Here is a 144,179-nt window from a genome sequence, read left to right on the forward strand (position 1 = left end):
TTCTTCAAGTGCCGGTGGTAGAAAATTATTTCTTAACACAGTCACAAACACTCTAACCTTAAAGGTAATGTTGAGGAACTGGACGCCTTAACGATTAGGGACTCTGGTTTGCCAGATGACACCATCAAGAGAAGGTAAACGCTGTCCTCAGCATAGAATGTGATGCATGTAACTGTCAAAGACTTGATTCCAGAATATAGAAGCAATTAAACAGATCAGTTAAACAATGGAAAGAAAACCAAAAGGAAAATGAACATGAGACTTGAATGGGCACTTTTCTAGAATCCATGTAAATGTTCGAAAAGATGAAAAGTTGTTAAACCTCATTAACCACCCAGTATATGCCATTATTGTAGTAGATACAATTTCTACTCTCTGTTAAGGCTGGGAAATATGCAAACTTCATGACCCAGAAATTTTACATGGTAAACAGAAATGTGTACATATTTGCCACAAAAGGCATGTGCCAGAATGTTTATGTTAGCAATATTTGTAATACCAAAAAATTGGAAACAATTGAAATGTTTATTGATGATAGAATGGATAACTAAATGTTGATATATAACAGAGTAGGAAGACAACCCACAGAGTGGAGAAAAATTTTAGCCAATTGTCCCTCAGATAAAGGACTTCCATCTAGAACATATAAAGAACTGAAAAAAATCAGACCCCCCCAAATTCAAAGAACCAATCCAAAAATGGGCATCTGAGATGAATACTTCCCAGACAAAGAAATACAAATGACAAATATCTGAAAAAATGTTCAACTTCACTGGTCATTAGAGAGATGCAGATTAAAACAATACTGGGATTCAATCTCACCCCAGAAAGAATTGCTATCCTCAAGAAATCAACCAATAACAAATGCTGGAGTGGTTGTGGGGAAAAAGGAACACTTCTCCACTGTTCATGGGAATGTAGACTGGTACAACCACTGTGGAGATCAGTATGGAGATTCCTCAGAAAACTAAGATTAGAGGACCCATTTGACCCAGCTATTCCTCTTCTGGGTGTCTTCCCAGAAGAATTTAAAACATCATACCACAGGGATATATATGCAACCGTTTATACCAGCATACTTTGTAATAGCTAAATCTTGGAAACAACCCAAATGCCCATCAACTGAGGACTGGATAAAAGAGATGTGGTATTGTTATATAATGGAGTATTACCCAGCCATAAAGAAGAATAAACTTGAGACTTTTATAGGTAAATGGATGCAACTAGAGATCATACTCATAAGTGAAATAAATCAAACCCATATGTGTAAACATCATATTATCTCCCTGCTTGGAGAAACTGAAAGAGTAAACAAGGTTTAAAATGTACAATAGATATTGTGAGATAGGAAGAAATTGTTCAAAAGGAAAAAGGAAATAGGATGTGTGAAAGGGAAAATGGCAGGAGAGAAAAGGGAAAAAATGTAAGTCTGTTATACTATTAGTGTCTCTTAGTTCATTAAAAGGGAAGCTTTGTGCCAATATCAATTGGAGAAATGCCCATATTTTGTAACCTGAGCAACTACTTTAAAGATAACAACATGTAATGTATTAACTATTGTTATTCTCCTATTATTTTGTTATGAAATTTTGTTTTAATTTTTTTCCATAAAATAAAAATGTGAGCTGGGGATATAGCTCAGTGGCACAAGCGCCTGCCTGGCAAGCACAAGGTTCTGAGTTTGATTCCCAGTACCAAAAAAACAAACAAACAAAAAAAGAAATAAAAATAAAAAGGTGGTATATTTATACAGTGGAATACAATACTGTAAGGAAAATGAATACATTACTGCTTCACTTAATAATGAATAAAAACAAGGGTGAATCTCACAAACAAAGTGAAATCAAAAGCCATGTCTCCTTGCGTGATTTTTTTTTTTTTACATAAAGCTCTCATAAACACAAATAAAAGAAACCAGCAGGGATATAGCTCAGTGGCACAGTGACTGCCTAACAAGGGCAAGGCAGTGAGTTTGATTCCCAGAACCAAAAAAAAAAAAAAAAAAAAAAAAAAAAAACCAAATTAACAGTAATAGAAGTTGGGGTAGGGCTTACCTGGAAGGAGGTTTGTAAGGATACGGTAGTTCTGGGAGGGACCTTTGGGGAGTTTCCATGGTTCTGGTAATAGAAATGTCCTAATTCTTTATCTAGGTGGAGGTCATTTTGTAAAAATTCAACCAGGCTCTACACTTATCATTTATATACTTTTCTGGGAAATTATTATAATTTAAAATTAGTGTTCACATAAATTAACAAATAAAAGTTTAAACACTTGGAAATTATAAAACAGTCTTTAACTTATCTTTTAGATCAAAGAGAAAATCAAAGGTATAAAGAACACTTAGAATCTCATAGGTTTATCTTAAAACTGTACTCAGAAAAAAATTCATAGACCTAAACACTTTCAATATTATCAGAAAAAAGGAATTAAGTTTTCATCTAATGTTTAAAAAGAACAAAAATATCAAATCAATGGGAAAAACATGGAGCAATAAATTGATACAGGTAGTAGAATAATATGGAAAGAAAATATAACAATGTATTAATACACTAAAAAGGTACAGTGTGATAGTACAATAAAGGGACCAAATATATGACAAGTTCAAGAGGAAAAACAGATACGTAACATTCAGAGTAAAAAGGAATTTTAGATTCAGGCCTCAATCTACAACCTCAGTTATATTTTTCCTTACTGAACTTTGTATTTTGAGAATCATTCTCTTGAGAAGCAGAAATGCAATTTTAGGCATTTGAGAGTTATTTCCTTTTTGCTGCTTGGAACTCAGGTTTCTCAGAGGGCTAGGATATGCATGTGTAGTAACATGGCTGGAGAGTGGCAATGTGTATCCTTCTTCTTTAGCATTATCTACTCAGAAGCCTGTGTCCCCGTGCTGTTTCTGGAGGTCATGTTGCATGTACCCTCATCACACACAAGGGTTTTTCACAGATCTTTCCTTTCCACCTAACTCCAGCTCCTGCTTCTCAGAAGCACTCTGTAGGAGATGGTTCTGTAGGTTCTAAGCCATTCTGAGCAGTAGGCAACTCATGTGCACCTGTCAAAGATGCTCCAGCGGGTCCACTCTCTGCAAAGTGCAGAAATCTTCAGTGGATATTGAGCAGACCCTCTAAGACTGGCTCAGGTCTGTATATTTGCCTGAATGCGACATATCCTTTTCCATTATAAATGCCCCTGTCCTACTAGCGCACTGACCTTAGAGACCTTTCCTTCCCTTAGGTGTCTTCTTTTAGGAGCTTTATGGTGGGGATAAGATGAGTGCCTGGGACAAGGAGTGAAAATACTTAGGAAGTGGATGAGCAAAGGGATTCTTCTGTTGGTTGATTACCAAAATCTCATGTGGCTACACACAGATGCAGAGGGCAGAAAGACCATTTCAAGAGACTATTACATATTCTGTTCGAAGAGGTCTCGGTTGAGTATGTACTGTTTGATAGGCTGTGTAGCAAGAGCTGATAAAGATGGGTCAGAGTCACTCTTTAGTTCTTTCTCCTCTTTTCAACTGCGCTTCTCATCTCTCCTGTTCTCTCAGGGTCTAAGTCACTTTATTTCTATTAATACCTACTGAGTCTTTCTGAATCTGCCATCTTCCTCCACTGTGTGGTCATTGCTGTGTCTGGAGATCGCCCCAGCTCACCCCAGTTCTTGTCTCCCTCAAGCCAGGCTGGGCTACTGTCCTCTTCTCCAACTGTCTTGAAATTCTTTCAGCTCTTTGCAACATACTTTACGTCTTTGTCTTTATGCGTGTGAATTCTTCTGACGGAAATTTTTTACTTCTCATCTTTCTTGTGCTAAACAGCTTGGAAACTTTCCCTACCACACTTCCCCAAACATGTTATTGCCCCCATTATGTACCCAATATCACCTTGTATTTCTTCTAACACGACCCTTTCACTTTCTGCTGCAAATTGCAAATAATACAAGATAAGATCTCGGAGTGTTTACTGTGTGTCAAGAATGAGGCTAAATCCTTGGGAAGTATTATCTAAGAAATCTGTACCATAATTCTGAGAGATAGGTGTGATTATTCGCTCAATTTTTCCAATGATGAAATTAAAGCCTACAACGTTTGCTCAATTTGTTGTAAGCTGTCTTAAGTAGTAGCAACAGATTTCAAATTCATGTTTCTTTCATCCACAAACTCTTGTTCTTTCCTTCCCTCTTTTCCATTGACTGCCCCCCAGATGCAGACTCCCTCAGAAACACAATCTACCCAGGCTCTGGTTCTCAGTGAGCACCTTCTCCTTCACTATCATCAGCTAAGAGATGACTAGGGCTAGTTCTTTCTGTAGTCCTGTGCCTAGGTACAGTTACCTGGCTGTTATCTCCGATATTCTTAGTCCGTTCCCAAGCTATAGCTTGAACAGATCTTGTAATGTCCCCTGTACTTTCCTCCAAGTATTGTTTTGTGGCTCTTTGTCCAGCTTGCACTGCTTCCTTCACTCCAAAGTTCCTCCTAGCCTTGTGGTAGATCAAAATCTCTGCATCTGCAACTAGATGATCTCTGCAGCAATCTCTAGTGGAAATGGGCCTGTGTGTCTGTGAGACCCTACAACCTCCCTCCTTTCTTCTTCTTGTCATCTTCATATTTCCCAGTTCTTTTCTGCTCCTTCACAAACTTTGAGCTTGGCTAGCCCTCCTTTGGCACTCTCCATCCTGCTGCCATCTTGGACAACATTGGTGTCTACATGGCTAGGCACTGTAAAGCTTTGTTCACCCCAGTGATTTTCACATCTGTGTAATTTCAGCTAATCATCCCCAAAGCACACCTGGGTCTTCATGTAGAGCTCCTTTTCTGGAGAAAATTCAGATGTAGTCCTCTGAAACTGCCCTCTGGCTTGGAGACATTCTTGCCCCACCCGCCAGTGGAACATGGGAGAGACAGTAGTATGTGTAGCAAAGTTAGGCACACTTGGCTTTTCCACTTACCATTTGTCCTTGGGCAAATTGTTTGACTTGCCCCACCTAAAAAGATGTAGATTACAGTAGATATAAATCTCAGGGTTGAGAGACCACACATTCATCTGCTAGGTGTACTGGGTGGAAAGTCCTCAGACTTCCCTTTTTGTAACTATGACACCAATTTCTCAGCCTGGAATTCAGGAGGCACAAAAGGCCACTTCTGAACAACTCGTTTTTCTGACTATAGTTGGATTCTCTTGTCTCCAAAAACATACATTTGTTTCAGTTTTGCTACCCAAGACAGGAACAGTGGCTCTCTCTTCCCTTTACTGGACGCAAAGGTATCCTTGACATTTGCGGGTATTAGTGTGTCTCCACAAAATAAGGTTAATCTATGCATGTGGGGAGCTTTGCACCATTACTAAGGGATTAATGTTTATCTCCACTGAATTGCAAACCTGGATATTCATTTACATTACTGTGATAATGAGGATAGTATAATCACGTTAGTAGTAGTATTATATCAATCCTTGGTCCACTTCAGGTGTCTTGATTTGCCTGATTTCTATGTCCAAACTTCACTCCTTTCTCTAGGATAATACAATGTGCATCCCATAATTCATCCTTTTACCTCCTCTTTAGTCATATCCCGAGTCACTCAATTCTGTTCTCTTACTTTTATGCTATTTCTGCAACATCCTACACTTGGCTCCACTGACCCCTCTGCCTACTGTGTCTCTATGGCTGAGCTATTGGTGTTGTTAACGCTAAGCCCACCAGTTGTGCAGAGGACTTGATCTCCAGCCTCTTTTCCAACTCCGCCCAGGCAAAGTTTCCCAATCAGTCCTCTTTCCTATAAGCCACAGCTCTTGCTTCAGCTTTTTCCTGCTTTTATCAAAATTTCCACACACATATGTCTTCTACTCCATAGATGAGAGCATCATGTCTGCCTTGCTTTAAGTATAAAACAAAAGATACCATCTGAGGATTCTGTCATCATCCTGCCACCACACCTGGCCCACCTGTGCACCCACCTGCATTTACACCGACTTCTTCCTTCCCATCACAATGATTTTCTTCTTTTCCAAAGGCAAACCAACCTGGAACTTCTTCTCTATCACCTTCTCTCTTTTTATACTACTTCTCACTAGCATTTAAACCAGCTCAGATTTCTCGCCTCTTGAAAATCAGTTTTTAAGTGTCTGACTCTCTGCTGTGGCCTTGTGTGTCTTTCTCCCACTTTGTCATACTCCTTGAAAGACATCCCTGGATTCATTGCCTCCACTTCTTTACCTGCTTTTGGTTCTTTAGCCCTCACCCATGTGGCCTCACTTCTATATCCAGACTGCTTTCATTTTGATTACCAGCCGTTCCCTTTTTATTAAACCAAAAGAACACTTTTTGGTCCTTGTCTTAGTAGAACTCAAAAATAAAGACTCCTACTTTCTTGAAACTTTCTTTTGCTTTGAGTTAAGAATGTCACCCTCTCCTAGTTTTCTTCCTGGGTTTCCAGCCACCATTCTTCTTTGCCAATATCCTTTGTGAGAGGTCTTCATGTCATTGATGAAGTGTCCTCAGTGAAGACTGTGGAACTCTAATCCTCTTTCTGTCCCTCCCTCCCCTCCTTTTCCCTTCTCTCCGCTCCCTATTCTCCCCTCTTTCCTGTTCTCCCCATCTCCTGCCCTCTCTTCCTCCTCTTAACTTGAGATGTGATCAGCAGGTACTCCAGACATAAGGTAACATAAGCATTGGGTAACTGGCAAACATATGCTGTTATTTGTGGTTTGGACTTTGAACTTCCAAAACTTTGAGCTAAATCAAATTTTTTCTTTTCATAAGTATCCTATTTCAGGTATTTTGTTATAGTGATGCCATGATAGTTAACCGTGAGTGCCAACTTAACTGGATTAAGATGCACCTAGATTAGTAAAGCACACTTCTGAATGAGTCTGTGGAGGTGTCTGCAGAAGTGACTGGCATGTAGGACAGTAAACTGAACAGGGGAAGAGCCACCCTGGAGGTGTGGGTGGCACCATCCAATAGGCTTGCACACTGGATGGAACAAAAGGGAAAAAGGAGGAAGTCTGTTTGTATTTCTAAGTTCAATTCAACTTGAGTGGATGTGTCTCTTTCTTCTGCAATTGCCTGTGAACATCAGACTCCAATTCCCTCAACTTTCCAGTGCAGAATCACACCACAGACTCTCCAGGGAGGTTCTAGTGCTTCTGTCTCAAACTAGTGTGGCATCCTTGATTCCTCTTGTTCTGAGTCTTCCAGCTACTGGATCCTCTGGTACTCCAGAGTGCAGATGGCTCTTGCAGAGTATCTCCTCTCTGATCCTGTAATCTTATCCTCTAAATCCCCTTTCATAATTATATATGGTACATACTTGTATAACATATATAATACACACACACACACACACACACACACACGCACACATATATATTCTATTCTCCTAGAAAACCCTAGGGAATGCTGATGGAAAGCTAATATATCTACCTTAATCTCTCTGCTTCTGCCTCCACTCTCTTAGTAGAGGTCACTATCTGCCTTTTATCTGGGTTAGTGTAACAGGTTATCAAGTCACTGACTTCATACTTGCCCCTCTACCACCCTATCTTTCTTCATTCACCAAATCCAGTATATTTGGTCATTCATCATTTTCCTCTACATTCTCATGTCAGTGGAATAAGAACATGATAGAATGATTGATCAAACTAATTCATAAAAATTTCTTGGGCTGCCCTACCCTATTCTTGCCACTTACTGTATGTCACAGCCAGAGTCATGTTCCTAAAGTGTGAAGATTAATGCAACACTTCCTGGCTTAAAAAGTCTTCAGCAACACTGCACTGTGTTAAAGACAAATTCAACATAATGAGGCCCTTCATGATCTTGCCTTCTGTTATGTGTTGAACTGTGTCCCCTCAAAATGCATACATGGAAGCCCTGATCCCCAGAATCTCACAATGTGAGATTATCTGGAGATAGGCTTTATAGGATTAATAAAATCAAAATGCAGTCTTTAGGTGATCCCTACTCCAGTACAATTGGTGTCCTTACAAATGGGGGATTTGGGCACAGACACAGACATGCACAGAGAGAAAATGATGTGAAGATAGAGGGAGGTTATATTCAAGTGCAGCCACTTACAAGAAAGGCCTGGGATAGACTCTTCCCTCACCACCCTCAGTGGGATAAACTCTGTGACACATAGTTTTCAAACTTCCAGACTCTAGACCCAGGAGATAATAAATTTCTGTTGCTTAAGTCACCATTTTTATGTTACTTTATAACTAGGGCACTTGCAAACTAACACAGCTTTCATTTTTTTCTATTTTCCCTGCTACATCTCTACCCCAACATTCCTGCCCCTTGTTCTATTCCAATACCCTGAAATTCTGACATTCCCTGAACAGGGCCCGATCCTCATCACTTTCTCTGCCAAGGTGATCCCTCACCTAGACCATTCTTTTCTTTGGCAGTTTGTAAACCAAACTCTTCTGTCATTAATATCTTGGCTCCATGGTCTTTTTCTCTGAAAGTTCTTCCTGACTATCCTTCTGCCAAGACTATTAAATGGCCTTCTGCTACCATGCAGCATGTGTTTGTCAGATGATGTCACATTGTGTCTGTCCTTATTAGATGGCAAAATTTTTGAAACCATGGATTATGTAGCAGAAATTTGTTTCTGCCTTTTTAGGAGCCACTTCCTCCCCCAGTAACAGCACTCTTATTTTTCCTTATGAAAAGTTACCTTCTTTTCTGGTAGCACATGAAATTCATCCATCATACTACTTAGCTCAGGGCCTTGTGGAGGATTGAGGCACAGTAAGTGAGTTTGTACATCCCCTTCATCACCTCAGAGATGGGTTCAGTGCTAGTCATGACCTGTGCAGACCCCTGAAAGCCCGTGTGCATTTTCTTTTTTTTTTTGTTTGGTTTTTCTCCGGTACCAGGAACCGAACTCATGACCTTGCGCTTGCCAGGCAGGCGCTTTGCCGGTGAGCTAAATCCCCAGCACCCCCCCCCCCCCCGTGTGCATTTTCTGCTGAGATTTTTAGGGATGAGGACCTATTTGTGCTGCACTTAGGGCTTCTGGCAACTGTGACTTTGTTGTTTAACCAAGGGATGAGCCAGGCAGCAAGACCTAGGGGAGGCAAAACCATAAAAGATCAATTCCCCATGTAAACCAGAGCTTGGGATCCTTAGTCCAGAGGTCATGTCATGGTATCCTAGTTCTTGTGGATTACATATTCACCAAGGAGAAAACGATAAGCAGGATTACATTTAAGACAGAACAGTAAGAAAAAGCTAGGTTCTAGTTGGGGAAGCTACGCACATCTCACAGGCCATGTTGGTGTCCAGTTTATTCAACATATTATTTAGTTTGTTCATTTGCTACCTGATGAAAACATTGAGTTGGCTAAGGTTTGTGCATATGTGTATATTTTAATGTAGCTTAAAAAATCAGTTTTACAAAGATGTTTTATTGTATTAGGGTGATAAGTAGTGAGCACAAGCAAGGTGTGCAGTGCTTAAGATCAGGGAGGCTGGAGGTGGGGAAATCAGTCTTGACTCTGCTGTTTTGCGAGTTAAGTAATCTGAGGCAACTGACTTTGCCTCTGAGCCTGTTTCTTCATTTGCAAGACAAGGATACTACTGGCACCACTTTGTGAGATAAAAGGAAATAATGCTATAGTCCATCCATAGAATATAGCTCAGGGTTTGAATACATCATATAGTCAAGAAAAAGAAAGTTTTACATCTGTTTAAAATAAACATTTTATTTAAAAATATATGCATTTTCTTAAAAAAAAAAAAAATGAACACATGCCAGCTTTGGTATTGCAGCCACTGCTTCTTTGCTTTTCCCAGTATCCCACATGTATTTCTTTTTTATCTAGAGTTGAGCAATGAGTTTGGCATGAACACATACTACACAGGTCCCACAGAGTGCACGCTCCTTCCTCAGTTCTGCACAACGTGCCTGTTTGTGTTTCACTGAGGGAGGATTTTAAGCACCCAGCAATCTACCGCCCTGGGCCCTCGATGTAGGGCCACAGGAACTGAACTCTGGGGAGCAGTGTGGGTTTGTTCCTTTGGAAAACATTTAAATAGCCTCCAGAGTCCTCGTTGCTATATTCTTATTCCATAAATACCCCAGGTAGTTAAACCATCTATAGGAAATGCATCCCACCAGTGTCCAGTGTCCATGATCGAAGTAGGTTTTAGAGTAAGCACAGGATACCTCCAGGAGGTTTTTGTGCTAATCCATAGGGGAAATCACCCAGGATCAGAAGGGAATTTACTCATATATTATTGAGTCCGAAGAGTCCTAGTACAATATCCCCGGTGGACGACATCAAATTCTTCCCAAATCCCTCCATATCTTGAAATCATTTCCCCATGGACAGCCTCAACCTAATCAGGGCTTCTTAACACACTAGCTCTTGGCACTATAGGACCATCTTGTTCCAGGACCTGCACTCTGTGTGTCTACTGTCTGTCTAATCAAGTATCAGCAATATCAGCATCTGAGAAACCTGCTGGTTTATAATTAGAATCACGGGAAATGCAAACCTTAGACTCCTTCCACTTCAGGTTTTCTCATTCTGATAGCAAGCCATGTGCCAGCATTTGTGAACTTATCCTGTGAGGAATGCAACAAAAGCCTGAAAAGGAGGAGGGAGGCCAAGTCGTCTTCACATTCTGGAGCTTTTCTCTTATGGGAGGGAGGCTCACTGTGGACACCTCATTTCCTTCCACCCCTGTAAGTGTTCCTTTGTCTAGAGAGCTAATTTCGATGACTGAGGCTAGGGTAGGACAAAAAATGTTTTCTCTACTTTTCCCTTATTATTAAGGGGTTTCTGGCTTTGGGAATCAAAACAAATGCTGAGTCTCACACGTTTTAAATGGTGGGAGACATAGAATCCCAAGTGATAAACTGGTACCATTTGACCATAAGAAAAAAGGCAACCATCTTTCCATAGGAGACAACTTTTAGTTCGCAGAGGCCCTCTATTCTCCCTTCTGGAAAAAGCAGGCCCATTTTTAGCATGGCTGAAACGTTTCTAGTCTAAGGATTGGGAGATTCCTAATGTTCTGCTTTTAAGGATTACAACTCCTTTATCATTCTGAATAATCTGTTCTGAATCAATTTGGTGGTGGAGGTCTGATGATATATGTTTATTACACATGGTAGGCATCAAATAAGTATCCACTGGATGAGTAAATCTGATGTGAGAGTTTGCAGCCAGACCAGCTCTAGAAGAGCTGAGTAGTTTTTGAAAATAACTTGTTTTGAGTGCTTCAGATAGGATTTTTTTGTTTTTTTCCAAGATTGGAAATAAATGTTTTTAAACAGAATAAGGTTACCACTACGCAGACCACTGACTGTTTAGGTTTTGGCTGTTTTGGTTTTCACATGTGCTACTACAATCATTGCATTGATAAGAATGGCTTCACCTTTACAAGTTTGTGATTCATGTTTTATAATGTGCCACCTTAGCTCAGTGGTGGTAAACATCGCACAAGTGTTACTGTGTTTTTCTTTTAGGACAAAAGAGGTTTATATATGAGTTATTATTCTAAATGAAAAACTTCAGTGTTCAGGTTTAATTATAGTTGATACTTTGCTATATATAAAAGGGGTTTTAGGTTGCACTTTGGCACTTGGTCTCTAAAAGTTTTGCCATCATGTCTTAGCTGAACCGAGAGAGTAGTAGATTAGAAAGTTGGGTCATTCTATTTTTTCCCTCTTCCTTCCTTCCTTTCTTCCTTCCTTCCTTCCTTCCTTCCTTCCTTGCTTGCTTCCTCCCTCCCTCCTTTCTTTCCTTCCTTCTTTCCCTCCTTCCTTCCTTCCTTCCTTCCTTCCTCCCTCCTTTCTTTTCTTCCTCCTTTCCCTCCTTCCTTCCTTCTTTCTTCCCTCCCTTCCCCCCTTTCCTTTTTTCTTTTCTTTCTCCTTCCTTGCCTCTCAACCTTCCTTTCTCCTTTCTTCTCTTCCTCCCACTCTTCTTCCTTTCTTCTCTCTCTCACCCTCTCTACCCCTATGATAGAACATGTACTATCTCAATAACATTGCTAGGAGCTACTAACACCACAGGCTTATGGAGAGTACTTGCACAGATGACTTTTCTGCCTGCATTGGATATGGACGACTCTACTAGGCTGCAGAAACATTAGGGATGGCTGCAAAGGTCTGCATATCTGCATCATCATGAGGACTTCGGGGGTCTTAACTACATGTGGTTATCTTTAGGATCAAGAAACATTAAACTTGCATGTAGCCACTTTTTGCCCACCTTTTGGTCATGCCTGACTTGTCACTACAAAAGAGGTCAGAACTGTTAATGAGAATTTAAAGAAAAAATACCCAGCAGCAGACAGATGAATTCCCAATGATCCACAGAGAACAGGCGTCTTCACTGATTCCCTCTAAAGTACCTTCAGTTTTCTCCCTCAGCCTCTCATCAGAGCTATGCAGGGTGACTATGGTGTGTAGAGATGGAGAAAAAGCTAAGACCAATTCCCCAGGGATCTGCTCTTTTCACTCTGTAGGTCTGCAGTAGCAAAGAGGAATCATCCTGTCTTTTGTCTGCTGTGAGGCTTGTATATTAGACTTGGGAAATAGCCTAAAAATATCCCAGTGAAAAGGCACAGTCTAGCCAAGTATAGAGGTTTCCTAACCAGGTTTAATCCCTCAGATAGAAATACCCAATTGGAGAAAATGATTAACACTGAGACCAACATCTCAGAATAGGGACACCATGGGAGTTTGTTTTCCAAAGGAAGTAAGAGGAGAAAATAACATACGAATAGCATAATGTGACACCTGAAACATGTGCTAACAGCAAGCTTTGTCCAGACCTAACTCAAACATCACATCTGAGGAATAAACCAATACATGGAATGTGTCATTAAAGGTCTCTTCCCCATTGCTTTATCTTCATGGTAATTTTTTCCTCTAGATTTTTGGTTCTGAAAACTGACATAGAAGCAAAATAAAAAATTTACCATGCAGATTGTTTCAAGCATAGTGCAGATCAAGGAATGTAAAGCAATTTCCATATTTCTTTATAAAATTCTTCTACAAGAGACTGTATTACCATTGGCAGCAACTAATGGTGAGACCATTCTGTCTTTTCACATTCATATCATTGCCAAGAGGAGCCTGTTCACGGCAAGCAAGTGGCTGTGAGTCATTGGGCTGTGTAGCCCTTTGTCATACACAGAGAGGCAACGTGTAGTCTGGTTGGTTAATCAGAAACTCCTAGTGAGAAAGGTAAGGTATCATTCACAGCAGTTTGAAGGTTAAAGGTTTTTGGTACAGAACTCTGTAACACTGATTTTCGAGACACATGCACACACACACATGAATACGTATGCATACATATGTATGTGTGTACATGTGTACACACTTATATGCACATGTCTATAGAGCAATGCATCCATCCCCTGAATAAGATCTGGCAGCTTTCAGAGTAGCAGTCACCAAAATCACTCTACGTTCACACATTTTTACAAGCTAACGATAATGGAATGATTTCTAAATTTCTGGTTATCAAAAAGAGAACTTCTAAAATCACAACATTTTTTGATTATTTTCTCTATAAGTGCACAGTGAACAATTCTTTTTACAAAAGAAGAAAACAGTGCCTCAGTGACTTAAATTAAAAACAAAAACAGCAATAGCTACATTCTACACATGCAACATTATAAAATGGTGAACCGGAGCCACAGTGAGCCTTAAAGAAACTGTCCTACAATTTAAGTTTTTTCCCAACTCCCTGCCAAAGCACAAGAGGTAATGAGGAATGCTCATTAGACCATGGTCTGTTTGTTTTTCTTTTATCATTTTCAATGTACAGTTGTGCTTTCTTAACACCCAGACCCGAAATACACTCTCTCCAGTAAATATCACTCATATTTATAATGATTTCCAACACCACAAACCTGTAAAATAGTGACTTCCAATTTCCCCAGAGGAACAAAAATCAAAGATTGCTTATACACCAAATGAGAGCAGAAGAAGCTTTGTGACCTGGGGATGAAGTCACCAGTTTCTTCCTAAGGAATTTCTTATGACTTCATTTTGCAGTGAACTGTATGTATGAGAAATGAGATCTGCAGGAGAACTTGGACTTTCAACTCTAAAAAACATGGCTTGTTAGAACAGAGAAGTCCTCCCCTCTCATGCTAGTACAAAAAAATTGTCAAAAGAAGAGCAAGAAAGGATTACTGTTTTGAAAGACAAATAGAGAACAAAGATATATTGAGGTGGACCCCCTCCTCTTTCCACAATTAAAAAACAAAAGAAGTTGGACCTCTGTAAGTAACAGCCCTGGAACAGTAATACATGGTATTTATTCCTAGGATATGCAAAACAGTGTTGTTTTCTAGTCCTATTTAAATTCCCCTGATTTAGCTTCTTCTGCCTAGAGATATCCTTGTCTGTTTATGTCTAGTCTTTGGAATTAAAGTGGGTTGTGATGGAGAATGAAAGGTATCTCTTACGGCAGGAAGTTTTCCTGTTCAAGGTTCTCACCTATTAAACAATGCTTATCAGAATGGAGATGGTGGGAATGTCTGGGCTACTGGTTGAAAAAGGAAAAATGTTCTAGGTGGAGTTAATTAATTGTTATGAATAGCCACAAAGTCTTGGGTTGGAACCACTCTAGTGGGGCAGTGAGGGGTATAAAATTGAATTTACTTTTCTGGGAATGCATTGGTTCTGCCCCTTGATTCTGCCTTAAAGAGTCTCCAGCTGAAGCTGGACCTGGCTGCTGTTTTGAAAGACAGATAACTGAGATATGGGAAGTGAGCTCCACTGTGGCTATGTCCTCTGTAACCTTTGAAGAACAATCTTCCCTGTATTCTCCAAAGACTTTTAATGCTTTTTTTTCCCCCACAGCATGTCTAATAAAGTCATGCCAAAAGCTTACAGTGTGAACTTATGCCCCACCAATGCCTGAGAAAAAGTATGGGCTAGAAAAAAAAAGTTGGTATTTGAAAAGGCAGTGAAAGTATTTTCTTTGGCATCCTTAATCTGAGAAAGCATAGTTTTGAATGCGTTGTTGAAATGATTAACAGTTACTGAATGTTGGTAAATACCACATTATATATATATATATAAATGACTCCTATTTGTTCTTGTTGGTTGGCGCAGAATTCTCCTTGCTTCTCTTCAGTCTTCTTCTTGCATAATGTAAGTATATATGGCCACGCATTCTCCCCCACGGAATTCCTGTTAGTCTTCCTTAGCACTTGTGTGCCAAGCATTCTACCACTGCTGCAAGTGAAGGTCCATGGGGGAATTCAAATTGAGATCGGTGACATCCAGGAAGTCAATGTTGAAGATGCTGGGGCCACTGCTGGTGAGGGAGCTGAAGCTTGGTGTGGAACTGGGTGGGGTGAGGTCCAGCCACTCCATGGTTTCCCAAGGAGACTCAGTGAAGCTTAGTTGCAGCCCACTGCTGTCCACTGAAGAGGGTGAGAACTGTGTCTGCATCGGGGAAAGGGGGCCTGGCAGGATCTCGTGTGTGCTGAAGATGTCTTCCGCTGCCTTCCCAGCAAAGCCATCCATGATCCCATCGAAAGGTGGCTCCTCACCCCCAATTTTGAGAAGGGTGACATCACTCACCTTTCCTAAGGGACTGTGGGAATTTAGTAAGACTTCTAGGTGCTCATCGCTGTCAGTGACATAGTGATCAAAGGAGAGCTGGCCTCCAGAAGTTGCTTGTTCAAAGGAAGCTGAGGGCTTGGGGAGGATGATGGTAGGGCTGCGAGAGGACCCTGGTATCTTTGGGAGTTTCTGAAGACATGAATGATCTCCTCTGGCATCAGCTGGCATTTCTGTTGGTAAAGCATAATGCAAACTGCTAAACCATTTCAAACTAAGCCTGGTACATAAGAGGAGTCAGGAATGAGTGAGTTACACTGAGGCAGGCGCAGAAAGGGGCACGCTTCCCTGTTTATCGCTCATCACGTCTCGTTCCTAAAGTGCTCTTCACGTCCCCAATTCATCTTACCTCAGGTCTCACCCAGACCTTTTCGTTCTGGAATTTCACCTTTGTGATGATTCAACTCTCTTCTTTGATGGTCCCTTTGCCTATTCCTTCACTACCTCCTGGCTGTCCCACAGTGCACTGCAGCCTCCATCATACTCTACATGGGGGCCAGCAGATGAGGGACCAAGTAATATCCTGCTCTTTCCTCGTTGTTAATTACTGCCCTCCTATTTATTACTGATTTTCCTCAGTGGTTCTGAGGGGCACATCCTTCCCTCCTCCCCCAGTCTCTTGGTCCCTCCTGCTCATCTGCTGACAGCTCTGCTCCCTGGTTCATGGTCCTCTTGCCCTTTCAGCATTGCTCATTCTCTGTGACTTCTGCTACTTCAGAAGTTATGCAATGCGCATGCTGGGATCTCAGCTCCTTGGCCTCCTCCTCAACTCCAGTGACTCCTGCATTCCAAGTCTGTTGAATATACCCTGGTTACTCTCTTACAGATACCCTCGGCCCCCTCGCTCTTCTCTCTTTTCCAAGTCCTACTCTAGGAAAACTCCTCACCTCAATAAGCCTTACCTCTGCTGACTCTGAGCCTGGTCTGAATTATCTGGACTTTGAAAGAAAAATTACACAACAAAGTTGACCAGTTCCACTTAGAGTTGACTTAGTTCCACTTCATCATGTCAAGACCACTGCTGGCATTTAATGCTGCCTGACAGTCCTACTGTGCTTCTCCGGAAAGCTCAACTCATTTATAATTAGCTCATGACTATTCTTCCTTGGAGCCTTCCTCACTGACCTCTGTGCCCTCACTCCTCACTGACTTTGCCACACATTCATCTTTAAAAGGACATCTGATGTACACATTTTCCTTTCTTATCATAAAACTTCTACATCTACATATATCTTAACACTTATCTTTCTTCTTCCTTCTTACAATTAAAGAACTGTCTATTCATTTGCAAGTGGTCCATCCCCCTTATTGTCCACCTTCCTGATTAGACTGTAGAATCCATGAAGGTGGAGACCTTGTGCAGCTCTGAATCCATCATGATGACTGGTCACTCTTTCTCTGAGTCTTTTTCTGCTTTCTCCAAAAATTAAGACAGTGTGGCTTTACCTTAATGCCCAGCCCTAAGCTCTTTTTACTTATATACATCTGCCTTACGTCCTCTTATTCATTTGCATGTTTTCAAATTCTAGGCACATACTTTATAAATTTTAGAAACCAACAAATGGATGAGTTGAAAGGAGGCAAAAAGAGCATTTTTTATTGCTAACTTCAGTCATATTTAAACATGAGTGGACAATCTGGTGGAAAACTACTAGTTGGATTTTGACTTGGTAGCACAGAACTTTCATTAGCTGCTTGGTTCTTTTTTTTATAATTAAGAAGACAGGGACATTGTTATAAGAGCTGTAGAAAGAATGTTGTAGCAGGAGAAAATACACAGGGAATCAGGGATAGAATTCAATGAAAGCTGTTAAAATTATTCAGTGAAGTGTTTTTGGGATGAAGACCAGGAAGAATTATCTACATGTTTCTTTTATCTGTTCCAAACTTATCCCTGAAGCTCGGAGGAAATGATTCTCTCTACCTGCAGACCACTTGGAGCACCAGCCCAAGAGTGCCTCTGACCTTGGGTCTAAGCATTCATTCCCTAGAGTATGCATAAGTGCAGAGGCCTGGATAGACAAAACTCAAGGCAGCCTTACCTCCACTTTCAATGAGAACATCCAGGAGCTCATCCATCTGCTGACTCCGAGTCATTTGCTGTTGCGAATTAACAACAGAAGAGCAGATCAGTTAAAAAGCGGTTACTTCTGTGGGAAAGCATCAGAATTAGCACTACGGGTTTTTGAACTAGGTTTGGCTAAAGACTTGTAAATGATTGCAAAATACAGGTAACATAAAATATAGTATTTTAACCTTTCTTAGTGTACAGTTCAGTGGGATTAAGCACACTCACCTTTTTGCACTATCATCATCACTTTCCACCTCCAGAACTCTTCATCTTACAAAACTAAAACTCTACACCCGTTAGATAATAACTTCCCAATAAGGCCCCTCCCTAACTCCTAGCAATCACCATTCTGCTTCCAGTCATAACATGTGTTAGAATTTCCTTTTATAAAAACATATATTTAATAATATTCTATTTCATGGATCTACCACATTTTATTTATCCATTTGTTTGTGAAGGACAAAGACTGTCCTCATCTGTGGGCTATAGTGAATAATACTGTTATGAACATAGATATACTGGCTAAAGATTTTTGAACTATGTTTGATTAAGCCTCAGTGTAAATTTTGACAGAACAATCCAATAAAAGAGGAGAAAAGAAGACAAAATGATCCCCAGCACAGAATAAGAATAAGTTGAGTTAAGTGGTTTCCATCCAAGGACTGGCATCTTACGATACAGAAAATAGCCTTTCTCACTCTGACTTGAATCCATTTGACTTCTGTGGAAGTGGCTCAGGAACCTGGCTCATATTTCCATGGTTACTCCTTGCAAATGCTTGTGGAACCTCTGTAGAGTAGCCCCTTTCCTCTCTGCTCATCTGAGGTAGATAGAGTCTTCTTTCTAGAAGTCCACATTGCCAGGAGTTTTCTTTCATGAGGGTGGATGAAGTGGAAGAAAAAGAGTACTACCCTGACAACTGCTTTCATATATCTGAGCACCTACCATGTGCCCCAGCAACGCAGCAGTCAGACTATCTAAACTCCTTACAAAGATAGCAAAAAATGTGTGTCCATTTCATTCTTCTGAGAGCCCACAGCAAATTAATATACATGGATATCAGCAATCAATGTGGAGGGGAACACTGCTCAAAGAATGAGTTATCTGCCAGTCTGGAAGGCACTGTATGCCCATAGGGTCTGCCAGATAATGTCAAAGAGCCAAATATAGAAGAGAGGTAAAATGCAGAACACAGCTGTGTTCCAAAGAAGCAGTGTTACTTTGCTTCAGGTAATTTCCAGTTCTGTTTGGTAGAAGATTGGATTTCATGTTGCAGATCTCCTTTCTTTTTCAGAAATGGTAAATCCCATTTTGCATAATATCTCCTGATCTTTAACTTACTGTCTCTCTCAGAGGAAATCTTATCACTAGTTGATTTTGAATTTGGGATAGCAGCCAGTTGGCAGCAAGTGATATTTTCTTTTCAGGCATGGGCATCTTTGCAGGACTGTCTGATACCAAAGCTCAGGCCATTTGAAATAGAGTCATTGCTCCGTATCATTAAGAGATGAGTTTCAGGTTCTACTGGATTACCAAAATTCTTGGATGCACAAGTCCATTATATAAAATATAACCTATGTACATTCTCTTGTATGTGTGTATGTTTAAAATGATCTCTAGATTACTGATACTACCTGGTACAATATAAATGTAATATAAATAGTTGTTATACTTCTTTGGATGGGTCTGGTCTGCTCCATAATCTTTTTGGCACGAGGGACTGGTTTTCTGGAAGACAGTTTTTCCATAGCCAGGGGGAAGGGATGGTTTCAGGATGATACAAACACATTACATTTATTGTTCACCTTATTTCTATTACTATTACATTGTACACTTTGTTTCTATTATTAGATTCTCATTAGGACCAAGCAACCAAGGTCCCTGCATGAGGATTTCACAATAGGGTTCGAGCTTCTGTGAGACTCTAATGCCAACACTGATCTGGCAGGAGGTAGAGCTCAGATAGTAGTGTGAGCAATGGGGAACAGCTGTAAACAGAGATGAAGCTTCACTGGTGTGCCTACCACTCACCTCCTGCTGTGTGAGTGCGGGGCTGAAGGACTTTGGATCCCTGTCTTACTGTTTGAGGAATGGTGACAAAATGTCTGTATATGTGAAGTACAGACATAGCTCCATAGGCCACATACAGTACCTGAACCAGGGGTGAGGCTAGCAAAACTCAAATAAAGAGAGCTGGAGAGAGACGGAGGACTTGTGAAATGCAAGAGGCCAATATAGGGCAAATGTCACTTCCTTCACATGGAGTCAGCAAGGTGCTCAGCATGCTGCAGATCTGAGTTTTGCTTTTTGGAACTTTCAGGAATTTTTTCCCTAATATTTTTGATCCATGGCTAGTTAAATTCATGGACACTGAGGACTGATTATATAATATCACTCATTGTTTTTCTTTGTCTTAGTTCTTCACTGAAGCTCTCCAAACACAAATGAGACTAGAGTATACACTAGACCTCTTTGCATTCATTGCTCAGCTTCAACAAGCATCACTATTTTTATAGGATTATTGAGTTTTAAAGCTAGGAAGAATCTTGAAAATTATTGTCCTGACAATATATTTGAATATCTATCATGCACCCCAACAATATTGTGTCACATGACCTAATGTCCACATAGAGTAAATACAGTTCCTTTTTTATAGAAAAGAAGTTGAGTGTGTGCCCAACTATTGTGACAAAGGCAGGTGACAGGTGGCAGAACTGGCAGTAAGGCCAGGTGTCCTGAAAGCCATCCCAGCCTCTTTTCCCTGTATCGCTTAGCTTCTACAGATGCTCCTGGACTCGTGATGGGATCACATCCAGAAGAACACACTGTAAATTGACAATACCACCCATGGAAAATACATTTAATACACTTAACCTACTGAGCATTTAGCTCTGCAACAAGGCACCCTGCACAGCACCGGATGATCCCCCTCCTGCCTGCAGGGTTGACTGGGAGCTGCACTTACTGCCACTGCCTTGCTCTGAGACAGGATTGTCCTATATATCACCAGCCCAGAAAGAGACAGTTTGAGCTGACTGTGTATCATTTCATAACACAATAAAATTGACCAGGTTGTAATTGGAAGCAGCCTAAATTGGTACCATCTGTATATACAAGCAATACCTCCTGCAGTTACTGTGGAGATACTTTGCTCACTCTGTTGAAAAGGTACTTGACAATATTAGAATTTGCAGAAGTGCATGAAGCTTAATAATATAAAAGTATCCACTGAGTCCCCATAGTTTTCTACAAAGAAAAATTTGCAGTTACCTGCTTTACTGCATCTTCATAGGACGGAGGCTGTGTTATCTCTGAAACTGTTGAATTTGATGTGGAAAAAGTTGGAGATGGCATTGAAAATTTTGGCCCCACCTTATCAGAAGAATGTAAACCAGCTATCTATAATGTGAGTAAAACACAGAGAATAGCATTCAATTTATGGACCATAAGTGGTATTGCATCTACTTTAGAAATTACAGGCTATATTCAGAAAAATTGACCCATGACATAATAATAATGATAATGATGATAATAATAATAATTCAAAGATGAGAAAATAACAAATAAGATGTATTAACAATAGTATATATCAGTGTGGATTTATGGCTTGTGGCATCTTAGAATGAGAGCCTTACAGATTTATTTCTTCCTCTTAGGAGATGCTCTCTCAGGAAAAAACAAGACAAAAAAAGGAAATAAAATTAGTCTAATCCAAAACAAATACTTTCATCAGTCCAGGAATTTGCAGAGTAATTTGTTTCTTGGGTCATTTCATTCCAAATTGATTATATCTGCAAAGTTGGAGGCATTTCTGGGCTCTTGCCCTGAACCCACTTTGTTTATTGTGAATGTGTTTTCCTGTAGGGTGCCTGGCTCATATCAGGGTCTCTCTTCCTTCTCTGACTTGTGACATGTGGCTGTTTTATGTCGTGGCTGTCATACTTTTGTCTCTTTCCTATCACCATCTCATTGTTCCTAAGAACTCCCCGTATCCTGGGCCTTCATAGCTCTGATTTCTGACACCAGCTGAAAATATTCATCTCGCCCTATTTCTTCAGACATAGATTCAACCTTCCTGCACTTCTCCAGTCCTCTCCACCAATCCCAGTAACTCTTTATTTCTCATGACATTATTTTCTCATGAACTTCTATTCCAGTCTTCAACTTCACAGAAATCAGCTTGCTGTACATGTTGTTTTGCAAATTTATCACAGCCATTTCAGTCACCATGATATCTGGGATGACCCCCAGAAATGATTCCTGAGGATGATTCCCAGCTCACATCTGTACACCCATTTCAAGGCATTCCAAGGAGGTATGTGCCTATCTGGAATAAACTGATATTCTCCCTCAATCTGAACCTCACCATTTACACTACAGAACAAGGACCACTGAAGGCAGAAGAGGTGATATGGGCACTCAGGCTAAACCTTTTTTGGGGATACTTACCTTTGGCTGTACACCTGGGCTTTTGGGATAAGGGTTGACTCCAGCACCTTGACTGCTGTCTGTCTGGGCTCCAGAGAAAGGAGTGTGGAGGCCAGAAGACTGGGGAGAGAAATTTGGAGGATGGCCATCATGTGCTCCTGAATTCTGTGGACAGGAAGAAGCGACTAGTTAAACAGCCAGCTGCATACCAGAGTGTGGCTTTTTCTGACACTTCTGGTCCTTGTACTGTGACTTCTGGTGTCTTCTCTTTACAAAGTTTCCTAAATTCCATTAGCAGATGAACTCACCTAAAACCCAGCTTTGTACACATCACCTATGGTTCACAAACTTCTGGTGATTCTATATTCGCAGCAGAGGAGCTCCACATCCGACCTGGGTGAGTGATCAGGACCCTGGTGCCCTTTGTTTTGCATGCCCAAATTCTGCCATTCCCACCACAAACAACCTGCATCATCTGTTCTTTCTCACTGTCTTGGTAAACATGGAAAGCCCTTTGCTTGCTCCTCTTTCATTTTAACACCACACTTTCCATAAAGTCTGACAAAGCCTTTACAGAATCCTCCTGGGCTTTTCTACCCATTTATTATCATTCTTCCTCCCTCCATCACCACCTACTTTGTGCAGGATTTGATATCAGAGGTACAGGTAAGTCATGTTATCTATATTGTTCTTTACCTTTTCATCATGAAATTATTAATAGCTTTGAAGAGTTTTATAAGCCATAAATCACTGTAAAATGTTACTTCTGCATAGCACCAATATCATGAAAATTATATCCCAGAGCTATGTCTTAAGAGCTATTTTTACCTTTGTTGCCTAGGATACTAGACATTCAGTGTTTATCAATGACAATAATTCATTTTAGCTCACATTACTTCTGGAGTGCCCCTTCAGGAAGGGTTATCATTCATTTGAATGCGCTGTCCTGGTAGGTGGGTAAAAATGTATTCCCATTACTTTAGCCGTTCCTCATACTTCCAGAGTTTCTATATTCAAAGCGAAAAAAGTATGGACTTTGGGATCAAATAACATGGGGTTTGTCTGACCCTACACAATGGGCTTAATCTGAATCTCATTTTAAAATGAGCCTCATTTTCCTCAGTGGTAAATAAAGAGTCATAAATCAGAGCTCATAGGATTGTGGTGACAATGAATGGGATTATTCAGATGCTGCTCATACTGGGCACTCGGCAGGGATGCAATTAATGCAGGAGTTCGTCTTATTCCCTTTTTGATAGGACAGATTTCAGAGCCTTTGGCAACATAATTTTCTTTCTCAAATATACTTGTCTAGACTTTCTTTATAAATTCTTCAGCTTCTTGGACAAAAATCTTTGCTGGTGAGGCTGGTCTAGTCTTTGGGTTACTCTGCTAAGCCATCTCCCACAGCTTTTCTGTCCTGCTCCAGTAGGGCTGGCCTCTTTCTGGTACTTGTGTATTTCCCACATTCTAACCCCCTTTGCTTTCCGTGCCTTAGCTCCAAACGTCATGAGATTTTATCCCTGTCTTCTTCAAGGTTTTGTTTAAATGTCCCTGGTTTTTCAAGGTTTGAAGTTGCAAATTTGTCTCACAAATACAACCCCTTTTCTATTTTTCCATAAGATGGAAACCCTTTATATTAATCTAATGTTAAAATTTTGCTTCTCATCTGTCTTCCCAAGAGAAGAGAAACTTTCGTTTGGTTTGTTCAGCACTAATTCCTATTGGGTCAGAGCGTGACACATAAGGGGCACTTAGTAAATACTATTTTATGGAGAAAAGAATAAGGTCTGGTAACTTCCCCTTTGGGTTTCTTGATACAGTGATTTGATATCCAGGAGTCCTGAAAGCAGTGGTCAGCGAATTATAGCTCACAAGCTGAAGTTTGCTCTTTGCCTGTTCTTGCAAATAAAGTTTTATCGGAATCATGTATTCATTTAGCAGATGTCTATGTTTGCTTATGTGGTACAAGGGCAAAGCTGAGTAGTTGTGACCCAAGGTATATGACCTATAAAGCCTCAAATATGCCCCCCTGGGCCCTTTTTAGAGCAAGTTTGCCTCGCTGTCCTAGAAGATCAGTGAGTCTGGAAGATTTTAGTTGCTGGGCTTTCAGTAAGCCCCTCACACTGCGTGTTCCAACCTCAGCTCTTTGTGCCTGGCAATCCCTCTCCTATTTCCCTCAGGAGGGGTACGCTTGGCCTGGTGCTAGGTGTTCTTACCTGCGTGGCGCACACCTGGCTGCTGGGCGAGGGCACCTTGTGTCCTTCTCCCGGAGCCCCGGAGGACGAAGGCAGGAAGTAGTGGCTGTTGGGCGAGGGGGGCAGACTGATGTGTTGCGGGCTCTTCACAGCTCCGAGGGGCGAGTGCTGCGGGGAGCACTGGGGGCTGAGAAACGTGGAGGGAAGCACGCTGGTTGGACCCGAGGACTCCGCACACGGGGCGCTGCCGAGCGGCAGGAGGTGAGCAGCTTCGCGGGCCTGTGGCTGACTCTCAGGGCTGTGGCTCTGTGACTTGGCGTGTATCTGCTGCGAGGTGAACGGGCAGCTGGAGGCGGCCTCCTCCTGCTTGATGGGGGCCGTCAGGAACGGCAGCGGCTTCTTCTCGGCGCAGTTACTGCTCTTCTGTTTCTGCAGCTGCATCCTCAGCTCCTCCACCTGCCGCTGCTCCTGCTGCAGTTTCCAGGTGAGCTCGTTGATCACCTTCTGCTTCTCCACCAGCATCTTGTCCTTCTCGGAGTCCAGCCCGTCCAGCTCGGGAGGGCCCGAGCCCCCATTCAGGCTGCTCACGTGACTCTCCTCGGCGCAGACATGCACCGGGGACGGGTGCAGGCCGAAGGACGGGGACGCCTCATTGAAGGTGTCAGGCAGGGACCCGGCCACTGACAGGTCAGACGAGGCAGGGGAGATCGGGGGGCTGGAGCTGGTGCTGCCGAAGTGGTACAAGCCGTTGGATAAGGCGCTGGTGGAAGGCGGGGACTGATAACTGGGCAGAGTGTTGGGAGTAACGGGAAAGGTGACAGTTGTGATGTCCCCGAAGTTGGGCACAGGGTTGCCAGAACAGTCCTGGAAGGGCCGAAGCCGGTCCATGAGAGCTGTCTTCGTGCCTGACACGGGCAAGCCCCGTATTCGAAGCTGTTGTCTTAATTCAGAGACCTAAAGGAAGCAGGATGTTGTGTGTCTCAAATGACAGTATTTTAAACATATATTTATTGTTAAATTAGCTTGAAAATATCACACGTGGGAGTTTACAGCACCCATTTCCCATTTTTACTTGTTTTCAGTTTCTTCTCTTACCCCTGAATCAGTTTTGCACAATTCCAACGATTCTTTTGTACTTTTATCACATGCAGATGCTCCTTGACTTACTGTGGGGCTGGGTTTTGATAAGCCCATCAAACACTGGGCGCATCCTAAGTTGAAAAACCATTCAGTACGCCTAGGCCTCCCAGCACCCTGGCTTAGCAACTCAATATGCCGGAGAGCATCGGTTTGTTCTCACAATCACAGGGCTGGCCGGGAGCCACAACCCCTGCTGCTGCCTGGCATTCTGAGAGAGGGCCGGACAGCAGGTTGCCAGCCCAGGAGACGATCAAATTCAAAATTTGAAACGTAATTTCTACTGAATGCATATCATTTTCATTCCCCTTATAAAGCTGAAGCCCAAGAGAGGAGCCATTGTAAGGGGGACATCTGTACCATGCGCTCATGGCCTTAGGGTCATAGAGATGTCAAATAAAAGGTAGAAGTATCCTCCTTTACTGTCCTTCAAGCCCCTTCTTGGTACCACGTCCTTTTTCATAGATAAGGAAGCTGGTCTCTGCCTGAGTTTGGACCCAAGCCCTCCAACAGTGGTCTCTAAGCACAGCAGGTCCCTGTAGGGTTTCTGGCTTCCGGGGTGAAGCGTCTTCCCACCGTGCTCTTTCTCAAACCTGAGCGCGCACCTGAGGGTTTAGGACAGCACATGCTACAGGCCCCACCCTGCAGTTGAGGGTCAGTCAGCCTGGGGAGGGGATAGAGAATTTGAATTTCCAACAAGTTCCCAGGGAATGTAATGCTGCTGGTCCCTAGAGCAGACTTGGAAAGTCACAGCTCCCCACTAAAATTTATGTCTTAATTTTAATGACTGGCTGAAAGATAGTCATATACTGAGAGAGAATGTGGTGATAGGCTTTGGTGCAAACCCTGGGCCTGCCTATTCCTAGCTTCAGTGGTCATCTGTTCCTGTTCTGTGAAATAGGATGATGTTACCTACCTCCGTGTTTCTGTGACAAATGGTTTGTTTGTTTTTCTTTTGGTTTTTCTCCGGTACCGGGAACCGAACTCACAACCTTGCGCTTGCCAGGCAGGCGCTTTTGCCGCTGAGCTAAATCCCCAGCCCCTTCTGTGACAAATGGTTTGAAATTTGTAAGGCACTTGGTGTAGAGCCTGGAATGTGGTTGCACAATGTATGATCTTATTATTATTATTATTATAATAATCTGAGTCTATTATTATATTGATTCAGATGTAAGTAGTTCCTCTTTACATTTTATAATGTTTGTAAATTACAAATTATGAAATGTACACCAATATGAGAATTGGTCAAATAAATGACCAAGCACGAAATGATGAGATATTACAGATCTATTAAATAATTGCTGACACTGGATAATGGTATAATACAAAATGAAAGAAAGTTTGAATTGATTCTGTTTTTTAAACAAGTTACATAAACAATATGCATGTGTATATTTAAACCTAGGGTTGCATATGGAAAATCTGGACAGATAAATGCTAAGATGTTAACAATGGCTTTCATTACCTGTATTTTCTAAATGTTCCACATAAACATATTGGTTTTGTTATTAAAACAGGAAATGTACTGAATCAATTATTAAATTGTTAAATTATTAAATTATTAATTGTTATTAAAACAGGAAATGTACTGAATCAATAATTGTATAAAGCAGAAGAATATTTAGGGAAACATTCTCAGCTTTTTAAAGATCTTTTGAATATAAAAGCAAATGAAATAGTTTTTTTTGTTGTTGTTGTTTTTGTTTTTCTCTGGTACCGGAAACTGAACTCATGACCTTGCGCTTGCCAGGCAGGCGCTTTGCCGCTGAGCTAAATCCCCAGCCCCAGCAAATGAAATAGTAATAAAATGCTGACAACCAAAATTTAAAACATCTGTAGGTCAAGAAACCATAAACAAAATACAAATCCAAACAACAATCTTGGAAAAAATAACTGCCACACAAATAATAAAATGTTAAAAAGTTCAATGCATCGAGTTTGCTTAATAATTAAAAAAAAAATAAAAAAAATTGACAATATGAAACAGATAAGAGGTATAATCTAGCTTTCCATAAGCAAAAAAAAAAAAAAAAAGTAAATAATGGCCAGTAATGTACGTATATCATTAGCAATTCAAGAAATGCAAATAAAACAAATATGTACATATATTTATATTCATCAAATTGTCAAATAAAAAATGAGTAATTACCCTTTGTGTTACTGAAGTGGCCCCTCAAATAAATACAGATATTAAAAAGAGAGAGGTCTTTATTACCATCCTACTCAAAGTATCGTCCAGGGACCAGGCATGTGAACAATATCTCAGAGCCAGTTAAAAATGCAGTATCTCTGTCTGGACACCAGGCCTGCAGAATGGGATCTGCATTTCAGCATAGGCCTAGGGGGCTCGCTGCACATCAGCCATTAAGTAGCTCTGCATCAACATGCTGCTTCTGGGAACAGACTGAAGCAAATTTGGGGATAGAAATTTGGTAATATGCATTAAGGACTTCTAAAAATGTTAACATATTTCAGCTCAGGCATCTTATTCCTCTGTAGTTAGCCTGGAGAAATAATCAGAGAGATTGAGAAGTGTATGTACAATGGTCACTGAAATCATATCTTGCCTAAGAAAAACTTGGCAGCTAGTTAAATGTCCAAAAGTGAAATGTTAACTGGGTGGTGGAGAGATATGCTGCTATTAAAAAGAAAACCTTGATTAAATATTAAAAGCCATGAAAACCTTCACGACGTGTTAGAAAAGAAAGCATGTCAGAAATTTACAGACACATAATTATTTAAAATAGTTATTGTGAAAAATATATGTTCACATGAATTTTAAATCTAGAAGGAATTTTAATCTATCATACTTTCTGTGACTTGTCCTTTAAAACATGTACTTTATTATACACTATCATATTTTCAACTGTGAGTGGATGTTATTTTATAATAAGCTAAAAACTATCAGAAAAGGATTGTATCAACTTACACTAGCAATAAAAATGCATTTCCTCCATAGTCTTCCTGGTAATGTTTTACCAATATTTTTTAAAGATTTGATGGTTTCCAAAAGTGCAAGATGACAACTTCTTATTGTTTTAATTTTGAATTACTTAAAATTAATGAGTTCTACATTTATTTTTAGAATCTGTTCTGGCACTGAATAATTCAAGTTATATTATTAAATAATGCAGGTCATATTTTAAAATAAAATGAGTACTTGCTGAGTTCAATTTACCTTAAATTTCAGAATATTATGCTGGGTAGGTTTATGTACATGTATGTCCTACATGCAGTGGTGCTTTAATCATTCAAACTTTAAAAATAATTTATTGCTGGTCAGCAAACACAGGAAAGTATAATGACCCTCATATACTCACCAATCAATTTCAAGAATTATCAGCCTATGCCCCATCGTGCTTCTTTTATGCCCTAACATGTTTCTTCCCCGACCTGTCCCGGATTATTTTGAAGCAAATCATATAATTTCAGATTTTAGGCATCTATCTCTAAGAAAGAACTCATAAAAGCATACATACACTAGCATTATCACACCTTTAAAAGTGAACTTTTGTCTTTTAATATCCATTATACATTTTCCTGGTTTTCACACTTTCTATCCCCTTCTCTCTCTCCCTTGCTCTGCAGTTTTTTTTAAGAAACAAGAGGCAAAAACTAAATTCCACTGTGATAGAACCATTAATAAATTTTTAATGAAAAATCAATTTCTTTTCTCTGTGCTCCTTCCCTTTTACTCTAATGTGGCAAAACGTGCCTGCTTCTTGAAAACACCTTTCATTATCTCACCAGTTACTTTTTGGGGGAGGTTATCTTCACATATTCATCATTTCTTTCCCCAAATGCAGTTGCACTCTATATTTCTCTCATTTTTATTTATTTATTTAATGTTTTAAGCTATATTTTTTGCAGTACTGCATATTAGATTCTGGGCTTTGCACATGCTAGGCAAGTGCTCTATCACTGAGCTAAGTCCCAAGACTTCTACATTTTTTATTTTGAGACAGGGTTGCATTAAATTGCTAGTGCTAAGTCACTAACTGCTAGTGACAATGTCACTACATTGCCCAGGTTGGGCTTGGACGTGCGATCCTCCTGCTTCAGCATCCTGCGGAGCTGGGATTACAGGCCTGCAGCGCACGCCTGGCTTTGTACTCCCTTCATTGCCCTTCTCTGTTCCCTTGTTAACCGCTTTCCTTCCCTCTGACTCTTCCTTTCACTCTCCCTCCACAGTTTTCTAGCTTTGACTCTCTTGGTACTTACAACTCTAGAGCTACTGTTCCGTCCCTGACAACGCCGCTGGGCTGAGGGGCTCCCACCTGCCACTCAGCGCATACTTGCCGCTGCCCTTCACAGCTGCTTCCTCTAACCTCCCGCTGTCTGTGCGCGGTGACTCTCCTGGGACTCAGGAGGCTCCTGGCCCCTGACACTGCCTGTTTCTCTCCCTTTCTCCCTCTCGTTTCTCAGGACAAGGTAAAGGATTTGAAATCATTCAGCTACATTCAGGCTTCACCTTTGCCATTTATAAACTAGTTAACTTGTCTGTCATTTAAACTCTTTAAGATTCTGATTTTTAGTTTCATGTTAAAAATCAGGGTGATAAAACTACCCTTGTAGGGTACACATTTATATAGAATGGTTCTAGTGTGAGTTTTTTTTATTGTGGTAAAATCCACACTACTTAAAGTTGACCACTTAAACACTTGAGTGCAAGCTCAGTGGCATTAAGTGCAGCCACACGATCGTGCAGTAGCACCGTCGTCCGTCTCCAGAGCTCTGCTTCATCTCCACCTAGACTCTATAACCACTAAACACCAACTCCCTTGGGCCCTTTCGGGCCTCATGCCCCAGTCGCTTCTGTTCTACTTCCTGTCTCTATGAATTTGCCTCTCCAGGGCCTCCTCTATGTGGTATTCGTTCCTTTGTGTGGGGCTTACTTCCCTTAACATAATACTTCTTTGATCTCCATGACATACAATTTGGGGAGTGCAGGGTAGATGACCCACAGCTCCATAGATTGTTATGACAAATTTGGCATCTTTTTCTGGGTATATGGATGCCAAATTGAAACAAACTTAATGAAACCTAAGCATTTTTAATTCAGGAAGAAATAATAGGAGAACTTTTAATATCAGGAACTGTGATACATTTTATTTATGGGTGTTAACACTCTGCAGCCATGGAATCTCCTTTCATCTGAAATAATCTCACTCCTCCCTCCGTGCTCCTTCCTAAGATACCATGGCAGTGGGTATGAGGGCTGGGAAGGTGGAAGGGCCGTACGCTTGGCATAATGAAGGCAGAGGAGCCTTTAGGGATGTAGTTTTTGGGGAAAATTATAAGACAATTTGTGGAGAGTAATAGGTGGGGTGGAAACCAAGTTAACAAGTGTGATTGCAGAGAATGGACTGGGAATTGAATTGTGGTCACCCACTGGAGAAGTCACATTTGTGTTTTTTAGTTTTGCTATGAGTATTGGATAGATGGATGAATATGTTATTCCTATGGATTGCTTTGAAACACACCAGGGTCCACTCAAAGTACAATGCCATTTTGAAATCAGATCCATGTGGTCTGCGATTTGGCATAAGCTGCTGGAGTGCATGGAACATTTAAAAAGGTGCTGCTTTAGGACAGAAGTTCCCATATTTGAGAATTTAATAGAGCAGAAAATTAATTTAAATTACATTAGAAACATTGGGTTACCAACATTTTATTTTGTTTGGTAAGGACTAGGATCGTTTTTTAATACCGGGGAACAAACACAACCCTACCCAAGGTGTTAAATTGCTTGCTACTACCTTCATAGTTTTCTAATAGAATAACTTAGAGTTCAAAACTTTGTAAAGAAATGCGTACTTTCAATGAATGTTAAATACATGGGGGGTACTTAGGTGTATGAAAAACACTACATGGTTCTTACTTTTCTCATTTTGCCAGAGATTAGCAAAACTATCATCATGGAATTGCCCACTGCTTTACAGCATTCCGGGGCTTTTATAAATGGTACATTAACACTTTGTGCTAAGTTCTATCATACGTACTATCCCATTTGACTATTAAAATAACCCACTTGTGCAAATGAGAAATCTAAGATGCTAAGAGATGTAAAGACTATCTGTCCATAAGCATCATGGCCCAGGAAGCTGAGCTAGAGACCTGTGGCTTTGTCCTTTGTGGGCAATTGGCCACTGCAGCCTTGATTCTGTCACAGCCTTGAGACTCTCCCAGACTGTTTGCTCATTTCTGCTTTTATTTTAGTGCAAGAAATTGCATAGCAAAGATGCTGATATAGCATATTGCTGTATCTGTTAAAAAGAAACGAAAATCATGCCAGAACTTGTACCTTGAGATCATCCAGGTTAGGTGGGAGTGGGCCTGGTTTGAGAGAAGAGACGCCAGTTTGTCCAGGAAAACTGCTTTTGACAGGGGACAGAGGAGTGTTGCCCAGTGGTGTTGAAGAGGAGCTGGGATTTCTGCCCATCTGTTCATTTGGTTCTCTAAAAAACACAGAGACTTACAACACAATTGGATACGCGGGGGCATCTTGCATTTGGACCTGATCTGGATCTGATCACAGAGTAATTGCCTGCAAGGATAAAGTGCGGGTGAATCAGCAGAAGACTGCAGAGTGAGGAGGGGCAATGGCACAGGCGAAATAGCGAGTAGCAGAAACCCTCAGGGTTTGCTTTAGGGAGATAGGGAGGAGTGGTAAGACTGGCTGAGGGGGGTACATGTCCGTCCATAGTTTAATGATGCACTGTTCTGGACCGGGGCACTGAGCATGCCTGGTGAAGCAAGACTGTGCCCAGGATTCATCATAATTGTCAGCATGACCCAAGGGTGGCCAGCGACAGGTTAGAGAACCAGTATTCCAACTTTAGAGGTGAGGATATCATCATTTGAAGGGAGGGAGGGGAGGGGAAGGGGATGCAAAGGGAGTTACGGTGTGTTAGGTCCACGTCCCAACTCCCCAGGGTGAGTGTAATCATTATGTACCGCCAGCATGTACTAATGAAAAGAAAAATTAAGGAAGCAGCAACGTGGAACGTGGGGTCAATCTTTGGAGCTGTCACTCAGCAACTCAGCTCTGTTGCTTCCCAGAGCAGAAGCATACTGGGATCATGAGCAAAGCCTGTATTGTGTTCTTAGATGTTCCACAGTTCAACCTGGCAATGATGTTTTCTTGACCCCCAAAGGGCACTGATTGACATGATTTATCTCACTGTTAGGGTCTTGAACAGGGATGCCTGGTTTCTGAATAGTCATATTCCAAGCATACCACATGAGGGTGTGATGTACAGACTGCTGGGTCCCAGATGCTGGCCCCCGAGCTTCAGCCAGAGAGAAGCCAGTCCCCACCTCTGCCTCACCCACTGCCTCATTCTCCTGACTCACTTGAGTTGTGCTTGGTGCATCCCTGGGTAGCTGAACCGGTGCTGCTGCTGCTGGCTGAGGATCTGGAGCTGTAGGAAGAGCTGCTGCTGCTGGAGCAGCCGGGCGTAGGCTGAGTCCATGGGCGGCGGGGACTTCTCTGCCTTCTGGTCTGGGGGAATGTACTGGTGATACTTGAGCTTCTTTACTTTTGGCTTGGGGTCCTTGGGTTTCTTGTGGCGGTTCTTACTGTCACCCAAGGACTTGGACTGTGAAGAGGATGAGGAAGTGTCACATGCTTTAGGTGGTGGAGGAGAACGACAGCATCATACTGTGGCGAGGTTTTTTTCTAATGGACATTCTGGAATCCCAGAAATACAGCATAGCAAAGGCAGGGTGCACAAAGAGTAACTGCATTAATGCGTCACATGGGCAAATCTGCAGCAAAAGCATCAGCTTGGAAGGACACCCCCTAGCCTCGGAATCTTAAATCTTCGAAGTTGCTCTTAGAGTTTTTCCTTCCTGGAGTGAGATGAAAGCAACTTTCAATGAGAGCATCCTGCTCACCTAAAATCAACGGATAGCCTTGCGTTCCAATTTGGAGACACTTCTAGGAGAGTTCTTTCCTGTGTATATGTGTAATCACTTTTATGTAATAAACAGACTTTTTAAAGACGTACGAAGAAGTTATCTCTTAAAATGCAGAATGTGGTTCTTTGTTGCTTTATGTTAATAGTGAACGGACTGCCCCCAATGCTCCCCTGAGCTTGCCAGACTCTCTCTGCTCAGGAAAGGACATCTGTTGATATAATGACTCTTTACTTACTATAGGAAGAATTAACTGACCACTGGAACGCTTCCCAGAAGCTAGCTATTATAGGGCATGATTTGGACACAGTAAAGGAAGTCAAGGGTTAAAGGCTTAGAAGGTGAGACAAGTTGTTGAGTGTAGTACAGTTCCTTACATTTACTATATGTCGATCCCATCACCTACATGTTGGGGAAAGTGTTATCTACTTTTTATTGCCGTGATTGACATAAAGACTATAAAAGATCACACTGAAATAATAACAGGTACTCAACCACCAGGATAATGCTATCCATAACTTGCTCCTGAAATCAAAAGGCCTCCATATATTAGGAAGCAATAGGTACATACAATTTTCAGTTAAATAAAATTTTATTTTATTTTGTGTATTTTTTGTCTTTTTGAGACAGGGTTTCACTACGGGATTCAGGCTGGCCTTGAACTCACAATGATCCTCCTATCTCAGCCTCCCTGGTGCTGGGATCTCAGGCATGCGCAACCACTCCCGGCTAAATAAAATGTTAAATCCTGACGTCCTTATAGGAGGTAGTAATGGAGAACATGGGTATCATGACTAAAGATTATAGAGCTGTGAAGAATTTCTGGAGGGACAGTGTGGTACCGGCAACGTCCAGGAGAGGGCGCGCCTGGATAGCCGGTAGGCGGGTTCTGACTCCGCAGCCTCCTTGTTTCAAGCATGAAATACACTTTTGAGTGTGACCTTATCTAAGGAGGCTACAGTCGGCGCTTCTCTGACTCAGCGCACCCCACCGCCGAAGGCTGTTTTGTTTTCTCAAAGAGTCATCTTCCCAGAAACTAATGAATAACGAGTACAAGTATTTCTGCAAGCTGGGTGGCTTTATACTTCCCTCCTTACTAATCGGTATACGGCCCGCTAATGAACCCCCTTCTGCCCTTGGAGCCTCCTGTAGCCCCCTGCCCTGCCTCGCTCAGTGCAGCTGCTGTTCCCGCCTGTCCTAGGGTTAGTCTTGTCTGGGGAGGAGGGGCTGCAGCAGGAGCTGTGCGGCCAAGTCAGGGATCAAGGAGCTGTTTTTTCCTTCCTGTGGCCTTAACTTGGGGACTACGAGCATCCGCAATGCCTGAAATCAGACCACTGTCTTTGACAGTGTGTGGAACTTAGAGTTTCCTTCCCTTTGTAATTCGGGGCATACCAGGGCTGTGTGCACTTGTTTTTCTCTTTGCAGTGGCATGGCTAGTAGATGTAGAGCACGTTTATCTTTCTAAAGATGGGTGGAGGTGAACCCACCACAGAGTTTAAAGAGCTGGGCACCGCTGGGTGAACCGGGTCAGTGTAAGGTAAAAGGAGTTGTGTGGCTGGAAAGTGCATGACTCCCTAAAGCCATGCCGATTCAAACGCATCTCTCTCTCTCTCTCTCTCTCACACACACACACACACACACACACACACACACACACACACACACACGGCTTTCCAAATCACACACTACCCCAGCAGCCTACAATCAACGTGCCGATTCTGTCCTGCAAGACGAAGCCTAAGTTCTGTACACTGCCAAGAAAGGCAGTTCACCAGCCTGCCAAGTCTGTCCTTTCCTGCCTCTTTTCCTGGCAATTGCCTGCCATCTGCGAATTCCTCTGCTGGCCGGCCGTTTGACTTCCCAGGAAGGCCCGAGTCCTAGCTCACTGAGAGCCCTCTGTGACTCACAGGAATACGCCCATCCACACGCCCCAGGTGCTATTCGGAGCCTGCTAGAGAATGGACACACCCGTGTCTGCCCTGAGGAGGGCACAAGCGAGCCTGAGCTCCACCCCCATTCTTTTCCCTGGACCGTTGGCCCTGACCGGGTCGTGGATGTCTGAGGAAGGGCCTCCCTTTTATTGTGGTAAAATACAAGTCACTGTACAGACATCACCTCTGCCTCCTCTGCCTAGTTCCAGAACATTTTCATCACTTCAAAAAGAGCTCTTACCTATAAAGTAGTCACTGTCCACTCCCCTTCCTCTGGACCCTGGCAATCTCTAATGTGTTTTAGGTCTTGATAAATCTGCCTGCTCTGGGTATTTTATTTAAATGGAATCTGACAATATGTGGCCTTCTGTGTCTGGCTTCTTGTGCTCAGCATAATGTTTTCAGGTTTCACTCATGTGGCTGCAGTTATTAATATTCCATTCCCTTTTATGGCCAAATAATATTCAGTTATATGACCGCATCATGTTTTATCTATAATGCACTGGTTGATGGACACCGAGCTGGTTCCAACTTATGACTATTACATGGTGCCCCATGAGTGTTCATGGACAACGTTTTGTTTTAACACTCACTTTCAACTCTTTGCGGATGTATAGCTCGGAATGGAGTTGCTGGCTCAGGGGGTAAATCTTGTTTTATTTTACAGAGGAAGTGTTGAATGGTTTTACTCAGAGCTGCACCATTTTATAATCTTACCAACAGTGTATAAGAATTTTAATTTCTCTGCATCTTCATCAACACTGACTATTTTCCATATCTTTTATGAAAGTCATCTTAATGCAATGAAATGGCGTTTCATTGTGGCTTTAACTTTTATTTCCTTAATGACTGATGTGGAGAAACTTCTGTGTACTAGTTGGGAATTTATACCTCCCAGAAGTGTCTATCACGTCTTTCTCACTTGGAAAAGATACCACTTGGGTTCATTTTAGCCCTGGTAAGCCAACTAGATTGTGGTCTCCTTGAGGTAGGAACCATCCTTTGCTCAACATGAAGAGCACCCTCTGAGACATTGTGGAAGACCTTTCTCTTACACAGACATTTTGCAGTTCCAGAAAAGAGTGATTGCATGCATTTTCTCACTGGTCTCACACAATCTCATCAAGTCAGAGCGGTAGAGATGTCTTATTCTAGCTTGGCTGCCTCCTTCTTAGACAAGCCCTCTAGTATCTTCTTAACCTAAAGTGACTCTTTAACAACAAGGATGCTCAGGCATTGATCAGTCAGGATATATGTATTCTCCTGGGCCAGCGGGGCTGCAGTGCCAATGCCACTCTACCCTTCCCGTGGGCTCCTGTCATACCTTAGCACCCTGAGGTTGACAACTTTGCCAATTCAAATTGTGTGAAGTGTAAATATTCTGATAGAAATGTTAATAACATTTCTCTTACACACAGCATTAGAAATAAAGTGAGTCAACTCTTCCTCCTCCCCCTGCAATACAAAAAAGTCATCAATAGTCCCATGACTTCAAAGCTGCTGAGCCAGCTGAGTGAACTGTAAGCTGAGTTCATACCACTGTGGTTTGTTGGGAGAACTTTATTGGGAAACTGAAATACCTACCATCCATTCAGAACATAAAACTGCTACTTTATCATTGACTCCTACCATAATTTACAGCCTTCTTTTTCCTTTTTAAAGAATCCCCTAAGAGTCAGCACAACCTGCACTAAGTGATTCCACTAGTGCTAAGAAAACATGCTCCCAAATTATGTAGAGTTTATTTAGTATAAAACGTGAAGAAGGCCAAATCACCACCAGACAGACAGTGACTTGAGGAGAGAACTATCTGTAAATTTTAGGTATAATGCTGAGAAAGTGAAACAAGAAATATAATCATTACAGCTATTTGTCTACTGTGAAAAAAACCTCTTTTTCCTTGTGTTTATTTCCTTAGGAAGTCTGGCTGGAAGGACACAGCTTTGACATTATGCAAAGTCTTTGGAACTGTTGTCATTGTATAAAATTTAGTTGCCCTATACCTGTCTTCTGACACTTGTGAGTTCTGTGTGCATTGCAATCAGCCGTGTCTACCTCAAAGGTGAGCTCATGCACTCTCTGAGTCAGGAATGAGCTGGCGGATCTGTGGCCCCAAAGAAACACAACACAGCACGCAGGCCCCCCTGCTGCACGGAAAATGAATGCTGTGCCCCTCGGATTAACAGGGTCTTACTCGCACCCGCCGATGGTCTGTCCATTCTCAGCGCTCACTTTGGGACATCCTGAACCTACACATGGGCTCGTGTGAGTTCTCAGACCTGACTGGGAAAGCTCTGCTTCAAGCTGGGTCTCAGGCCTGGGGCCCAGGCAGGAGTTTGGGCCTGGCCCATCCATACCTTCACGGCAGCATGTACAGGCAGAGAGGCACTGAGCGGGCCGAGGCCCTGCTTCCCTGGGTCTGACTGGTGGCTGGACTGGGAGGCTGAGTCATTCTTGTCATTTTCTGAGCCAGAAGAAAGATCCTGAAATCCAAATTTTAGCATTGTTAGGATATAGGAATGAAACCTGTGGACACAGAGATGCTAAAGTAGAGCACTATACATAGCTTTGACCCCGTATCCCAGCTTCTCATCCATGTAAGCACACAGCAGTCTCCTCTTTCCAGGAGGGTAACACCAAATTTGTCACCCGATTGAGGATACTTTTGATGCAGATAGGGGCATTCTTTTTATTTTATGGTACTGAGAGCTGAGCTGCATCCCTAGCTTCTTTTTATTTTTTTTTATTTTTGAGACAAGATCTTGCTAAACTGCTAAGTTGTCTAGGGTGGCCTTGAACTCAGGAGCCTCCTGTCTCAGCTTCCCAAATAGCTGGGATTATGGGCATACACCACACAACTTTTATTCTTAATGATTCTGAATGGTATTCGACTGGCCTGTTCTGGGACATGTCACCCATAGAAGGGTTTTTCTTGTCTGTGACAAGGTACACCTGCTGGACTTAATGAGACTGACAAAGAAATAGGGAAGAATGGATGTAGGACTTTTAGAAAAAAATGGAATAATAAGCAAAGTGGAGGAAAAACATGTTAGTAATTGGAGGGATAGTGTATATGTGTGTGTGCACATGTGTGTTTATGGATACATGTCTGTGTAGGTGTATTTATATGTGTATATGTATGAATATATACCTGACTGTGTATATATGTATGTATGTGCCTGATTATATATATGCACATTTGTATATGTGGATGTCTGTATGTGTTGGGTATACATGGATGTGTGCATATATGCCCATGTGTGTCTGTGCATATATACACATGTTTTCCTGTGTATATACACATGTTGGCATTTGGCACGTGTGTATGTATAAGAGTAAGTATGATGTTCTAAGAGCATATTTTTGCATGTTTGTGTGTATGTATATGTGCATCATGTATGTTTATAAATATTTACCTTTGTGCACAGATATATATGTCCATGTCTCCATGTATATGTCGATATATGTGTGGATAAATGTATATGTATGTACGAGCAAGTATGAGCACATGTCTGAATATCGGTATGTGTGTGTGCATGCATGCACAAGTAAATACATTTGTATGTGTATGTGTGTGTGTGTTGGCTATATGTGTATGTGTATATTATGTACAGGTGTGTGTGTGTTTTTGTATGTGTGTGTAAGGCCATGTAAACCTTTATAAGTGGGATATTTCTGCCTGTTGAAGACTCCAAAAAAGGAATAATGATCTTCCCTTCTTCTCCCACATTCCTATGCTGTGAGTCTGACACCCAGGGGCAGGGGCTGCTCAGGATCTCCCCCTGGAGTTCGGGACTGAGATTCTCAGCTTTTCTCTGAGCCCCGGAACCTGTCACAAGCCTGTGGGATTCTTTTCTGCCACAATCTCAGTGTCCTCATCTGTCAAACTCAGCTGCAGGGTGAAAGGACATAAAATGATTTTTGCATTTTTCCCAGCATTGTTTGGTGTTTGCTCTCTCCTTCCCTTCTCATAGCATTAAGCAGAAAGGAACTCCTTGTCTCTTTAAACCATATTAAAGTCAGAAGCTGAAGAATTTACTGTCAGAATAATACGTGCAAATGGTCTGATCGACTGTTTGATGTTATCAAAGGGGCTGGCTGCAAAGACCAGCTGCGGCATTCAGTGAAAGGAAGAATGCTTTGATTTTAAACTCTTGCACAATAAATGCCTCTTATGTCTCCCCTTTCCCTCCCAGTCCACATCTCTTTCTTGGCAGCTTTAAGTTTGTTCTGATAAAGTGAAGGTAGGAATAACAATGACCAGTGCCTACCCTGGTTTCGGGAAACGGGGCTCTGGCTAATGAGTGTTGTAATTACCCCAATATCTGTATGGTGTTTTCCAGTGTGTGTGTGTGGGGGGATTAAATATAGCCTGGGCATCCTTAATCCAAAATTCCAAAATCAGAGATGCTCTAATAGCTGAAACTTTTTGAGGCTATGCAAATGATGCCACAAGTATAAAATTCTATACAATGAAACTTTTATATGTATACAATTATCAAAAATATTCTATAAAATTACCTTCAGGCTATGTGTGTAAAGTATATAAGATGTAGATGAATTTTGTGCTTAGACTTGGGTCCCATTCCCAAAGTACTTCACGATGTATATATGCAAATATTCTATAAGTTGAGAAAAATTCCAAATCAGAAACACTTCTGGTCCAAGCATTTTGGAGAAGGACCACTCAGCAGTAAACTCTTCTAAAAAGGAAGGAGATAGTCTGGGGGTCCTCTCAGAGTTGGTACCCGGTAGAAACAGGGCCGGAAGCATTTCCACACTTTGTGTCCACTGTAGTAGATTTCCCATCCGCTCATATAAGGCTGCGTCCTCCACAACATCTTTCAGGGGCCTCATGAATACCTTCCTGCTAAGCTGAGGAGAATCTCACCAAGTCTGTTTGGAGCTCCTGGAGGTGGATTCTCCAGCTATTGCTGTCATTATGCTGTGACCCCACAGATCACATTGTCACTCAGCCTCAGGGAGCTTTAGCCTCTCCTTTGTCAGAATGGACATGGGTGACACTGGCCTGGAGGGGACTGTGGTATCAAATGAGAAGGTTCTTGAAAGTGCTGCCCTCCCTCTGGCCCAGAGCGAGTGTCATGACAGCTGCTATTGGAGTTCATTATAAATCATTGTTCTTTATAAATGTGCTGTAGGAGTATTTTCAGTATGTGTTCCAGTTTACATTCAATATGTGATACAAGTGAACATTTAAATAGACATTGAAGGTTTGTGCATGTGTCCAGAAAGAGGAGGCAGCTCTGCTTGGATGAGCGGTGGCCATTGATTTTGTAGTGGGGTGGTAGTCACACCCCTGGTATGGGCTGGACATCTGCTCTGTACAGTCAGTACTTCCTTTTCCCTATTACCTGAAAACCTTAGAACGACTCCTCAGTGGGGAAAACTGTGGACTTTGAAATCAGTCCTTCAACATGTTGAGCCAGGACATTGGTGGTGAATTAACCAATCTCATGGAGCCTCAGTTACCCCATCCATAACAATGGACATAAAAGGCATCTGCTTGGCAGAGTAGATACTCAAAAGATAAATCAAATGGCATAGTTCTGAGAGTTCTCTTTCTGTGTTTTCTGGAGGTTTTTGTTGTGACACACAGATTCCCTGGCTGAACAGAGGAAGAAAAGACATTAAGCTGATGTGTCATCAAGAGACAGCCCTGCTCTCAGCTTGCATGGAGAAGGAGACAGAAGGGTCACAAGTTTAGTTCAAGTCCAGCTTGGGTAACTTAGTCTGCTTCAAAAGTACAAGAGAAAGAAGGCTGGAGGTGTAGCTCAGCATGAAGGCCCTGGGTTCAATCCCTAGTACAGAAAAAAGAAACAAAAACAGAGGACAGAGAGAGAGAAGAGAGAGAGAGAGAGAGAGAGAGAGAGAGAGAGAGAGAGAGAGAGAGAGAGAGAGAGAGAGAGAGATAACAAATGCCGAGGTTTTTGAGCAAAACCAGCTATAGCAGTGTTAATCTTAAGACAATAAAGATGACAAAGCTGAGAGGTTTTCATACCTGGATTGTTCCCAGAGAGCCTGCCACAGAGGCCTCGCTGGCTTTAGCATCTGGGGGAGACCCCACTGAGCTGTGGGGGTCTTCGCTCCGTGTCTGATCTGGGGAAAGCCCATCGCTGCTGCTGTCCTCTTCAAAGGCAAACGCATCCTCTGACTTGGGGAAACTCACCTGAGTGCCTGGGGAAGTAAAGCCAGAGACCTGCATCAGTGGTTTAGGGGGATGGAAGGGCTGTTTTACAGGCGCCACTATGCGTAATCCTTGGGAGGAGCACACATTTCTCTCCCCAGATTTATTCTAAGTACAGGCAGGAGGGAATATATACTTTAAATTATTAGGTTCCCCACATGAAAACTTGTGTTCAGGAGGGTGCTCTGTTTGGCAGAGAAAAGTGAGTGATATATTGAAGGCTGATCAGCATTTGTGACACGTTATTGTGAGGCACTTGCATTTTCTGCCCATTTTCTAGAGGAACCCACATCTTTTTGAAACCAAATTGGTCAGGTAAAGGAGAGAGAGGGCAAAGCGGATGAGGGTGCACAGACGACAGAGGAAATGACCGTCATCCCCTCAGGTTTGTAGATGATAGACAGAACTGCGATGACAGCATGTCATTTACATCATCTTCAAACATAAAGCAGGACACACAGCACAGAATGTTTAGCTTGGTAATAAGGATAAGCCCAGCCAGCCTCTAAGTTTAAATTCCTAAATGTCAGAACTAGCAAATGTCACTGTAGTGTCCCAAAGAGCCATTCAACAAAAGCCTGTTTATACGAGCTATAAATGTGTCTCAGAAACTTCACACTGATTCTTATTTTTTATTATTTAGATTTTATTCATATTCCTTGTAAGTTTATTTCTGCTTTGCTAGTCCTTAACGGCTCCCGATCAGACTCCTCCTCAATTCCCTGCATAGTCTTTCTAGGGTGGCAGATAATTGTCATGGGGACAGAGGTGATGGGACGGTTGTGACATCCTTATGTGTCCTTTACATTTTGTATTTCCAACTTTCCTCTGCTTTAGTGTCCAGCTGCACAGCACATACTGTGCTGAAGCCACACAGCTCTCCCGATCCGATTCCAAGCACTACTCTTTAGAAGGAATTTAAGTATTATCAGGAAGTTTTCCAGCCCGGCATTCGACAATCATGCTCACAAGGACTTTTGACTCTTTGCTTGGTGCAGATAAGGGAAAGGAGCTCTCACCATGGTGACTGGAAAGTCAACGAGGAGCTGGAAGTAATGGAACAAATGTAGCACTGGGCCTGTCATCGCTGCCACTGCTGGCATCTGTCATGGACCCTCATGCAAACATCCGAGGGGCCAATCAGGAAAGAGGTAGGTGAAGACAGGGCAAATGGAAACACAGTTATTGGTCCCATGGACAGCCCGCTAACCTGGGGGGGCTTGGACACCAGGCTTTGGCTCCACACGTCCTTTAGAAAAGTCATGATTGCTTTGCTATGATTATAAAACTAATTATGCTTGTCATAAACATTCATATTGCACAAAAAGCTTAATGTATATAATACACCTTCTGTTAATGTGTTGTCTCTTCTCGATTTAACTCAATGTGTATAGCAGGACATACATACTCACATTTAAAAAGCATTCCACACAGGAAGTGTGATTCAGGGCATGAACTGTGGGCTTAGCTCAGTGGTAGAGTGTATGTCTGAAGCCCTGGGTTTAATTGCTAGCACCACAAAAAGGAAAGAAAAGAAGAGAAGAAAAGGAGAAGAAAGGAAAAGAAAGGAAAGGACTACTTTTTTTTCATTCTGTCATACTTCTTGAAGATATTTCCACACGAGAACAGAGATCTTCCCCATTTATAAAGAATGCTTGACCAGTATTCCACTGTACTAAAAGGAGCTTAATATTTTCAATTTGTCATTGAATGTTTTTCAACTGTAAAAAAAATCTAAAATAATAGATGAGTATACAGAATAGAAACATCTATTTATACAAAACTTGAAATAAATAAATATTAACACTTTCTCACAATTGTACCTGAAATCTATTCATATGAGAACAAGGAGATTTCATTGGATACTTGACAAATGCTAACATTTTCTTTGAGATAGGGGTCTCTCCCTCTTTTGCACTCTGTTCCTTTTTCATTTCCTAGCTAAATCTAGGCTCTGAAAACAGCCTCTACATGTCATTTTTGTGTAATGTGAATGACTGTATGCAGTATTTTCCTTTTGAAGATCATTTGCCTGAAATTGCCTAGGGAAGGTCCTTCAAATTGCTTCCATAAATATATGTCTATTGTCAACTCAATCCAGAAATCCCTTTACCTTAGAGACTATTTTTTCCTTTATAGTTTAAATCCCTATTTGTTTGTGGGATTAAAGACTTTGCCCCTTAAAAGGTTGGCATGTATGATGGAGGGTCGGGAAGGCAGGGGGTACATGGGTGGGCATTAAGCACCTCACTGAGATCTACTTAGCCTCTGAGCTTAACACCGAATGAGCTAACACTGTTCACAGTTGCAGAGAATCCCATACGAGATCCTGTGAGCCCTTCCAGGCAGCTGGTCTTCTCTGCCCAACAGGATACTGCCTGAGAGCATCGCTGTCTTGTATCCCTTCCCATTTCCTTCCATGTAAGTGGGGCGAGACTTGAATGTGTGGTCTGACACTGCCTTTGAAGGACTGTCACCCAACTCCAGCAACACGTTACATTTCAAATGTGTACAAACTTGGGGAATAAATCAAGTTGCAAATTTGTTCTGTATTCTAACACGTGGGTAGAAATATTCAACAGAAAGGAGAGGGAATGATTTCTCCTCTAATTTCTGGACAACCGTACTTTAATTGTGTTAAGGGAGAGGGAGCAAATGACACAAATAACAGGTGGCCTAGTAGTGGCCTTAAAAACAAAGATAGTCAACTTTTGTAGGACCCAGGAGTAGTTTAGGAAGTTAGAGAAGAAGCAAGTTCTCTCATCTCCGTTTTGTAGACCAGGACAACGGTAAGGTCCATTCTTATCAGGTCCATTCTGTAGGAATTGAACTGAGACTGAATTCTCAGCCATGAGAGGCTCTGAATTTAAAGCCACCCTGCAGAGGGAGGTGACAAAACAGGGACCTCTCTGCCTGCCTTCAGGTGGAGTTACCTGTTGCTATGGAAACACTGGTCAACCTACTTGGTTGATTGGAGCCACGGAGGGCAGGAGAAGCAGAGAGAGTGACCTACATCAGCACACATCATGTGCTCAGGACATCTCTATAATGCCACAAAATCTTTTCCTTGAGTTTTTGGGATTCGAGGGACAGAATGTGAGCGTGTGATGGTAAGAAGCAAAAAAGGCATTTTGTAGGATTGGGGTGGGCTGGGTGAGGAAGAAATTCTCCCACCCAGGGGAGAGAATTATGCAAAGAACCAATCCCTGGAGAGATGTGACCCCAAAGAGTCCACTTTATCAAGTGACGTCAACAATTCAGAGCCACTCCCGGCTTAAATCAATGCAGTAAGGAGGGCGTGAGTATGTACAACCAAAGATAAGGTAGTGTTCTACACCCAGTGCACGAACAAGATGAGCGTCAAGGCCCCAGGGTTGCTTAGGCTGTCCCCCAACATGGGTCTGGATAGACCCTGCTCCTTCTGGGTTAGGAGTGTGTGGATGGGCCTCTGCCAGGGCAGAAAAGGAGGGAAAGGGCAGGGGGCCCACAATAGCACACATCATTCAGGTCCTGTTGATAACAAGAACTGCAATGGTGGCAGAGCCCCTGATGATTGATGTAGTTTTTCAGGATGGTCCATAAAGACTTTCAGACACACCTGGCTTTTCTCCCCTTTGGTTCTACCATGTCAGTGATAGCATGACTGCTGGCAACTTATTTAACCCCTCAGAACCTCAGTTTCCCCATTCATAAAATGGAAATACTAATACTAATACTAGCAACTGCTGCTCAGGGTTTCAAATATAAAATACACGAAGTTTTGAGCCAAGGCCTTGGTGAGTATGTGTTCAATCATTTCTAGCTGCTATTATTTTTGTTTTTGTTTCTGTTAGGAGCATCTGTTGGTCTCAAGTTTAACATTATCAAAAATAAAAAGACCACCCGGGATGCAGTTTATTCTGTGGTCAGCTTTGCAAAGGTCAGCAGGACTCCAGAGTCAGAAAAACTAGTTTGTCTTGAGATGTTCATTCTGGGAAAACAAAGACCAGATTGAGCTTCCCCAAAGTAGCAGGAGTGTGGTTGGAAATATGGCTACATTATTCCCTCTCTTTCCTGGTTCAAGCCAGGCTCAAGAGGAGAGGGACAAAGGTCACCTTATCTGACATCCTCTGGAACAAGCAAGTCTATCACTGGTGTTGTGACCCTGAGCCTCTGCTCCAATCTCTCACAGTGCAGGGCTGGCTGGGAGCAGCTGGAGAGCAGAGTGCTGGATATCGTCCCTGCAGTTGCCGCTGTGATGACGAGGACCTGCTTTGGGAAGCCCTGACTTCATCATCCAGCTATGCCTGCAGGGCTGGCTCTGGGCACTGGCTGGGGGGAATCTTGGGCTGGCGACTCTGAGCTTTCTCCTTCTCCTGCTTGGAAATGATTAGTTGAATGAGTCAATTGCACTTTGCTCTGCAAAAAGTTTAAACTTCCAAGATTCAGGTGAGATAATTGCACCCCGGTTACCTTTCTGCTTGGACCCATACTAGGGGCTGGAAAGTGTGAAGTGGAAGGTGAAACTACACCTCCTTGCTTATCTGCTTCCAAGTTAGCCCAGGGCACAACATGAGAGCTATTTTAAGGTATGGACAGACCACCCTGAGATCCTTTGGAAAGGGACTGGAACAGGTCCCTTTTCTTTCCTGAGAGAGAATGCCAGGCATGTGAAATTAGGTCTATATGTGGCTTTTCCTTAGAAATACCTTAACAGACCTAGCACTCCTCCCAAAGTTGGAACTTCCTGCTCATGTGATGGAAATGCATGTTAGTAGGCATTTGGATGAACAAGGACTTCTTTCTCTCAGATCACTGGCACTTGAGGTATTTGCCGTGAGTTTTTTGACTTAACCCTAAGACTTCCCAAGTCAAGAAAACAGAAGACCAGAGTAAATATTTATTCCACCTCAGCTCTTGAGGTTACATCTCTAGGAGCAAACGATAAGGATCCTTAGCCCTGCCTCTCTTTTTCAGAGGACAGTACTTAGCCCTTCCCAGTTCCTCAGGTGTCCAGAGACTTCTCCCTAGTTCTAGTTCCTCTGTGTGCGTGCTCTGCCCTCCTCCCAGGGATGCCGAAATTATATCAACAAGACCAAAGCCTTTTGCTTCACCAGAGGACACGAGCAGAGTCAAGGCTGCCTTCTGCTCTGCGCTCACCCTTTCCTCCCGAGACTCCCACATGCCCAAAGCTACTGGCTCCTGGATTTTCCAATCTCATGCCTATCTCCCAGAACTTCTCTTCAGAAAGGTACCTGGCACATCTGCCTTGGTGTGCTTCCTACCCCCAAGGATCACTAGTACTCTGGAAGTGATTTCTCATTGTGAAATGATGGATTTTGTCCCTGAGAAGTTGTACTAAGGCAAACTTTCTCATTTTTGTGCCAAAGCAAGATATCCTACCATCCAGCTTAGAGCCATGGTTATTATATGTCTGCCTTTAAAATGAATGATCAGCGTCAAGACTTCCAGAGCGTCTGCACACTGACTGGATCCTTAGTAAACAGGAGGCTCCGGTGCAAAGTTGAAGCCTGGGAGATGCAGATGATCACAGATTAATGTCCAGTCTTTAGAAACATGAGTGATAGCTGTAAATGGGTGGCCTCTTTATGGCTTGGGGTCTGACCTGTTGCCTTCTTTATTAAAAGGTTATAGTGATGAAAAGAGCTAATTTATCTTCAATAAAGGAGATATATGTTTTAAATAATCATTGGTAAAATGTGTTTAAAAGTAGTTAAAAACCTGACTCACATAGGAGAACTGGCCCAGGGCAAGGCCAAGACGAGAACAGGCTAGGAGGAGGTCCTGGTCCGCTGGAGCTAAAGACCAGGATCTGTCTACTGTTTGAAGAGTTGGGATACCCAACCGGGTTCTGTTTCATTCAAGGAGAAGTCAGGCATTTGGAACATACAAAGATTCCTACGCACTATAGGATGTTCATGTCAAGTGAAGAAAATATTCTAATAACAAGGTAGAAGAAACCACCAGTGGTGCCACAACTCACAAATATTTCTGTAATAGTGACCCACTCATAGCTGAACAAGGCCCTGCTGAACTCTAGGACATAGTCTCTGTTCTCATGCATTATCACTTGCATATACCATGTTGGTTGGATGTGAGGGAATCTGGCTGTGACATCTGTCACCCCCTTGATCACCAGGGTTGATTCGGCTGATCTGGCTGGCTAAGCGGGTGTCTCCTTCCTCCCTCAATACTCCACGTGCATCTCTCCTGAAGCTGCACACTCGGTCGAAGAGGACGACCATCCCCGATAGAGGAGGACTGTTCCTTGGTCAAGGGTATAAGAGTAGCTGCGCTCTCCTGCTAGAACCTCCAAATACACTCTCAAGGTGCATGTAACATGTTGGTTGTAGTCAGTGTTCTGGCCTGACCACTGGTTTTCTAGAAAAGGGAGCAGGCAATCAATTGGGTGTGTACTCTGAGACGTGCTCTCTAGGAAGCCCCAGTCACAAATTCCTGCAGAGTATGTATCCCTGCTGTGATGGTCTGTTTCCTCCAGTTGGAGCCTATAAAACTCTACCAATTCAGACAAGAAGCTTACAGGTTGGAACCAAGACTCACAGCTGGCACCCTAACAGGAACATTTGGTGCAGAACAATTTGGAGAGAAAAGACCTGGTGTGGTCAAATTGACATTAAAGGCAGTGACACGGAAATGAGAAGAAAAATATCAGGGGTGTGGGATTTCTTTTAAAAATGTCCTTACTTGTGTCAAGAGACATTCTAGATTATTCTATCTTTGGGTTGGGAAATTGTTGGTCTTGAATGAAGTTTGGAAGGAAGAGGATGATGACTGAGTGGTCCTCTCAGAGCTTGGCAAGAACACAAAAGCACAGCTGCAGGGACAGCTGGAAAATGTAAACACAACTGGGCCGGCACGTGGATGGAGGAGGGAGGATACACAGAGGCCTAACCACAAGCCCAAGTCCCCACCCTCTGTGGAGGGGTGATGATCACAAGAAGTGGCAGGTGCATTTCTGAGTGGGCTGGGTCATCTTTGCCGCGGGCAGGTTATTCCAACTGCTGCCTCCCAGCAAATCCCTCTGCCTATGTAACCTTTTAAAGTATGTGTTTGCTTGCCTGTGAAACTCACATGCGCATTGAAAAGATCACTGTGAAAGGGGTGAATGCATGCATTGAGAAATAGATAGTGAATAACTCACGACTGGTGTCCACTACTGGATATTTCTTAGATTAAGCCAATTTATATCCTCCACTTCCTTCTCTGGCCCTTTGATTTATTCTACACATATTCTCAGCCTCTATCTTAAATAGTACTGCATGAAAGGGTCGCATTTAAGAATCTTCTTTTCTTAGATATCTTCCAGTTTTCCCCATGTGCACTCTTCCATGGGGTGCTCAGGAATTCTTTGTATCCTGCACTACTTCAATTTACAATGATTATCAACTTTATTATAACATGATTTACTTGTTTATTATGTTTTTGTTTATTGTCTGTGTGTCCCTGACTAGAATGTTAATGCTGTTAGAGGAGCTCTTTGTATGTTTTATTCACTGATAACACCCAAAAACTTAAAACTGGGTCAGGCATAAGGAAGAAACTCAACAAATATTAGGTGAAAAAAATAAATGAATGAAAAGGCAGTGTTGTCTCAATGACCACATACACCGAAGATTCCCAACTCGGCAACTGTAGGAAAGCCTCCCTCCTGAGCTTTGCTTCCATAGAATTCAGGGTCTGCTTAATTTAATCCTATGGACCCCTTGAATTCAACAGTTCAAAATGAGAATGTGTCATCTTTCCACAAATCTGGACTACATATCTTGAAAAGTGACGGTGTCATTTGCCCAGTTGCCTGAAAGGAAAACCTGGATGTCACTTTGTCAAAACTGGATACTTAAGATAGTTATACAGCAACTTTCTCTTAGTTCATTAAAAGGAAAGATTTGTGCTAATAATGTATAGATAAGATACCATGCTTGTACCTTCTACTCTGAACAGCTACTAGGAAGACAGCAATAGGCAACGTATCGACTCTTATAACTGTCCTACTAACCTGTTTTGAAACTCAGTTTCATTGTTTGCTTATCTTTGTTTCTCTCTAAAATAAAAGTAAAACAAAACACTGGTATATTTTATCAGCGTATCCCCTAATCATGCAAAATTATCTCTTTCTCTCAGGTTCTTTCCTTTCCATACTCACAGCCAAGACTCTGTTGCACATCTCATCAGCTCTCATCAAGAAGCCTAGCAGCCCCTCCCTGGAGCTCTCTGACTCTGTGCTGCCTCTTGGGAGTCCACTCCTCACTGCAGCCAGAGAGAATATTCTACATGTGCCATCCCTCGCCCTACACACACAGACGCACGCACACACACACACACACACACACACACAGAGGGAGAGGGGGGAGAAGTGGGGGGGGAGAGAGAGAGAGAGAAAGAGAGAGAGAGAGCCCTCTGGCTCTGTCCAGAAAACCCTTCTCATGCCACTCCACAGCTTCATTATTATTCTTTAAACTTGTGTTTATCCTTGTTGGGGAATTAGAAAAATGCTTATATTTATTCCCCTAAGTGATGAGAGCTTATCTGAAGTTGGAGCCTCTCTCTGTTTTGAAGATACAATTTAAGCTGCTTTTATCTCCAAACTAGCATTAGCCTCTCTTTATTGCTTCTCTTAACCCTCTCCTTTCGGGGCTCAACTAACAAGTCACTTCTTCCCGGATGCCCTGGATGGCACACACGTGCAAGTCCACCTGGGGCTTTTATCTACTCCCTGAGTAAAAACCATCATAAACAGCAAGAGTTTTCTTTTCCTGGTGTCTCTTCTCTTGCTAACATGCAAGTTCCTTGAGGTCATAATGAGAAGTAATTAAAAAATGTGTCTTTAGTGTCTAGCCAACCCTTTACATAAGTTATTTAACTGAAGACCCTAGGAAAAAAAGGCCCAAGGAAGATAGCCATTATTAGAACTGGAATTTTACAGATGGGGCAATTGAGGCACAGTGAGAAGAATTGAGTTTTCTATGGTCATTATTCACAAAGTTCAGGTTCAAAAATCAGGTGGATGTATTTCTAAGTTCTGGCTGGAGCCTGGGGTGCAGCTCAGGGGCACAGCACTTGCATAGCATGCAGGAGACCTGGGTTCCCCAGTGCTAAAGAAACAGACAAAAATAAATAACAAAAAATTTCCCAATTTTCCTGCCTTCAGGCAGCATCACATCCTGTGCATGAATTTTTCTTAAATGTCCTTTGCTTGCTCTCCACATCCATCCACAGGGCCCCTGCTTATACCATCTGCCTCCTCCCCTTAAAGGGTGGATACTTTTTAGCCATTCCTGCCCCTTCTATTCTTTGCCTGGCACTTGCAGCCAGATTCCTTATTCTTGACCTTCAGCTCTCCTTGTGCAAATTCTGCTCAACAACCTGGACTGCATGCAAAATTGAATTAAGAAAAGATACAAAATCGATACAATTTATAAATAAAGTCATGAATTTCTCCCTTGTGAAAATCATCTAGGAAGACTTCTAGGTAGCATAAGGAAAAGAAAGGGCAGAAGAAAGAGAACATACAAATATTCAGAATTAGAACCAAAAAATTAAATCTACCCCAGATTTAGGGACACTGAGAACCATTGGAAGCCAATACTGCGTACTACTTGAGGCCAATTAACCTTGAAATTTAGGAAGAGAAGAACTCCTAAAATAAGTAAAGTGTGTTAATTAACTTAGGGTGAAAATTTGAACACACAAATAACTATGAACAAAACCAAGAAAGAAGGTCAAAGAAGTACTCCTCAGTAAGCAATGGGCCCCTGCAGTGTTACTAAGCAAAGTTTTGCAGCAATGGGTCATTGAAGTCATACTGAAATGTTTCCAGCACATGAACAAATACAAAAAGGTAGCTTTAAATTATTTTGTGAAACATGTATGGACAGATTTTCCTTGAATTATGATGGTTCAGCTTATGACTTTTTCTTTACAATGAGGCAAAAGCATCAGGCATGCAGAAAAACTACTTCAAATTTTGAATTTTGATTCTTTTGCAAGCTAGTGACACACGGTATGATAGTTTCTTGTGGGGTGGACAGCAACAGCAAGCCACCCCTCAGTGAGCCGCAGGGCCGTGAGGGAAAGGACAACATTATACAGTGCAGTGCAGTACAGTGCAGGGTTGCTGAGCTAAGATATTTGCCAGGCTAGGTCTAAGAAATGCATTTTCAACTTAAGCGTATTTTCAGCTTAGGATGGGTTTATTGAAGCATGACCCTACCACAAGGGAAGGAGAATCAATGTAACTTGCCATTTAAACCTGAGAAATGTAAGAACATAGACTGGAATTATTTATGACGATTGTGACAGGACTAGCTGTATATCGAAATTTATGCTGCTACTTCTGCAATATAGAGGAGAAACGGCTGCTCAGCAGGGTAACGTCTGAGCCCTACGTTCTATTCTCACGATGGAATTTGAGCAGAAGCACTGTGTTCATTCTCAGGCCGAGGCTGTTTAAATAAGACCGTGGGGTGCTCTCATCTTTGTTTGCTCCTTCACTGGCTCTATTCAGAGGATTGCAAGGTTCTAGGGCAGGCAGGTGATGAGCCATGGGCCCAGGGCATATTTTTGTAAATAAAGTTTTATTGGAACACAGCCATGCCCATTTGTTTGTTCATTGCTATGGTTACTTCCACTGTACAGTGGCAGAGCTGAGCAGCTGTGAGAGACAGAACCTAGACCATTTACTATCTGGTCCTTTAAGAAAAAGTGCCACCATGCTGCAGGGTACAGTGGACAGTAGGAGCCTACTATGGAGGACTTGTCATAGACGAAAACCCTGAACTGTGTAGGGGCAAGAAATAAACTTCTTCTATTAAGATGCTAAAGTTTTGTGGTTTGTTTCGCAGCTAGTGTTATTTCAACTAATAACAGAACAGATGCAAAAATCCCAAATAAAGAAATAGCAATTCCTAAAAAAACCATAAAATATTATTCCCAGAAAATTGAGGATGATTAGGCAGCAACACCATGTGACTAGACTGATAAAGAAAATCCATGCCATCAACTTTTCACACAATTTGGAAGCACTTTAAAAACTCAGCATCCATCTTGTAAATTACTTTTAGTAGAACAGGAATAGAAAAGTTGCTCTTGAGAGTACCTATCTAATGCCAAAGCGAATGTCATAGAGGCAATGACTACAGATATACCCATGTAACAGGGAAAATGAAAATATACTATCATCAATGTAACATAGCACTGTGACAAAACATGAAACTGACACAACATATGGCACCACTTTTGAAGCACTGCCAACATACCAGTAGCAATCATATTCTACTATGTAATTCACCCATAATTATTAATTATATTATCAAGATACCATTTATTGTACCTACACAGACTATATGTGCTTTATATAACATACACATAATTTTATTTATAAGCATTTTTATCTGCTATATTTTGTATGTAATAAGATATATTATTTGTTTCATATAACATAGTATATTATATATGAACTTTATATAATTCTTATACTTCATAAATAAATGTGTGATCTATTTATAAATAAAATGATATAATTTATGAGTAAAACACATGAACATTATATATAATCCATATACTCTACAGACTTTAAACATGACACGATATCTTACTATAATGATGCTGTTTTTCAACTATCAGCCAGTGCAACAAGGCAGAAAAAATATTAAGCAGGAAATAAGTTTCTATTTTTTATCATTGTGTGCCTAAGCAATTTAAGATAAACTAAGAAATTATTGAAGCCAGGTGTGGTGGCTCACACCTGTAATCCCAGCACTTGGGAGGTTGAGGCAGGAGGATCACTGAGTTTGAGGCCAGCCTGGGCTACACAGTGAGTTCAAGGCCAGCCTGATGTGCATAGTGAGACCCTGTTTCATAAAGACTGAAAGAAACTGTTGAAACTATGAAATAAATCTTCAAAGATGCCCAGTTGTATAGTAAATGTATAAAACTAATACATTTCTCATAGTTCAACAATAATCCATGTGACTTTACTTAAAACAACAACAAACTTTGCTAAAGGAAATAAAAGAAGACTTGAATAAGCAGAGAGGGACACCATGTCTGCCTTGGAAGACTCAGTATCTTTTAAAGATATGAATTCACCATAAATTAACTTATAAATTCATTACAGTACTAAACAAAATTCTAACAGGACTGAAGTTGGCATATGAATAACTGATGATAATTTTCATTTAAAATTCATTTCTGAGAGTAGCCAAGAAACACTAGGAAAATTAGACCAATGTGAAAAAATTTTTGAAGATAGATATTAATAAAATAGTGAAATATATTTAAAAATTGAAGAAAAAATAAAATTGGACTTGTCTTTTAAAGCAATTACATAATCTCAGTTGTAGTCAGGATTTAAATGTAAAGATAAAATATGTCTATGAATTGTTAAAAGATAATCTAGGTGGAAAATCTCTATATTCTAATATATTCTTGAGCTAGGAAATATTTTAATGAAAAAATTCAAAAGCAAAAGTAAGAAGATGAATAGCCTATTTATACAGAAATTTAAAACTATTAAATCACTTATGCACAGAATCAAAAGGCAAAGGACAAATTGGTAAGAGGATGGGTGATGCGCGTGACAGATGGAAGATTTCGCCCCTCTGTAAAAATAGCATTTACAAAGCAGTGATGAGGAACACGCCCAGCAGAAGACAGAGAAAAAGCCGCAAATTGTCTGTGAAATGTAACCACATGAAGAAATATAATCTCATGATAAACCAAAGTAAGCAAATTTAGAAAGCTTTTTCACCTATCATATAAAAATAAACTGCAAATTTATAAACATGGAAGACGATGCTTCAAGAGATGCCCGATGGAGACTTTCTCCTGCCTGGCATTGTATCAGAGCAATGATGGGAAGACAGTGCACTGTTGTGCACCCTAGGCTCAGTTCAAAGGCACAAGCTACTCCCATGGAGGGAATGTAAGGAAAAGAGAGGGTCACAACGGGGTTCTAGTGGGGTAAGGAAAGGTGAGTGACGTTGCACTACCGCACTGGGTATTTTCATATTCCAGGTTCTTGGGGCAAATTTTCCATGGCTTCTAAATGGATGAGTGAGAACAAGATTTTACAGTGTAGATAACCTTGATACATTTCATAATAAGCTTTGTTTTGGATAAAATGCCCTTATACACAGGTTTTGACAATGTGCCAAAGCATTTAAAAACATATTGCTAAATAATATGTATCAGTATTCTCAGAGCCGTTTGTGGGCCTAAGAGGGTGAAAGTCAGTTATAAGGATGTCCAGCTCCCTTTTCTCCCTTCTATTACCATTGCCCCCGGTTCCACCCAAAACTCTCCACAAATGAATGCAGCACCTGCAGACTATTTGGGTTCTTTTGGTGTCAGGTGTTCAAAAGACTCTACAAAATGACTTTACGCAGTTTATGACAAAATTAATGTTTATGTCTCTTCCCTGAGTTTTTGTTCTTTGACCTCACAGAGCACATGAAAGTTATTAAGAGTGTTCACATGCATTGTGCAGTACCAGCCCCCTCCCAAGAGCCTGGGTAGGGCAGGTATTGTCACCTCCATCTCAGCCAGGCCAGGTGGCTCGGGAGAGCCCCAGCACACAGTGGCCAGGAGTCCAGTTGTGGTTTCCCTTCTTTAGAAAAGGAATCTGAAGGGTGCTGTGCCTGTGACTTCTAAGAGGTGGGAATGTGTAGAGGAGATGCCCTGAGGATCATGTCTAGCTAGGTTCTCAAACCTGCCTGAGAAGTGCAAAATTGGCCTGTGCTGACTTGACCTCTCACTGCACCTGGATGACTTTCTTCCTCATCCGTAGGCCCTTTAGGGAATAAGGGACACACTGAGAGAGTGACCCAGGCCGCAGCTCCTGTCCAGAGGCCCTCACCCTTATTATAGTACTTAGCATTATGGAGTTCCAACTACCCTTGGGTCTCACATGCACCAGAGCCAGGCATTCCATGTATTCTACCTTTTATGGCTTCTTTCACAGCAGAATCTACAGGGAGGATGTTCTTTTCCACCAGTTCCAGAGGCCCTGGTCGGAGAGCAATCTTTTCATTGAGATCGTCAGCAAGGCGGGCTCTTTTCAGCTTCATCTGAGCAGTTGGAATGGACCTCTCCGTGGTGGAGGCTGAATGGTTGAAATGAAAAGGATCAGTTTTAGAGTTTGATGTCTTTGTTCGGTTTTCTTTTTGGCTTGTGGCTGTAAAACACTGTGTCACATCATGCCCTAACATCCTATTAATTTTTCAATGGAATCATCATCACTTCCCAAGGATTAACACCAAAGACTAGATACTTCCAAATAAAGGCAAATAGAGAGGCACAAAGAAAAGTTGGAGAAACTTGTTTTGTGAGGATTTGTGAAAAAAAAAAAAAAATGCATTTGGAGATTTTGCAAGCAGGCATTCCATGGGGTCCACATTACTTGCCTAACCCGATGCTGCGGGATTTGGATGCTGAACGGTCCAGGCTGAGCTGGCAGGAAATAGTCTATGGTTAGAATGGATAGTAGTAGTGTGACTTTTTAAGGGTTTTACTTATCAGCATTGATAAGTAAAACCCTTTAGACTTATCAATGCTGTGATGCTGACTAGGAGTCAAATGTTCAGGTTGTTTATAAAAGAAAAAAATCATTTAAAACTGTCATTTAATTGAACAGAGGATTTTTAAGGACTAAGTTTATCCAACAAGTGTTTCTAATCACTTGAAGGGTGAGAAAGATTATATACAGAGCCCTACACCCACCCTTATATGGCTGACACCAAACTGCCTCTTTAGTGTAGGCCCTAACCCATTTCTGTGGAAGAACTTGGGGAAGAATCCAACTAACTTTTGCTACAATGGAAAAATGTAAGCTAAGATCCTATAACCGTTTGTAGCTTTGTTTTCAACTTTGTGAGTTTAGCAAATGATCTATATTCAGAGACAAACCTCCCAGCGCTGTTACTCTATCATTGAGCTATGGCCTCAGCCCCATGTCTAGTGGCTGATCTAGAATTCTACACACGGGAGAAGTCTGGGGATGGCTAATCAATTGCAACAAGTTGGATGCGAAGAGGTCGTTGCAAGGGCTCCTTGCTAGACTCTCCACCTCAGGGTTTTCTTGTCCATTCTGCACACCAGCCCAGCACTAATCTTCAAAAGGTCCCTTCATTTTGTATCACCCCTACAAGATGGTCCACCCTATCTAAGCTTGAGGCAAACTGGTCACCCTCTATCATGACAGGTGCGTTTCCATACCAAACACACCACCCCAATGAGCCTGATCTCGTCCTTTCTGCCTCCCCAGCCTGCTGTCTTACTGAGCGCACCTTTGTACCTTTGTAGCTTTACTTCCTTACTCTATTCCCCACCATGAACACACAGCTCAAAGCCTTTTTTAGGACACAGCACAAAGCCTTCCTAATTTTTTCTGGTCTCACAGATCCCTGGCTTGTTTGACTGCCTCTAACAGTTCTAAGCATGGGCACTTTATCTTATTGTGCCACTTATAAATTTAGGCAATAAATTGCTAGAGGGTGGGAGTTATTTTACATCTAGCATGTCTGTGGGGCTAATCCCCCATTTCTGTTGGGCAGAAGAGAGGATCACATAAAACCAGAAACAGCTTGATATTTTAATGAGAGACTGTAGTGATATAAGAAATAACCTTTTTTGATGGTATGAAGATTGAACCAGGGCTCTGAATATGCCAGGCAAGTGCTCTGCCACTGAGCCACATTCCCAGCCTTAGAAATAACATTTCATGTGCTTTTTCTGATTATAGCATTACTACTTACTCATTATCATAAGTATGAAATATGCCAAAGAACTATGTAGAAGAACAGGAAAGCCTCAGGAAATGCCCCACTTATAGTCAATACTTTTAATACTTGGCATCCTTCTTAGTTATGGTATTTATTATTAGGTCTACATTTTTTTCTTCCTAGAATCTGTCTATAAATGTGTCTTATCTTTATATATATATTTCTTCCCAGAATTTGACTATAAATATAATTTTCTCTGCTCTTTTCACTAAACATCTCATAAGCCTTTTCTTATTAAGTCGCCATTCTTTGAAACCCTTGCTTGTAGCAGCTATGTGGTATTCAATTGCACGATGATCCACAATTTATTCAGCTAATCTCTTGCTGTTGGACATTTCACCATTTTCAGTGTTTCATTTTCTAAAGTAATTCCATGATAAACATAATTGTACATAAATCTTTGCATGTATGATTATTTTTTTTAAATAAAATATGAGAAATCACAACACAAGCTAAAGGGTGGATACATTTTTTAGAAGTTTGATGCACATTGCCAAAGAGCACTCTAGAAATGGTGACCTGATTATACTCCTACCAGTTGTGTGTAAGAATGTGTATACTTCTCATATCCTTGCCACGCATGATATTTATTTTTATTTGTTAAGCTGATCCTTGAAAAGTCTGTATCTCATTTGAAACAGCATTCTTTGGGTTATTTGTGCAGCTGCAACTTTGTGTTGATCCAGTAGCTGCTTCTATGGTCTTTGCGGTGATGTTCTTATAGAGGAGGTGAGAATCTGTCACCTCTTCCAAGCAGCCCTTGGTATCTTTTGGTTGTCTCACACGAGTCTAAGTGTTGAAGCTCACACAGCCTTTCCCTCCAGCACCACCTTGTCCTTGCTCTCTTTCATGCCTTGAAAGCAGTTCTCCATCTTATAACATCCCACATGTCCTAGGGGTGGAAAAAAGCCAGCCTTGGGAGACTGGATGAACTACAAATAACAGTGATTAAAGAACCAAGATTCACAACTTTCACGTTATTTCAGGATCTTTTGTGCTACCTAAAGTGAGTGAACAGTTGCGTAGGGCAATCTGCACTCTAGAGAACAAGTGCTGGCGTCTGTGCACTGTTCCCTCAGCCTGCAAAACCCTTCTTTTCTTCTTTGTCTTCGTGGTCCAGCCTTCGCCTTCCAGCTCATTTCTTTGCTCCTTCCCCATCAGTTCTGATTCAGATGGCTCTATCCACCCTGCTCTGTGCAGCCATAACACAGGACTTTCTCTCTTTTCATGCTGGTTTATGATACTGACTCTCATGTCTGCCTCCTTTACTATCTGAGAAAAACCTTTAAAAGTGGGAGCCTGTGGCTTACTCGTGCCCATATGCACAAAGTCTGGCAGATCAGCTCACCCCAACTCTGCCATCCAATGCAGTACTTGCTTAATGAATAAATATTCCATAGCTAAATCATTCAAGTAGAAGACAGAGCCCTTTGAAGTGGGAACCAGTAGTATGTGGAAGTCCCACCCGAGGGAAGGCAACTGTCGAAAGAATAGGTCTCCCTACTTTTACCCAGGGGTCTGCATATTGGGGGCAACTAGGTTTTTGTCCTGTTTCCCCTCCCCAGCACTTTTGGGTGGAAGTGGGTCTGTACTAATTAGCGCTGATCTTCTGGGCTGTTATTTCCCACACATCAGAATATAATGACATCAGAAAAGCAAGATGAAGCCGTGCTTTAATGGCTATGGAAGCAAATAGAGGGCCTCAACTGTATCCCACACTGAATGATGATCCAGGTTAATAATTACCAATGCATGGTGCATACTTCTCATGTGCTCAGAGAGGTTAGGGACTTGCCCTGGCTTTAAAGTCAGGAAGCGGCACAGATGAGGTTAGAACCCCACATTAAAAGCTGACTGTGTTTTCAATATGGCTTAATATAGCTGGATGACTGCTTGAAACTGCCTCTGTAATGTCCAGAGAGACGTTTCAATAGTGTTTAACAACTGCACAGAGACAAAGAACTCTGGACAAATAGTCCACCATTTGATGGACTTCTACTAGTTTGTGACTTCATGCAGACTTACCTTGGAGTATGTGCATATTAACCAAGTCAGCCCGGTCAGACTTGCTCCTGCCCTTTCGCCTAAGGGAATCTTCAGTCTACAGAACAAAAACAGGGAGAACCGTCTAGTTTTAACTTTAAGAAAATGCAGTCTCTCTTAAAGGGAAAAAAACTACTCTTTTCATGACAAATGGAAAATAGAAATATCCCTGATCTTCCAGGTGTTGATGAAGAAACACAATGGCCATTCCAGGAGTTTTAGGGTGGGAAAATACAATAAAGAGGTAAAAAGTTTGGGTCCATGTCAGGACTAAAAACTTAAAAAAACCTGAAGGGCCAAGCAGGTACATGTTAATAAAATATTAACACAGCAGTTATGATACCAAATTGCTTGTATTATAATCAGTCCTATTCTATTGCCTCTTATAACAGTCACAAAATTAATCAAGGTTAGAGACATGAAAACATCTGCTACGACAAGACCACTTTCAGCCTTCTCCATGATTCATCTGGCTTCTCTCTTAGGACATGGGAAAATACAAGGCATGCAGATTGAGACTTTCGAAGGCATTTAGAAGGAGATCATTTACTGTATCTCATAATCTTGATGGGGAGCTACTCAGTGATGGCGAACCTGTTAGAGTTTTCAGTGATAACAAACAGCCTACTTTGGCACACGTGCCATTGGTTCACCACCACTAGGCTGTCAGAGGGCCAATCCAGACTCCTGATTTCTACTAATAGGCTTTTATCTTACTATTTTGGGCCCCTGAAAAAGGCCTAGGGTTCTCTCCAATTCTGATAAAAAGTCAGCTGTTGTTTGTTATTTTCCAGGTAGTAGGAATAACAGGCACTCACTAGCAACTTTGAAGGGCTGCAGAGTGCTGCTTTTCCTGTGTCCCCAGAGATAAGCAGTAAGGCTAGCACATTCAGGCAGAGACACACACGCCCCAGTCCTTCCCTTCTCACCCAAAGTGCCAGTGCTGCTAACTGGTATTTACACTATTGGTCAATTCAGATTGCAGAGATTTGTTATGAAGGAGCAGAATACATTAATTTTCCCTAGAATGGTAAATGAACATTATTCCCTTTGCCTTTAAGCAGCTGCAGGTAAGCTCTGTAACCACAGACCTAGTCTTGCCATTGAATTGCATTTAAGAAAATCTGATTGTTGCTAAGAAAATACTGCAATAAAAGGTAAGGCAGCTTGCAAACCAGTCCCACTTCCTTCTTAAAGTCTTTTTGATCCTTAGCACATTCTTTCTGTGATTTTCCCCAAAACCAAAAAGATCGAGGACATTTTGTTTAAATGCTACAATGCCGGCAGGTTCAAAGCTCACTTAGAGGATCCCATTTCCACCATCATTAGTGTAGAACAGTGAGGTTCCACATGGTGTGGAGGCAGGCAAATGTCCAATTGATGGAGCTGGTTGAAGAAATTCTACATGCATTAGCCAGGGTTTATCATCCAGAGATCTAGAACCTATAGTCCAAGTTCAGGAAAGGCAATTTGCAGAAATTACCTTGCTACTATCCAAATTTTTTCTTTGCTCATGGAATGCAGTTGGAGTTTTCAGTGCTGAAACAGAAAGACAAAGACATGAGCAGAGGCTGGCTCAGGGGCTGGTCGGTGTTGCAGGGCTGGCTGCTGTGTTGGCCGAGCTATGCGCAGTCTGGAAGTGATTGCCATTACCGGGCCACAAGCAATGAAAGAGGAAAGGCCTGGGGACGCCAGCTGCCTGAAAGCCACAAGAGACAGAAGAAGGTGGAATTCAGTCCTCAACCAAGAGGAGCAGCAGAGGCAGAATGCGTGACAGGAAGAGCAGTGGTGGAGGCAAGGGCATTCCAAGTTCCTGAAGAAAGAGAGGGGTCAGAAGTAACATGACTTAAGAGAGCAGGTAGATGGGGAACTAACACCCTCTGCAACTTTGCTCTGCCTTTGAGCTCAAACCTGGGTGCTTTGGGTAGGGGTGTATTGTAGGAAGGGACTTCACTTTGGGTAAAGGATGTGGTTGGATGGTCATGAACATGCAAACCAGGGTGTTTAGTGAGAAGCAGATCATTAGACTTTGAGGGCTGGAAGGAACCTTGGAGACTGGGAAGTCCAGTCCTGAATGAAATCGGGAAACTGAGGTCTATACAAATGGATTAGCTTGCCCAGAGTCACACAGTTAGGGCTTGGAGCCTAGGTCCTCTGATAACCCTAACCTCTTTCTAAGTGTGCTATTCAGACTCCTAACAATCAGCCGACATAGCATTGGTTGGTCATGTGCAATGTGTAGTAGTTGTAAACCACCAGCATAAAATACCTCCACGCTTTCCTGTGTCTCCTCCCCATTACTCATCTGCAGTGCCTCTTCATGATGATTCAGTAAACTCTTTCGATGTAGCAAAATAGAACATCCAGCAAAATTCTACATTTTGTGTTGATTTGCCTTGTCCCCTGGAAAAATCTCAATCAGAAGCCATAAATAATCACTTTTCATTAGGTGGGTCAGAGGTTACAGAATTGCATGATGAGGTGGGTCAGAGGTTACAGAATTGCATCGTTTTCTCTTGAATTTTAAGTCCAGACAAATTGACGAATCACATGATCCAGAGTTCTACAACCACTCTAACAGATGTTCCCTCTTGAATTGCAGGCTATGAAGCATTCTTCCAAGTCTTGGCTGGCATAAGAATTAGTTTTTTTGCTAGATCAGCATTGGGACCATGTATATGCGTATAGGCCTCATTCAGGTCTGAAGACCATGAGTGCTAAATGCTAGCACAGTTTTCAACAGGGATAGCTGGCATCGAGCTATAATAATGGTGGACACCATAATGGTGCTTAACCTATTTTCTTCTATGTAGGACGCTGCTTGGAAAGTTACTAAGACAAGCTCTCCATCAATTTCCCTGTCTCAGTAGCAATTTTGACCAAAGAGACCATCCCAGTGGCCTAGGGCCCAATGTAGTTAATACCTTCCCTTCTCTTCACTAGGGCTGGAGGTTGAGAGGTCTAATTTTTATTGCAAAAATACTTTTTTTTGCTTATGCATCACATTTCTCACTGATCTTGAAGCTGATTCTTCAGCTTCTCTTTGCTGCTTTTATTCTTAACACAGGTCTCTTTTTCATACCTATAACTGGAGATGGCCCCTTTCTTCCCATTTCTTCCCACTCAGTGACTCTGGAAAATAAATGTGCTGCTGTGTGGCTCATGCATTTGCTTTGATTTGGGTCTGGACACCCTCCTTGGGAAGCACACTTGACTTTTTCTGCATTTGATCACAGTTGGAGTTTGTAGTGAAAGTGTCTCAAGAGTGGTTTCCTTTCCCCCAGCAACCAGATCACAAAGTCTGCTCAGAGAACAGCGGCCCCTGGTGAACCTTCGTAATCTAAACCATCAGGGCTCACCTCTGTCCCATCACCTAGGGATCATTCCATTGAGTATTACTTACTGGTATGGTTTAATTACTTACATCATTCAGAAAAAGAACTGACCGTAGAAATGGGGTCTGTATTAAGTGGTTAAAAAGAATAACACATTCTTTTACTTCACAAGTTACCCAAGGGGAGCAGTATGAATATATCTTGAGATATCTCACACATTCCAAACATGATTGGATTTAATTAGGCTTGGAACTTGAGAGGGACTTATCTGAGTCTTTCCTCCCTGAAGATCTTAATTGCTTGTTGGTGGAGCTTGTTAATTGTCCTAAGAAACACTGTATTTTCTATATCTTAGCTTCATACAGCTATAACTCATCACTTCTGTATGTTAAAAACTACTTTATGCAATGATTCTCATGGTCTGGTTCTCTGATGCCCAGGGCTCAAAAGTCTTCTAGAATCTTCTACTCAAGGGTGGGAAGCTCTGCCCCCACTTAATAAGGTCTTGGAAGGAATACCAAAGAGGTCTACACACTGCTTTTGCCACATGCTTTTCTCCTTAGGGCTTAATGGGGTTATGTGGGATACTGGCTTGAGGTCATACAATGGAAAACTCCCCTGCAATGCCCTAGGGTCAAGGTTTGCCTTTTCCTGGACTGCAGAGAACATGGGTTTTAGCCATCTTCCCTGAGGGCCTGCAGCAATCATAATAGTCCCCATCCCCAGTTGAGTTTTTGGAAAATACACAAAGGACCACTTGTGCTTGCCAGCCTGGGGAGTATCAAATGGCAAAATTTTGTATTTAAAGGACATTGACATTTAAGATTGAAAAGGAATTTGAGTTTCTAAATTAAAAAAATAAGTCCATGTGATTTCAAATTAAAATATGGTTATAAATCCAGTCGGCCACTCATTTGACTCGTTCCCTCTAGAGGAAGATTAATCGCTCCTCACAGGGGAATTCATGTTCTCGCCTCAGAGTTTAGTTGCTGGCTATTCCTATTTCTGTCCCCACAGCTCTACTAATTTAGGTCAGCTGTGTGTATACACATTTGCTTACTTAGAGTTCAGAAAACGATCCTGAGATAAGAACGGGGCTCTGTGGTGCTCCTCCCCCTAGTCAAACCTCAGGGCTCTGGGAAGATCCTAGAAAATGGGGAAAATAGGCCACGGGGCTGCTAAGAACCCATTTAGGGAGGACGCCTGATCCTTACACACAGGGCTAGGAGCTGGGGTTGGGCAGGCTCAGACAGCTAAAGCAAGGCTGTTGCCAGGTGTGATTTCTTCCTAGGGACCCCTCACTAGCATATGTTCAGTGGTAACCTAGCCCCACTGGCACTGAAGATAAAGACCAAGAAGCGATTCAAGGAGCCAGAGACCTGAGGCAATGATCAGACCCATGATTCTCAAAATATGGTCCCTGGACCAGCCTGCTCAAGATCAATTGGGAATGTGCTAGAAATTCTAATTCTTAACCTCTCACTCCAGAGCTATAGCATCAAACCTATGGGGACGAGACACAGATCTCTCTGTGTTTGACCAAGCTCTCTAGCTGATTTTGATGCACAACTTTAAGAAACTCTGTTATGAAGTTTATAAGGCCAGTGGGTCCTGATCTGGGATCCTTGGGAATCTGCAAGTTTAAAAAGGGAGCAATGGATTGCTAGGATTGATTTTCAGCATTTTAAAAACATGAAGATAAAGATACGTCTGCCCAGAGAGAGGATGCCTGGGCTAATGCAACTTTCATGTTTCATTGCTGCTGTCTAGAATCATAGCAATGTAGGCTAGAAATGGGTATTATCATAAAAAAGCACTGGCTGTTAACTTTATATGGCATTAATTAATTAAAAACAGAAATGTGGATTAATAATTAAGGTGGGTAGTATTCTGTGGGATAAAAGACAAAACTTTCCCATCTAAGACCTGCAGCAGTAATGGATGTAAGCAGGGAAGTCCTGGGTGAATGAAAGCTTGAGAGCCGTTTATCTGAGCCCTGTCTGCATTTTGTCGTCTGTTTTAGGTATGATCCTGAGCTAGCACAACAGGCTTCCTGGGCTCTCAGTTTCCCACTTACAAAATGGGTTCTCCACCTCTGTGTAAGGACAGATGGAGTCATGGGCAAGTTTCTTCTGAGATCAGGACCTGTGCTATATGAAGTTATATTCTCCATTTACACTGGTAATGAATAGCTTATTCCATACCCAAAAGGTAATCGTAGGGATCTGAAAACTGTGACTCTTTCTCCAGTGTAGCTTTGTAATATTCAGGACCCAGCTTTCACACTTGCAGAATTTGATGCAACATATGTAAATTCCCTGAACTGAATATTGGAATTTCTCTGAAACAGGAAACAAAGACAAATTCAAAGTGTGTCTATAATTATTGGTTTTCTAGTTTCAAAGGGACAGGGAAATGGAAAATTGAACCAGCGATGAAGGAAATGAAGAAAGTTAGGATTGTTGATCCGAATGCACTTGGTGTAAACATCCAAGACACCTTTTCCTATCTCTGAAGTTGAGATGTTAGAAAGAAGGAAGAGGCAGATAGATCAACCCCATCGTGCCGTGTTCTGCTCAGACAGCCAACAGTGTGTGGAAGGTGCTGTGGGAAGAAGCCAAGTCAAATGAATGCTCTGAGAAAGGAAGACAGACTTTGTCCAGTCAACTTCTCAAAACTATGGTGAAGCTGCATGGGGTGTGGGTGCAGGAATTGCCCAAGTCATTCTTCTTGCTATCCAGGAGTATCACAGAATTCAGGGATTTACCAAGGCTTTGCAGTAAGTATGTGGCTGCGGTAGCTTGAATTATTCTGCAAAAAAAATAAAGGCAGCACCATTCATACACAACTCATTGTAGCTTCAAATTCTTTTACACTGATCAGATTATGGAGCCATTCTGTCCAGACACCCCATTCTGGCCAGTAGTGCCTAGCTCCGAGACTGTCAAGAAGTAGCAGCCTGTTTGCTCTGTAAGTCTTCTAAAACCCCTTTCTAGTTCTCCTGCTCTCCTCTTCTGTATTCCAGAAGGAGGTAAGATTTCTCGCCTGCTTCCCTGCCTTCAACCCCTTTAGATTCTCTTTAATAGCAGAGAGGAAAAATCATGGTTTTTCTCTTTCAATCCTTCCAATACCCATTCCCATGTAGGGGTAAAGCTGTCTGAAATTGTTAACAGAAGCGATTAACTGGGGGTAATTTGGGGTCTCTTATAGACTGTAAGATCTTAGACACAGAAATCATATTTGTGTCCTCTGTGTCTGCCCCAGAGACTTTCTCATAGCAGATGCTCAATAAATATTCACTGAATTACTCTATGACCATTTTATTCAGTGCAATTCACATCGCTCCTTTTCCTTCTACACTCAGGCTCTGGCAGTGGGTAGAATCAAATGGTGTCATTTGAAAGATGCTACCTAGGAGAACGATGCCCCAAGGAAAGAACTGTGGGGAAGAAAATATGTATGAAACAGGGATAAGCATGTCCAGGCCCCCAGAGATCTATGAGGGGCGGAAGTTGGCTTCGTCCTAAAGCCAGGGAAAGTACTGTGCCTGGAATCGAGAAGGGAAGGACAGTGGAGCCAGGCCCTTTGAATCTTGGTTTTGGTGGCAAAACTGGGCAACTTAAACTCTCCATCCTGAAATACAGAGGTGGGTCTTTGGAGGTAAGTCCAAACAATAAATCCTTAAAGTAATATTTCTAAGTTAACCATGAGATAATATTTTACCAAGAAATAAGTATTTCATGTTTTTAAAATGTGAATTTTGGGGCTGGGGATATAGCTCAGCAGCCCAGCACTTGCCCAGCAAGCGCAAGGTCCTGAGTTCGATTCCCAGTACCAAAAAAAAACCAAAAAACAAAAAAATCCCCCCAAAACCTGTGAATTTCACAACTGATACGAATGTGAAGGCAGTCTTAGGATGTGGCTTGGGGCCCTACTCAAGGCTCAAGAATGTTTTCTCACCATTTAAAATTCTTTTAGGGGCTTTTCAGGGCCTTAGATTCCCTACTCTTCACTTTTAGTGAAGAAATGATGCTTTTCAATTCATGGCATGAAATGGAAGGAGAGAAAAATACCCTAAACTATGAGCTCACTATTATTAAAATATCATCAATGAGAGCAACGTGAAGGTGTGAAAGTAGTGATGGGAATTGTGGTGTAAACAGGAATTTATCCCTGGCATCTGTGGACTCTGGTACTGGGCAGCAACCTTGAATCTTTCAGGGCCCACATCCAGGAGGGAGGAAGCGGGTAAAATGAACCCCGCCGGGTTAGTTGCAGTGGCCAACTGAAAGCACACAGGTTTCAGCTCCTCAGAGTAGGTGGGGGAGGAACCCTACAACTTTATCATCAACTTCGAGTGCAACTCAAGTGAGATCTGTTATGGACCTAATTCAGTGGACTTTTTCATTCAATGTCGGCCATAGTACAACAGATTATGATGCTGAACTTGAAGTTCATTTCATTAAAACCATTGGTTTATCCTTGGCATTTTCACACTTTATTTTTCTTTAAACTTTTCAAATTCCAACTGAAGTTTCGATCACAACAATGTTCTAATGGTCCAGTGATTCCTTTTGAACATTTGAGAAGAGGAGCCTGCTGAGGATCAGGAGGCTCAGATTTGGCCTCAGCTCTGCAACAACAGGAGAGAGATTCGGGTTTTTTGCAGTATTTGACAAGATCCAAAGGCTTACACTGATGTAAAAGTCAAGACTAATTCTCTCAAAGGATGGCAGGTGTTGCTGTGGACTGTCCTAAAAATAGCTCTGCTATAATAACCTAAGAACGGTAAGTTCACGGGGATGACAGTTTTGAATTCAGGCAAATTATGAAAAGTGTTTAAATTTTGGAAAGATTGCAATTTTTTCAAATTCCATGGGTAGCGGGACACTATGAATAATCTCATGCTGCAGGCAGTTACATTATCCTAAATTAAAGCTGCAGAAAATGGGACACATTGGACCTGGCACTGGGACATTTGAACACTCTCTTACGCCTCCTCCACCTCAGTTTCATGAACTTCAAAGACAAATGAAGATTTCATTAGCTCGGGGGTTTTTCTTTTTCATTCTGAAGAGGACCAGCACTCTAATGAGGATTCTTGGGGGATCTTCTGGAAGGCAAAAAGGAGAGGCTCAGAAAGTGAGACAAAGTCCCTAAACACTGTCCGTGTGTGTGTGTGTGTGTGTGTGTGTGTGTGTGTGTGTGTAAGAGGTGATGCGTATATAAAGGATACTGAAATATAACATGAATGTCTAAATAAAAAGTATTACAGTAAAAGACACATTGCCATTAGCTTCTCTCAAAATATTTCTCCTTGCTTTGAAGTTCTACTTCCTGAAGCAGTTTTGGAAGTTCTGTTCTGTGAGTGTCTTTATGGCCTAATCAAAAATACAGTGATTACTGCTGTGAGTACCATCCAACAGAAAGGCAGGCTCATAACAATATTGTGGTCATCTGCTTTATTTAGATCTGACCTGGGGCTACTTTGGGCTCTTCCTCAAGGTCAAAATGACCATGAGAGGTAAATTGACTCAGGACATCATGGCAGCCATAGCAGCAGAACTAAAGAAATGCAAGATGGCTTCCAGAACTGTCTCACAAAATGACAACAGTGATGGGATGTATGTTAAAGGCGGCGGGGGGGGAGCATATTTGGAGGGGGAATAATGACAATGTGTTTCTTACCACAATAAATGTTTTTATTTAAACACATGCCATATTTTTGATCACTCTGCCTTTGCCATTTGAGTTCTTTCGCCATTTGGCTGACTTATAAAAATTATTTAATTATTTGCAGGATTTTTTTATCCTCAGAAATTATCTAAATGTTGCAATGGACTGTGGATACAAATTTTCTGCCAAGCAATATTTTGTTGTATCTATGCAGTTTGATTTTGGAAATCCTGGAGAACAAAATTTCCTGTCTCCATTGGATTCTACTGTACAAACAGATGCTTGATTTACATAGCTGACATGAGTGGTGTATTTAAAAATGCACCGTAGAGTTATTCTCTGTCTTTATTGGTTGTTTTTACTGATTGCCAAATTGAACCCCAAATTCCTAAAAAAAAGTTTATTCTCATTCAATGCAGGCTGCAAGAACCAGGCCCAGAGTATTCCAGCATAGTGAACACTGAGTCAATCATGAAGTGATGTGAACCAAGAGGGCCTGGGTCTATGTGCTGCACTTATTTTTCCAGAATTAAGGAGAAAGAAACTTGGGTGCTGGCATAGATTATCAGATTTGAGTTGAAGCGCCTTGGCCTGACCTGATGTCTGCTGATCTTTGGTTCCCCATTTCTTTAGCAACTCTATTGGATGGCTTACATGGAATAGACCTCACATTGACTGGCTTCTTTGGTTTTTCATGTACTTGTAAATGCTGCTCAAAAATAGTCTTGGAATTTCAGATTTCTTTTGTTTCTTTTGTTCTTAGCAAACCTCTACAAAAATTGTTGTGCTTGTTATATTGCATATCGTTGTCTTCAAATTTCAACCATTGGTGAATTCCTACCATCTTGTCTAGTGAAACTCTGTATTGTTTCTAATTTTTTTTATTTTATTCTTTGTTCTCTTTAATGGTTTGCTCAATCTTGCACTCTTACATCTGGTAATCTGAGCAACTTTTTTGAAGATAGTAACATATAATATAACAGCCACTGTTAATTCCTGTTATTTTATTCTGAGACCCTGTATCATTTTTATTGTTTTTGCTTTGTTTTGTTTTTGTCTGTGTTGTTGGTATTTTGCTATAGTTCTTTTTTCTTATTTTCTTTAAAATAAAAAAATTGTTGTGCTTTAAAGTTATTTACTGTTTGTAGGTGTTAACCATTAACAAAGAGTTACTTTTGACTTACAAAAGGCTTTAAAACTTCTTAGTTCTGTTCTGCTTCTGAAGCACAGAATAAATTTACAGTTTGCAAACCATGGATCGTAGGACTTAAACATCACTAACCGCAGGACGTCTGCAAGGGCAAACTTCTGCTGGTTGCACAATAAACGTCGAAATAATAGTCATGATAGTATTGTACAGGGACTCAAATTTGTACAAGTCTCATTATGAATACTGACTTAAAAAATTTTATTGGGAGAAAGTTAGTATGATGTACAGCAGCTTAAACCATGATTCCATTCACTGAGGGACTCTTTTCCCTGTTGATATAGATAACCGTAAGTTAGCCTTAATTGCTAGAAAATTTCAAATACATGTTCTGAAAGATATGATAATGTTTCTTCTTTGATACAGATTATGGCCAGTAATTCAATATTATATAATTTGAGCCAGAATGGTATTACTACTCAAAATTCTAGAAGACAAACACATGACAACCTCCAATTCATTGCAGAATCAAACTCCCCAAAACAGAACTGTAACCAGGAAGGTGAGAAAAAAGATTATGTGATTGATGCTTCTGAAAAAAATAGTAATTATGCCCAATTTTAGAAGTTAAGCTGGACTGGGGATATAGCTCAGTGGCACAGCACCTGCCTGGCAGGTGCAAGGTCCTGAGTTCGACTCCCAGTACCCCGCCCCCGCCCCCAAAAAAGCAAAGAGTGAGTGATGTCCATAGCGAGATGTGTTTACCCTAAGAACGGACTTGTCATACTGGAATTTTAGACACTACCCATTTGATTAAAGGGAAGCAGTTTGCAAGTGTGTGCCAGCAGGGGGCAAAGCATCCAAGGAATGGGTTTCTACTGACGCAGACTCTGTAGGTCTCTTGCAAGATATGTACATTGGCTTAGACTAACTGACCTCTGAGGTACTTCCCAGTTCCCACACTACATGTCCTTGGAAATCTCTTAGTGAGTAAGAGCCGCAGGTACTCACGTGGTATTAAGCCTTGGTTAGCCAGTTGCTCCTGGGTCCTTCTCCGTTGAAGTCGTAACTGTAAAACTTAGAAAAGAAAGTGTTAGTTTGTGAGTTGGGCTAAAATTGATTATAATCACTTATATTTGCATAATACTTCTCATTTTATTTCTAGAACAGTTCTGAAAATTATTCTCAAGTGTTATAGATGCGGACAGAGAAGAATAAGAGAAACTGAGGGGCTGATAGGTTTGCAGCACGCACTAACAAACTGGGACTAAAATACCACACTCCGCTGTGAAGTTAATATTATTTTTACAGGATCTCTCCCATTCTCTCTCTCTCTCTCTCTCTCTCTCTCTCTCTCTCTCCCTCTCTCTCTCTCTCTCCCTCCCTCTCCTTATATTCTTTGCAAGATAAAATTATGAAATTAGGCTTGGGTGGCAGTCTGTGATTTTAAAACGGGAGACAGTAAGGAAAGAATGGGCTTTGGGGTTTCTATATAGCTTCAAATCCTGTCTTTTACACTTCATAGGTGTGTAACCCTGACTGAACCTTTCTGATGCTCAGTTCCTTTATCTGTAAATAGAAACAAAGCCAGCTTTCCAGTGTTGCCATAAGGTCTGATAAAACAAGTACACGCACATCACTTAGCAGCATGCCTGGCACACATAATATCATCAATAATGACAGCGTTATGAGAACATGAATTCTTTTGGAAATTTACACAGGACTACGGAAGTTATGCCTTGATTAGAAAAATAAGACATTATAAATTATCCAAAATTAATAACATATATTATGTATCTATAGCACAAATAGATTATTTCATATACATTTAAATAGTAAATGCTTAATAGAGAATTACTAAGTTATGAGCATGGTTTTTATAATTTTCTCTTCTCACTCTCAAACATATTCCCTCTCTCCCAAACACATGCTTGTCTTTGAACAGTGAGCCTCCCTCCTCAGGATATATCATCTTCTCAGGAATATTCTGAGTTTGCCAGCTTGGTTTCTGGGTTTAAATTGCTCACAAGAAGAGTGATGGGAACAAAAGTTTGCAAAGAAAAGAATCAGCTCAATTGTTGTACAGTGAAAAGGGAGACCACGAACTGTTCCTATAAAAGAGAAATTGGAATAGGACAAAGAGGAAAAAGCGAAAAGGCTATGTGGCCCAAGTTTCAAGTTTATTTAGTATTTTAGAGTGAGGCTTCAAAGCAATGCAGTCATAAGATAAAATCAAAGTTAAGGTAATGGAGGAAGATAACTTTAAAAAGTGTTGCTGTGTATTTTTGAATTGGATTCTTATCAACATTTTGAGAGAGACCAATATTGTTTGAATTGCTTTTAACTAATTTTGGTTGCTAGATTGTGCTTCATCTAATAAGCCCCGAAAGACTCCATGTAAGGACAGGACAACAAATGGACTGAATTATTTTAAATTGTGGGGAAATGAGATTTTTTAAAAAGTTTACCTTCAGATCAACTCTCCTGGTTAAAACTGTAAACTGAGTAAACCATAAAGAAAATACTATCTGAGGATTCTAAATAGCAAACAAAGTCAGGCAGATTGCAGAGAGGAACCAAAACTTGAAAAAATGACTTGAGCTGGAGCTGAGCTTCCCGCTGGGGGAAGTTCACACTGAAGGTGGCCTGTAGTCATGGAGTGGCCGGTCATAGGCAACTGGAACTCCAAAACCAAAACAAAACAGCCAGAAGAATCAAGGGAAAGGGGCCAGATAACCATGGCTGGCTGCCACAGAGTGACAGGGAAATCAAGCAAAAGAGAGTGCTGGAACGAGTCAGATTCCCTAATTCTGTGTCTGAAGCCTGCAAGGTTCACATTGAGTCCTTACTAATGTTTCTGTGAAACAGGCCCAAAGCAGCACAGCACACTTGAAACTAAACTGAGATTTGAATCTCTGTACACATAGACAAAAGACAGCTCAAAATTTGGATCTACTTGAATAATAACAGAATACAGTACTATATAACATAAGACTCACTACAGTGTCCAGGACACAATCCAAAATTAGTCTCTACTCAAAGACCTAGGTGGCTGTGATCCATTCTAATTAGGGAAGGCACAAACAAAACAAACAAATAAAAAGCTAACCAGGTGCTCAGAAGAACTGAAAGCAGAGATTTAAGAGATACACTTATGCCCATGTCACAGCAGCCTTTTTTTACAATAGCCAAAAAGTGGAGTCAATGCCATCTCTATCAATAGATGAATGATTAATCAGTGGAATGAATGAATGGATGTGATATAGCAATACAATGGAACATTACTCACCCTTAAAAGGAAGGACATTCCGACATGTGATACAACATGGATAAACCTTATAGACATTACCCTAAGTAAAATCAGTCATGCACAAAAGATCAAATACTGTAGCTAGAGTGGTAAATTTGGAAAGACAAAAACTAGAATGTTAGTTGCCATGGGTGGGATCAAGGGACATGTGGTGTTATTATTTAATGGATACAGAGTTTCAGTTTTGCAAGATTAAAAGAGTTTCAGAGATGGAAGGTGGTGATGGTTGGCAACAATCTGAAGGCATTTAATGCCACTGAGCTGTATGCTTAAAATGGTGAAGATGGTAAGTTAGCATCATGAACATTTTATTATGCATTACAGATTGATAAACCACAATTTTAAAAATAAACTAAAAGGAAACCCTAAAACTCATAGTAAATTTTTTAGTTCTTTAAAATGAACTCAAATAGTGGTAAAATGAGTATTACTAAAAATGAATCTGTAAGCTAGACATCTGAGGTGAAATATTCTCTTAGAATGTAGCACAAAAGGATACAGGAAAGCAGACACGGAAAAACACAGAAAAACTTCTAGGAATAAAACCATTTATCTACTATGTGTGGATTTTTGTGCCTCTCCCCTTCCGAAATTCTTATGTTGAAATCCTAACCTGCAAGGTGACGGTATTAGGGGTTGGGATCTCTTGGGAGGTGTTTATGTCACATGGGTGGGACTCTCATGAATGGGATTGATGTCATTACAAAAGAGGCCTAAGATCTGCCTTGTGGCCTTTACTTTGTGAAACAGTGAGAAGTCATTTTCCATTGACTAAGAAAAGGACCCTCATCAGACACTGAGTCCGTTTGCACTTTGATCTTGGGTCCTCCAGCCTCCCAAACTGTGAAAAATAAGTATTTTTTGTGGCTTATAGGTACCCAGTTTATGGGATCTTATTATAGCAGTGCAAACAAATTGAGAACCAGAGGCATCTATTTCTGAACTAGAGACATCTCTTGTTAATATTTGACTCATAAAGTTGCATTTTTTTCTATAGGTTCACATGGAATCAATATTATAAGCATCATAAGTTCTCCTTCATCACCTGCTTTTTATTTGTGGCACATCACAGATGTATCCCCAGGCCATTTAATGCTCTTGGTTGCTTTCTGGTAATTCTCTAAGTTATTGAACCAAGTGGTCCTCTTTCCATATTGAGATGGTTTCTCAGTTTTTATCATTAAAATGGCAGTAGACATTCTTTGCAGTTATTTTTTTTTTATTTTAAAGAGAAAATACAATAAAAACAATGGTACAGAGTTTCAAACAGGATAATATATGAAAAAATGTTCAACATCACTGGTCATTCGAGAAATGCAAATTAGAAAACACTAAGCTTCCATCTCATCCCAGAAAGAATGGTCATCATGAAGAAATCAACCAATAACAAATACCAGAGGGGCTGTCGGGGAAAAAGGAACACTTCTCCACTGTAGGTGGGAGTGCAGACTGGTGCAACCACTGTGGAAATCAGTGTGGAGATTCCTCAAAAAACGTAGTTAATGTTTTGTCACATCTTTGACATTTAAGATACTTCTAGGTGTGGGTCCAGAATCAAAATGCCAAGTTAGAAAGGTTCAGCACACCAGACAGATCGCTCTCCTGCCAGCGTGTTCTGATTTCCTGTCCATCACGAGTGCGGCTGAGTTGCTCATTTCCCTGGCCTTGTTGCCTCATCACAGGGAAGCTGCTGTCATCCCTCTCTCTGAGGTGGCCTGACTGCTGACTCGGAATTTTATAGAAAGGGTATGGCCAGCGAGCCAGGGCCAGGGTGAGCTTAGCAGTGGCGTTTGTCCCTGGGTGGCTTCTTCTCCAGGTTTGGCACAGCTCTGAGGCTGGAGGTCAGGCCCGAATGATGGCATCCCTATCCGTAGCTGCCTTTCACCGCATGTGGAAGCCCTGACGCTTCAGGGAGAGAAGGTCTGCTCCCACCAACCTCATGCCTGGTGAGGCTGCCTTTCCCTCTGAGCGTGGCTACTACTCGGCCCACTTCCTGGACAGCTTTTTGTGTTCCCTCTCTAATTTCAGCTTGTTGAAGCCATTTGTGTCCACAGAGGTCCTGGCAAACCTCCACTGATCCACTGTAGCTAAAAATACTTAGAGCATGGGTTACTTTCTGGCCCACGCTGTCTTCCTACTTCCAGTTCTAACCACCTACAGGTGACAGGTACTCATGGAGCTTCCTCTCCACTTTGAGAGACAAAGGAAATGAAGTTCTTAATTACTCCCATGTGGTCCTGATGTTTTATTAACAGCAACTACCTCTCTTCTGGCCTGGCTTTGGGTGTCAGTCTTTCTTAGTGCCTAGAACCAAAGGAAACTGTCATCCGTCTTTGTACTCTTGACCACGGTCAGCAATGGGAGTCAGAGGCATGTGCTCAGGTTGCTTCTTTCTTCAGAAGTCTAGGGCTCTCTATTCTGATTTTCACATCTGTCAGGCTATTTCTGTCTTGTGCCACACTCTTTAAATTACCCCAGAGCAATGACATATATTTTTATATCTGGTAGGGAGAATCTTCTGTGATCCTTTTAAAAAAATTATTGCCGACTTTAGCTTGTGTTTTGTTTTTTTTTTCTCCAAAATAAACTTTGGGAGTACAGTGGTAGCAAGTTCTACCACCAAAAGTACCTACATTCCCCCCAGACGAGGACTTGTTCTTTTAATACTTACCGTCAATGAGATGGAGTAAACGCTATTCATCTAGAGAAAAAGCCTCCTTTTAAATGTCATTTTAAAAATGCACAGAAACATGTCAGTCTAGTTCCCTGCATCCAGTTGTGGAATGGGGTTGGGGACTCAGTCATGAAAGCTAAGATATTTCTGTGTGCTGCTAGGACCTTAAACCGGTGTCACTTGCCTGTGCCCAGAAAAGGAAGCAGAGACACTGAGGAGAAAAAGGACAAGGAGCAGCTATGCAGGTCTCATGAGGGTTTCAGGTTGAAGAGGAGAGCATACCAGAGTTGATGGACATTGCCACATCTCTTTTATGACAGAGGCCCTCGGCCCTGCCATGTACCCAGTGCTGGTGGTCAGGTCTTTCTTGTTCCCAGAGGGAAGGAGCACAAGTGAGCAGAGGCAGTACAAGTGGAAACATGAGATTCAGGGTTGACTCTGTCGCTGCGTAACCTCAGCATAACTGTGTCTATGAGCTGTAGCCTCCTCATCTTCACACAGCCATATTACCGCTACCAAAAGCTACTGACTGTCAGTGTCGTAGGGTTATTGGAAGAAGGGAAGGAGTTAACCACTTTGCAAATTCTACAAGGTTATCAAACACCTGTTGGTTACTGATTACAGAATCTGAAGAAGAAAAGGAAACTTCAGGTTGTTCCAAGAACACTAACCTGTGCCATTTGAATACCCTGCTGCCTTCAACACTAGCCTTGTCCAGAGCTGTTGTCACTTGCTCAGAGCTGTCACTTCCCAAGATGAGGTTCTATCACTTGTAGGAAAGAGGTGGAAGGCATGGGGTAACCTGGCACACGGAATGAGGTGGGGGAAAGCAGACAGTGGGCCAAGTAAAAGCTGAGTCATTATCTAGTCATAAGTGAGTTCCTTCACCTTCCTGTTCCTTCCCTTAGATTTTCTCCTCATGAAGCTGGAGTCGATAATTCCCAATAAGAAACTGTTATGATTGAGAATTGATATGTGTCTGTTAAGGCCACTGTTATGACTGAGAATTGATATGTGTCTGTTCTGTCTTGGGGATAAAAGCTTTTATATAACTATTCTCATTGTAATCTCCCACTAGTCACAAAGAAGTGTGTATTATTCTTATATACAGCTCCTCATGGTGGAAACAGGTAAGCAAATTTCTAATACACGACTTTGGATTCTAAAGTTCCAACATATAAGTGTAAGTTCCAAATGGAACTCTTTGGATGAGAACACATCTTGCTACCATATTATTCACTGTGTTTTTATGTATCTCTCCCAATGGAAGGAGGACTTTCAAGTGAAGAATAGGGAGCTTCTAAAACACGAGCTGTGTTGCATGGTATGTTTCCCCCAGCAAATACCAGCCCAGAATCAACCCACAGGTCTCCATGGCAACAGTCATGTAAGGTGCCATCCCCTTAGGTGGCTGAGTGGCTGTTCACACTAACAGAGGTGATGGCCCCAGTGGAGTCTCCACTTAGAATGAGGCTCCTGACTGGTCCCAGGCTCTGACTGCATCACACAGAGCCGTTGCCATGGTTTTGGTGAGAAGTGTTGCTTTTCTGAGGATTGCGAAACACTTCATGTTCCAACCCCAGGCTCGCTCATTCCTGACAGAGTGGAAAATGTGCCTCCCTGGCTGAAATGTTCCTCTTGAGTCCAGCCCAAAGATGACATTTTTAGGAAAGTTTGAGAAGAATCCTGTGGCTGTTACTGAGTCACGATAGAGTGGAAATGGATCTTTTCTATTTAAAGAGTTTTGTGCTACTGTTTGAAAATGTCACATTGCTAGGGAACTGTGGAAAAGGAAAACTTTCCATTTGCTATCAACAAAGATCATTATTGGATGCAAAACAATGGAGCTGAGGAGAAGTTCTATTACCTGTCTGGTAGAAGTAACACGAGGTCACTGGGATTATAAGAATATTTGTCTGAGTATGCTTGGTGCTCTTGAAAGGGATTGCTGAACCGTAATCTTGCAGTCTTGGAATCGGTTCCTGCTGTCACTTTAGACAGGTCACTGCGTTGCTGGGTCCTAGCTTCAGTATACACTGAAGGGTAGAGATTTGATTAGACCACATCAGGACTTCCTTAATTTATCTGACATGAGGATCACTGGGGGCCTGATAAAAAGCACAAATCTCTCTGGTTCCTTTCCTGGACACTATAGACTATTAGGTGTAGGGTAACATTTAGAAAATTTTGAGGAATAGGTAGATTAGGAGTGCAAATCAAATATGTTCAGTATGAAAGTGAGACTTTTTTTGGTGGTGTTGGAATGAAACTCAGGGTCTGGCACATGTTAGGCAAGGTCTGTACTACTGAGCTACCTCCAAGCCTGAGGTCATGTTTTAACACCATGGATTTGGTACCTTGCTGGTTCACTTTTAACATACTGTCACTTTGTGTATGGTGTGCATATATGTGTCTTATTTTTAATATTTACTTAGCAATTCATTGCGTCCCAGGATCTCTTTAACTCATCCTTTCTTACTGTAGGTTTCAGTTTTTTCCTCTAGTAAGTAAAGATGTACCATTTTGGAATATGAACCTCCCAATTATATTATACCCTTATTAATCATGGATGTTGCCATTAGAACATAAAAAATGTTTTGTTAATTTGGTAAACTATGATAGCATCTCACTGGAAAAAGTTCAAATAATTCCCCAAGTTTCCTATTCCATTGTTGTAAAAATATTTTAATATATATGCTAATTTGATTTATTTATATTTATACTATTAGTTTCTCTTAGTTCATGGAAGAGAAACTTTTGTGCTATAATCTGTTTCTTCTTTGTAAGAGTGAGTCTTTTCCATGTCTTGTACTCTAAGTGATACTTAGACAATTATGATACACAGTGTATTAACTACTGGTACTTTTGTATTATTTTGTTACCAAGTTTTGTTTTATCTCTTCATATAATAAAAAACAGTAGTATCTAATTATAGTACTTTCAAAAGGGTCAACTTATTTTCATAGGTATTTTTATTGAAAGCACATTAAAATGGTCATCTATGTTGTACATTTTCCCTGGATTTATATTTTCCTTTCAACTTTGTGATTTTTTTTTTAGCATTTAACATTTCAATCTACATTAAAAAATTCCTATGTGATTTCTATATTTTGTACAGAAGTCATAGAGCTCTTCTCCATCTCCAGAGGATATATCACTTAACCATTCTATATTTTTAAGGTTTTGGTTTTTGCATTTGACTTTCTATGCATCTGGAATTAATTGTAGCATACTACAAAAGGTTCTAATTATTTTTCAAATTATTCACTAATTATTCTAACATTTTTATATCAATTAGAGTTTAAATAATATATTTATCATATGATATACCCTTTGATAACGTAGACATAGTTGTCATATAATATATAACCTTAAATGTGTTTCTACTCTTTGTTTAGTCTGACATTGTTTCAGTTTGTGTGGTAGCAGCCTTGGTTTATACCTGACTTAAAATATATACAGGGCAAAACAGTCTAATTTGGGATAGTCTGAATCCTTCCAGTTATACAATGCTAATTCAGATTTTCAAAACCAAGGCTTCAGGATGATCTCCAAGCAATTACAAGATTTGAAGAGACTGAAAAGTAGCTTACACTAATAACAGCAACAGAATTGGTTAAGACAGTAGTGCTTTGTATTCATGCAGGTGATAGAATACCACAGGTTGGGAAAATTTACTCTGATTAAATTGGAGTGTGAATTAGTTATGAATGTTCTGAGGAGTTTAGAGAAAAAGGGATCAGAATAATAAGGGGAAGAGTTTAACTTTTTAATTATAAAAGCAATGTGTGTATGTGTGAATATTTATTCTGGCAATGATTTTTTTTGTGGTAGTCCATATGTATTTAGCAGAAAACAAAAGATGTGTTAAACTGGGGGTACACTAGGTCTTGCCTCAGGAGGGAAACAATAGATCAAGTGTCTTGAAAGAATGCTAAATTTATAAGGGAATCCTTTCCTCACACAGTGAACTGTCTACTTCCAAAAGAGCTATTCTCTCTCTCTCTCTCTCTCTCTCTCTCTCTCTCTCTCTCTCTCTCTCTCTCTTTCTCTCTCGTCACTGAACTCCTGTATCAGCCTCTCAAGTAGCTGAGACTACACATGTATATTACATTACCTGGCTCTTTGATTCTCTGACTGAGAGAGGAGGGGGGGGAGGGAAGAAGAAAGGAAGAAAGGAAGGAAGGAGGGAGAGGGAGGAGGGATGGCAGAAGTGAAAAGAGAAAAAGGGGAGGGAAGGAAGCAAAGTGGAAATGATGGGAAGGAGGCACTGTAGAGGGAGAGGTGGGAAGGTAGGAAGAAAGGAAGCATCAGACAGGCAGGCTGGCAAGAAAAGTCATTATACAAAATGGAGCCATTCCTATCACATGCCACTAAGATGGAAAAGAAAAAGAAACATTGAGGTCCTGAACCGTTACTCCAGGAGCTATCTCACTGACCCAATCCAGAGAAACAGCCTGCTCTATCTTAGTAATGAAGGATGGACCTATGAACCAGGACCCTAAGGCTAACTTTACATACAAACTGCTCCCCTAGCCAATCAGAGCTTGCCAGCTCCACAAGCTCAGAAGTGCCCCTGAACTTTCATTCCAAATAACCTACGAATTTCTCTGTCCTAAGAGAATCCTCTAATTTCCCCTTGCTGTCTACACATAGCAGAGGCCACCTCACCTTGTGTATGTGTGTTCTGGATTGCAATCCTATTCTTTGTTTACCTCCAAATACTAGTTCCCTATTGGAGATTCAACTCTGTAGTTTTGTTTGACTTTAACAAGACAAAGAAGAAACAAAACCTACTTTTTCACTGATGATTTGCTGTAGGAATTTCAAAATAGATTTCACTGCTTGTTGAAATGTTTAGATCAGTTGGAGGCAGCAAACTGGGGGTCCAGAATTGTTCAAGTAGCTGCCCCTTCTGCTGTAATACCCAGGGTTTACTCACCCACACTTTAGTGTGGGGTGTGCTGATAAAGCTTCAAGGCAAAGATGCTGCCTTTTCCTAAATTTGGTGTGGGACATTTTTAAGGCTTTCAGCAGAATGGTACCCAAACACTGATAATAGATATCTCAGTATTTCCTAATTCTGGCAATTGTTAATTGTTCATTTTCCATACAATATATGACACTAGCCCATGAGGTTTTTGTCAGTCAAATAATCACAAAGTTGTTACTGGAATCTGGGCATTAAACTTCTATTTTATTGAGCCACATAGACCACCACCGTAAAGAGCATCATCCTAGTTCATCCTTCTCCCATGTTGCTATGGATACACTGCTTTCTTAACATCATCATATTATTCATATCTGATTGATTTCTTTTTATCTTCTCTCTTCTGCACTGCTCCTCCACCCCACACAACTCCATAAGTCTATGATAAGTTGTCCTTTGCTTTCATCAGCCTGTTTGTGTAACCTGAGTGTGACAACTTTTCAGTCTTGAAGAATGGGCATATATTCTAAAGGAAACTTGGAATGCATGGTCTGATGTGATTTTTTTTTTCAAACTTACAAGTTCATTTCTGTTTAAACCTTACCAAGGTCATGAAATGATTTATATTTACCATGTATTTAATAAGTTACTTCATGGGGAAAGAAAAAATAGAGTTATAAAATGGTGATTGACAAAATAGATGATGTACACTTACTGTACCAAACATTCTTCATCTGCACCTTCCTCTTCTTTCTAAATGTTCCACACATTCTAATTCCTCTTTCTTCCTTGACTATGTGGACAGGTGAAAATAGCTCCCCAGATTTCAGAGTAAATCCACATGTCTTCTTCCAACAACACTTTGAGATAATCGTACAAGAAATCCATCTCTCTGGGCTCCAGCCTCTTTACCCATGAAGGGAGCAACCCTAGGTTAGACTTAGAGTCTTTAAATCCTTTCTTTCTAAAGCACGGTGAAACTATAGATTTTAGTATATAATTAAGATATTACATGGAAGGAAAGAAAAGCAGCACAGTGGTGAACAATGATAGCAGAACCTCTCATGAACTATCAGGGCTCTGTGAGCTAATTTGAAATCTTTGGGTTGGGTTGCATGGCTCCTTAAATGTCTTCCTACTTAACTACACTCTTTTTGTGATTTGGTTCTAAACATCTCAAATGACTACAAGGAACTTAGAAATGGATGATTTTATCCAGGAGCAAAAAGTAGGGGTAGACTACAGTGCAATTTTACCAACATAATCCCGTTCCCCAAGCCATCTTGGTCCTTGAACTTGGTTCTATAAGACAGCAAGGGCCTCCAGAGTCTGAAAATCTCCCATTTAAAGACAGAGTCCAATTCTACTAGCAACAGCAGCAGAGGTAAGTGTCCTTCATATCAGTAGAGGGCAGTGGGCTTTCACTTCCTGCACAGCACCTTTTTACGATGGATTCTTGGCTGATACTAGAATCATCTGATTCTGCCTCGTAACCAGCCCCCCCTGGCAACTGTGTAACCATCATTCCATCAGACCCCTGGGCTGTACACCTTTCCCATTATCTGTATCTATGATACACTTCAAGTCTAAATTTGAATATTGAATAATTAGATGCCAAGTTCTAGAGTTTTATGGAAAACCAAAGTAAATTATTTACTTATTTACTTATTATTTCAATTTTTGCTTTGTACACAGGCAAAATATCTGTAAGCAATGAGCAGACAGTGTTCCAAAGTTCTGTCTGCCCCAATGAGTCAGCAGCATGTGCTGTGAAATTCAAGAGACCAGGCTCCATTCCTCTCACTACATAACTTTGATGAAGACACTTTGCTTCATCAGCTTTAGGTTCTTTGTTTGTAGAATGAGAGAGATGAGCCAATGGTCTCCAGGGCCCCTTGGAGGGCTAAAATTTGGTGACACTTGGCCTATTTTTGAGCAGGGTCTTTCTTTATGAGTCTCCAGATTTAGAGCTCTGAGATTTCTCTTCATCTCCAGTGTTTTTTACCCATGATATTATAATACTTCTTGTAATAGTTCTCAGATTATGCTTCAGAGAGGGCTGCAAGGGTGTAATACAGCACCCCATGAAGGCTCCAGGGGGTCAAGGATGAAATATTGGGTCCCATGGTGACTATCTACAATAGCACTTACTTGTATGGTTGTCACAGAAATGTGTAGGATTGCCAGACCACACTAGTGATCATCCCTCCTCATATTTATCTACAAGTTCAGCTTCTTAAAAATAATTTAATGGGTTTTTGATATTTGCTGTGACATCTCCAGATGCTGACAATGATATAGAGTAATTCAAGGCATGAGTACACCAGTGGGAAAGAGAAGACATACATACCTGAGTTAGATAAATACAGTGTTAAGCCATATAAATGTTTATATAATATATATAATATATATTATATAATATACATATATAATTATATATACATAAATGTTTGCCCACAACCAGTGAACTGGGACTTAAAACATTCAGGCAGGAATGCTATGGGTAGAATTACACGGGGTATTCTTGACAAAAGGAATAAGATACACAAAAACTTGAATTTGGAATAAACATTGGCTGTCCTAGCCAGGGCTAGTTTCCTGACCACATAGACTGTTTTATGTAGGCCTCAATTTTAGAAGGGCTCTGTGTTTGCCTTAACACTGTGCATCCAGTATCTTAAAATTTTTAATCATTTTTGAACAAGTGACCCTGCCTTACCATTTTGCATTGAGCCCCACAAAATGTGCATTATCATCCAAGAGGTTGCCTCGTTTAAGAAAAGAGTTCCTGTTGTGGGTGTGCTAAGAGACGGTGTGGGAAAGGATGGCCTTGAGAGCTGCACTACAGTGTTTGTGGTTTATCCTGTATAAAGTAGGTAGTATTCTCCACTGCTGGTGGCAATATAGACAGATGCAACCACTTTGGAAATCAGAGATTCCTCAGAAAATGAGCATTAAAGGTCCCATTCAACCCAGCTATTCCCCTTCTGGGTCTTTTCCAAGAAGAATTAAAAACATCATACCAAAGCGATATAGGTGCACCCATGTTTATAGCAGCACAATTTGTCATAGCTAAATCTAGAAACAACTCAAATGCCTATCAGCTAAGGAGTGGATAAGAAAAATGTGGCATTTTTATACAATGGAGTATTACTCAGCTATAAAGAAAGATAAACTTGATGCTTTTGTAGGTCAGTGGATGCAACTAGAGACCATACTCATAAGTGAAATAAATCAGACCTGCATGTGTAAACACCATATTGTCTCCCTAGTATAAGAACCTAAAAGAATAAATAGAACTTACAGATACAATAAATATTGTGAAAGGGAAAGAAACTGCTCAATAGGAGAGAATAACTGGGATGAGGGAAAGGGGAAAAGAAAGAAAGAAGGAAGGGAAATATATATATATACACGCACACACACACAAGATAGCTAAGATAATTGTACTACTAATATCTATGGTATTTGTTGAAAGGAACAGTTAATGTTTAATTGTTTAATCAATCTTGCATACTTATATCTGGCAATCTGAGCAACTATTTTAAAGATAATATTAAGTAATACAACAGCCATTGTTGATTTCTTATCATCTTGTTTTAAAATTCTGTATTGTTTTTATAGTTTTTGTGTTGTTTTGTTTTTGTTATTTTATTTCTGTTCTTTTCTCTTTAAAATAATAAAAAAGAAAACAATACAAATAAAACAGGCAGTACTGTCATTGTTTGATTTGCAGAGTAATATGGTAATATGGACATTTTAGAATAACCAATCTAATGCTACCATGATAGGGAGAGACAAGAATGGTTTGGAGACCATCATCATGATCCCAGGATAAAGCAAGAAAATTCACTTGGGATGGAAAGGGAAGGGCAAATTTGGAGAAGAAGAAGAAAAGAAGAATTACTATGTCTTGATTATAACAAAAGATGGAGAGAGACAGAGGTAGACACATGCATAGAGGAATAAACTTATAGGATTCAGATTTCTGAACAAAAATTAAAATAAAGCACTATCGCAATGATTCTCGGTAGCAAAATGATTAGAGCTCTCAGTATCCTTAAGTCATGCTTTTATCAGAGGAGTTGGCAGTAAGGTGAGCACGCTAACTTCACCTGTCCCTTCACCTCATTCTTTTACTAGTGACTGATCACCCACTACACGTGCGTGTGCTTGAAAATGTGAGAGCCAACCGAGAGTAAGGCTGTGAGCCGCTCTGCTGACATGACACTTGCAATCCAGGGAGGAAACGAGATAGGAAATGATCACAATTGTGGGAATGTCTTGAAAGGGGAGCATCACATAGTTAGGGAACTAGGGAAGGCTTTTCTGGTCTGTTCTCCCACGGAACTTAAACAAACAAACGAACAAATACAACACTTAATTTTCTTCCTTCTAGTTCCACTGAACAACAGTTCAAACTGAGAGAATATTTTTTCAGTTCTGAAAGACTTGGTGGTAGAGGTGAGGGACAGAGGACAGCAGGTTACTCACAGAGCGTGGAAGAAAAGACAGAAGCAAGTGACACCTTTTCTGTTTTCCTCTGAAATTGTTTCCCACTGGGGTTCTAGGAAACGCCTTTCCCCTCTGCTGTCCATGTGAATTTTATGTAGTTTAGATTTTCCTATTGGTTACCTCTCTTCTGAGTACCAGTTCTTGTACTAAAGATAGGTAACCATCCCACCAGACTGAGGCAACTCCAGTATTTTTGTAATATATATTCCTTTTTTTTTGGTACTGGGAATTGCACTCAGGACCTTGTGCTTGCCAGGCAGGCTCTGTACCGATGAGCTACCTCCCTGGTATCATATTCCTTTTGCATTTTTGTTCCTCAACTTTCTATTATTTACAAAGCAGAAGAATCCTAGTATTAATGCTGAAAAGAGGCATCAGTGGTGACAGAAAGCTACCTATGCAAACAAGGATTGTTTTGAGATCTACTTTTAAATCCTCTTGTCATAATCAGAAACTCTTCAGTGTATAAACACAGAATTTGTAAAGGTGACCAAAAAGTACACACCTGACCTGACGCACAGGCATAAGTATACTTAAGAATCTGGAATAAGCGAGCCATGGAAAGCAGCTTGGATGGTGATTTACAAGAATGTCATACCCTCTTCATACAGTCCCAGGGAGAAAGCACGAATCCTGGACCCAACAAAGCCCTAGGCTGCTGAAGGCTCAGTCCTTAGAAAGGACCTGTCCACAACGTAGCCCTTGACCTTTCCTTTTTTGGGTTGAGCTGATGGCCCTTCATATACCACTCCTGACCTTGGCATTATTGTCTTCAAAGGCAGTGTCGGACACAGACTTCGGGAAAGCTGTTGCTCGATGATGGATGGATGATTTCCAGGAAAATAACAAATAACCACTGGAAGTTCAGGTCTCTTCCAGAGAGGGAAGCAGATATGATGGGACACAAACTCCCTTCTTCTCACTCTGTGGGTGGTCTGTTTAAAAAATTCTCTCTTCTGCCCGGTACTATCTGGCTCCAGGATATAGTAGCCACCTGTGTTATTGTGGGTCCTGCATGTTCTTCCTTGGGGTACAGAGGCATCACATCACCTCATAAGGAGAAGATGGGTGGCTGCTATGACCCTGGGACGCTGGAATGACAGCTCGGGATACCTGGGTTGTTCCTCCTCTGAGCCTGACCATGTTTCCCCAAAGGCTGAGGGCCAAGGATTATTTTTGTGTATAGTGCTGATGCCTGAGTACACTCTGCTCCTCGCCTTTGATTCCAGATACTAATCGTTACTTTTCCCAGCCAAATTTTGCCTTGTGTGTTGTCATATGGCCAAGCTGTCACACTGATCAAGAATGACAAAGGCCAGCTGAACATGGTGGTACACGCCTATTACCCCAGCACCCTGGGAGGCTGAGGCAGGAGGACTGCAAGTTCAAGCTCAGGCAGGGTAATTTAGCAACTTGGTGAGAACTTGTCTCAAAATAAAAAATAAAAAAGAGTAGGGCATGTAGTTCAGTGCAAAAGTCCTGGTTTTAATCTGCAGTATCACCAAGAACCCTCTAAACAATGAATTCAAAAAAACCCAGCATGACCACGACAAAAACCACCACTACCATTAAGAACAGGACAACAGAAGAGTGACACAGGCCTGACTGTCCACCCACCTTGCTGGTTGGACTCAAAGAGGAGAAGGTGTGGAGGTCATTAATGTAGCCGCCAGTGGTCTAAGAGACAAAGGGAGCCCGAGCACGCTGGGCTGGCTGAGCGATCCTCACAGACAAGCGTGCATGCAGGAGGAATCTGAGACCAGGCGCTGGTCTCCACGCTTAGGGATGTCCCGACTCTCCCTAAGGAGGTTAGAAGACATTAATTCAGGCCAGCTTCAGCATCGGGCACTTGGAGGGGCAACACGAGGCAAATACCAAAAGAGATCAGACCGAGAAATATCGTGCAGTTACTTCAATGATCCAGCCTCACACATGGGCTCAACTTGTTTTAAAAAGATGTCTGTTCACACAAACACCGCGAAGCTATTCTTTCCCTGAGCACCATGCCCTCAGTTTGTCAAAACATTTGAAGATGACTAATTCTTGCCTCAAAAGGAATTTTCTCTCACTCACAAAGCTGCCAGGTTTGTGAGCTTGGGGCTTTCATGATAAAATGTGTCAAGACACTAGAGGAAGGAAGACCGAGAACCTCAGCAGAGGTGCCTTGGGCTGCCAGGGCACAATGGGCAGAGGTCACAATGCGCACTTTCTCCGGGAGGATGAAGGGGAGAGTCAGAGGGCTCCAGCCAGTGCGGGCCGGGTAGGTGCGGCTGAGAAGCAAGGCACCGTACTAGTTCAAAAGCGTGGATTGTGGAACCAAAGATGTGTGCTAGGAGTTTAAGGCACAGCTTTTCTGCTTCCTGGTCAAGGGCTTTTGTGATAACTTCTGGGAGCTCTAGCTTCTCCCCTTGTGAATTGGGGGGTGGGGTGTGACAGCCCCTTGTAGGATCACGGTGAGGATTAATTAGCTAATACACATGGCATGCTTAGAGCAATGCCCAGTAAAGAGTGAACACCTGAAAACACTTGGGGTGCAGTGAACCTCACCAAATCCTTGTCTGTATTGGGGTGGGTGCGGGGCAGACGGACAGCAGGTCCCGTTGTCACCAGAATTGTCTCACTGGGATAACTGTTCAGCTGCAGGGATTTTTTACTTCCATCACAAACAGGTCCCGAAGTACAGAACAGAAACTCGGCAACTGACATAAACACTTTCAAACAATAATTTCAGAAGACAAATTGCTCCATTTGGGCACAAGATTCCTCTCAGAGGCTTTCCCCACTTGTTTATGTATTCTGTGGCGTTAAGCCATGAGTGAATTAAGCAGACAGTGTGTGTACACCCAGGACGGGCGCAGGAAGGGGCTGCAGTTGGGGTGTGGGGGTGAGGTGGGGACCCACATCTGACCTGCTTTCTTTGAGAGCTGTTGCTGGGGGAGATGCTGGAGCACAATGGACTCGGATGCCTGTGTGTCTATTTGTTCATCAAAAGGTCACAAGATCTAGTGCTGGGAGATTTGAGTTCAAGACCTGTGCCATCATGTTCTGTGTGTGTGGACTTGGTTCATTAACCCTTTGGCCCTCTATTTCCCCTCCCTATAAGGAAGGCCTCCTTCTACACACCTTCTAGGGTATTGTGATGGCCAGACTAAGACCTCTTTAGCAGTGATAAATCACTGTACAACATATTAGTGAGGTTAATGTAAGTAATCACTGACTAGCTGAATGAAAATTGGTAATAAGAGGAAAATAGAGTTTGAAACAAAAATTGTCTTTTATGAGGCTGATGAAATTCCCCTCAAAATGAGAGGACAGGCTTCGTTATACCTGGAAGTGATCCTTAAGTACAGTTTTAAGCTAAAGTATTTTAGAATTTTAACTTTTGCTTGTTGTACCTTCTATTCTAGCATCTAGAGCATGTGTTGCTTTTTCTGATTATAAAACAAACATGTTCATTATACAAAATAGGAAAAACATACAAAAACTTCAGGATGGGAAGTTAAATTATTAGCAATTCAAATTTAGAAGGATAAGCAATACCTGTTGATATTTGCCTGTCTTTCTTCTGATTCACACCCACGCACATGTATACAAAAAGGGAACCACCTTACAAGTTCTGCAGAATTGGGATTGTGTTATATACACTACTTTGAAAGCTTTCTCTTGCATTATGAACATCTTTGCATCTCCTTATTCTGAAAGTACCATATTTAATGTACATGTCATATCCAATTTTTGATGTATTAAAACATTTGCCTTTTGTGAATAGTAACATTCAAAATTTTCTCTCCATTTTTTTTGTAGTACTACATATAGCAATGCAAAGAGCATCTTTAAAAATAAATCTTGAACCTCTTCATAATATATATCTCATATGCATATATTATATATACATTATATATGTATGTAGGCATATACATACAACCAAAGGTAAAATAATATAGAAGTTTACATCATATTTAGTATGTATTATACTATATACTGATAATCTAGAAAACAATCCTGGCTCTACTATTAGACACAGGTGTTAAAGCAACCAAACACAACATTTAAGAACACTTTTGTCTCTATCTTGAAGCCAGTGTTGATGGCTGCCATGTGGGAAGATGCCTTGGAGCAGCAGGAGCCCTTTGTTGAGAGAGAAACTGGGTGAAATGCCAGGCATACGTCTGTCTTCCAGCTCTGTCTGTGTTTCTTCTGGGCTGCCCGTTTCTCTTGGGACCGTTTGGTAAACTTTGTCCTGGAAGTCTAGACACTAACATTCTAGTTCAAAATCTCCTGGGAGCCCTGGATCAATTTCTTTGTGTCTCTGAACCTAGGTCTCCTCATCCTCACAATCAGTTTTGTAAACTCACAGAGTTGATAAACAAGTAAAAACACGCTAACTGACATGGTCAGTCTTGGTGAAGGAGGAGGAGTTTAATATATGGTGTTACCGCCTAGCAGACTGCTGTAACAGCTGGCTGCTCCCGAACTTTGTTCTATATGAAGAGAGTTCTTCTTGGTTTTATTTTTAGACAGAACAGTATTTTCAAATCTAAGACAAGAAGTTCCTGACATTGCTAGAAAAACAACCATAAGCCTTTGCTAATCCTAATAGCCAGTGGTGACCTTGCTGGGACCCTGATAAGGCTGGTATTCTCTTCAGAAGGGAAAAGACCAGATCCAGAATAAAAACCACCCCTCTTGAATGATGAGGAAAATAATAGTGCTTTCTTCAAACCTTTTTTTTTTTTTAGTGAAAAGGAGAAAATAAGTGATGATCTGTGTATAAAAGCCTATGGAATACAATATAAATTCTATAATAACAAAATATGTTTATTACCATGGACAGGCAGCAAATCCTGAGATTATCATGAGAAGCCAGGTGTTGCTACTTTAGAATCAATTTTATGATAATATAGAAATTATTTTAAAATATTTGTGAATTAACATATCATAGCAGTCATAGAAGCATTGGTATAATGAAAATTAATATACAGTTACTATTCATGTGAGAATTAGATAGCTAGCACTTATTGAGTATAGAAGCACATTCCTCACTTTGTCAAACACTTTTTGCAAGGTTTTTCACTAAAACATCCCCAGATTTCCAACAAGGCAGACTGTTGTTCCCATATTTACAAACAGACATAGAAGTTCCAGTGCTTAAGACACACACCTAAGTTCATATAAGCCGTAAGGCTGCAACCAGGATTTTAGCCCCAGTTAGCCCGCTTCAGGACCTTTGCCAAAAGAGATAAATTGAAATTTTCCAGTGTATGTTATTTCCCCTTATCACAGGGGATATTTTCTGAGACTCCTGGTAGATGCCTAAAATTGCAAGTAGTGCTGACCTCTACTGATGCTGTGTTTTTTCCTACATACATGCCAATGGTAAAGTTTCATCTCTAAGTTAGGTACAGTGGGAGATTTGTGAGAGTACAATAGTAAAATAAAACAACTATAAAAATACAGTATACCAAAAGCTACTTAAAACTTATAAATTTCTTACTTCTGGCTATGGGAGACCCCACGCTGCTCTCTCCTGAGAAAGAAAGTCCTTGCCACAACCTGTCCCTGATCTCTCTTTCACCGCATTTACTGAGATCGTAGAGCTGGCTATATCGAAACAAATGTTACTGGCAGTAACGGTGCCCGCCTTTCATACATCAAAACATCTGTGCATTGCTAAATTGAGGGGCTCTGTGCCTGCTAGGCTACAGAGTTTCTTTTCCCTATACACTCTGCAGGGATCCCCACCCACCTCCCTGACTGATACCAATAAAAGCCATGAGCTTTTGGGGACCAGGCCTTTGTTCCACAGAGAACATTGGGTCATCCCATAGCTCCTCGCCTGCAGAATATTCTCTCTCTGTCTTTCTTTTGCATCTGTGTGCCATACTGCCGGGTGGGTTAGACTGATACCCTCAGCAGGGGTTTCAGTATCGGCGCTATCCATTTAATATTTTCAGGCCATCACTGATCAAGCTGCAGAAAGTGCAACTTCGGATAGGGACCTACTGCAGATTAGTATTAAGGTTGTGGGTTTTTTTGTCTCCTGGTTGAGGAGCAAGCTTTCTTGGTTGCAGCTCGAACATACTCCCGTATTACTGGGAATGTGAGGACAATTTAAAGCTCCCAGGTGCTCAGTCAAGTCCCCACTCAGCAGCTCCTCCGATATGGCAAGTTCCTCCCCCTCCCCCATCTGCCTAGCACAGAAGGTGGAAACAAACATATTACTTGGCCCAGCAATTTATTAACAAACTCATCCCTGTTATGATATAGTAGGACATATAGGAGACATTGAGTAAATAATCTAACTAAAGAATATAAAACAGAACATAGGAAAAATTATGTTGATATGTTTGTTTATGGTGTGTTCTGATTCCCACTTGGGTTTAAAATATTTCAACTCTTAAAAGAATTTTCTTACCTTATTACCTTATAGTCAAGTATGAACCTCATATAAATATATAGAATTTACTATACTTTGTGTGTGTGTGTGTGTGACTGTATATGCTGTGGGGGGGTATTAAATTTACAATTTAGAGTCTAGTATCTCTGTCACCTAATATTCTGCATCCGTTCAGAGGCTTAAAATGTATAATCAAATTAACTTTAGAATTTGTACCCTTTAAATTCACACTTGAGTTTGTATATATATGATTAAAGACTTGCAAAAATGTGCTATTCCTCACCACAATTATGGTATGAATTTCTCTTTAAAATAGGCATATTTAAAATTACCTAAATATAAATACACTTATCTTCAAGGATTTAAATGGAAAAAAAAATGTCCATACCCCTGGATATCATTATGTACAGTTTGACATATGTCATTTAGCTTTTTTCGTTCTTGTAGTTTTTCTTGTTTTTTCTCTATAGATTAAAAAAAAACACACAAATCAAAATATATTGCCTGATTGTGCCATAATCTACTTTAAAAAATGTTAACTATGTATCTTGGAACTCTTTCCATGCCTGTTCATATAGAATTTTATTATTTCTTATTTTGTATTCTATATTATTGTATTTCATAGTATGATTGCATCATAATTTAATTGCCCATCCCCCTCTGGTTGGACGTTTATGTTGTCCTGTTTTTTGAGTTAGACATTATGCATTATGTTGCACTGAAAGTACATGGGCCTACAGGTACTTCTTTAGATTAAGTAGCTTGAAGTATGTTTGTTGATAGTAAAGCTCATGGAAAAGTCAATCAAAATAGTTTATTTATTCTGTAAGAGTTTGTTAAGGTTGTTCACCAACAACATAGGTGTGGTCACTTTGTATGCTTGCCCAGCACTTCATGTTACCAATATTTAAAGTTTTAGATCATGTGAAATATGAAAAAATAGTATATTGGTATTTCATTTGCATTTTCTTGAATGTTAATTGAGGGTATGTCCTGTGTGTACAACCATTTCTCCTCCTTGAATTGTCTTCTGTTAGGTTGTTTGCTTTTAATTTTATTGTTTGTATAAGTTTTTTTAAAATAACTTTGTCTCATATATACATTCAAGGATTCTTTTTCAGTCTCCTATTTGACTGTTACATTTCTTGTGGTGATGTTTTTAATGAAAATTTTTAAACTTTTTAAGTGACCAAACTATCCTTCTTTATTTCTACTCTGGGAGATATGAATGGAAGGCTTGGACCACTCCAAGATTATAAGATTATTCTGTTGTTCTATTTTAATGTATTATAGATCTCTGTGGCTTTTAATTCATATGAAATTTATTTTAATGTTTATTACAAAATACCTGAGTCAGTTTTTCCCAAATAGTCCACTTCCCCAACACACCTTCACTATATATTTTATTATGAATTTAGCAGCTGTTATCATCAGAGGTTAAATTTACCTTCTTTCTATATACACAGTTTTGGTCCAATGATGATATTTTTCTGTTTACTCAAAATATTAGTTATTTAAGTGAGACATGTTTCAAAAAAAGAATAGTAATTACTATGTATTTTTGTGTATTTAACACCATAGAGCAATTGCTGCTTTGGATTTCAAAAATTTCCTGAATTTTTCTACTTAAATAAATTGCAATGTACTAGTCAAATTTTATTAAAAATCTTATAATTTTGAGATATGGTATGTACAATGTAAAGATTAATTAGTACTAGAAGCAGGCAGCCTGATAAATTACTATTTAGGGAACCAGTGACATTACAACAATTGGGTCAATCCCTGGAGCTGCAGTCCAGGAAGATATCTACTAAATCCTTTGGGCACAGGGCATGTGCATGTGCAAGGAGGCGAGGCAAAAGGAGGAAGATCTAGGATATAACAGAAATGGCCACCATGGTACAGTGGAGAAAAGATTCATATCTGGCCTCAAAGTCATTTGACATCTCTGAGTTTCAGCTGCTTCATCTATAAAATGAGGATGACCATGCTCATATTTTTGTAAGGACTAAATGATGTAACAGCAGAGCCCCAGATGACAGGTTTAAGAACACCTAGTCCTACGTTGTGGAAGCATCAGTCCTCTCTGGTAAGATGCAGACCCCAAAGAGCAGATCACATAGAAGTTTCCAAACAAACTATTGCTAATGTTCTTTCTCATTCTCTATAGAAAATACATGAAAGGTTCATTAAGTACCAGTAACTACTGGAAAATATACAAGGTGACTGAGTCAGTTCTACTGTAGGGCCACACATTCATAACCTAGAGAAATGGGTCTAGGGCAAACATTTATCACCTACAAAAAAAAATTCTCTTCCTTTGCACAAAGGATTTCATAGTGTTAGTATAACCATTTTCACTGTAGTGTTCTCTATTCTATAAAATTATAACTGGCTTAATTTTTCAATGCAAGTGGGAAAGTTTTAGTAAATTACCATACACTTACTTATTGGAATATAATACAGTCTTTTTTTTTTTTTTTTTTGTCTTTTTTTTGAGACAGGGTCTCACTATGCAGTTGAGGCTGGCCTTGAGCTCACTTTGTAGCCCATGCTGGTCTCGAACTCTCAACAATCCTCCTGCCTCAGCCTCCCAAGTGCTGGGAGTACAGGTGTGTGCCACCACGCCCAGTTTATAATACAGTTTTAAGGTACGAATTACCTTCCCATGGAACAACCTGAAAAAATACTTAGGACATTATTACTGATAAAAAAACTGGGTATAAACTTACACATGTATTCTGATTATAATCTTGTAAATATCTTTATGTACCTGGACAAGGATAGAAAGGGAACGCAAATAATAAAGAAATTAAAATAATGAGATTATTGTTTGATTAATAATAAATAGCATTTTCTAAATTTAATCCTTTTTGGAGACTTAGTGCCTTGTCTAGAGCTTTAGTATCAAAAAATTCCATGTAGAACTTTACTTCAATTGAAAAACCAGCCCCACCAGTCAAAAGGAAGAAATAGTTGACCAGCTTCCTAAAGGGGATTATTTCTGGGAATAGGGAAAAAGGAACGTTTCACCTCATCTGTGAAATGGGAATATTTCCTGGGGTTAAATGGTTATATCTTATGAGAAAAAACCTGATGTCTTTGTGCTTCTTATAAAGGCCCTTGGGAAAGATGTAGATTGAGAAATGGAAAACTTACTCATTAGTCCAAACTGGGGTGCCACATGGAGGCGTGGATCAAGTGTACTAAGTATGTGAGACTTTGGGTATCAGCTCATCATTGCTATACATATCAAGTGATAGCCAACTTCTCATACATGAGAGAACCTGATACATTGTACCATATTACAGCGACTTAATTCACTTTAAATTCTGCTTTTCTACTGATCTAGGGTGGCTGAATACAGCAAACATCAGAGTGATTGTACTGATAAGAGAAGCACTCCAACAAGGGAAAAAGAATTTATCTTCCCTCACTAGTGGGAGCAAAGAAAGACATTATTCTCCCTTCAAAGTTTCCAGAGGGCATTTTTGTGGTGCTCTGAAAAAATAAAAGATAAGAATCAGCCTTATTTATTGTAAATTTCTGGGAATAAAGGATACATCTTGTTTTAACAAAATTTGGAGACCTCTTTCTTTTTTATCTACGACTAATGATACAAATCTGATTAAGTAGAGCTTGATTTACTAGCTATTCTGGAAAAAGTAAGCACTACCTGCTTAATAAAATTGAAACTCTAAGTACTAAAATCACAAAGTTGCAAAACTATTTGGCTAATGGTTGTTGTTATTGTTGTTAATCCTATTTATGTCCATCAAAACCTTTTAACTGCTCTATGCTTCTTTGTTGTGCAATTCACATGCCACCAAGTCCAGTAATCCATTCCCACCGGGTGAATAGGAATTCCTTCTGTAAAGGAAACACTTAATACAAGGGAAGACTGAAAAATATGGCGAACGTTTAAATTTTAAAAAGGTATGGCAGTAAAAGATGCATTGTCATTAATCCCTCTCAAAATACTGCCCCTCGCTTGGTCGCTTATCCCATCATTCTCGCCACTTTCTGAAGAGCTTCTGGAAGTCTTCTTTTGTGAGTGTCTTTAGTTGCATTCTCACGGCTGCCTTGATGTCCTGAATCAATTCAAAGTGTTTACCTTTCATGGTCATTTTTGACTTTGGGAAAGAGCCAGAATTTGCACAGTGCCACAGCCACTGAGTAAGGTAGAGGAAGAAACACTGTTTTTATGAACTTGCCTTTTCACTAGATGGCACTCAGTAGCAGTAGCAGCAGGCACTGCATTTTTTTTCAATCACACCTGGTAAAGACACTCACAAATGAAAACTTTCAAAAATGCTTTAGAAACTGCAAGGATGATGAGATAAGTGTGTTTGAAGGGCAGGGGAATGTTTTAAGGATTAAAGGGAGTATTTTTTACAGTAATCAATTTTTTGAAATTTAAACATTCACCAGATATTTTGATCACCCCTTGTATTTGCAGAGGGAGCTTTCCTCCAGAGGGTCAGGGACTGCAAAGACCATTAATTACTTCACCAATGTGGAAACAGAGCTGCATACTGTGGGTGGACTTTCCTGGGACCATAGAGTCAGCTTGAACATGATGGGCTCCTCCTGTGCTCTACCCACAAGACACGAGGAACAGCCCTCAGCAAGCCAATACCCGAGAAGGGCACCTGCTGGTTCCTCACCCACCTGCACAGAAGTGCAAGATGTTTGTTCATAGTCCAGCAGATAGCTAGTGGAGCCTTGCTGGTGGTGTTCCCATGTCTCCTACTCAGGTGGACTTTTCTGAAACATGTACAATTCCTACACTGTGGTGACCACTTTTACTTCTGTCATGTGTTTCTGTTTTTCTTTAATGCAATTAGATTAGAATCCATTCAGTTTGGCTCAACCCAATTTGACAAAGGTTTACTGACTGTTTCTGTCATGTATTGTAGTAGATAAAAGATGAATGTTTATTTCTGACCTTAAGATATTTAAACATTTTTAAAAAAGGAACTAAGGTAGACAGAACTGGATTAGTCATAATCCCTGGTCCATGATAACTGTTACACCATCATCACTGGCTCATAAGTGACCCCTGTTTAATTAATTTTCTTAATAATAAATACATGTATAACTACTGTCAACCCTAAGAACAGTATCAATGAATAGCAGTATCAATAATAATATCAATAACAGTATCAACACCTTTGGGCCATGCCCTTCATGTAGCCTCTCTCACATTGCTACTGCTCAGAATTTTGTATTTATATTTTCTTATCCTCTGGTACCTTTTTTTCTAGTTTCAAGACACACACACGTGAGCACGCACCTAAAACAATTATATATTATTTAATTTTACTGTTTTTGCATAGTCTTTGGGGGAATGATAAAAACTATTTAATTTTTTTGGTAGCTCTGGGGATGGAACCCAGGGCCTATGCACACTAGATTAGTGCTTCACCACTGAGGAACGCCCCCACTCTTGACGTGCATCTTTAGCTTCTCTATCCATGCACTTTCTAGGTCCTAGAGAACAAAGAGAGTGAACAACAAACAAGCAAGAATTTCTTTCAGCTCTCATGGACAAATATCCAATAAACAAAATGTTTAGCCAGCCCAACAGTTATAAGAGCCATGGGTAAAGTGGACAGGGAAGGTGGTTGCTGGGGTTCTTGAGGAAGTGATTCAGACAAGGAGTGGGGGGCAGATGGTTTGTGAGTGAATCCAGTGTGATCAGACAGGAAGAGCGGGGAGAAGTGTCAAGGAGGTGACCTGAGCCTGACCTGGAATCATTCTGATTTTTTAAGGCATTTTTAAAATTGGTATGTTTGTGATACATAATAAATACCATCCTCATGGGAGACTGGTAACATACATAATCTGCCTTTGGCTTTCAAAGAAGATTTAAAATCCCCATTTAGGATTAAAAATACAACTCATCATTCAAAGTTCAGCTACTTTTACTCTCACATGGCAATGCTTTTATTAAACTTATAGCCTTTAAAACTTTTCAAAAGTAGTTAATAGCTATTCACATAAGAAACTATGAAATCTGAGGCTGGGGATTTAGCTCAGCGGCAAAAGCGCCTGCCTGGCAAGTGCAAGGTTGTGAGTTCGGTTCCCGGTACCAGAGAAAAACCAAAAAAAAAAAAAAAAAAAAAAAAAGAAACTATGAAATCTTAGAGTTGGAAGCAACTTTAGGGATGAAGATCCTGCAGTGTGTAACTGATGAAAATGAGATCTAAAACTGTCAATTAAATTATATATACATATTATGGAAAAGTTATTCTTCCAGGTGAAACTGTTTGTCTTAAGCTATAAAACTAATTAATAGTGAAGGTAATACCAGGGACTAGACTCTTTTGAGCTCATGAAGAAAATTTTTCCTTAGTGTCCAATATGGTGAAAACTAGGGGATCAACTGTTGATCCAACAACCTAAATGTATGAGAGAGAAAATTTGGCACCAGAGATGTTAAGCTAAAAGTAGGAATCAGCAGACATTTTCAGTTCTCTACAAGCCGAAGAATAGAGAAAGAACAGAGAGGGATTAGCCCAGAATCCTGCTGAGATGTCTCACACTGTCCCTGGAAGGACAAGCAACCAATTGCAGATACTGGAGGCCTGCCTGATCCTGGGCACAGCCAAGGAAGGAGAAGAGAGAGCACATGTGTTCCACTACCTGATATTCAGCTGAGTTCCACCACCGTGTATTAACTGTCTTCTTTAAATACACCTCAGCTTCTTTTAGCTGCAGCTCTAACTCCTGGAGCTTGTGCTGCCTGAGCACCAGCTGTCTGCTGAGCTTATCTTCCTCCTTGCCACAAAGCCAAAGCAAATCTATGCTTTTCCTTGTCCCATGTGCTGTTCTGCTCTAAGGGGCTCGGCATTACTTCTCATGTTTCCCTCTCCTTATTCTGAGTCTTTTGCTTTCTTGTCTAAAATATAAAAACTGTGATCTTAGGGAATGTTGGGAGACTAGTTCAGAATCTCAAGAGTTTGAGGGGATAGCAGGTAGAGCAACAGAAAATGTTGACCAAAAACCATTAGGATTGCAGGGAGGGTCAACAACAAAATGCTATACTGAGTGCCCAATGAAACCTGACTTCCAGATAAAAGTATATTGTAACTGTTGCTGGATACTTAAAAATTATATATTATGTTAATTTGTCTAAAATTCAAGTTAATCTAGGTATTTTGTATTTTTAATTGCAAAATCTGACAAAGTTACACTTGTGAGAAATGAGGGCCGGGAAGTGGTAGGTACCAGAGTTTGTCTTTGTTCGGGTTGTATGAGATAGGCAACAGACAAGAGAAAAAGGGGAAAGAAGCACATAGTTCTTTAAGAGTAAAATCCATTACTGGATGTCTTGCTGTACCTGTGATCCATGCATGTGTGTCTGCACACATATGTATATGTACTTCAATTTCATAGGACACAGGGCCTGATCTTAGGGGAAAACTTTGACAGTCATACTGAGTATAGACATTGAACAAATAACGACTAGAAGCCTGCTGTGGTGGCACATGCCTCTAATTCCAGTACTCTGGGCAGCTGAGGCAGGGGAATTGCAAGTTTAAGCCCAGCCTAGGCAACTTAGTGAGATACTGTCTCAAACATTATAAAAACAGCTTGGGATGTAGCTCAGTACAAAGGCCCTGGGTTCAATTCCCAGTACTGAAAAAAGAACAACAAGATTAAAACTGAAAAAATACAATCAGTTAGCAACACTCATTAAATTTAGTAAACTGCAGTGGTTTATGGCCATCACAGTGATGCCATTTTACTTGTTTCCAGATAAGCTCTACGTATCTTCAGAGAATCATAATGAAAGGGTCTAAACAAATCACCTATTTCATTTTGGACATCTAGAGATTAAATAACCAAGATCCAGGGAGAAGTGAACAGTAGTGCATCCCACTATCCATTAATAGTAGCAACAGAATACTAATTAGTCACTAGGGCTCACTCTGTGCTCGGCATTCGTTTTAAGAAGCCTACTTGCATGTCACACTTAATTCTCACAACAACTGTACAGCCGCTCTCACTGTTCAGGTGAAACGAGTTAAGGCACAGAGAATTATGTAACTTACCTAAGGTTCAAGGTCATACAGCTAGTAAATAAGTGGAGGTGACTGCTAAAATCTCAGATAGTCTGGCCCAAGACCCACAGACTCCAACATGACTCCCTGCTGCCTGTCAGATAAGACGACTTTGTATCACTAAACCTGTTTGTACATGTAAACTTTCAGAGCTGACCGGCCCTGCAGCATGATTTTGTACCTAATCCCAAGGCCACTCGATTCTAGCTTATGGAAAGTTGGTAAGATGTTGCTGCCATTCATGTCAACTTCAGGGTGAAAGGGGTTAACCGCTTGCTTATGAACAAGCCCTATCACAGAGAGTCTCAGTTGCTATAATCAGAAAGCAATTTAGTTACATTTATTTTTGAGATACTTTTATAAGATACGTAATTGAAGTAAAGATTTACAGTGAGGCAGAAACAGTTTAATGAGTTCACTGTTTGAATGGCTCATGAAAGAAAGGAAGGAGGAGGAGAAGGAAGAAGACATGGAGGAATCAAAACACAGAAGGGCCCCTTTTTAGTCACTGTTCGCTACAGAATAAGCTGAGAGGGCTTAGACAGAGGCCCTCTTATTAGCATGCTGCCAACCAGACCTCAGCGCTGGTTCAGCTAATGTTATAATTATATCCAGAAAGAATAGCTACAACCTTCAGTGTTACATTTTCTAAGTTTTACATGCTACTCTTTTTGTTTTTGTCTTTTGAGAGATTATCAGCCCTTGTGTCCCAGATGCCCAAACCACTTTGCCCATTTCCAAACTTCTGCTTCCCTGTTTATAAAAGGATGAAGGATTAAACTAGGCTGCATCTGCTTCTATATCATGTTTTCCCCAAGCTATTCTTCCTTATGACACAACGGGCCTGTGCAGCCTTAAATCGGGCAGCCGGGGGAGAGACTTCAATTCTCTGAACTCTAGATTCAGGGGCTGCAGCATCTACCTGGAAGAGCCCAGGACTCCACAAAGCCCTGGAGATAGAAATTGAGAGCAGTGCAAAAATTGCCATTCCGCTGCACTTTAACTGAAGGAAGGATTCCTTTGGTACATTTATTTTGCAAGTCTTCAAGCAGGCACATCACCAAATTCCTTTCAGAGATGATCCAGCCCCTCACCACCCCCCACAGGGGACCTGCAAGGGAGCCTTTGAAATGCATACTTTCAGGCATACAGATCTACATCCTCTCTTCTTCAGAAAGGTGGCAGTGTTGCCTTGCAGTTTTAAGCAAACTACCAATGGTGGCGAGGTCTCTGGCTGATTAACATACCAACCGCCTCACCTTGTGGAAAGGAAAGGAAGGATTTAATCCATTGCAGACCCTTGTGGCTTGCGGTTACCACACCTGTTCCTTGGCCTCAGTGGCACCATGACTTGTAGTTGCCCAAGCTCTTGACTTTTCAACTTGGTTCAACAGTGCAAGAACAACAAATCTTCAACCAGTTCCATAGACACCTAAAACCCAGGAGCAGCAAAGGAAGTTATGGATGACCCTTGCCTCCCAACACCTATTTTTCTCATTTTTGGAACCATCCTTTCCTAGTGAAACCACTGTGCAGCACCATTTGCAAAGGCTGAGAGAAACAGCTCAACAAACCACACCAGCATCTTGCTGACACCTGTTACGCGGAAGGTTCACATCTGAGCTCTTAGAACAGCAATCCATCTTCTAAGCAGGTGTTCTGCCTCTACTGAGTGGGTTGTTACTACTGTTATAAAACCAACAATATATACAGAGCTACTGAAGAACTTAAGCAGTCAAGTGTCACCTGCCTAAGCATGGGAATCCACATACTGCTACCTAAGACGCGTGTGCACAACCCCTTCAGAAGGAGCAGCTAGAGTCCCATCTCTCCCTTCCACTCACCTCTCCTCAGCATCCTTTGGAAAGTTTCTCTATGTGCCACTAACACAGAAATTTGGGAGAAAATTCTCCATTTATAAATATCAGATGGTTTGGGAAAAAATATTTGTGGCACTGGATTTTTTTTTTTTCCCCTACAGTGATGTCATTTTAAATTCTTGGTGTACTCCAAATTTGCTATTTTTACTTCCCCCAAGTGACTTTTTTGGGAAATACATTTGTTTTGATTAGCTACATTTTAAGTGACCCTTGTACCTAATACACAAGACCAGGTTCATCTTCTCAGAAATTTTAACTGAACGTTCCACCGTTCCCAAACTTGAAACTCCTTATCTGTTCATTTTCAGAGCTCTCTTTGGACATACCCGCTCCAAAATTTCTATTCACAGATACAGGGAAAAATACCAGGAGGTAAAAGAATTGGCCTAGCCACAAACAAAATCCACACTCCACAACTGAAAGCATTTGTAACGGAAGACATGAAAGGCTCCCAAAGTCAAATAAAATTCTCCGCCTCCAAAATGTGCTTCTGGGGAACAGAGCTGAGGTAGCCACGGCGGGCTTCGAGATATTTATTGGAGAGCGGTTCTAGAGTTGAGAATCACAAAAGAGGAAAGTTTAAGAAGAAATGCTAAACGCCTTAGCCCTACCTGATCTGAACTTGCTTCTAATCAGCAAAGAATGCTCAGACCCCAGAAGTGTCATGGTGCGTCTCAGCAAGCCGCTGGTCCCTTTGCCAGACGCCCCCTGTTTTCCACCAGGAACAGGCTCCCGGGAGCCCAGCTGACCGCAGTTAACAACCCAGAATTCATCCAACTCTCTGTGAGCTCCCCTGGGTAGGAGAACATACAGTGGCAGCCGGTGTCCCCTGAAAACTGGCGCCTCCCCCCTCGCTCTGCGGGGCTAATTAACTCTTAGCCGGCAGGACCCTCCTCCCTTGAGGCCTGCCAGGAGCCGCGGCATCCCAGGCGTTCCTGGCTGATGTCATAGGCTGCCGGCGATTGCGGAGTAACGCCACCACGCCTTTATGAAGGTCCCAAATTTGCTATCTGATACTCTTTACTACTGACAGGCTCTCGGCCAATCAGGAGAGGCGAGCGGCGCCTGGGGACCTCGCGGCCAGGGGAGTCTCGGCGGCCGGTCTTAACTCTTTGCTGCGGGCCGAGAAGCGGCGAGGTGCGGAGGGCGGGACGGAGGGCCCGGGGTCGGGGGCACGGAGGGCTCGGGGTCCTGGGTCCCCTCAGGGCTGAGCTGAGGGAGCTGCACAGCCAGGCAGGACAGGAGGCGGCGACGCGCCGGGGCTTGCAGGTGGCGCGGGGCTGCGGTGCGGCGCAGCCGGGCCCTCCCAGCCAGGTCCGACAGCGCAGCCGGCTTCTCCGCCCCAGGGCTTTTCTGCCTGCGAGGAGGACGCGCCATCTCTCGTCCCGGCCACACAGACGGGAGACGGGACGCGCTCCCTGGACTGCCGCACGCCACGCTTTGGACGTCAGCCGGATCCCCCGAAAAGAAACCTGCCGGCCCCGCCGAGTGCCTATCCTCCCTGTCCCTCGTTTGAGGAGCTAAGTGTGCAGGACTATTGTACATCCCGCAACTTGGGTCTCAGACTTGGATCACTTCTACGGAGAAAAGGAGAAGTCTTTCATTTTTCTGAATCTGCTTTTTGAGAACATGTCTGACTCCGTGTGTCTGCAGGTCCAGCCTGGACAGCACGCTCCCCTCCACCCTTCGAGATGGAGGAAGATACACAAGTTGAACGTCCTGTGGGCTCTAAGGAGCTGGGGCTCACAGAGGGCGTGGATCTGGAGCTGGGGCCAGATCAGAGCGGGGCTGGGCTTAGCTGGTAGAGCCTCAAAAGCTTTTCCTGCGAATGAGGGAGTTTCTCCCTGGGGCAAACGTTTGTGCTCCTCCAACGCAGAGCTCTTAACGTCTAGAACGCACCCTATCTTATAAGTTCATCAACTGGGGGGACCCCAAACCCTGATCTCACTCAGCAGGCTTAAGAGCTGGCGATTCAGAAAATAAAAACCAAACTGTATAATATGTTATATTTGGATTTAATTTATTTGAAAACTATATGAACATGGGCAGCCAGGTTTTACCTCTGCCACCAGGCAGAATTACCTATGTCTCCGAGCTTTGCACCCAGAAAAGATCTCTTGGCGACAGGGGGAGACCTAATGTTAATACAGTTCATGGAAATGACCTCTAAGGCCCTGAGTCTAGGTCCCCTCTTCTGTTGCTGAAGCCCCACTAGAGTGGTTAGACCTTCAGTTCATTCTTTGGCTCAGACCAGGTCATTCACATAAAGAAGTTCTTACAGGATAGGAAATTGTCTTCCCCACCTGTCCAAGAGGAGGTGGAGCAATCTTGTCCAAGTTCCTCTTGGGAATCATGTCCTGGCCAGGCTGACTAGGTGAGCCGCAGCATCCCAGTGATTACATAACATTTTCCACACAAAGCATATGACTTTGCTAGGCCTTTTGGAACAAATCATCCCCTATTTAATGGTTTCAAACCACACACTGTTACTATCTTGGTGTTTCAGAGGTCAGAAGCTGGACATTGGTCTTGGTGGGTTAGAATCAAGGTGTGGGCAGACAGGGCAGTGCACTTTTCTGGAGGCTGCAGGGGGAGAACGTGTTTCCTTTCCCTCTCAGCTGCTGGAGACCACTCATGTTCTTTGGTTAAGGCCCATCTTCCATCTTCAAAGCCAGACATACTGGGTCAACTTCACATGTGAACACCCTCTCCCCATCTTCTGCCTTCCTCTTCCACACTGCTCTTACTGTCAGAGTAGACTCAACTGTAAGCTTAGGTGACTGTGGGCTTTAATTCCTTCTGCCCCCTCACCCCTCCTTGGCATGGGTGTACTATCAGCAAGGGTGCTTCGAGTAGGGAGGTGAGCACTCAGGGGAGAGGGCATTGTTCTGGGTACTCAAGAGACTCTGCTTTTCTTTCCAGCATCACCTGGTCCTCAGCCTCCGGCCTTTGATGAAAAGGGGTAAAGCAGAGGGAGGTTCGGGAATAAGGATGGCCAGGCGCCCAGGAAAACTCCCAGTAGCTTTGAGATGTGTGCAACAGGGGGAACTCTGGAGAAAAGAGATTAGTTGAATAAGGAATATTGCAGAATTATTAGAGAAAAACTATTCTGAGCAACATTAAAGAGGAAAGAAAAAAGGAAGGAAGGGAGGAAGGAAGGAAAGAAGGGAGGGAGGGAGGGAAGGAAGAAGGAAGGAAAAGAACAAAGGAAGGAAGGGCAGAAAGAAGAAAGGAAGGAAAGCAGGCCAGCCAGATTTTTATGAGGTCTCTGAGGTTGAGAAGAGATACACAGCACCTTGGCAGACAATTACGCATTTTTTCAGTGAAAGTTGTAATGACATCAGCTGATGTCAGCATTGAGTGTGAAGGGCTGTGTGACCCCACAGGGATGAGGGGAGTCAGGTGCTTTCCCTCTGCAGGGATAGGTGGAAGAGGAGGATGTGGATGGCAACAGACTTCCTGTTTTTGAGTGAGTCTGGGAAGTGGTAGCAACTATACCCATCCTCAATTTTCTCATCACTATGTGTGGAGCTGCTGACATCATCGCCTGGGATTTCTGCCCCCTCTGGTTTGGAATATCTTTAGATATGAATATGTGCATACAGAAGTTCATCCTTTGCCCTCTCTGTAAAGCATTATTTTATCACTGGAAGGGTACAGTCTGGACAGGAGGCTCCCAAGGAGAACAGAGCTCTCAGACCGCTATCCTCTGGGAGCAGCATGCTAATGCAGCAACAGCCCTGCAGTGTGACCACCTTGGCAGCACTTCTCCCTGCCGTGCTGTGCTGCCCCTTCTCTCCTGGGATTCAGAGCGAGCTTGTGACACAGTGCAGAGGAGAAGCATGAGCCCCAGGCCTGTGGAAGGTCATCCTTTGAAATCGAGCATCTTTGCCTTGGAGTGAGTCATTGAAGTCCTCTGAGATAATCAGCGCTTCATCTGTGGAATGGCATTAGAGATGCTCATTGCCCTGAGGATTTGGGGTATTTAGATGAAGTGTTATGTTTAGAGTGTCCAACGTAATTCTTTCTGATGTGTTTTAGACTCCTATCTTTACTTCCCTCTCCTTGACCACCTCCATTCCTTCACGAAGGTTCCCAGCAATCACATATCTTTTCTCTCTGTTTCAGCCTTTCCTTCTCTTTTAAAAAATAATTATTTTATTATTCCATGCTAATTATATAGAATCATTGTTTCATGGTGAGATTTTTATATATACATCATACACACATCGTTTGATTGTACCCACCGCCTTTTCAACCCTCCCTTGCCTTTCCCTTCCCGTTTCCTTTCCTCCCCTGAGAGTCTCTCTTCTCCTCTTACATTCCCTTTTCCCCTAGGTTTCACATAAGAGAGAAAGCATGTGGCTTATTTTTCTAACCTGCTCTCCAGTTCCATCCATTTTCCTGCAATGGCATGACCTGAATCTTACTGATGACTGAGTAATGCTCCATTGTGCATACACCCCACGTTTTCTTCATTTGTTCATTGATAGGAACAGAGGCAGAGTCTGTATCTTGTCTATTGTGAAGTGTGGCATGACAAACACGGCATATGCTTCTTTTGCTCTGCTATTGGGCATTTGTGGCTGTGAGCCAAATTACAGTTGTGGCCACACAGTGGCATATCATTCAGCAATGGACTGCACATATGACAGTGGTTCCATGAGATTATAAAGGAGCTGAAAATGTCCTATTGATTAGTGACATCACAACCCTTATAAGGGTACAGTGCAACATATCACTCATGTATTTGTGTTGACGTGGGTACAAACACACCTACCTCATTCAACACATACAGTGGCATATGGTAGATAATGCTTGATAAATGGTAGTGAAGGACAATATTACTGGTTTATGTGTTTACTATACCTTTAATTATTATTTTAGAGTGTACCTTATAAAAAGTTTTTTTATGAAACAGTGTTTTGTGTGACTCTAGCAGCAATCTCATACACTCCATGTTTATTATGTCTCCTATGCATAAGAGGCCATGTGGAGTGACTGACCTGTAGCATCTAAGATTGTTTAAACAGATGATATGATGTGGATACAATGTTGAAATCAACTCACAGCATAGTTAGCAGAATTTATCCCTTGACTGTATCACAAAATTTTCAGCTTGAAAGAACACACATCTGTATTAACCCCTGGTTTGCCTGGTCAAGAGGCCAGGCCAGGCTGATCTGTAAGACCCTTCTCCGTTAAGGGCTTGTAGGACTGTTGTCAGTGTGCTGACACTGGCTAGGGTTTCATGAGAGGTTCAGTGCCTTCTTCCAAGCTCCCTTTGTTGGCAGAACTTAGTTCCTTGCAGCTCTAGAGCTCACGGTGTCTTGTCTGTTTGAGTCCAGGAGGAGAATGTACTTTCCCTGGGCAGACAAAGCCCAGATTAAAGCCCTCACCTGATCATATTAGGCCCACTCAGGTTGATTTCCCTCTTGATTAACCTAAAGGTCTATTCATTAAGAACTGTAATTATATCTGCAAACCCCTTTCATCTGTGCAAAATAATGTAACATAATCAGGCAGTGCTGTCTGTCACGTTTCCCAGTCCCTCCCTTGCTGAAGTGGAGAGACGAATGTACAGCTCAGTAACAGGGGTGACACCTTAGAACTCCGGCTTCCATGGCTGTAGTTAGTCCTCAGCCTACAGCCAGGATGGGAGTGGTTGTGCCTGAGGCATGAGTCCATGCATAGCTCCGGGTAGCCAGCTTGAATTTTGATCCCTTACGGCTCTTCTTTCTTAGGCACGGCATGTGGGCAGCTGCTGTGTCCCAGGCAGGGCACAGGATAGGGAGCAGGGCAACAGTTGACCTGTGTTGACTGGAAGACCTCCAGGTCCCCCATTGAAGAGGCCAGGCCCCTCCTTCCACATTCCCCTCGCCCCATGCCCGGTCATCCTTCACTATCTTCGTGGGTCTCCTGGTCATCCTGTCCTGAGTGCCTGGCCCTGGTATCACTCTCTGTCTGCTTTCTCCTTCTTTCTTTTAAATGTCTCATGGATAAGCATCTTCAGGGGAAACTTTGTTCCTCTTTGCTCCATTTATTGAAAATGTATTTAGGAATCTGTGTAAATCACTCTTTCAAGTGCCTGGGCACATATGTAGTACACAGACAGACTTGCAAACGCAAATGAGTTGAATGGATCAGAAATAAGAGAAAGTATGGGGAGGGGTTGGTATGCAAAAGACTGGACAGCTGATGGCTCATCCAAATGGGATAGCTATGGCTCTAGTTCTACGTGATTGTAGGTACATGGGAGAGAATACAGATGCTCACTGTCATGTCTTCTGGTTTCTCAAAGAAATTGGAAATCCAGGTTGCAGTGTTATGCATTTGGTTATAAACATGGGAACAACAAAAGTGTTTTGAGGCACCATCAGTTAACTTGGTGGCAATAACTTGTGGCGTCTGAGTCTCACAGGGCCAGACCCTTTAAAAATGAATACAAAATTATAAATATGATGTTTAATGCAACAGTGAATATTTACATAGAGTGAGAATAAAATCCCAACTAACACAGCATGGAAGATTCAGTTCTTTTATGCTAAGATCCTCTAGTCAGTAAAGCAAAAATGGTAGTGTAGACATGCTTACCAATTGCCTCATGGCTTTGTCTTTCCACGGGGAACCCTCTGAAGCTTCCTAACTTCATGCAAATCTATCTCAGCAGCCATGAAAGCATGAAAGCATGCTCCTCACGTCTTCAGGATTAGTGAGGCTCACAAAGCTCTACTCTGCAACCTCTACTGTAAAGTCTATCCTCTGATTCCAATAGGTTTCACCTAGACTCTAATAGAGAGAAAGAAATATGTGCTAGCAAGTAGGCTATTTAAGGATCAGCCTTAGCTATCAATTTATTTCAATTCCAGAAATATTTATTAAGCACAGACTGTGTTCCAGTGCTCTGGGGATAGAAAGATGAGCAAGATATGGTACAGACCTCTGGAGGTGAAGAATACAGCAGTGAGTCACTGTAGACTCCCACCGAACCAGAAACCTGGTTACACTGTCCTGGTTGTAGTGAAATCTCATAGGGAGCCCCTGCCAGCCGCACTACCATTATAACCTGCTTTCTTTCAAGAAAGTGAATATAAAAGGATTTTTGTCTAATTAAACAAATATTTGCATTTAAGCCAGTGTAAAAGAAAAAGTGACTTTGGGTGATAGTACCTGTGACAAACCCTTCCCTCCTTGGCCAACAGAACTGCTTCCTTCCTTTCCCTCTCACTGACACTCTCCATCCTAGCTCCTGCCCAGGAAAAGGGAATACAACTTGATAAATCAGATTTACAGCTTTGTGTTGGACTATGCTCACTAACAGGCAGGGGCACTAGATTAGAAGGTCACGCTCTAGTGCCTTGTCCCTTCTGTGTTCTGTTTCCTTGTTTCTTGTACTTTAGAGAGTGGAGAGGAAAATAGACCAGAAATGAACAACCAGCATTCTGAGAGCCTTTGACTCAATCCACCCACTGTTCCAGCTCCATTCTTGCTTTTAGGTTACAAGATACAGAGATGTTGCTGAAGCTAGTTTACAACAGATTCATGAAACAATAGTGTCTTTGGGGTGCAGGGCATATCCAAGATGGCGTCTGTCTCCCTGTTGTGACTTGCTTTCCATAGAGGGTGTAGCTGACAGAACAGTGTACAGCACAGAAAGGAGTTCACAGTGGCTGCTTTGTGTTCGGCAGGTGTGATTTGCATGGTACCAATTCAATGCCTTTTCTTTTTTCTGTACTTTGAGAATATCAGATTATGTAAGATCAGCCAGTTGTCCAAATGGACACTTATTTATGTTTGTCTTCCTAGGTTGTCTTGGGGAGTTGAGTATTGTTCTTTTTTTCCTCACAAAAGTTCTTCCAAACACCCATCTGAGTTTTTTCTCTTATACTCCTGACCCATGTATCCAAATTCTTATCCTCTTGAATTTCCCAAAAAACTCTTTGGAAACCACAATACAAAACCTACTTTCTCTCTCCCAGTTTCCCTAGAAAACTTCTGCTTTGCTTGAACTTCCTCCCTGGAATGTTTTGCCCTTCTCAACAACTGGGAAAAGCATCCACCTAATTTCCAGCTAGGGATATGGCCCACAATCCACATTCCTGCATTGTATCCATAATCCACCCATTCTGACGCCATACCACTCTCTGCCCTAAATATAGCACTGCTGGCGACATCCCTTTACTTACCCCTATGCCTCATCCTTCCTTTAAACCCTTGTCTTTTTCTGCTCTAATCCATCTTCCATCTTGTTAACAAAGTGATACTCTAACTCACAGGATAGATTGCTTTGCCTTTTTTGGTACCCTAGGGCCCGTGGATAATACTCATACTCCTATATGTAATTCAGCCCTCTGAAATTTGACCCTGTCAACTTCCTGTTCTTTACATACTAGCTATAATAGATAACTTTTAAAATGTGATGCAGGATTTTCTTTCTTTATTTCCTCTTTGCCTAAGGCATTTCTTTTTCTTGGAATATATTTCTTTCTTTCTTTGTCTACAGACATTCTAAATATGCTCCCAAAGCTATCTTTTGATTTGTTTTGTTGAGGAGCTCTCCATTCATAGCCCTAGGCAGAGTTAATTCACCCTCCTTGCCTGCTAGTTTCTTACTGTGTATGTATTTGTATCACTATATGTGTCAAATAGTGCCATCAATTACTTTTTTGGTTCCTTTTTGAGATAATATCTCAAAGTTGCCCAGACTGGCTCTGGACTTGCAATCTTCCTACCTCCTCCTCCTGAGTAGTTGGGATTACAGGTGTACCTCACCTAGCCAAATCAATTACCTTTTACCAGAAAAATTCTTTGACTAGTTTGTGGGCTACTGGGGCATAGGAATATATTTCCATGTGTATCTGTAATCCATTCAGTGGTTTTTCTTTTAGTTTTATTTTGTTCATTTCCTGTTCGACTCATCTCGTAAAAACCGTCCTTTGACACATTTGTATTTAATTATTGTATATACAATATTATTTCTTTATCATCTTGTTTTTTCTCTGCAAATAGATTGTAAACTCGAGGCTTACAATGGCAACAACTTTCATCCTTTGAACCTTCCAAGTCATCTTATATATGGTTTTCAAAAAGCAGTTGCCCAACTGCAGTTGGTTGTATGATATTTGGTATCGGGACCGTTGCTAGAACTCACTCCATTCAGGGTCTGATACAGCATCCTCTGTTTTCCAGAGATGATGAAATCACTTCTTTGCTGTTATCATAGCTGGTCTTACAAGTACTTGGAATTTTTCTTTTTCAAGCATTCTCACTTGGAATGTAGAGATTTCTTAGTAATCAGATGTTGATTTTACCTAATCTATTTTAACTCTCTAAATGGACCAGGTCATGAAATGACCTGGGAATTTGCTTTCTCTTGCAAATGCGTGTGTGCATGTGTCTGCATCTGTGTATCTGTGTGCAAAAGTCGACTTGTTTCCTGACTCCCCCCTTTGCGCACTTTGCCTGCCATCTTTCCAACTCTTCCAAAAAGCAGAATGGAGGCTGGTAAATCCCTGACCTGCTTTGGTGACTTTACAAACCCTGTGTGCCTCTTCTCAACCTGCCAGCCTACTATGGTTAAAGAATGGGGAAGCACCACCCCAGGGTGTCCAGTGGTGAGGAGACTGGGGAAGGCCAGTAGGGCTGTCACTCAGGGGCTTTCCAGTCCTGCTTTTTTATGTCTCCTCACAATTCTAGGAAGAGATTTTATACTTCCACAGGACTCTGTCTGGAAATGGTATTTGGCTCTCTCTCTGAAAACAAGGTCCATTTAGAGAGTTAAAATAGATTAGGTAAAATCAACATCTGATTACTAAGAAATCTCTACATTCCAAGTGAGAATGCTTGAAAAAGAAAAATTCCAAGTACTAGTAAGACTAGCTATGATAACAGTAAAGAAGCTCCTGCCTGGCAAGCACAAAGTCCTGAGTTCAATTCCCGGTACCAAAAAAAAAAAAAAAAAAAGAAAAGAAAAGAAAAGAAAATTCATGGTAGGAGGACACCTTCTGGAAACTGGTCTCAGGAACCCAGTGTTCAGTTGAAGGAAACTTCTTAAATAAAATCATTTAATTTTGCGAAAGGCCAAGGGATGTTAAGACCCACTAAATGCCTCTTCAGCAGAATTACTTTTTATGACTATGATTTGAATGAAGATGCTGGTTTTATAGACATTGACTCAGGTACTGTCAGACTGAACCACTCAGGTAGTGGCGGCCACCCTTGGCTGTCAGGTGGCTCTTTTCATCGGAATTGTCCTGTTTTATAATGGGACTATTTTCTGTCTTATAATTGCTTTCCCCCAATGTCAAATGTATTTTCCCTTTTACTTTTCTAAGCTCTTCTTTGTGGTTTCCTTTTTTAATTCTTGTTGCAGTCTTGGGAGATTTTTAGATGCTTTAAGATGCTTTTTGACTGCTGAAGGAATTGATACAGGGAAGGAGATGGCTGATTCATCAAAAGTGGCTCCTCTAGGTGAAGGTGGAGCTAAGACCAAGCACTACCTGTTTGAGTCCGGGCTCCTGTGTGATCGTTCTCGCAGTTCACACCACCTCTAATGTGACAGGTGACTGGTACTCCTTCTCAGGTTTCCTTTCTGGGTGTTTGTGTGTCCTGTGGAATTACTGTCTCATGGAGTCAGGTGGTTTTTTAATTCCCCTGGGTGGTCAGCTGTATGTCAGGGAAAATTTAAACATCTCCGTTACTTCCTGGCTCATGTGGTCTTTTCTTGCAGTATTTTGCCAATTCCTGATTTTTTTCCTGAAAAATTTTTTATTACAAACTGACCTTGGTACTGACCCATTACAACAACAACAAAAAACCAGGATTCTGTTACATTATGATTTAAAACTAAAGAGCAGTAAACGTGAGCATAAAGCTTTCAAGACATGAGTCTAGGACATCTTCCAGTATGTCTGACAGAAAGCTTCTTTTAAGTGACCAAAGGAGGACCCTGCACAACCAAATAAAATCTCATTGTGTCCATGGAATGAGCTTGGAAAGATACTGAAACGCTGAGCCCTTGGCAGTAAACTTTTTCATCTTGTGTGGGGGCAACACTGGGATAAAGCCGCGTGATACATGAGGATGTGTGTTCCGGGGCTGAGACCCTGAATATAATTCCTTGGCTCTATCTGCTATTATCTGTGTAACATCACAAGGTATTTAACTTCTGTTCTTTGTGGCTTTGTTTTCTCATCCACAAGACAAGAGTATCTAGCCCATAGGTTATAGAGAAAACTCAAAGGGTAAATACATTTAAAGCATTCAGGACAGAGCCTTGTACGTGGGAAATCCCTAACAAATGAGACCCATAATAATGACAAAGGTGGGGTTGGGGGTGGTCATGGCCATGATAAGCGATGCTAAAATGCATGTGTATCAGCCAGCTTGTTTACAAGCAAAACCAACGCATAGAGAAGCATCTTTTATACTTTAAGGAGCTCTGCAAATGCTGCATATTAGAGTTGGTGATGGCTCTTTGACAAAGGATTATTTTCTGTGGTAAAATAGAGAGAGCAATTTCAAACTAGTAGAAAAGTCAAAAGCTTTTAAAAAGCCTTTATTTGCACCAGGCCAGGCTGCTTATGCATAGAATCAGTGTTCCTGCTGCTGTGATTTTTACTGCCAGGGTGGAGGTGGGGTTGTCAGAGGTGCTGCAGTAAGGACCTCTGGACAACAGAGTTTGGAGCGGCTGGCATCTGAGTATTTTCCTGAATGTTTCACTAGAAATATGAGTGTGGAATGAACCATGGTGAAACCAATTTTAGTAATTCAAGCAGTGCCATTCAGCTTTGGGGCATTTAGAAACTTTGGAAGTTTTGTTTTTGCCTTATTTGAAAAGGCAGAAAACATCTACAGACTAACAGCGATATATGTGCACCCATGTTTATAGCAGCACAATTTGTCATAGCTACATTTTGGAAACAAACCAAGTGCCCATCAACTGAGGAATGGATAAAAAAGATGTGGTATTTTTATACAATGGAGTATTACTCAGCCATAAAGAAAGATAAACTCGAGGCTTTTGTAGGTAAATGGATGCAACTAGAGACCATACTTACCAGTGAAATAAATCAGACCCACGTGTGTAAACATCTTATTGTCTCCCTAATGTAAGAAACTGAAAGAGTAAATAAGATATAAAGGGCCTAATAGATATGGTGAAATGGAAAGGAACTGCTCAAAAGGAAAGAACAACTGGAATGAGGGAAAGAAGAAGAAATGAATATATATATATATACAAGATAGCTAAGATAATTGCACTGATAATTTGTATTAGTTCGTTGAAGGAAGCAGTTGGTGTTTGTATTGTTTGATTAATCTTGCACTCCTTTATCTGGTAATCTGAGCATCTACTGTGAAGATAACAATATGCAATATAATAAGCATTGTTAATTTCCTATCATCTTATTTTGAAATTCTGTATCATTTTTATTGTTTTTAAATTATCTTTAAAACAAAAAAAAACCTCTTCAGGCTAATATTTGGTGGTGTAGAACTTGCTGCAACTAGAGATAATAATTCTAAAGGTTTTGGGTTCTCTATTTTTGTTGTGTTTTTCTGTATTTGGGCTTGCTGATTAACTGTTTTAAAGACACCCGTACCACCATACCTCTCAGGATAGAGCCAAGGGTTAAATGTTGATAGACACATCTGTTATCAAATAGATTTTTGAATCTGGGCTACAATATAGATATATAGATATATATTTGTGCATATGGATTTATATATACATAATGTATATAACAACATTAGCTGACCTTGAGTGCATACTATGTGCCAGGGATCTGAATAGTTGTATTATCTCATTTAGCATTCACAATTTGATACCATTTTTATTTTCATCTCACAGGTAGGGGAATAGGTTTAGAGAGAGTATCATTCTTTGCCCAAGGCAAGTGGGCCTCTGTCCCAGATGCTGCATGGCCAGGACACTCCTTTACCTTGGAGTGCCTGCCTTAAAATTTCTTTTATTTCTCTTTTTAATTTTTTAATTTTTTTTTTTTTTTTTGTGGACCAGGGATTGAAGTCACGACCTTGTGCTTGCCAGACAGGCACTTATGCCACTGAGCTATATCCCCAGTCCCATGCCTTAAAATTTCTAAAAACTTATCATGGTGGCAGGAATCTATGAAGACGGGAGGTAGTATCTGTGTTGTGTCTCCTGGACCCAGTCTGATAGGGTAGGTCGTGCCTCCTGCTCTGTTTCTTCCTTTGTAATGCTCTCCGACCCACTAATCTGTGATGAGCTCAACCAGATGTGCAGATGAGCTCCTGAACTTAAGCATCATGAGTTTTCCTGGAGCCCCATGACCAGGCTTGGTTTTGGGGAAGCTTCCTGGTGAACTTATAAGTCCCTCTGGCTGGTGTGTTTTTTTGTTGGTGGTATCACACAAGACTGGCCCATGAGGATGTTGATAACATGCTGATTTTCAGTGACTCACACTGTTTGGATAAACAGGAGCCCTGCAAAAGCTATTTGTCTAAAACCTACATATCTTCTCAGGGCTGCTTCTTAGAGAGGTGAAGCCTTTGGATGAAGGTCATCCAGCTGATAAAGGACAGGGCTGTCATTTGGCCTCTGTATGTCTGAAGTAGTCACAGTTTTTAAAAAATTATTTTTAAAGACAATACCAATTGTGACCCTTTTATGTAAATTTTGCAAAATTATCAATTTTATCAACAATTATTAAATATTTCATGTAGAGGGTAATCAAATAAATCTTTCACATTTCTTTGTTTTGCAACCATGTTCCATGTTAGGCTTACCTTACATAAGAAAATAAATTTAATAGTCTACAGAGGTTTATTTATGGGTCATTGGAACTTTCCAGGAGTGAATTAATGTCTTGGATTGGAATCATGACACCAGCCATTAAGCTGCTCATCACTGGTATAGTCTAATCCTTGAAAAACCATTGATGGAATTTAGAAATAGCTTCACAACTCTTTAGTAGAAATTGATACTATACCTTGTGTCAGACAGCAGAAGTATTTCTGATGTCTGACACAAGTTCTCAGACAGACACAGAGAGAGGGAGAGAGAGAGACAGAGACAGAGACAGAGAGGGGAACAATTCTATAAACATTCATGACTATGGAATTAAAAGTACTTTTTTTGGAATTAAAAATACTGATGCTGACTGTTTATTAAAGATTATAACTCACTTCAACATCACACAGAATGAAACCCCTTTAACCAGATAATAAGCACAGCATGTTCTTTATGATAATGCCAACAATAAAACTAGAAGACTTTACTGTTTGTTATTTATTGGGTCAATTGGACAATCATTTTTCTACATGCCAGGCTTGGAAAATTCTTTTATTTTCTCTCTCCTTAAAAATGGGATTGACCTGATACTTAGCTTAGTGAGTGTTTCACTGTAAAATCAACACTAGTTGGCACGCGCATCAAGGCTCCAAGTTGGCAGCACGGAGGGTGTACATCCATTCGTTTTTCCCATTAGCGTTTCCTTTAACTCATGATCATGGCAGAATTTGGATTTAATTTTTTTTTGTGATGCACATCCTAAATCCACTTTTTTTTTTTTTATGTTCGGCCACTAAGTTAGACCTTATACATTAGCATGCATTTCATACTTGGGTGATGTAATCACATCAAAAGTCATCTCCTGACTTCTGAACTTGCCTCTCCAAAGTCTGTTCTCCATATAGCAACAGGAATGATGTTTTAAACATGAATGAGTTCAAAGCTGTGTTCCCTTCATTAAAACTCTCCCATGCCTTCTCAGTGTTCTTAGAATAAAACCAAACACCTTATCACAGCTCTTCTGGTTATCTCCTGGAAGCATCTCTTGTTCCCTCAACTTTCTCCTTCTGCCTCAGTGTTGGTCTTCACTCTGGGGTTTCCAAGGCAGCATGACTATTATGAGCAACATTTAGAGGCTCCATTGTCCCTTGACTTCACCGGGACCCATGGCAGGGACTGGAGAGAGGTGGAAAGTGAGATCAGGGGATTTTTTTCCTAGGGTCCCCACCTCAGCCACATTCTTCATCATTCAGCAACTTACCTGCACATCCTGGTGACCACTTTCTCCTCTTCCTGCTATCCTGGGAATGATCAGGGTGTCCTGCTGTCCTAACCCTGTGAATATTGTGCTGTGCTTTGTGGTATCCTACCCTGTAAATATTCCTTTTCTTAAAATCACTGAATCACCTTCATTTGCCTATTTTTCATGTGGTCAGAGATTTTGAGAATCAGAGCTCATCATGAAGACAATGCTTTCTAGAGTTTTGAAGTTCTGGTCCCTTCCCTGTGCATTCAAGAGTTTTCTTTGGAAATGATTTAGAGACCAACACCAGACATGTAAGGAGGATCTTCCTCATTAATCAGTGGGTAGACATTGATAGTTTCTAGGGCAGAAATAAAGTTTCCTATGGCATGATGACTACCTGTTGAGTTCAAGTAAAGCAGCACTGTAGAACAGAGTTTGGGAGAAGCATTCAGAAGTTGGGAATATCTGGGAGAAAGGAGGAAGCCAAGCTTACAATTAGCTGCCAGTAGGATTATTCAGACCATCAGATGTGAGCTCTTACTTGCAGCCCTAGGTTCAGTATTAAACATATTTCCCTGACTGGAATGACCCACAAATGTAACCACTTTGTCTCAGGGGAGTTCCTCTCCATTGTGAAAAGAATTGAATGACCAGAAAGAATGGCTGAGCTGCTCATCAGGAGGTCAGGCAGGTAGAAACATTGCTAGGTAAGAAGTATCTAATTTCCATACTTGAAGAGTCCCAAAGTAATTTCTGTTATCCCGCAGGGGCTATTGTGCAATTGACACTAACAAAACGTACTTCTGCATTTTACTAAGTCTGTTTTTGAGCTGCCCCATGTTTTCATCATAATATTTACTTCTGGGTAAATAGGCTAAATTCTCCAATTCTGATACAAAACAGAAAGATCAGAGAATGAAAATAAATAGATGACATGGCTGTTTAAAGATAATGCAAAATGTTTTCTAGCAGCATAAATATTTGATTGTAAAACTTTCAATATGTTGTGTCTATTAACTAGTAATGTACAACATTTAAATAATTCAGCCAGCTGAAGTGGGCTAGAGTCATGCAGGAGGACAGAGTCAAGGCCCAACATGGCAGGAGGCCAACTTCTCGTCATAACATAGCCCCATGGCAGGTCCCAGACACTCTATCCATCCCATCTGGAGCTCTTTGGTCAGGATTTAGCCACAAACAACAGCACAGGGTTAAATGGTACCCTTGGGAGCATGAAAAGTTTTCTAACTTTCCCTTGCTAATTTGGTTTGCATAGGAGTTTCTTTGGTATACTTTATGCTTGAACCTTGATGTTCAACTCAGTTTGAACTCTTTCCTATGGTTCCTTGATTTTTGTGTTTAGGGGTGCAGAATACAGATGATGTTTCTAGGACCACACTGGATGTACGTGGGTTTACTTTGAAATTCCATCTAGCCCAGTGTGTCTCTGTGTCCCATATGCTTAATCTGGCAAAGTTTGTTGGATTAAAGTCAAGAGGCCTGAGTTTGGGACACCTTTTTTTTTGTTTGTTTGAATGTAAGCATTTCTTCTAATCTCTTTGGGCCTACTTTTATCATCTGTAAAATGAGACTGGTACAATAAACTCTTCCCAACTCTTCTGCCATATAATGATACTTGGAAGGCACCCTCTGTGAATAATAAGTCCTCACCATACACCGAATCTGATGTTAGCTCCCAACCACCAGAACTGACTCTGGTGAGATGAACACACTTGTAACACACTGAGCTCAAAGCCTGACTCATCAGGGCAGTTTTCAACCGAGCCACACCGAGCAAGCTACCAATTGTTCTGTAAATCATTTGTGAAAGACATGTTTTCAGACCTGAGCTGTGTTGCAGATGTCCTCTAAGAATCATGAAATATAGATGCTCTGAAGCTTTCGATGAGCCCTGTATAGAATAAAATCAAACAGGAGCTTCCTCCTCAGCAAGATGCCTGAACGTGAAAACATATTTGAGAGCATCATATCATGTGCCTCCTTTTAAATCATGTGAAGAAATCACGGAAGTACAATATTTATTCTTTATTACATAGAATTAAATTTCCATTAAGAAAATCTAAAACATGTAAATACTGGCAAGAGTAAAATATTCACATACCCATGAAGACAGGTTCTAGTGGGGGTCAAATTCAGAAGCTAGGTAGAACAACGCAAAAGCCTCATACTTAACTGAGCCTAGCACATTTCAAATCTTTTTTGAAGTTGGTTGACTGAATGAGCATCCACGGAAGCTTAAGAAATTCTCTCCACATGCTGTTCTCCATGGAGTTCAAAGGGGATAAATTTTCAGAGAAGCCTCTGTTACTGGGAAGTCACAGTGGGTCCTTGGTGTTTCTGCGGGAGCAGTTGTTGGAGTGTGAAGCTCTTGGTGTTTTCAAGGGCTGCATCCTATAATCTCAATAACTGCCCAACTCCTAAGTACTGTTGCAGAGGAAACCGTGAAGGTGTGCTACAGGGTGGCAGCCTGTGGTCCTTCCTGGCTGGGCGGATCCCTTCAGCGTGTCAGCCTTCCAGGGAATAGAAGTCTCTGGATGAAGGGCACATTTCTAGACCTCATTAATTCTAGATTGATGAACAATAAAATCCAAAGATTTCAAATCAACCAACGGCAAAGACCTGCTGAGTTGTTATTTTAATTAATTTAGAAGAAAGTGATTTCATAAATTAGTGTGAGTAGCACGTGAATTATAATCCTCTGTGTGCATTTGCTTCCCTTGGAGACAGCTGCAGTCCACAGTCGCATCTGTCTAACAGGACTGCTGCATCTCACCCTGCAGATCACCTTCTTCCTCCTTGTCATATGGAGTAGTGTAAAGACATTCATGATATGGAGTGGCCACTAATCCAATCAACTGGAATGGGCTGTATATTGTGCTTGGACGTAGAACAGAGTGCTACATGATACCACGTGCACACATTTTCGTTCATTACCCCACTTGCTAATTATTTAGAGCAGCTAGTGCATGCAGCATGGAGACATGCTACATACCATGGGACATAAACCACAGCACATAATTTTTACTCTTGAAGACCTTACAATCCACAGCAGCAGGGTGGGGCTGGTATGAGGTATGTGTGCAGCGGGGTAGCAAACTTGAGTACTGACCTTGTCAGTGCCGTCTACGGACAGCATTTGCGTGGTGCTGAGCTCATGGTAGACAATAAAAAAATCATGAATGAATAGAAGAATGAATGAAACACCCTCTCTATCTTATGAAACTAACTTGCACATTTTTACGTCTTTTACTATCAGTGAAAAAGTAATGCTTTTAACATTGATGGGATGTCATCGTGTAGTGGGAAAAACGTCTTTCTCAGCATTATGTACATATAGCATTATGTACTTTCTCAGAATGATGGTTTAAGCTGAAATTGATAGTGTTAAATTTGATAATGTGTGGTAAGTGATACAAAGTAAGAGTTATTAAGTAGTGATATACAGCTGTAATTCCTTGGACATTTGGAGGAGGAAATTTCTTTGTGGATTGGGCTAGAATACACTTAAAGAGGAGAAAGGAATGTGCTGTTGGAACTGGAATTTGAAGCAGAGGCGGTAAGGATGGAACTAGGTGGAAGGAATTTCCCCTTGTGAATGAAGAAAGGTACAGAGGCAGAAATGATTAAATATGTTCAGGGCTGTTGGTACATGGTATCAGAATGAAGAGCTCATCTTGAGAAGCAGTGCAATGTAAGCCTGCAAATAGAGGTAGGATCATAGTAGATTTCATCAGGACTAGAATAACAAGGTGGCAAGTTTGGATTTCATCTTGTATATACATTTCTAGCCAACTAGTGACATACTAAAAATAGTACCCTGAGATTAATTGGTTCAGGGAGGTTGAAGTGTGTGAACTTGGAGACAGAGTGAACAGTCAAGAAATTATCTTTATAATTTAGCAGAAGTGTAGTAAGGGACCATGCCCAGGTAGTAGATGTGAGAATAAAGGGCAAAGGTGAGATAGGAGAGAAGTTTTCAAGAGATTTGCTAATGATTTACCTTAAGTTTTCTGTTGAAATGATCAAGAAAATTAGATCCAGATAAAATAATCAGACTTAAAAATTTTCTTTTTCCATTGTATACTATTTTGGACAAGAATCATTCTTGTTTGTGTTATCAAAGTTATTTTTTAAAAAGACAAGACTTAACTATTAGTCTAAATATTATTGTTCTTATTGTTCACCACCTCTTACTTATACTTTGCCTGCTTCGGTCTAGCATTATCTTTTGGATTTTATTTACTTAATTGTTTTGAAAGTCTTCCTCTGCTTTGTTCTGCAGTTGTATTGGAGTAGATTTAACTTTTTTGTGTATCTAAAAGATCTGCTTTAGTTGCAAGATTTTTTTAATCTAGAATTTGTGAATTTGATTCTCAGATTTTTAGTGTTGTAGAGAAGTGTGATGTGTGATTTGTTGTCTCTCTCTCTTCTGTCCTTCTCTCTCTTATACCTGCCCCTATTTCTATTTCTTTTGCTAAATATCAAAATAACTGAATCCTTGTAAGACTATCCTCTCACAAACTGATTCACACAAAAAAAGAAAAAGTCAAACAAGGTGCCTTCATACATCTCAGTTTGTTTATCAGGCAATTCTTGGTGAATCCTTTCAAACTGAAGGTTCAAATATTTGTTTAAATTCAGGAATAATTTTTATTTCTTTGATTTTTTTTGAATATTCCAATCTCTCAGGAAACCTTGTACATAACTGGCACATTTTTTGAACCAGTTTCTCCATTTTCCTTATCTTTTTAGTACTTTATTATATTTTGTCTGTTATACTCTAAGTTATGAGAAACCTTCTTGAACTTTCACTGTAATTAAATTATTCCATTTGAATAGACTACAATAGAATAGAATCCATATGTTCTATATTACATTTATTGTGTTCAAAAAGTAACTCTCTCTCTCTGCCTCTGTGTGTGTGTGTGTGTGTGTGTGTGTGTGAGTGAGAGAGAGAGAGAGAGAGACAGAGAGAGAGAGAGAGAAAGAGAGAGAAAAAGAGAGACAGAGACAGAGACAGAGAGAGAGAAAGAGATACTGGGGTTTGAACTTGGGACCTTTGCTCAGTGCTACATTCTCTAGCTTTTTTATTTTGAGACAAGATGTTGCTAAGTTGCCCAAGCTGAGCTCAAACTTATGATCTTCCTACTTTAGTTTTCCAAGCACTAGAATTACAGGTATGCTCCATAGTTCCCAGCTAGGTATCTGTCATTTTTGAATGCTAATATATATTTTCTGATATCTCATTGCTTTTTTTACAGAATCAGCTTTATAAATGCAAAATCTGAAAGAGTATGAAACCATGGAGTTACGGCTGTTCACAGACAAAATTCTGAAAGTCGCGTCTCTAATTCCAAAGCCGTCCCAGCTGATTCTTCTTCTCACTCTCCTCCCTCCTGATAATATCGAATTTATCTCACTGAGCAATAGCAGCAGCAGCAGCAAGAAGAAGAAGAAAGGCCACTGAGTAGAGCCACTTCAATTTCTCATGAAGGACTGCAACTTAGGCTAGCCTCTTGAAATATGTTTAAAACAGGGCAAACAATTGATTTTTAAATGAGTGATGAATTATAGTTATGCAAGAGCATTTTTACTAAAAGACTGTCTTTAATATGGCTAAATAAATATTTGCTTTACTAACTTACACTTCACTAAGTTTGTGATAACAGTTTTTCTGAGGTCATGCTCTGTGAGATAAGAAGGTGATTCACAATGTTGGACTTATTCCAATACGTCCATGGTGGCACAATGGACAGGAAAGTCACTCCTTTAACAAATGCTGATGCCCAGTAGTCTCTTAGGCACTGAAGATATGAAGATGAGTGAGTCACCACCTCTGTTCTTCAGCAGTCACAAAGCTTATCGACAGTCCCTTACAATAAAGCTTTATAAATGTAAAATCTTAAACAGTATGAAACCATGGAGCTAGGACTGTTCACAGGCAGAAGGTCCAACTAGCAGCTCTACCATGATGTTATCTAAACTTGGAGGTTATTTTACTTCCTGGATCCTCCATTTCCTTGTCTCTAGAATGGCTTTACTAAATCCCCTTTGATCATTTTTAAATCTTAGCTAAGATCAAATAAATGAAAGCCAAACATCATGCTCATGTTAAACCCCAGGACTTCTCTGGTCTCATCTTAAAGATAAAAACATGGGTTCTCCTGGTTTGGCTCTTCAAGCCACAGTGGTCTCCTCTTGAACTGGGCAGCTTGGGCAAACCTTGGTCTACCTGATCCCATGGACTAGAAGCGGACGCCCTGGGGTTGCTTCATTTTCTGTTCTTTCCTCCCCATGTACCTGCCCTACTGTCACAACTTCTGCCTTCGCCATCTTTGTAAGACAGAGAGTATAGGTTTTGAGTCTGAGGGGCAAGGAAGATAGATCTCATTTATCTTTGCATGCTAATATACTAGTTTAATTTCATCTAGAGCAGTTTGAAAGAAAGAAACTTTAGAAAACACCACAGATTGAAGGTTGGATGTCCTCTAAAAGTTCTTGCATTAAGGCTTGATCCACAGGGTGGCACTATTGGGAGATAGTGAATTCCTTAGAAGGCCTTGTGGGAGTTCCTTAGATTATTTGAGGCTGAAGAAGACTATGGCATACCAGTGTCTTTGCTTCTTAGCCATGCTGGTTTTGTTCTGCCATATTCTCCTACCACTGATGTGCTGCCTCATTAAAGACCCAAAGCATGGGGTCACTTGACCATTGGCTGGAAGCTTCAAAACCATAAGTCAAAGTAAATCTTAGTTTTTGTAAGTTAATCATCTGAGATATTTAATTATAGTAACATGAAGACTAATACAGAGACTCACCCAGGAAATCACCAAATAAATACATCTAATCAGTGATTCCCTCAGTAGAAGCCAGGTAGGCTGGAACAGGAGAATCTTTATCTGTATTAACCTAGGTTTTTCTGTATGCCAGATTACTTGTGTTAGAAATACTATGAGTTCTCAAAGTAATTGAATTTTGCAATTGAGGGAAGTCCAGGAGAGGTGAAGTAATAGGACTAAAGTCATGCTGGTCTACCTGACTTCACTGTTCACCCTACCTAAATTGCTTTACCACTGTCTCTGAACTTCTAGTTGATTATCAAAGGAGGGGTATGCACAGAAGGTTCTATTTCTGAACCTAGAATAGAGTCTTCCCATTCACCATTTTCTGTCCCTCATATTTTAGGTCCACACTTTGACTTATATGCCAATATCTCTTTATCTGGAGAAGTCTGACAGTAGGAACAAAAAGAAGGGCTGATAGTAAGAAGAGATGAGATTAAGGAATCTAGATTTCCACCCCCTTTTCTATGAACTTGTCATGTAGCCTTTACCAAGATGCTTTTACAATCTTGTCTGGTGGCCCGAGGAGGGTTAAATTCTGCATTCTAGAAAGGCAGAGAGTCAGCTGAGCCCAACCGTCCCATTGCACTTCAGCATCTTTCCTCTGGCACCTCTGCAGACTGCACATGGTCCTTTGGCTTGAAGGGAGGAGGGGTCGGCTGGCACTGTTCTTAGTTCCCTTCTGTCTATTAGTTGGAAAGTCCTCAGAGAATAAAAACGCCTTTTCGTGTAACTCTAATCAAAACACACTTTGAAAGGGGTGTCCTCTGCCAAAAATTTATATTTATCCCAAGAAAAATTAGAAACTATTTTTGGATTATTTGCACATGACTTCCCTGCCTTGCTGCAGATAAAAAGGAATTACTTGTATGCAGTCCCATATGCTACTCAACATGGGTCACATCTCCCTCCACAATTTGGCCTGTGGAAATGGAGGTTCTTCACTGCTGCTCTTCCTTAGAAGCTCCACATAATGAAAACATTGAGTATATTAGATACTCAGATCCTGGTCTAAATTCTGTCTCTTGTGCTTTTCAGTTGTATGAGTTAGCTCTCTGTAGCTGTGACAAAAATACCTGAGAAAATTACTTTATGGAGGAAAGGTTCATTTTGACTCAAAATTACAGAGATTTCAGTCTACAGTCAGCTGGATCCAGTGTTTCTGGGGATATGGTAGAAATACCATGGTGGAAAGATATGGGAGGAGAATGCTGCTTGCCTCATGGCAGCCAGAAGGGGAGGGAGAGAGAGAGAGAGAGAGAGACAGAGAGAGAGAGACAGAGAGAGACAGAGATGGAGTGAGAGGCAAGAGACAGTTTTCAAGGTCACACCCCCAAGACCCTCTCCTTTTAACTAGACCCCACCTCTGAAGTTTCCATACCTTCCAATGTGCCATCAAGTATGGACTCATCCATGGATTAAACCATTCATGAAGTCAGCATTCTCATGACCTAATCACCTTCCAAAGCCCCACTTGTAAATACACGAGCCTTTTGGAGAACGTTTTAGATAAAGTTGTAGCACCAGATCTGTGGCTTTAGCTGAGTTCATTAACTCTTTCAAGCCTCAGTTTGTTTATATGAAAAATGGTGAAAAGGAACAATTTATTTTAAGGTGATTATGAGGATTAAATAGAATAAAGGTTTGTTATCTTATCCCCTGGGCACTTAGTTATTGCTGTGTACCTTTTCTTCCTAGATCTGTTTTTGGCCTTAAAAGATTAGATCTTAGTCTATGTTTACGGACATGGCTAGAGAAATTAAAGAGACAGACACATTTATTCAATCCTTAATGTGTTTAGTCCAGGGACCACAAACTCTGGAGAGGCAAGCAAGCGGCTATTCACCACAGGCTACAGAGCTGAGGAAATAACCCTCTGCATGTCTACACACCATAGATGCAGATGGTGGCCAGAAAGTGGTAGAATTGCAGCTCAGTGCAATGCATATGGTAGCAGCAGGCATTCTAATTTCAAAATACTAACCAGTGTCCTTGTCATTCTTGTCATTGGGACAGAAAAACAAAAGAGAACAGAACAAAACAAAAAACCCAACACCCACAGTTCCAAGGAGAAGTTTACTTTGGCTCACGTTTTCCAGTCCATGACCTGTTCACTCCAAGGCAGAACTGGCTGGCTGAAAGTGTCTGGTGGAGAAAAGTGGCTCACCTCACAATGTCTAGAAGCAGAGAGAGAAAGGAGGACCCAGGGAAATGCACATACTCTTCTGAATCATGCCTCAAGGGACCTGTCTCTTGCAACCATGTGCATCTTCTAATAGCAAGTCAGCTATGGTGCACTCATGATATAATCACCTTTTAAGAGCCCCACCTCTGATACGTGAGGCTTTTGAGGGACATTCTATATCTAAACTATAACATGCAGCAAGTGTGTGGATGGGTTTCATGTGGCCACTGGAATTCCTATTTGTAACTCCCACTTCAGAGGACTCTGTTTGTCCATTTGTTAAACAAATCCAAAAAAAAAAAAAAACAACAAAAAAAAAGCAATCACCTTTTCTAAAAATCTGTTCTTTCTTTACTCATGGCAAGTGGCCTTTTCTGGTACAACTATTCATTTATGAGTATTGGGTAAGCATCTATTTAACACAAAACACTGTAGAAAGACAAAAACAAAAAAATGTAATAGCTTGGATATATCTAAATGAAAGCAAAACATCTAGCATTTCAAGCTATGGAAGTATGGAGTAAAGAAATCACTTCTGCCTGGGTTGGGAGGTGCTGATGCAGGAGAGAAGAAGATTAATGGTGAAGTGTTGCATAAACCCTAATGTTGATCAGTGATGAGGGGAAGGTGGGTAACTACCATCATAAGTTATGGTTAAGGGTTCTGCTTGTCTCTTATGTGTGTGCTTATTCTCTCTTTGCTACTGCAATGTTGGGACTTACTGAAGGAAGGGCTTTAACCTCTACTTGATTTTTCTGATTCCCTCTCATTCCATAATGGTTATTTTAGCTCCATGCAATTTAAGAATCCTTGTCTGGACATTGAGAAAATGAGAAAATGCTAGATTCCCCTATTAGTGGGATGCAAACAGTCTGAGCATTTGGGGATCACAGATAAAGTTAGCTAGACTGGCACTGCATTTGCATGAGCCTTGTAGTTCTGAGACCTAGGGTGACAGATGGTGTCCTGCTAGCGATAATGGCACCTCAGGACTTCCTCTTTATCCTAAAGAAGAATGGCAGGCACCCGTCCTGTCCCTAATTGGCCTTAATCACAGATGTTTAGAAACAGTGGAGTGGGAAGACCTCACACAGTATAGATTTCACCAGGAAGACGTTCGCTGATTATCAGTAGCCAAAGGATAAAGAGTGTTGATTTAGCTGGAAGAGGCTGAACTTATGCTAATTCAGCAAAACCAAGGCAAGAGGTTCTCATCCTTTCTCTCAGACCTTCCTGGGTGGTCATGACAGCTGAGGGTGTTTTCTCCTCAGCCTGATTAGGAGATCAGGAAGGGGAGGTGGAAACAAGGAAGGATGAGAATATTTCCTGAATACCTGTCACTAGCTAGTCACTCAACTGGGTTCTTTATGTGGGATAGCTCACTACAGCAGCCCAGGATATGATGAGACATAGATAAAACTGTTGCTATTTTATAGTGGGGGAAACAGACTTGGAAGCTATGTGTCTTGACCAGGGTCACCTTTTCAGTAAGGTGCTGGACCGAATTCAAACTCAGTTTTGCATACTCTACAAACTTACTTAAATTCCCCACAAGTGTCTCCCAAAGATTTCAATATTGTTGCGCTGGGTATAAGAGGCTTATTGGTAATAGCTGAGGAATAATTCCTATGGAGAAGTGAAGAAAGCTGGATTGAGCAAAAGAAATTCAGTGGTGATGTGGTATCAATAGAAGCCTCAGTGGAACCCAGAAGGTAGAGGCACTTGTTTAGGGCCAAAATTTAAGGGGTGGGAAAAAGCTCAGAAATCAAAATATGTATTTCAATGAACTACCAAAAAGAATTTAAACTACTCAAAAAAGTTTTGCTAAACAAAACATCAACATTTTAAATATTATAAAGACAAAAGCCCAAATACTATATTTGTAGGATATACTAAGCTTATCCACTTCACCAGATTCCTGGCCCTAGTACAGTCTGTCTTTATATAACACTTCAACATTTTATCATGGATTTTTGCATTAAGTTTTAAAATATTGTTATACTTTTAACCATCTTGCTTACTGAGATTTGCTCCCTTCAAATTTGGTTCCCTTTAAACGGGTGAAAAAAATGCTTCACCTATTATACCCTAACTCTGGCCCTGAGTCCCTGGAGCTCTGGACCTGAGATGATCTTTCAGAGTTGTCCTGATTTGTGATCTTGTTATTCCCCATTCCTGAAGACCAGCTACTGGATATATGTGTACCTGGGGAAGATGCATAAACATAGGTGATTCTCTTTGGCTAAGTGTAAATCCCTGGATGGGATCTACCTTGAGCCCAGGCGCTCCCAACAGCTGTGGGAGCAGCACCCTAGCAGCTGTGAACTCTGGGTGTCCTAATACTACATCCACTACCTGCTGCAACAGACTAACCTGAAATCTCAGGCTTTCCTTGATGTGCCCTTTGTGAACGAGAGGCAAAGCTCATCATTCAATGAGACAAGCTTCCTATGGTAGGAGATCTGCATAGAGTCTGTTGTCTACAAGACAAATTTCTGGCATTATCTGGCTTCATCAAGAAGATCTTGAGGCTTGGAAATACTCATGCATTGATTCAAGAAATTATCCTGTGCAGCTATTTCTGTCTGTAAAGTTCACCACTAATAAGAATAGATTTTAAGCCCCAGAGAGTTTCCTGGTTTGCCCAGACTATCAGTTTTCAACAGTGGTGAGATCCAAAGTCTCAAAGTAGTCAGCGTCAGCCTCCAACTCCCCCATGTGCATCCTCACTGATAGCTAACTTGATTTCACTGTCGTTTTTCCATGTTCACTCATATAGGCTTCTGTTGAAAACCTGGATGCTGACCTAAAAGCTCAAGCATGTTTCTCTTGCTCTATCCTATCTGAGACTTCTCTGCTCAGAAAACCAAACAAAACACAAAAATAAACAAACAACCAACCTGTAGAGGTGAACTACAGAAATAGGCCTGGGTTGCTCTCACATGTGACATGGTCAGGGGAATGAGGACTCCAACATGGGGCTATCTGAGACTGGGTCATCACGAGTGTCAGTCCAGTTTGGGACAGCATCCAAGGTTCCAGAGGTCAGAGGGTTTAGGCAGGGGTCATATCTGGGTGAAGGATAACTGACTGTGGACATTCAGAAATGTCTCATCAAGAATGCATGTATAGGGTAATGGGCAGTGGGAATCTGGGGTTAGAAGCTGGAATCAAAGTGGGACCTGGGGTGGGCTCTGTTGAAAGGACTCCCTCAGTCACACCTTCCATTAAGGGCATAGACTCTGCAGCCTCGTTGGTTGTGTTCAAATCCCAGCTCTTCTGCATCCTAGCTCCATTGCACATGGGTGACTTAAACTCTTTGCGCATACTTCTTCAGAGAAGGTGATAATCCAGGCATGACAGATTGTTAGAATGATTAAAAGACTTAATATATTTGAGTCATTTAGAACAGTGCCTGGGACAGAGAAAATACTGGCTCTTTCTTCCAGACATCTTTCACATTCATCCCCCTGTTTCCTGTCTTCTTCCCTAGTTACCTCTTTCCCTTCTATTTTTCCTGTTTTTGTCTTTCTCTTTTTCTTAAGGGCTTCTCATGTGAAGCTGCCAGCAATGTTGCAATTTATTGTTTTAAATGAAATGTCCTTTTGCTTAGTTTAAAATCAGGTAAGGAAAATGTCCTATATTCCTTTCAACCAGTTGTTTCTTTTTCCTTGTTTATGGTCCTGCAGTGAGATTTTCCCATGGCTGTGTGGCTCTAAATAGAAGACCTGTCTCCTATCCTTGACTTCTGTTCTCACTACCTTGCCATTAAGTCTTTATTAGCTTTTCTTGGGCCTTAAAGTGACGTAGATTTTCCTTAACATGGCGTGGCCAAGTATACATGGAACCATTCTGGCCATAATAAGGGTTTCTCTCTTTCATGAGAAATCGTGCATTCATTTTGAGATGACTTCAGGAGGGTAGAGACATGTTCTTTTTTTAAAAAGTTATTTCTGCCTACGGAACACACCATTTCCACAAATAATGAGTCTCTTCCAAAAGGCTGCACCAGGAGGCAAACTCACAGCTTGTGAGACAGTAACCCTTTCCTCCCTCAGTCCTTTCCTCTCTCATGACTGCCTTACTTGCACGAAAGAGAAAGTTCATCTCTGGAGAGTTGTGTTAGATATACACAAATTTAAAGCATGTGTGTCAGTAATGCACAGTTAAAAACTAGTAAAACATCATGAGTAACCAAATGCACATGAGTGATTTAAACTCTGTGCATACTTCAGAGAAGGTAATAATCCAGGCTTTGCAGATTGTTAGAATGATTAAAAGACTTAATATATTCGAGTCATTTAGAACAGTGCCTGGGACAGAGAAAGTAAAGTTCACCTTCTTTTCTTACCAGTTTGTGGAGAAAACACATGAAGTTGCTCTTACCATTATGAGAGCTAAACAGCATTTATTATAGTTTAGAGAAGGCAGCATTGTGTTCAAACTGTCATATTACTTTATGTGCAATGGCAAACAGTTTTTCAAATCTAGTTGCTTTTGAGGATGAGGATAAGCAATTGACATAGCCATGCGAAGAGGCTGGAAGCAAAAGCATTTTGTGAAAAGTGGTGCTAGATTAAGTCAGAGACTGGAATTTTTTCTACAGAAATGGCCAAGCATAAAATAGTTCATATCAAAGGGAAGAAAATATTTGTACTTAGGAGGAGAACTTGGTCCGTTTACAGAACATAGTTGCAGCTCTCAGTTTGCACAGAGAAAACAGAAATAAATGGACAAAAGTTCAAAGTAAGCTTGTTTATCTTAAAGCCTAAACATTCAGAAATCTCAGACATCTAATTATTATTTTCTCTCAAATTAAGGAAAAGCATAATCTGGTAGGACAGGGAACAGAAGTGGATTTGTGGATAATTCAATACTGGCAATGAAAGTAGAGGTTCCATCCATCCATCCGTCCATCCATTCATCCACCCACCTATTGGGAATTCACTGAAACGTACTAATTGTGGAGCCAGGTAACACATAATGAAAAGTCAGAGAAGTCATAGATGAGTGGAGAGGAGACTGTACAAATAAAAACTATAAAATGAAATAAAGAAATAATTGCAGCCAGAAGTTGAATAAAGAAGCATACACCTATATAGAGGAGTCAGAAGGCTTTCCTGAAAAGACAGATCTTGCGCTGGAGTAGTAAGCTAAGCAGGAGTTTATCAGGTAGATAGTGCTGTTATCTCTACCTGGAACACATCCGTCCTTGTCCTCTGGCAGATATAAAGGGAGGAGACAACTTTGGACATTTGGTTCTTGATGAGTTTTCTTTGGTGACAAAGTTATATTAGTCTGTTATCATAACACAATACTTGAGGCTGGATAATTTGTTAAAAAAAAAAAAGAGGTTTCTTAGCTCATAGTTCTGAAATTCAAGAGCATGGCATCAGCTTCTGCTTGGCTCTAGTAAGGACCTTATGGAGGATGGCATTAAAGTAGTGAGAGTGTTTGCAGATGAGATCACAGGAGGGATCAGAAATATCACATGGACAGACAGGAGGCAAGAGAGGGATTCAGGAGTTAGTTTTGTTTCTTTGTTACAACCCTCTTGAAGGAACTAAGCAAGGTCCCGTGACAACCGCATTAATTCCTTCTGAGGATGTTCCCCAAAGATCCAACTGCTTCCCATGAGCTTCACCTTTAAAAGTGAGACTCCACCTCTTCACCACATTAGGGATTAGACTTCCCACCCTTGAACTCTTGAGGTCGTATTCAAACCATATGTAATGCAGAGCAGCAGTAGTAAGTAGACCTCTTTGAGAAGCTAATGAGCATGCTGCCCCTTGTGCAGATACATGCAACTTGACATGAGCTTTCAGGGGATGCATAAACTTATGTGGACATGATGCTCTGTGTACCCCTAAGTTTAAGAAGAAGAGGAGGAAGAAAAGACCGAGACAGAAATACGTTCTTGTTAGTTGCATCAATAACCTTACTGAGGACAGTATGGTAGGTAAAACTAATGCAGTTACTCTCAAATAAGTTCCTTATTTTCATCATAATATATTTTTGTGTAAAAGGAACCCTTAACTTATTAAAACATTCTGTGTTAAAATGAAAAGAAGTGCTTAAAGTCAAATGACCTTTTTAGCATTCCCAGTCCAGATGCTAAAACCTAGAGAACACTTCAAAGGAAGCAGCCCTCCTTCCTGCTCCCTGTAAAATGATGTCTGGTGACAGCCTGACCCTGTTGGTAGTACCTGCTCTGCAAGTCTTTATTTATGAACATTGGAGAAGCTTCCAAGACAGGGATGCCTTGTATGGCAAGGTCATCTTATTATGAGAGGGGAGATTACTAATTGGGAAATTTTTCTTGAATTTAATAGGTTTTTGAATATATCATGGGCACTACACCAGGTTGGCTATAAAAATGCACTTTCAAGACCAGTTTAACTACTTCCAATTCCTCCTAAACCTCAACCTTTTCAACCAGACTGGTGCTCCTCAAACTTTGCAGTGAGGGGTGATGGAGACCTTGATATTACTAGCAGAGGATGTTGAAGGCATAATGAGTAGACAGCAGATAGGGATATATTCTCTATAAAGGTAAAGCTTCTTATTTTCATCTGAAGTGAATTTAGGACTCCACATCATTATTAGACTTATAGCATGAGCTTTCTTTTCTTACCAGTTTGTGGAGAAAGCACATGAAGTTGCTCTTACAATTATGAGAGCTAAACAGCATTTATTATAGTTTAGAGAAGGCAGCATTTTGTTCAAACTGTCATATTACTTTATGTACAATGGTGAGCAAAATTTCATAAGGGATTTTGCAATCTAAAATGATGAATTCAGGTAAGTCAATTCCTTTAGAAGATATAAGAAAGTTTACTGCTATCACTATTTGTAAACAAAGTTGCTGGATACTTTTATAAGCTAGAAACTCCCAGGTCTGGAGGGCTAGGGATTACTCTGTGATCAAGTTTCACCAGTGAGTATACTGCAAGTGCTGTATGAGACCTCTGGGAAGCCCCTTTAAATGGGAGAAGACCACTTTTCTTTCTGTTCTCTTTCCTCCTATAATTGTCCTTCCATACACATAGATTCTGTATACATGAATTCAACCAACCATGGATCAAAAATATTTGGGAAACTAACAGTTGCATGTGTACTGAACATGTCCGGACTTATGTTTCTTGTCTTTAGTCTCTACACAGTACTGCACAACAATTATTTGCCTAGCATTTCCATTTTATTAGGTGTCCTAAGTAATCTAGATATGATTCAAAGTATATATATGGAAAGATATGTGTTGGTTATACACAAACACCATGCCATTTTATGAACTTGAATATGTGTGGATTTTGTTACATGCAAGAGTGCTGGAGCCAGTCTCCTGTAGATACTGACAGGCTATACAGTACTTGGAATGCAGTCTTGAGAGTCACAGTGGATCATGGCCATTGAGAGCCCTGAGATAACCTTGAGAACAAAATTCACATGCTGAATGTGGTAGAAGAAAAAAGGAATTTGATTTGCTCCGATGAGCTATGCTTTCACTATGTCAGCCCTAGTCTGCCTCCTTCTGGACTTTTTTTTATGGTTATACTACCACTATTATGAGGATGTTTTAGTTTAGCAGCGAACTCTAATTTTAATATATTTCACCCTGCCATGCCAGCAGAGGTCTGTTGAATTTTACCATGCCTAAAGGAATCACTGTAACTCTTAAATTTTTATTGAAATACTCATCCATGGCTTATCTTCCTGTTTGGCAGGCATCCAGCCATATCAAGCATTCCAGTTGGGCCATGGTAGAAGTGGATCATGGGTCATCAGCCTGACAGAAAGTTCCAGTTGGCATAGTTTAGGAATGGTTTTAATGCTGCTCCTGTAAGATCTCAGAAGATCACTAAACCCCCGTTTTTGAGCCTCCATTTGTGAGTCTTCTCTGTCTCTACCTGGCTTGTTGAATAATGAATGCAGATAGGCTTGGCTCCTCCCCCTGGAATAAATATTCTAGATATGAGAAGTACCAGGCAATTTTTTTTTCAATTATTATCTGACTCTTAGGGCTATTTGACTTTTCTGCATTGAAAAACAAACAGAACATTTAAATGAAGCCAGGTCTGCAACGAATGCAAGACATTTTTCTTTCTCTTCCCCTGAATGTTTTTCTAGTGACTCCTTCTGGAATGTTATTTTGAACTTACAAAGGTTCTCTAAAAAAACTTTGTATATTTCTTTTAAGCATCCCTTGAGAAAGTCAGATTTAAACTTAGCAAACCCGTTGGCTTTTTAAAAGCACTTTCCTAAAATAGTAAATGTAAATCTTGGTGGGAAATCTGTAGGTGCCCTGAAAGGACGGAAATAGAAATGTTAATGGAAATGCCATTTGCAAAGACTCTGGTGAGGGCTCCATTCAGATGAGCCCAATCAGAAAAGATGAGGGTATGTAAACTAATCTAGAGTGATTCTGACTTTTAGAATCCCTGGCAAGGAAGAAATAGGAAGAGAGTGTAAGAAAATAGAACAGGCAATTATAGTATTGTTTGGACAGAAAAGGTACCTATATATGCATGTTAACACTTTACTAAAGGCATGGTTATTTTCTAACCCTTTTATGGAGCAACTTTATCTTTCAGTGATTATAAATGTTAGATGAATCACTCTGATAGTTCTGTAAGGCATAACATGATGTCAGCTGTTTTGCTGTAAGTCAGTGAGAGGCTTAGGTCATAGAAGACCCAAGCTATGTAGAAACCCAGTAGTCAAGGCCTCTGGCTAGTGAGCTTTATGCACGAGGACTCTGAGGCTCAGAAGTCCGAACTATGCTTAGTCATGCGGTCAGTTCACAGTGTACCCAGGCAGTGACAGCACAGATGTGCAGCTTGATGCTGGTGCTGTGCAGGGACCATATAGTAAGGAGATGTAAACCTCTCTCACCCAATTCTGTTCCAGATATCCACGAAACCACCCCAATGCCTTATGTTATAGTGCTCCAAAACCATTAGAATTCCCATTTATGTGCTAGCAAGCAGCCGTATTTACTGTTATGCTCATTGCAGTCCTCAGACTTTAATAGAACCTGACCGATTTGAGCTCACTGAGAAATGTTATGGTTTAGAATTGTAGATCCTACCATAATGCAGGGAAGTTTTACTAACAGTGCATTTTAATTCCAATGGCCATACCTCCCTGTCTACTCTGTTGTACCACTATAATTATTGTTGTCTCTTTTTACTTGCAAAAGTGTTGTAATCTTTCATGGTAAATTAGAGTCACCCTACTGTATCCAAGGGACAAGGGCAATCCAATTTTGTGGTCTGTAGGTTGGACTACATAACTAGGGGACACAAATATGCTCTATTTATTGTTGATGGGACAGGCCAGCTGGTGTCAGGTATTGATTCTGGCTCTACTTACAGAGGTGTGCTGTGAGTAGAGAGACAGACTGTAACTTCTAAGTCTCCTCTCAATGGAGATTTTTCAATTATATCAGAGACGTGGTCTTTCATGCTGGACAGGAACCTAGCATCACGAGGCAGTCCCATTCCATGTATAGCACTCATGGTTAGGAAGGTTTTCATCAGAATGAACTGTACTCTTCCTCCCAGAGGAGCAAAGCTAGTCTTTTTTGCCTTCTTCCTGAAAACACCGTAGATATTATTGTGGGAGATCAAAGCAAGGAAAGATGCCATTGGACTACAGGGTCAAAAAAAAAAAAAGATTTACTTTTTATCTTTCTCTTGGCTCTCTCCAGAGGAGAGGCTTGGTTCTCCCTCAGTAACCATCAGCTATTTGCATGTCTCTTCTGCTCACTTTTCTTGTTAAATGGTTAAGGGGCAGGGCTGTGTTTGCAAACCTCAGGGCAGATATATCTGCTAGTTAAGAGCTCTGTGAGTCAGCTTTCTGTTGCTGTGACAGCATACCTGAGAAAGTCAACTTATAAGGAGGCAAGGTTTAACTTGGCTCACAGTTTCAGAGATTTCAGTCCATGGCTGCTTGATTCCATTGTTTGGGGTCTGTGGAGGCATAGTACAACACAGTGGCAGGAGTGCGTGGTGTAGGAGGCTGCTCACCTCATGGTGGCCAGGAAACAAAAAGAATGAGGAGGGGTTGGAGCCCAGCACCCCCTCCAAGTGCATACAGCCAATTACCTAATTTCCTTCCACTGTGTTCCACCTTCTAAACATTCTACAGCCACCCGGTAGCACCACAGGTTGTGACCAAACCTTCAATCCATTGGACCTCTGGGGGTCATTCTAGACTGAAATTATAGCAAAGGCATCTTTAAACTCTGAGGGCTGTGTCATTGCATCTGCAGCCCCTGTGACCCTGGATTCAAAAGTCTACAGTCATTTGATAGAATTCAGAATACCTTGCTCCTTCCTGGAATGATCCCAGAAATGCCTGCAGGGTCTCATTTTCTAAGACCTCATGATTCTTCCTCAGACACACAGGTCTTGCTCTCTTCATTGTTCTCCTGTCTTTTACTTTGTGCTGTGACTTGCTACATGAACTTGGCTTTTCGTTCAGTAGGTATTTTCTGCGGGTCCTTTCTGAGTGAGCTTCTGAGGGGACTCAGAAGAACAAGGCAGACTCAGTGAATAAGGCAGGCACATTTTTCACCCTTTTGGGGCTTTTGAAAAAAACTGACAAGGAAACCAGAAGGTAGACTTTTAGGATGGGAAATGGATTAGGGGAGGTGGGATGAAAGGGAGAGGGAAGTAATAGAGATGAAAATAATCAAAAGATGTTATGTGCATGTACCAAAGATAAAATAAATCTCATCATTTTGTGTGACCAACGTGAACCAATGAAAAATTTGACAAAAATTGTACATATTTATAGTGTACACAAGATATTTTAAAATATGTACAGCCTGTGAAATGGCTAAATTAATCTGATAATATGCATTATGTGGCAAAATGATGTTTTCTTTGTCATGAAAATGCTGAACATCTATTCACAGCAGTTTTCAGGTGAACAGTGCATTGCTATTTATAATTATAGTCACCTTGTATATTAGATTTCTCGAGTTCATTTTTTTCTGAAGCCTTATAATCTTTGACCAACATCTCCACAATTTTTGTCCAGCCCCTGATAACCGCCATTCTGTTCTTGTTTTTTTTCCTATGAATTTGGCATTTTAAAATTGCACATTTAAGTTGGACCATGAGGATTCATCTTTCCGTACCAAGATTATTTCCCTTAGCACAATGTCCTCCAGTGCCATCAATGTTGTCACAGATGACAGGATTGTCTTGTCTGTTAAGGTGGAATAATATCCCCTTGGGGCTCAGCTGAAGTCAGATTCACCTTCTTCCAAGTTCATGAGGGATCCTGGGAAAGTCAGGGGAGTTGAAAGGTTGGATTTAAATAAAAAATGTACAAATGGGCTGGGGCTGTACAAATGTACAAATGGGCTGGGGCTCTCAGTTATAGAGCACTGCATAGTGTGTGTGAGGCTCTGTTTCAATGTCCAGCACTGCAAGAAGAAAATCCTTTTCTTTTTTTTTAATCTTTTAATTAGAGAAAATTATTAAAATAATTTAATAAAAAAAAAGCATTGTGTCACTCACCCTAAACAAACCTATTTTTTTTTTTTTTTTTTTTTGGTCTTAAACCCTATAGTCTTTCTTATTTACTTCAATAATGCAGTACATATACTAGGATATTTTGACTTTTGTACATGGTTGTCTAAGTGTAGGTACAGAGGGGCTCCTATACACAGACTCAGAGGAATTTATTCCCTGACCTCCCTTGTACTCATGTTCTTCCTGCTCCCAGGAGCGCAGGGTCCACTTGAGATGCTTGTCAGCCCTTGGCCATTTGGCTCCCCTAGACTTTCTGTCCCTGACTGAGATTGCTCAGCAGCATACACACCTCTGTCTAACTTGCTTGAAAAAAAAAGCAGAGATAAGGAAGGCTTTCATCCATTTACTCAGATTCTTTGAGAGGACTCTAGACAGCACTGCTTGGGAACCTACTTCTGCTATCATTGTCAAGGGTGTCAGCTGTCCAGAGCATGGGAGAAAATAACACTGAGATTAGCTAAATGCACATGGCCACTGTGAACCCTTCTCGAGGGCAGAGACATGGTGAGAGCCGGCAGAACAAGCAGCTGCAGGTGTCATCCAGAAAGTGCATTCTTGTGTATTGCACACCACAGAGCCAGAGGGACACAACTGGCTTGCCCCAGTTTATGCTCAGAGCTTTATATTTCTTGTACTTATTTCTCATAACAGACATACTTAATCTCATACTTATTTTTTAATTTTTATTTTAAAGAGAATAAAAAAAGAACAATAGCAAAATACCAACAACATAGACAAAAACAAAGCAAAGCAAAAACAGTGAAAATGATACAGGGTTTCAGAACAAAATAATAGGAATTAACCGTGGTTGTTATATTGCATGTTGTTGTCTTCAAATTAGTTGTTCAGATTACCAGATATAAGCATGCAAAATTAGTAAAAAAATTAAGCATTAACTGCTCCTTACAATAAAACATTAGGCACCAGCAGTACAGTTATCCCATATGTATATCCTTCCTTCTTTCTTCCTTCTTCTTTCTTATCTTTCTTTTTTTCTTTCTTTTTCTCCTTTCCTTCATCCAAGTTGTTCCTTCCTTTGAGCAATTTCTTTCCTTTTCATAATATCTTTTGGGTTTTATTTATTCTTTCATGTTCATACCCTAGGGAGACAATATGATGTTTACATATGTGGGTGTGATTTATTTCACTTATGAGTATGGTCTCTAGTTGCATTCATTTACCTATAAAAGCCTGAAGTTTATCTTTTTTATGCCTGAGTAATACTCCATTATACAAAAATACCACATTTTTTTTAGTCATACCTCAGTTGATGAGCATTTGGATTGTTTCCAAGATTTAGCTATAAGAAATTGTGCTGCTATAAACATGGGTGCACATATATCACTTAAGTATGATGTTTTTAATTCTTCTGGGAAAATACCCAGAAGGGGAATAGCTGGGCTGAATGGGTCTTCTAACCCTAGTTTTCTGAGGAATCCCCACACTGATTCCCACACTGATTTCACTAATCTATACTCCCACCAGCAGTGGAGAAGGGTTCTTTTTTCCCCACAACCTCTCCAGCATTTGTTATTTGTTGATTTCTTGATGATAGCATTCTTTCTGGGGTGAGACAGAATCTCAGTGTTGCTTTAATTTGCATTTCTTGAGTGATCAATGATGAACATTTTTTCATATATTTATTCACAATTAGTATTTCAATAAGATGAGATCCCAGTTGTTGATTCTTTGAAATATTTCCTGTGCAGTTTGATTTTTTTGTGAACTCTCTGCCTACTCCTATGTCTTCAAGATTTTTACCTGCTTTCTCTCTTAGTAGATTTAGTGTTTCTGTTTTAATATTTAGATCTTTGATCCATTCTGACTTTAGTTTAGTACATGGTGATAGGCATGGGTCTAGTTTTAGTCTTCAGCATGTGGAAAGCCAGTATTTCCAGCATCACTTATTAAAGAGGCTATCTTTCTTCCAGTGAACATGTTTGGCCCCTTTGTCAAAGATATGGTGGCTGAGTGTGTTTGTAGCTGTGTCTGCATCTTCTAATCTGTTCCACTGATCTTCAGATCTGTTTTTTGCAAGTACCATGCTGATTTTATTACAGCAGTTTTGTAGTATAATTGCAAATCAGGAATTGTGATGCCTCCTGTCTTGTTTTTGTTGCCCAGGACTGCTTTTGCAATTCTCGGTCTTTTCTGGTTCCAGATGAATTTTAGGAATGTTTTCTCTGGATGTGTAAGGTATACTAATGTTATTTCTATTGGGATTATATTGAATCTGTACAACAGTTTTGGGAGTATGGCCATTTTCACAATGTTGGTTCTTCCTATCCATGAGCAAGGAATATCTTTCCATTTTCTGAAATTCCCTTTGACCTTGTTTTTTCAGAGTACTATAATTTTCACTGTATAGGTCTTTTACTTCCTTTATTAGACTGTTTCCTAAGTATTTCATTTTAAAAATGCTATTTCAAAAGGTGTGGCTTCCCTAATTTCTCTCCCAGTGTGTTTGTTGTTTATGTACAAGAATGCTATTGATTTTTGAGTGTTGACTTTGTATCCAGTTACACTACTGAATTTGGTTATTAAATCTATAAGCCTTTGGGTAAAGTTTTTGGGGTTTTTTTATGTAGAGTATCATGTCATCTGTGAATAATGACAAATTCACTTGTTCCTTTCCTATCCTTACTCCTTTTTTTCCCCTCTCCTGTCTAATTGCTGTGGTTAATATTTCCAGAACTATATTGAATAGCAATGTTGACAGTGGACATCCTTGTTTTGTTCCTGATTTTAAAGTGAAAGCTTTCAGTTTTCATCCATTTAGTATGATGTTGGCCATCAGTTTGTCATAGACGGCTTTTATCAGAGTGAGGTAAAGGCCATCTATTTCTACTATCTGTAGGTTTTTTTTTTTTTAAATCATGAATGAGTGTTGGACTTTATGAAAAGCTTTCTCTGCATCTATCTAGGTTATCATGTGATTTTTGTTTTTGACTCTATTGATAGTCCATATGGTCTATTATATTAACTGATTTGCTTATATTGAACCATTGTTGCAGTCCTGGAGAGAATACTACTTGGTCATCATGTATAAGCTTCTTGATGATTTACTGCATTCTGTTTGCTAGTATTTTATTGAGAATTTGGGAATCTATATTCGTTAGGGAGACTGGCCTATAATTCTCTTTGTTGGTTGGGTCTTTCTCTGGTTTTGGAATCAGTGTAACACTTGCCTACTTGAGGTAGGGAGAATTTCTTCCCTTTCAACTTCATTAAAGAGTTTGACAAGAATTGGTGCTAAATCTTCTCTAAATTACTTGTAGAATTCAGTTGTGAATGTATCAGGGCCTGGGCTTTTCTTCACTGGTTTTTATTATATTTTCAATTTCATTGGGTGATATTGAGTTATTCAGGATTTTTATATCTTCTTCTTTCAGTTTTGGTAATTCATATGTATCTAGGAATCTGTCCATTTCCTCTGTGTTTTCCATCCAATGAGAGTAAGGATTTTCAAAGTGGGTTTGATGATCTTCTGAATTTCCACAGGATCTCTAGTGATTTCATCCCTTTCATTCCTTATGGCATGAATTGCAGTTTTTTTCTTTCCTTTTTTTGATCAAGTTGTCTAGCGGTTTATCAATTTTATTTATTCTTTCAAAGAACCAAGTTTCGATTCATTAATTCTTTGTATTGTTTTCTTAGTCTCCATTGTATTAATTTCTGCTCTGATCTTTATAATTTCCTTCCTTCTTTTGGCTTTGGGCTTGACTTGCTCTTCTTTTTCTAGAAGCTTGAGGTGCAGCATAAGATTGTTTATTTGTGCTCTTTCTGTTTTCCTGATGTGGGAATTCACTACTATAAATTTCCCTGTCAGGACTGCTTTCAATGCATCCCACAGGTTGCTGTAAGCTGTATCTGCATTTTCATTTGATTGTAAATATTATTTAATTTCTTCTTTAATTTCATCTGTGAACCACTTGTTGTTCAGGAGGGTGTTATTTAATTTCCATGTGTATATAGAGTTTTTGAAATTTCTTTTGTCATTAAATTCCAATTTTATTCCTCTATGGTCTGATAGTATGCATGGGATAATTTCAATTCCTTTGCATTTACTTAAGCATGTTCTATGTGCTAGTATATGGTGTATTTTAGAAAATATCCCATGTGCAGCTGAGAAGAGTGCATATTCTGATATTGTTGGGTCCATTTGTTCCCAAGTTTGGTTTAGTTCTGTTATATCTTTGCTGATTTTTTATCTAGTTGATCTATCTCTTTGTGACAATGGTGTGTTAAAGTCCCCTGTTATGATTGTGCTATTGCTTATTTCACTTTTCATGTCTGTTAAAATTTATCTTATATAGTTAGGTGCTCCTGTATTTGGTATATAGATATTTATGATTGTTATCTTTTACTCTTGTAGTTTTCCCCTAAGAAGTATGTAGTGACCTTCTTTCTCTCTTTTGATCATTCATGGTTTGAAGTTCACATTGTCTGAAAACAGAATACCTACACCCACTTTTTGTCTGGGTTCCTGTGGCATGGGGTATTGTTTTCCACCCCTTGGTTTTCAGTCTATGAATTTCCTTTTGAGTTAAATGTGTTTCTTGAATACAGCATATTGTTGGATTTTGTTTCTTGATCCACTCTGCCAGTCTGCTTCTTTTGACTGGTGAATTGTGACCATTTACACTGATGCTTATAACTGTATTGGCTTATCTTTGTCATGTTATCTTCTTGCTGTTGGTTACTACTTTTCCCCTCTGTTTAATTACTTGCTTTGCTTGGTGGTTACTTTCTATTGTTGTTCTTGAAATTGTGATCTTTTTAATCTAAAATATCTTTTGGTACTCTTTGTAGGGTTGGTTTGGCATGCATGAATTTCTTCAGCTGTTCTTTATCATGGAAATATTTTATTTCTCCATTAATTTTGAAGGATAGTTTTGCACGGGTACATTAATCTAGGTTGGAAGTTATTTTCTTGCAGTACCTGAAATACTTCACTCCAATCTCTTCTTGACTTGATGGTTTGTGTTGAGAAATCTGCTATGATTCTGATGGGATTTCTTTATAGCTGATTCTTTTCTTTTCTCTTAAGTTTTTACTATTGTGTCCTTCTGCTGAATTTCTGGGATGTTGATTATTTTATGTCTGGGTGTAGATTTATTTTGCTTGTGGCTAACTGGAGTTCTCTACTGTATGTATGATTCTTTTTCCTTGCTTGGGAAAGTTTCTGCTATTACTTCTGCAAATACTGTTTATGTCACTTGTGTTAACTCCTGCTGTTTCCTTGACACCTAGTAATCTTACATTTTTTCTTTGCGTCATCTTGTAGCTGTTGCATTGTTATTCCCTGGTTCTTTGTTATTTTTAAGAGATTTTTCTTTTCATGATCATTAGCTGCAGTGCTGTCTTCAAGGTCTGAAAGTCCATCTTCAGCTTCATTCAAGCAGTTTTGCCAGCTTTTGGTGGAACTTTTAATTTCCTGGATATATGCTTGAATTTGTTTCATGTATTCTAATTCTTTCCTATATTGTTCATTCAAGGTTTCCATCATTTTTCTATGCTCTTCTATTTCCTTGTGTATGTCTTCTTTAGATATGCTGAGCAATTCTTTCACTATTGTTTTCATTTCTTTTTTTTACCTGAGAGTTTATTTTTGATCTGATGTCTTCTATGGCCTGATGGAGTTGTTTCTTAACTTCAGTTGCTATCATTTGACAAATTTCAGGTGTATGACTTCCAAGCTCTTCTGTGTCGATGTCTCCTGGACTTGTTCTGGGTGGAGTCGAGGTCTGAGAGTGCATTTTGCTTCTTCTTTTTGTCATTTTTGAAGATCTGGAGGTTCCCTGGAGCTCAGCCTCACTCCCACGACGGTGTGGGAGTGGTGGGGCAATGACCCAAAGGTCCCTGGTGCTCAGCGTGGCTCCTGTGATGGTGTGTGGTGGTGGGTTGTAGTCGCCTATACTCCTGAAGCTTTCTGGGTCTCATTTGGCTCCCATGTCGGTATTGGAGGGGTTGATGTGTGGTCACTGAAGCTTCTGAAACTGTCCAGGGCTCAGCTTAGCTCCCACATAGGGTTCCCAAAGCTGCCTGGGGTTCAGCCCAGCTTCTGTGAGGGTGCAGGGATGGGCAGGTTGTGGTCAGTGAGGCTCCTGAAGCTGTCTAGGACGCATCCCAGTGTCCACGCTGTTGGGGGAAGAGTGAAGACGCAGTCACCTAGGCTGCTGAAGCTGTCAGGGGTTCAGCTTGACTCCTATAGGGGTGTGTAGGGGTGGGGCATATTCACCGAGGACTCAGAAGCTGTTAGGGGCCAGCCTGGCATGCATGCTGGTGGGGGAGGGGTGTAGGCAGCTTGCCAGTGTTCCTGAAGCTGTCTGGGGTTCAGCCCCGCTTCTGCAAGGGTGCGGTGGGGGGCAGGTTGTGGTCACCGAGGCTCCAGAGGCTGCCTGGGACCCAGCCCAGTTCCCATGCTGGTTGGGAAGGAGTAAGGGTGCAGTCACTCAGGCTGTTGAAGCTATCTGGGGTTTAGCTTGGCTCTTGCTAGGGTTCATGGGGGGCTCTCATACTTAATTTTAATGAAAAACAGAAGGGATTTTTTTTTCTTTTGCAGTGATTGAATGAGATTTCATCCACAAAAGAAATGTACTAATCCACTCACAGTGGCTTTATCCTTAGGACCCAAACACCTCCTTCTTGACTCCACCTTCCAGCACTGCTATCTGAGGAATTAAGTTCCCAATAAATGACCTCTTGGAGGATACACTAAAACATCATAGCAAACGCAAGCTCTTACCATATAACCCAGAAGTTGAACTCTGTGTGATTTACCAAAAGAAACTGAAAATTTATATGCACACACAAACCTGCACGTGGGTGTTCATAGCAGTTTCATTCCAGAGACAGGCTTCATTTCTTGCACTTGGCTTTTGTGAGCCTCTGTGGCTCTGGCTGTCTGTCACCTGCCTGTATATGAGTGCTGAGGCATTTGGATGCACTACCTCTTTTGCAAGTTTATTGAGACCATTAAATAGAAAAATAAATGCAAAGTAACCAGTGAAAATGAACCGCATACAAAAATCTCTCAAGAAATACTAATGGCAATGATAACTTACAAAACTTTTGGAGTTCTTAAAATCTCTCTCAATCTGAAGATTAAAATAACATATATCACTCTGCAAAAGAAACTGGGATTAGAGGTCCCAGTTGAAGAATTAAAAACATCATACCACAGCAATATATGTGCACCCATTTTTATAGCAGCACAGTTTGTAATAGCTAAATCTTGGAAACAACCCTGATACCTATCAACAGAGGAATGGTTTAAAAAGATTTGTGTTTTTTTTTTT

The 144,179-nt window shown here is 40.9% G+C and overlaps 1 protein-coding gene across 1 annotated transcript; it reads right to left on the bottom strand.

The window, feature by feature from the left end:
• Nucleotides 1–11,887: 11,887 nt before the first annotated feature.
• On the bottom strand, nucleotides 11,888–102,261 carry Myocd (myocardin). Its single transcript, XM_005399343.2, has 14 exons — nucleotides 101,879–102,261; nucleotides 70,504–70,569; nucleotides 60,818–60,873; nucleotides 59,317–59,392; nucleotides 55,452–55,613; nucleotides 41,306–41,481; nucleotides 37,644–37,769; nucleotides 32,792–33,036; nucleotides 31,740–31,893; nucleotides 24,320–25,252; nucleotides 22,122–22,265; nucleotides 20,943–21,071; nucleotides 17,644–17,701; nucleotides 11,888–15,774 (listed from the first exon to the last, which is right to left on the bottom strand). Exons 1-14 carry the CDS (start codon nucleotides 101,931–101,933, stop codon nucleotides 15,203–15,205), a joined length of 2,952 nt encoding a protein of 983 aa, XP_005399400.1. The 5' UTR covers nucleotides 101,934–102,261; the 3' UTR covers nucleotides 11,888–15,202.
• Nucleotides 102,262–144,179: the final 41,918 nt, after the last annotated feature.

The sequence above is a fragment of the Chinchilla lanigera genome, unplaced genomic scaffold (assembly GCF_000276665.1).
Source record: "Chinchilla lanigera isolate Chin_1 unplaced genomic scaffold, ChiLan1.0 scaffold00066, whole genome shotgun sequence".
Taxonomy (NCBI): Eukaryota; Metazoa; Chordata; class Mammalia; order Rodentia; family Chinchillidae; genus Chinchilla; species Chinchilla lanigera.

Excerpts from the sequence above, each read along its gene's own strand:
- Myocd (XM_005399343.2), bottom strand. The coding sequence starts at position 101,933 with ATGACACTTCTGGGGTCTGAGCATTCTTTGCTGATTAGAAGCAAGTTC. Across the intron at positions 41,482-55,451 it reads TGTGAAAGAAGCCATAAAAG|GCACTCAGGTGAGTTTCCCC; the intron begins GTAGAATACATG and ends TTACTTCCCCAG. Across the intron at positions 17,702-20,942 it reads ATGAAGATGCAGTAAAGCAG|CAAATGACTCGGAGTCAGCA; the intron begins GTAACTGCAAAT and ends AATTCGCAACAG.